The sequence below is a fragment of the Mustela erminea genome, chromosome 6 (assembly GCF_009829155.1).
Source record: "Mustela erminea isolate mMusErm1 chromosome 6, mMusErm1.Pri, whole genome shotgun sequence".
Lineage (NCBI taxonomy): Eukaryota > Metazoa > Chordata > Mammalia > Carnivora > Mustelidae > Mustela > Mustela erminea.
Genome location: NC_045619.1, coordinates 90,563,495 through 90,695,361, shown reverse-complemented (window position 1 = coordinate 90,695,361; position 131,867 = coordinate 90,563,495). Strand labels below are relative to the sequence as shown.

General features: G+C 35.3%; 4 protein-coding genes and 5 pseudogenes across 4 annotated transcripts; 1 reads left to right on the top strand and 8 right to left on the bottom strand.

Moving 5' to 3' along the window:
• The first annotated feature begins 13,195 nt into the window (after window positions 1-13,195).
• On the top strand, window positions 13,196-58,679 carry LOC116593891 (annotated as a pseudogene).
• On the bottom strand, window positions 16,821-17,758 carry LOC116593889 (annotated as a pseudogene).
• Window positions 39,367-40,299, bottom strand: LOC116593890 (olfactory receptor 6C3-like). Its single transcript, XM_032348507.1, has one exon. It carries the CDS (start codon window positions 40,297-40,299, stop codon window positions 39,367-39,369), a length of 933 nt encoding a protein of 310 aa, XP_032204398.1.
• A 3,010-nt stretch (window positions 58,680-61,689) lies between the features above and the next one.
• Window positions 61,690-62,623, bottom strand: LOC116592458 (annotated as a pseudogene).
• Window positions 62,624-70,118: 7,495 nt separating this feature from the next.
• Window positions 70,119-71,059, bottom strand: LOC116592457 (annotated as a pseudogene).
• An 8,568-nt stretch (window positions 71,060-79,627) lies between these two features.
• On the bottom strand, window positions 79,628-80,828 carry LOC116593572 (annotated as a pseudogene).
• Window positions 80,829-85,127: 4,299 nt separating this feature from the next.
• Window positions 85,128-86,066, bottom strand: LOC116592456 (olfactory receptor 6C3-like). The gene has a single exon (XM_032345652.1). The coding sequence runs from the start codon at window positions 86,064-86,066 to the stop codon at window positions 85,128-85,130; it is 939 nt and encodes a 312-aa protein (XP_032201543.1).
• Window positions 86,067-101,811: 15,745 nt separating this feature from the next.
• LOC116592455 (olfactory receptor 6C1-like) lies at window positions 101,812-102,752 on the bottom strand. The gene is given in 3 exon segments (XM_032345651.1): window positions 101,812-102,150; window positions 102,152-102,223; window positions 102,225-102,752. Coding segments are annotated over 3 exon segments (939 nt in total).
• A 27,784-nt stretch (window positions 102,753-130,536) lies between these two features.
• Window positions 130,537-131,475, bottom strand: LOC116592454 (olfactory receptor 6C6-like). The gene has a single exon (XM_032345650.1). It carries the CDS (start codon window positions 131,473-131,475, stop codon window positions 130,537-130,539), a length of 939 nt encoding a protein of 312 aa, XP_032201541.1.
• Between the last annotated feature and the right edge of the window lie 392 nt (window positions 131,476-131,867).

Below are 131,867 nucleotides of genomic sequence, written 5' to 3'. Positions count from 1 at the left end.
TATATATATATATATGGAAAAAAATATATATATAGGGACGCCTGGGTGGCTCAGTTATAAGCAGCTGCCTTCGGCTCAGGTCATGATCCCAGTGTCCTGGGATCGAGTCCCACATCGGGCTCCTTGTTCGGCAGGGAGCCTGCTTCTCCCTGTGCCTCTGCCTGCCATTCTGTCTGCCTGTGCTCGCTCTCTCTCCCTCTCTCTGACGAATAAATAAAATCTTAAAAAAAAAAAAAATATATATATATATGGAAACAAATGAAAATGTATGTGCATGTGTGTGTGTGTATATATATAATATATATATATATATATTATATATATATACTATATATACTATAGTATATAGAATGCTATAGAACAGGTGTGCCTCACCCTGGAGCCCAGGGTCACATTTGCCTCCTCTCCTTTCCTTTCCTTTCCTTTCCTTTCCTTTCCTTTCCTTTCCCTTCCCTTCCCTTCTCTTCCTCCTTCTCTCTCTCTTTCTCTCTCTCTCTCTTTCTATGTACTGTTTCATGATTCATTGTTTGCATATAACACCCAGTGCTTTTTGCAGTACGTGCCCTTCTTAATAATCATCACCAGGCTAACTCATCCCACCTCCCCCTCCCCTCTGAAATATGTATATCATACATTGATATTTCTTCTCTAATTTCCTGGTTGACCCATTCTTTCTTTAGTAATATGTTCTTTAGCCTCCATTTATTTGCAGTCTTTCCAAATTTGTTTTTGTGGGTGACTTCAAGTTTCATTGTGTTCTGGTTGGTCAATATGTGAGGCATTATCTCAGTATTTTTGGATTGTTGAGGCCCAGTTGTGACCCAGAATGTGATCTATTCTGGAGAATGTCCATGTGCACTTGAAAAGAATGTGTCTTCTGCTTATTTAGGATGGAGTGTTGTGAATATATCTGTTAAGTCCATCTGGTCCAGTGCATCATTCAAAGCCATTGTTTCCTTGTTGATTTCTTGCTGAGCCCATCTGGGATATTAAAGTCCCCTACTATTATTGTATTATAATCAAGGAATTCCTTTATGATTATGATGATTTTTTTTTAATATATTTGGGTGCTCTGAAGTTCAGGGCATAAGTATTTATAATTGTTTGATCTTCTTGTTGGATAGACACCTTTATTACGATACAGTGCCCTTCTTTGTGTCTTTTTACAGACTTTGATTTATCTGATATAAGTATGGCTAGTTTATCTGCTGTCCTTATGGTTACTCTGGCTTTCTTTTGACATCTGTTTCCATGATAAATGTTTCTTCATCCCCACACTTTCAATCTGCATGTGTCTTTAGGTCTCAAATGAGTCTCTTCTAGGCAGCATATAGATGAGTCTTTTTTTTTTTTTAATCCATTCAGACACACTAAGTCTTTTGATTGGAGCATTTAGTCAGGGAATAATTCATTAAGAGTAATTATTTAGTAAAGCATTTAGTCAGTGAATAATTACATTCAGAGTAATTATTGATAGATATGAATTTAGTGCCATTTTACTACCTGCAAACTCATTGTTTCTGGTGGTTTTCTCTATTCCTTTCTAGTTTTTGTCACTTTTGGTCTTTCTTTTCCAGTCAAAGAGTGCCCCTTAATATTTCTTTCACAGCTAGTTTTGTCACCATGAACTCCTTTAATTTTTGTTTGTCTGGGAAACTCTTGAACTCTCCTTCTATTCTGAATGATAGCCTTGCTGGATTCAATATTCTTGGCTGCAGATTTTCCACATCAGGTACTTTGAAAACACTTTCATCTTGCCTGCCAAGTTTCTGTGGAGAGATATGCTGCTAACCTTATTGGTCTTTATAACTTAGGGATTCTTTTGTTTTACTACTTTCAGGATTTTTTTCTTTACCTCTTATTTTGCAAATTTCACTACAGTGTGTCTTGGTGTGGGCCTTCTTTTGTTGATTTTAGTGGCAATTCTCTGCACCTCCTAAATTTGGATGTTGGTTTCTTCTCACAGATTAGGGAAATTTTCAGCTATAATTTCCTCAAATAAACCTTCTGTCCCCTTTTCCCTCTTTTCTTCTTCTGGGACTCCTATGATACGAATGTTATTATCTTTGATGATATCAGTGAGTTCTTGATTTCATGATCTAAATTTTTCTTTCCCTCTTGTGTAGCTTCATTATTTTCCATAATTATGTATCAGTTATTCATTTCTCTGCTTCTGCCATCCTTGCAGTCACTACATCCAGTGGGTTTCATATCTTAGTTATTTCATTTTTCATTTAGGACTGACTAATTTTTAGCTTTTCTATCTCTGTCGTAGGGGCCTCCTTGGAGTCTTCTATGCTTTTCTCAGGCACAATTAATACCTTTATGATCATTGCTTTAAATTCTGGTTCAGGCATATTACTTATATCTGTATCAGTTTGTTCCCTGGCCATGACCTTTCCTTGTTCTTTCTTTTGAGATAAATTCCTCCATCTTGGCTTTTTGTCTCTGTCTTCTTCTGGGTGTTATGAAAACTTCTGATGCTTCCTGCTCTGATAGTAATGAAGAAGAGGTCATATATTGCCCATGTCCGGTGTTCCAGGATGTGTCTCTGGTTGTGTGCTGTGTGGACTCTGCTCCTATGTTATGGCAGCTCTTTTCCTCAGGTCAATCCTTTGCAGTGTTTCTCCTTTCCTCCAGTGGGGAGTGTCTGGACCTTTGTCAGAGTGTGGTTGAGTTTTAACCAAGTGTCATCTGGTCTGCTTGCTAAAAGAGACCTGAGGCTATTTCCACTAGAGCTGAAGCTTTGCAGAACTCTAGTCAGTAGATGTGCTGTGTGCAGGGTTTGTGCTGGTCTGGGGCCCCACTAAGCTGGTCCTAAGGCACACTTGCTTTAGAAGAGCAGTACCAGTAGATTGCAGCACAGCAGGACTTGGCTTAATCAGGTTAGGTTTCCAGTGTTGGTGCTGTGCTGCTTAGTGAAGTTGGTTTATGCTAAGGGGCACAGGAGGAAAATGGCACCAGCCCACTCCTTTTTCCTGGAGAAGAGGGTCCTTGCTTGCTTCTCCCACAGAAGCACTTTCAGAGAAGCAAATAATTCTTCCTGTTGCATCACTGACATTTTTCAGTTTACTGAATTGATACTGTCTCTGGGTCACTTGCCTGCTTGGAGTAGCACAGTGCTCATTGGCTTATATATGAGACAAGCTTTCTGCCTTTTAAAATTCCAGATTTCAGGTACATGGTATAGCAGGACCTGCACTGATTCTTTGGGAAAGGGTCTTCCAGTCTGAAACTGATACTATCATCTAAGATCATTTTAAGAAATGCTTAACTGTCCAGACGCCTGTCCAAGTCTGTAATGTCTCATTTGTTCTCTAGATCCTTCTGAGGTTTCAGAGTTTTCAAAAAGAATAATATTTACTCCGAATTACCAATTAATTTAATATGTTAATGAGCTTACTAAAATTCTTTACCTACAAAATTTCTGGGAGGGAATTATTCCACTTTCCATCATCTGTCCTTTCTGTGGTCATAAGATATCGATTCTTTTTGGCTTTATATGCTGGGTGCTAACTTTCACTCTAAAAAATTCACATTGGGCAAAACTGAAGCATAAAGTAGATCTGCTCAGTGTTAAGAAACATGAAATAAAGTGTTTTAAATTTTGTACAGGAATGATTACATGATGTCTTGATATTGACTATATGAAAAAAGTCATTAAAAGATATTTAGATAAGAACATAAAACCATCATGTGGTCCTATCAGTCACCAATTAATGTAATAATGAACAAAAATGTATGAAACTCTTGCTTAATTGTAGCAGTTTTAAAAATGTCTTCATTTATGTATTTCATATAAATTGTGTGGCTTAATTTTATTCACATATACCATTGAGCATAATTGAGATTACTTGTATAAAGCATTAATGTACCCTATTAAAGCAAAACTACATTCATGAAAGAAAGTATTAAAGACATATTTTATGGTAATTATGACTGGTTTTGACAATGTCACTTTTAATGGCTTTTTAAATTTGTTTAAACATAAGTGCTTTGAGATTTGTCAAGTGTCTTTGCAATTTGTTTGTCCTCTGCCATCTTGTATTTATAAACGAATACTTGAAATATTGGAAATAAAAAATAATTCCAGAAGCTTCTCTATAATTTCACACAAAGGGCATATTAAACTCAACTCTACACATTAAACCAACTTTTGCTAAGGATCTAAGGTCCCAAGTTATCCTATGTATTCCCACTTAAAGAAGTATTATTTTAACACTTAAATGAAAAGAGTTATAGTTAAATAAGGGTTTATATCATCAAAGCAGAAAATCAATAAAGAAACAAGAGCATTGAATGACACATTGGACCAGATGGACCTCATAGATATATACAGAACATTCCACCCTAAAACAACAGAATACTCATTCTTCTCAAGTGCACATGGAACTTTCTCCAGAATAGACCACAGACTGGGTCACAAATCAGGACTCAACTGATACCAAAAGACTGATATTATTCCCTGCACATTCTCAGATCACAATGCTTTGAAACTGGAGCTCAATCACAAGGAAAAGTTCCGAAGGAACTCAAACACCTGGAAACTAAAGACCACCTTGCTTAAGAATGCTTGGATCAACCAGGAGATCAAGGAGAACTGAAACAATTCATGGAAACCAATGACAAGGAAGCCACTTCAATCCAAAACCTATGGGATATAGCAAAGGCGGTCCTAAGGGGGAAATACATAGCCATCCAAGCCTCCCTCTAAAAAATTGAAAAATCCAGAACAAAGCAGCTGTCTCTACACCTTAAAGAACTGGAGAATCAACAACAAATCAAACCAACTCCACACATAAGAAGGGAAATAATCAAGGATAGAGCTGAGATCAATGAGGTAGAAACCAGAGATACAGTAGAACGTATCAATGAAACTAGAAGATGTTTTTTTCAGAGAATCAATAAGATCGATAAACCATTGGTGACATTAATCCAAAAGAAAAGAGAGAAAGCTCAAATACATAAAATTATTAATGAAAAGGGAGAGATCACAACGAACACCAAGGAAGTAGAAACAATCATCAGAAGTTATTATCAACAGTTATATGCCAATAAGCTAAGCAACCTAGATGAAATGGACGCATTCCTGGAAAACTATAAACTCCCAAAATTGAATCAGGAAGAAATTGACAGCCTGAATAGACCAAAATCTAGTAATGAGATTGAAGCAGTGATCAAAAACCTCCCAAAAAACCAGAGCCCAGGACCTGATGGATTCCCCGGAGAATTCTAACAAACTTTCAAAGAAGAAATAGCACCTATTCTCCTGAAGTTGTTTCAAAAAATTGAAGCAGAAGGAACACTTCCTGACTCTTTCTATGAAGCCAGCATTACCCTGATCCCCAAACCAGGCAAAGACCCTACCAAAAAGGAGAATTTCAGACCAATATCACTGATGAATATGGATGCTAAGATTCTCAACAAGATCATAGCAAACAGGATCCAACAGCACATTAAAAAGATTATCCACCATGACCAGGTGGGATTCATCCCTGGGCTACAAGGATGGTTCAACATTCGCAAATCAATCAATGTGATAGAACAAATTAATAAGAGAAGAGAGAAGAACCACATGGTCCTCTCAATTGATGGAAAAAGCATTTGACAAAATCCAGCATCCATTCCTGATTAAAACACTTCAAAGTATAGGAATAGAGGGAACATTCCTGAACTTCATCAAATCTATCTATGAAAGACCCACAGCAAGTATCATCCTCAATGGGAAAAAGCTTGCGTCCTTCCCGTTGAGATCAGGAACAAGACAAGGATGCCCACTCTCACCACTCTTGTTCAACATAGTATTAGAAGTCCTAGCAACAGCAATCAGACAACAAAGGGAAATAAAAGGTATCCAAATTGGTAATGAAGAAGTCAAACTCTCTCTCTTTGCAGATGACATGATTCTTTATATGGAAAACCCAAAAGATTCCACCCCCAAACTACTAGAACTCATACAGCAATTCAGCAACGTGGCAGGATACAAGGTCAATGTACAGAAATCAGTGGCTTTCTTATACACTAACAATGAAAACACAGAAAGGGAAATTAGAGAATCGATTCCATTTACTATAGCACCAAGAACCATAAGATACCTGGGAATAAACCTAACCAAAGAGGTAAAGGATCTGTACTCAAGGAACTACAGAACACTCATGAAGGAAATTGAAGAAGACACAAAAAGATGGGAGACCATTCCATGCTCTTGGATCGGAAGAATAAACATTGTTAAAATGTCTATACTGCCTAGAGCAATCGATACTTTTAATGCTCTTCTGATCAAAATTCCACTGGTATTCTTCAAAGAGCTGGAGAAAATAATCCTAAAATTTGTATGGAATCAGAAGAGACCCCGAATCGCTAAGGAAATATTGAAAAACAAAAATAAAACTGGGAGCATCATGTTACCTGATTTCAAGCTTTACTACAAAGCTGTGAACACCAAGACAGCATGGTACTGGCATAAAAACAGACACATAGACCAATGGAACAGAGTAGAGAGCCCAGATATGGACCCTCAACTCTATGGTAAATTAATCTTCGACAAAAGAGGAAAAAATATACAGTGGAAAAAAGACAGTCTCTTCAATAAATGGGGCTGGGAAAACTGGAAAGCTATATGTAGAAGAATGAAACTCGACCATTCTCTTACACTGTACACAAAGATAAACTCAAAATGGATAAAAGACCTCAATGTGAGACAGGAATCCATCAGAATCCTAGAGGAGAAAATAGGCAGTAATCTCTTTGATATCAGCCACAGCAACTTCTTTCAAGATATGTCTGCAAAGGCAAAGGAAACAAAAGTGAAGATGAACTTTTGGGACTTCATCAAAATCAGAAGCTTCTGCACAGCAAGGGAAACAGTCAAGAAAACAAAGAGACAACCCACAGAATGGGAGAAGATATTTGCAAATGACAGTACAGACAAAAGGTTGATATCCAGGATCTATAAAGAACTCCTCAAACTCAACAGACACAAAACATATAATCATATCAAAAAATGGGCAGAAGATATGGACAGACACTTCTCCAATAAAGACATACAAATGGCTATCAGACACATGAAAAAATGTTCATCATCACTAGCCATCAGGGAGATTCAAATTAAAAGTACATTGAGATATCACCTGACACCAGTTAGAATGGCCAAAATTAGCAAGAAAGGAAACAACATGTGTTGGAGAGGATGTGGAGAAAGGGGAACACTCTTACACTGTTGGTGGGAATGCAAGTTGGTGCAACCTCTTTGGAGAACAGTGTGGAGATTCCTCAAGAAATTAAAAATAGAACTTCCCTATGACCCTGCCATTGCACTAATGGGTATTTACCCCAAAGATACAGATGTAGTGAAAAGAAGGGCCATCTGTACCCCAATGTTTATAGCAGCAATGGCCACGGTCACCAAACTGTGGAAAGAACTAAGATGTCCTTCAGCAGATGAATGGATAAGGAAGATGTGGTCCATATACACTATGGAGTATTATGCCTCCATCAGAAAGGACGAATACCCAACTTTTGCAGCAACATGGACGGGACTGGAAGAGATTATGCTGAGTGAAATAAGTCAAGCAGAGAGAGTCAATTATCATATGGTTTCACTTATTTGTGGAGCATAACAAAAAGCATGGAGGACATGGGGAGTTAGAGAGAAGGGGTTTGGGGTAAATTGGAAGGGGAGGTGAATCATGAGAGACTATGGACTTTAAAAAACAATCTGAGGGGTTTGAAGAGGTGGGGGGGGGTGGGAGGTCGGGGTACCAGGTGGTGGGTATTATAGAGGGCGCGGATTGCATGGAGCACTGGGTTTGGTGAAAAAATAATGACACTGTTATTCTGAAAATAAATAAATGAAAAAAAATTTAAAAAATAAGGGTTTATACAATATCTTTCCAAGCTTGGTGGGCAAGATGATATGATCTTAGTAATATTAATGATTCAGGCTATCCATAATTTTATCTGCTTTCTTAACAATGGATGCAGAGGATTAGTTGAATGGATAAACAAAAGGTACCATGGAGTTTTGTGTTCTCAAGACACCAGCATTAATCTGTAGTCCAAATTAGGACATAATTTAGATACAGTATTTCAGTGATAAGGGCCTGAAATCAGAGCAGAAAAATAATAGAAGGGTTTAAATTTTTATAATAGTCCATAACTGCACAAGGACAAGAAACTTAACAGTTGGATAACATGGAATAACAATTTCTCAATAGCAATATTTTTTCTCCAATCTTAGGAAAAATATTAAAAATTCATTGTGTTGATTTAGACTGGGGCTGAGGTCTCTATCCTTCTACACCATAAGAGATGTCAGGCTTGCCATTTTGTTTTGTATCTTCTCAAAGAATGGCGACTAGAACACCTGACCATGATTAGAGTCATTACCGTTTATTCATTCAAAAATTACTTTTTACATATAAAACCCAACATTTCGGGTGCCTGGGTGGCTCAGTGGGTTAAGCCGCTGCCTTCGGCTCAGGTCATGATCCCAGGGTCCCGGGATCGAGTCCCACATCGGGCTCTCTGCTCAGCGGGGAGCCTGCTTCCCTCCCTCTCTCTGCCTGCTTCTCTGTCTACTTGTGATCTCTCTCTGTAAAATAAATAAATAAAATCTTAAAAAAAAAAAAAAAAAAAAAAACAACATTTCTGCTAAACGGTGTTGAACAGAAGTGATAATGGTAGCCATCCCTGTCTCCTTCCTGATATTTGCTATAGATCTTCTTAAATTAAGGGAGCATTCATCTATTTCCATTTATTGGGAGCTTCTAAAATAGTGTTGAAATAGCAACTGATGTGTTGCACTCTTGAGATTAAATATGGTTTTTCTCATTTAATGTGGTGAATTACATTAATAGATTATCTTGTGTTAAAACACCCTTATAACAGAAGAATAAAACAAACTTGTCATAAAAAAAATTACTTTTTAGATGTTTATTATGTGTTGGGCTTAAGCCTTGTTTTGGAGAATGCAAAGATGCTAGTGACAGCTGTATGTGTAATTTTCCTTTTACAGCAAAGGGTGAGAATTCTACATTATTTTAGACATCTCAGATTCCTTTTCTCATATCTGATACAAGCAACATACCCTCCATCTCATTCATCTTCTTATTCCCTGCAATGATGTGGAAAGACATCTTTAATATTCAATTTATATTCATTATTTAAGACTTATATTTAGTTTCTACTGTAGCCAGAATCAGGGGAGTAAGTGCTCCTCGCTCTGGGGTTCCAAAGAGACAGGTTTGGCCACTCACTGCTGACAAAATACAGAGGCAAAGGAATTCATGGTGGTGAAACAAGAAAGGAATTTATTTCAGTGACACTAACTCAAGGAACACAGTGGACTAGCATCTCAAAGACTGTGTCCAAAGTACCAAAGTGCCAAAGTCCTCCCAGACATACAAGGGAGATGTGGGAAATGTGAGCTGGTAGGGTCAGGCAGGCAGTAAATTGAAATTGATCATTGTCTTGGAGATATTCTTATGGAGTCTTGCTGACTGGACAGTTCTTATTGCTTGAGAGGTTAATTTCAGTTCCCATCAGGAGATGTTTTTTCCTCAGGGTCTTTCCCTAAGTGAAGTGATAAACTGGAAAGAAGAATTTAATTAATTAGAAAGTTTGAGGTCACAATGGAGGTAGCTGAAACCCTCTTTCACTACTTAATCCTAGAGCTCCATAAATCATATGAATAGTTCAAGTCGAGTGGAAATTGGGATTATTTAGTAATCTTAAATTGTTAGAGACTCTTTGAAGAAAAATTTAAAATATTTTACTATTCCTTTGGGAGATGCGAAAATTTTCAAGTTATATGATTAAGGAATACAGAGTGCACACTGAAGAAGGAGACTGATAGAGCTGCTACTTTAAATTCCAGAAATATTAATCTATTCATGATAAAATTCAAGAACTTGAAGAATGTGTCATAAATATGACAGTATATTTTTGCAATAACACTTATATGATGTTTATGTATGGGCCAAAATATTATTTAAAATTATACATTTTGGGGAAACTGTTATTACATCCAGAGATCTGGAAAATTGCTTTAATATATATGGCCTCATTTTCACCTGATTATGTAAGGGTGGAAGGAGGAGGAGGAGGAGGAGGAGGAGGAGGAGGAGGAGGAGGAGGAGGAGGAGGAGTTGTCAAAATAATACCATAATAATACCATACCACAGAGGCACATTTTGGGGTATTATAGTCTGCTCTCTTTAGTTATCTCTGCAAAGACCCTGTTTCCAAATAAGGTCATATCTATATTGAGGGGAGAATGCACTTCTGAAGGGCACTTTGCTAAGTAGTGCAGTACCCAAAGGAAATACTATTAATAACAGTTTTAAATAATAACATACCTCCGATGAGCATAGCGCTTTATATGCTTTCAGTATTTTTAGCAGAATCTGCTTTAATATCAATGTCGCCAGCACACTATAAGGGCATTTGCATGACTTGTATTTCCCACAATGCCAGCTTTATTCAGTCATAAAGCAAGGTGGGATTACAAATTCAATGACATTTCAGTACACATTTAATTTGGCTTCATAAAAGCCAAACAAAGCAAATCACAATACAAAGTTATATAGCAAACAAGATACAACAAGGTGTTAGAGGATTTTTTTTCTCCTTTGGTACCATGGTTCTTGATCACACCACTTTGAAGAATGAAGAGGTAGACCAGACAGAGTGGTGGTCAGCAAAACAAGGTTTATTGAGTGACAGTAAAGAGGCAGTACAAAAGAGGGAGTGGACCTGCTGAGCGGGGAACCCTACATGAGTCTCTATCCATGGGATCATGACCTGAGCTGAAAGCAGGAACTTAACTAATTGAGCCACCCAGGCATCCCTGAAGGCAGATTTCAGGATGAACTTCCTAGAATGACCTCAAAGCAGCTTCACAAAATTAACTCTCCAGGAGAACTCCTCCTCAGGAATCTAGTGCTATTGCTAGAAAATTTAGGGTTATTTGAACCTGCTATGATCTACTCCAACAATGTAGATGCTTAACTCTAACAATGTATAAAGTTTGTATCTTTTGTGAATGTATCTGATTGGCAGAACTAAAATTAACTTTAGATTCCTAGCTTCAAGGACAGCTGAAAATGTAGCCTTTGCAGCCTTTGGATAAAGATAGACATATTTGACGGAGTTTGGAAAATGCAGAATGTGTAAGTTCATAATAAAACACTGGTACAGTAAAGATGTGCAGAAGAATAGTCTAAATTACTCACATCAACATATCAAATAAACATTATTGTCATCCTCAATTAACAGATGGAATACCACATAAAGTACTCTGCAAGGACAGTTTTCCAAGAGACACTGTTGTGATACATAAAGCCAAATTACTTTTAAGTAAATTGCATGTGACTGGCTTTATAACATTTAATTAAAACTAACATTATTTAAGATAATAATCATTGTTTTAATTTATTAAGCCCTGGGAGGTACCAGGCATGTTTGTTAGCCTTTGTAAGCCTTGTCTAAATAAATGTTTACAGCTACCCTCTGAGGAAAATTCCTACTATTCTCTTCAATTTTTGATCAGAAAACTCACTCACTGAGAGTTTAACTAATTTGTCTGAGGTCACACACATAGAATTCCGTTTCTGGGGACTATATAGAATCAATGATGGAGTACATGAGCTGCTACGGATATCTGAAGGGAGCCATACCAAGGAAGACATTGATGTGTGCTAAGTAAATGACACTGTTTAAAAAATGTTGTTTTTGAGTAGCATTGCGATTTTTCACTATTGCCTATATGAAAATATCTCAAGAAAACATTAAAGTGTGTTACTCATGGACATCTAATCATAGGGTTCCATCTGGCACTTTAATGATTAAAAGATAGAATTTTGCCCTAGATGTGTCTACAGTGGAGATCCTGGGAGGTAGACCTAAGAGAAAAGAAAGTTTCTAACTGTTGAATAAGAAGTTTAAAAGTTGCTACCATTGTTGAAGAGATATAACAATTTCTGTCCATGGTACTGAAAAATTAGGCATCCTGGAAAACCGAGTCATAGAAAATTATTCAAACAAGCTATCAAAGCAGAGCAATAATAATTTCAAGCAAGAGATATCAACAATTTAGATAGGAATAGGTTTTTTGAGATCTCCATCCTTTTGTTGATAAATTTAACAAAATTTTAATAAATGATGGCATTATGGTAAGCCCTTTGGTAGGCAATAATGAACAAAGTATCCCATTTTCTAGCAAAATGTTCATAGTCTGTGAAGATCTTGCATCAAGAAAGATGACATTTTAGTATATGGTAAAACGTCTAATCATATCGATAAGCATACTGTATCACAAAACCCATGTAATCCTATTTGACTATAAATTACAGCAACACAGATGGAGCAAAGAGAGCAATGCGAATTTGAGGACTTCAGCATTGGAGATCTACCATCAGACAGAGTGGTAGAGGGCATGATGAACACTAAAGAGATCCGATTATTTAAGTGTATAAAGACTTACTGTGACTCAAATTAGACTGATGCAGAATGACAGTATTATCTATCAGTGAGAGAATCAGTTGTTAATCCCATATTCTATGGTTACAGCTGCTATGGATAACTCAGTGCTCAATCCAAAAATGACAGAAACTCTTGCCAGTAAGAGATGATATTATCGTACAGGCATATGTTACATCTGAGATTACCAGTGGAAGAGTTTGGGATTCTAAGCTTCTTTAGTGAAAGCAATTTTCTGCATTTAAGTTTAGGGATTAAGCTTAATTCCAAAAGAGTAGTTGTCTTCTGAATTTTTAATTTCCTAAGATACGTTATTTTGGAGAGAAATCCCCATAAACCAAGCCTAGCATTTTCGACGAGCTTATTTAGTACTCTTGTGAATGAAAGTGATTTTGTGGGAAAAATAGAATCCTATTCTGACATTCTAAGATTTTTTGATATATGTTCATGTTGCAAGATTTCTCACCTCCCCCAATAATTGGTACAATGGCTACTTAGGGGGAACAGCTTTGATCTGAATCACTGTTCAGATGCATATTGGCCATATACACATTATTTGTTTCCTATTAATATCTGTCTTATTCTTTAAAAGGAGGAGAAAGCCTATTCACTTAAAGGGATTGTTAATATCTTGTGGGAGGGTAGGTAAAAGGTTGAACAGAGTTTAAAATATACAATGTTGCTCTTTCATCTGGTTATTGTGTCATGAGGCACCATGAGCAGCAAAGTCTCCAAGTGACACCCTGTACTGGTGGTGTGGAAAGTCCTGAATGGGAATCAGTGCCAGTGTCAGCAGTTTCTGGAGATGGTAGAGCTGAAGATCAGCTTGAAGAACTACAACCCACAGAAGGACAAATGCTTCTCAGGCACATTCAGGCTCAAGTAAACTCATCTCAATAAATCCTAGTGCTAATTAAAAAAAAAAAAAAGAAATATAATATCCATAAGAGGAACACTGGTATTGGTTTTATAACATAACTTTTTTTCTGTGCATAATAAATTGAATCAATAAAATCAGCTTCTCATGGAAAGCATAAAAGAGAAGTAATGACTCCTTTCAGTTTTCTCTTTCTATCCACATTACTCCCATTCACTTCGCTCACTTTAGACCTGTCATTTGCAATCATTATTCTCTTTGCCCAGGATATCCATTTAATTATATTTTTTACTTTTACTTGGAATTCTTATTGCATTATTGCAAATGTTGTGAGCCGTCCTATATTTTATATTCATATGGCCCTGGGTATATGTTTTTATAAAAGATTAATAATTCCATACCTAAATGTCTACCTTTTTATCTGTTGCTCAAAATCTTATAAGGTGGTGATGGTCTATTCTAATAATCCAAATGGCTAGTGCATGCCTGCAATGTAGTTGTTTTCAAAGTCTTTTCAGAAATAACATCTGAATGATTTTCCCTACAAGAATTAGGAGGAAATTATAAGAGACCCTTAATCTCAGGAAACAAACTGAGGTTTGCTGGGGAGTGGGGAGGGAGGCATAGGGTGGCTGGGTGGTGGACATTGGGGAGGGTATATGCTATGGTGAGTGCTGTAAATTGTGTTAGGCTGGTGATTCACAGACCTGTACCCCTGAAGCAAATAATGCTTATATGAATAAAAATGCAACAACAAAGGCAAAGAAGACACAGAATGTGGAGAGGAGAGCTGAGAAAAACTTGATCATTTGTTCCTATAAAGCATTAAAAAGTACAATGGGCAAGAAAAAGGAAGGAGGAAGATATTATATTTGTGAGTTTTCTATTCTGCTTATAGTAAGCTGTTAATATCCACATAATAGGTATTAAATATTGTTACTGGTTTTTCTTTTAGTTTACCTAGTTTGTGCATGAACTTAATTTATCAAATATATCCAGTGTTTCCTAATGTAAGTTGATAAATTCCTGAAAAAGTCTTAGAAATCTAGACTGTGGTCATTGATATAAATGCCTTCAAAATAGATCTGAGATAGTAATAGATATAGTGTGGTAGCAGGTTAAATGGAGTGTAAGAGGAATGAATGATCCACAATGCTGTTTGAGGGTAAAGGGAGCCTTGCTGGAGAGTCTTAGAGAGTATCATAATCCTATTCTCAAAAACCCTTCTTACTGGGGACCTGGGTGGCTCAGTCATTAAACATCTGCTTTCAGCTCAGGTCAAGATCACAGGGTTCTGGGACTGAGCCCCATATCAGGCTCCCTGCTTGGCAGGAAGCCTGTTTCTTCCTCTTCCACGCCTCCTGCTTGTGTTCCCTCTCTCACTGTGTCTGTCTCTGTCAAATAAATAAATAAATAAATATATGTATACATATATGTGTGTATATATATATACATATATATATATTTTTTTTTTTTTAAAAAGCAACATTCTTACTGAGGAAATAGTGTGACTTTTTTTTAATAAAGATTTTATTTATTTATTTGACAGACAGAGATCATAGAGAAGCAGGCAGAGAGAGAGGAGGAAGCAGGCTCCCTGCTGAGCAGAGAACCCGATGTGGGGCTCGATCCCAGGACCCTGGGATCATGACCTGAGCCAAAGGCAGAAGCTTTAACCCACTGAGCCACCCAGGTGCCCCATGTGACTTTTTTTTCAAACATATGTGGTAATGAATGAGAAATAAAATATATGCGAAAATTGAGGTAACAGCCAAAGCAGACAAGGTTTGTCTTATGCATGTGACTTTAGGGTTAAAAAGAATCAACGTTAAGCAATTATTAAGAAACTGACACTAATTGTGCTAAGGCAGGAAAACTGATATTTTTCTTTGACGATGATAACATTACCTGGCCAATAGGCTTCTCATGTTTAAGTTGCTATATTGATCAAATTAAATTTTAATTTCATGTTGTTTTTCTCCCCACTTGAATCTAAGTTAGAACAAGAATCCTCCTTCTTCATCACTGTATCCCCAAAGCCTGCCATAAGTAAGAAAAGCATGAATGAGCTCATTGAACATTACAAAGTCTTTTTAATGTAACAATCCTAATATTGAACAGGAGCTTTTTTTTTTTAAGATTTTATTTATTTAGTAGAGATCACAAGTAGGTAGAGGCAGGCAGAGAGAGAGGGAGAAGCAGGCTCCCTCTGAGCAGAGAGCAGGATGCATGGTTCTGACCCCAGGACCCTGGGATCATGACCTGAGCCAAAGGTAGAGGCTTTAACCCACTGAACCACTCCGGTGCCCCATGAACATGAGCTTTTATTCTTAAACTATTACAAATGAACGTCAGGGTAAAGATGAAAGTAACCCAATTAGTCTGGGTTTTGAGATGAAAGGAAAGTGATTGAAATGCCAGTTCTGAAAGCTGCAGTCTCTGTACATTGAACTTTCAACCTCAGTTTCATCATGTTCATTCACCTATAAACTGGAAGTAATAATGTTCACTTTCTAAGAAGTTTTGTAAAATAAATTCTGCATGTGATTTGCTTAATACAGAGTAGAGTGTGTAGAATATTATCAGTAGATATTTTTTCTCTTCTGTACCTCCCAAAATCCTAAAGTCAGTTATAGATGCCACAAATAAAGCTCGGTTCTCCAAAAAGGTGAACTTCCAGTGGTTTATCATAGTTTCATCCATTTTATACATCCGGTGTATTTTTACATTGTCTGCTCTTTGCCTATTTTTTAATTTTTGGAGGCATTTGATCTGCCTAAGGAAAAATACCTCTGACTAAGAAAGATTAGTAATTAATAGCACCCCAAAAAGTTGTTGGCAGGATTAAGTGAGTCAATAAAAAGAAAACAATAGCTCTAGAAGGTAGGAACTGCTGAAAATTTTTATGTTATCTTGTACCCTCTTCTAGCTCCTTTCTCTTCCTCCTTATTAGCATCATAATTATTATAAACAGTATAAATATTTTTAGTATGTATGAGTCTCTAATGTTTTAATATTTTGAAGTACATATTTGTATTTTATTCCCAGTCCTCTGGTGACTGTGTTTACTTGATTTCATGGAAATGACAAAGAGAATCAGAGTTTTCTAATAACAATCATTTCTATTACTAGAAGAAAGAAAGAATGAAAAGTTCAGAAATCCACATCTATCCTGACACTCTTTCCATCAAAGTAAATGCCCAGTGTCTTCAAAGGCAAACCACTACCATTCAAAATCACAATCATTAACCCAGATGTTTTAATGCATTGAACCCAGAATTTACAGAAAATTCTGAAACAATATTCAGTTCCTCAAATGTATTGAGGTCAAGGATTGGGAAAGTTTAATATGGGAGTGGAAAAACGGGGAAAATACATAACTCTAGTAAAGAAAAGGAAGTTTTGAGAAAGTGTGAATTATAGTATTTACAAGAACATCATCCTTTTAATACTCCTTATACTTTCATTTACTGGAGAAAAACATAACCTTTTGGATAGTGTCTTTAAAGGCTTGCTTTACTTGCTGGTTCCTGAGGGTATATATAAGTGGATTCATCATAAGAGCGACAGAAGTATTCAGAATAGCCACTCCTTTGATCAATGATGTCTTTTCTTTTGCAGAAGGGTTGGCATACATGAATATGCAGCTTCCATAAGAGATGGAAATGACAATCATGTGTGAGGAACATGTAGAAAATGCCTTTTTTCTCTGACTGGCAGAGGGCAGTTTCAGAATTGTTCTAATGATGAACATGTAGGACCAAATTATTAAAGCCAAAGTGAATAGCAGAATCACTATGGCAGAGTAAAAACCGATCACTTCTAAGAGCCATGTGTCTGAGCAAGATAATTGCAAGAGGGGAAAATAATCACAAGCACAGTGATCAGTGGCATTGGAGCCACAGTAATCTAACTGGAGAAAAAGAATAGTGGGAAGATATTTAAGAATGCTGCCAGTCAAGCACAAAAGACAAGTAAAATGCAGACTCTTTTGTTCATGATGGTGATATAATGCAAGGGTTTACAGATGGCAACATAGCGGTCATAGAACATGGCAGTTAGAAGGTAAAACTCAGTTATTCCCATGAAGATGAAGAAAACCAACTGAGCTGTACAATTATTGTATGAGATCGTCTTGTCTCTGGTGATAATTGTGCCCAGAAATCTAGGAATACAGACAGTTGTAAAGGATATTTCTAATACAGAGAAGTTCCTGAGGAAGAAATGCATGGGGGTCTAAAGATGGGAGTCAACCAAGGTGAGAATGATGATGGTCAAATTACTAGTGACAGTTAATATATATATATTTGATAATTAAGAAGAGAAAAACATAGTGTCCAGCTATGGGTCATCTGATAGCCCTAGAAGAATGAATTCTGTGGGTACGGTGCGGTTTTTCATTGCTGATCCTTTCTTCCCCCCTGTAAAGCGGAAACTGTATGTTCCCCTATAGAACATAAAAAGTTAAAACATGATTGAAGTTAGAGTACAGAATTTTAAAAATATCCACAGTGATGAATAATCTATGAAACCCAAAACAAATGTTTTCCTTCAGCAACTCTCCAATTTCTACTGGGCCTCACATTCAGGTAATACATATTATTTGAAGTTAAATACTGATTTCTTTTTGTTGAAAATGCACTGTCATGGGCCATGGATAAAAAAATCTTATGCTAACATTTAAGCAGAAGCTACTTATTTTGATGTTTTTAAAAATAATATTCTAATTATTCTTGAAAATATTTAGCTTCTTTTATTAAAAAAACATGAAAATATTCTAATTGATATTTTTTTTTCCTCAATATTATAAAAACTAGTCTGGATTATAGATAATCTAAATACAGGGTTTCAAATCTCACAGGGGTTATTTGGGCCCACCTCCACATTTCATATTTGGAGACCTACATAGTTCAGAAAACTTCCACAAGTTTACACAATTAGTCACCACAGTATTCATCTCACTGTACAACATGCATGTTTATCCATGGGAATGTTGGTATTCCCTCATAAATTACTTTCTTAAGAGTTTGGTTGATGCTATCACACTCTTACCTTTTTTTTTTTTTTTTTGCTTTATTGATAAAAAGATCTAATGGACAAGAAGATAACCTTCTATTAGTAAATTAAATAATTGCCTAGAGTAGTTGAAATCATTCAATGCATAATCCTTTTCCTTTTTATTTCTTTTTTTTTAATTATAGAATACTGCTATGGAAAATGAACACATGGATGGTCAAAATAACATCAAATAGGAAGCAGATATTCTTTCCAATTTTAAAAATAATCCTGTGTATGTGACAGAGTACATTTTTAAATTAGGTAAAAATGAACAATCTGAGATTTATTTCTTTGTTCCTGCTTTAGGATTTTATTAATAGTCTCTTGATAGTAGGCAATTATTTAATTTTTAATATTTAAATGGTTGTAAATCCAGAAACATATATGCAAATGTGATATTTAAAACATTTAAGTAAAATGAAGATTCCTTATATTATATTGAAGAATAAAAAATTTACTTACTTCTAGATTCTTCTTGATGACCTAGTCTCAAATTTTAACAACTGATTTGCTTAAACATTTAAACAATTTCAGAGTGGGTAAATTGAGTTAACAAAATATTTGGTTTCTACTGTGCTCTTAAAACAAGTGTGTTGATTTAACTTTTTCATGGTTCTTAGGGATTATAATTCTCTTTGACTCGCAATTTCCTTCATTCCTGATATAAAATGCTGACAATATTTTATTATAATTCAACTCATTCTTGCTTTTCATCTCTCTCTCAAACTCTACATACAATTCAGTTACACCTAGGTTGACTAGTACTTTCCCATTTGCCTCTATTCATATAATACAAAGCACTATTTATTCAATCATTTTTCTTTCTATTCATGCAAATATTTAAAATCAATATTTTGTAATTCTATGATTATACATCTATGAAACCTAAGTAATATTTTCCTTAAGTTCATGGAGTGTTATATTTTCCTGCAGATAGGAAATTTTGGAACAGAGGAAATTTGAAAACAGGAAATTTGGTTTTGAGAAACCAAAAATATGGAATGTTCTTTATGTCTGCCATAGAAATGGAACTGGACTTATTTTATCTGTGTATTTTTGTTTGTCCAGGGTAATTCATTAAGTAAACAGAGTACCAAGGAGAAGAATCCTTAAAGACAGAGGTGAATCATTTTTATAAATATTGATTAAGTACAAACAGCAAAATGACTCAGGTAAATAGGTAAATATAGAAACGATGAGATCTTAAGTATGTGAAAGCTAGATTTAGAATTTCACACTTCTATTGCTTCTCGGCCTTTTGGCTAAGATCAAGTGTAAAATTTCACTCTTCTGTGATTGCATAAGGAACACACATTTTTCTTCCAGAAACTGGACTTGACTTCAGTAGAATTAGTGTGCTGATATCTTTTGAATTTTGGGTATCCAGAGAAGAATTCTTTATCAGGATGAAATGGTGGAAAACACTGCTGTGGATTTCTAGTATGACTGATTGTCTTCTGAAATGGACAGCCTCTTAAAGACCGATGAGAAGGTTTATACTTACATTGACCCTTTGAATTTAGGGAAGCCATTCCCCAGTCTTTTGTGGCTTTTATTGCCTTTTGATGACTTTCTTCACTGTGTTATTTACTTCCATTAAGCAGCTATTTATATTTGTGTGTATGACATCTTCTCCTTGAGAATGTTTGTGAATCAATAAAATAAATATCTGGAAAGCTGGCATTGGATATTTTGTCTTGTTTATTTCCAGAATTCCTTCAATGAAAGATGTCATTTTTATTACTAGAAGGGTAATATAATATAGAAATAAGAGCATCTCAATGGCTCAGTGGCTTGGGCATCTGCCTTCGGCTTAGGTCATTGTCTCAGGGTCCTTGGATTGAGCCCCACATCAGGCTCTCTGCTCAGCAGGGAGACTGTTCCCCCTCTGTCTCTGCCTGCCTCTCTGCCTACTTGTGATCTCTCTCTCTCTGTGTCAAGTAAATAAATAAAATAAGAAGAAATACATATGAATACCATATGTACACATATGTGTAATATAAATTTATATTTAACAATTTATCTTTATTTTCTTTGCAGTTATAAATGTGGGCATAAAACATGTGTGCATTTAATACCAGTAGTGCAGACTATTACTATTTGTGGGAGGCAGGATGCACATTATTTACAAGATTGAAAGATGAGAGTATTTGAAAGTGGGACAAAAGAAAGAAGTGAGAAAGGATGAACAAAATATGTAGATGCTGAGATGTGTTGAATTTATAACTGCTACACATTAAAATAAGCATTGAAAATATTATTCAAGATATTTCGGTGAAGATGGTGAAACTGATTCTCTACCTGTGAAAATTCTATTCCTTTGCCTTTAGTTTTGTATTCAAATAGCAATTATTTTTATATTTTACTCAGAGCTTTTATTGATTACCAGACACTGACCATAAAATTATCTCATTTTTTCAAACAAGCAGACAATACAAAACTATCTGAGGTCAGTGCTATTATTATTCAGGAAAAGAAAGATTCTGAGGCAGAAAGAATTTAAAGTGTCTGGTGTTCACCATTTTTGTGTTTGTGAGCAACACAATCTTTAGTGTCTCACAGGGAAAGGGAATGAATTTCTATCTCACAAAGCACTGTACTTCATGAAATATCCTATTAGACATGTTTCTTCTCCATATCTTTTCTCAAACTCATAGATACTGGATTGCCTCTCTCTTTCTTCCTTGATCAATCACCCTCTCACTCTCTAACTTTCTACCCTTACTGCTTTATTCCTAGTTACTAATAGCTGTCTAGCTTTTCTCTAGGCCTTGGAATAATTCACTTTTAATGAAGACTGATTACACCTGTTACCCTCCTATCCACAAGCTAGTAGGCATCTGCTTTTTAGTAATGTGTCAATTACCTCCATGTATTCTGAGGTTGATGAGTGACTATGTTTTAGGTCAATGAAACATCATTCAAGCCACAGGTTTCACTCTCCTCAGAGAGTGGAGGATGGATTTTAATTACAAATAATGGTTTGCTCTAACATGTTCTAAATCAAGTATGAAATTTATTAAATCAAATGGTTAAGGGATCCAAATCTTTTAAGACTTTCTCTAAAACCTGAACTGGAATCCTATTACTTATTACTCCCAGTATATATTAATAATCATTTTCAGTGATATATTATCATGCTCTTGTGCAGGTAAGCCCCTCCACTAGATGTCTGGTTGGCCTCATGCTTACTAACTACCATCATTTAATTGAGCTATTATTCTATAAGTTGAATTTTTAGTCTCAAAGTCTATTGATTGACAGATGATGTCGGACCTGATAAGTTACTAGTTGTAACCCATATAGTTAAGAGAATCCTTTTTGTGTGTGAAAAAATAATAATGGTTTGCATCATGGAAGTTCCTACCATTAGAAATCTCCAATGCAAACCTTAACAAGAACTGTTCTCAATAACTTCATGAGAGATCAATAGACATCAAATAAACTGATTTTTGCATAGTTGTCAAAAGACCCAATGTAGGGCAGGGAGTCAAGATGGCAGAGAAGTAGTAGCAGGCTGAGACTACTTCAGGTAGCAAAAGATCAGCTAGATAGCTTATCTAAAGATTGCAAACACCTACAAATAGAGCAGCAGATCAAAGAGAAGAACAGCAATTCTAGAAAAAGAAAATCAACCACTTTCTGAAAATTTATCTAATATATATATATATATATATATATATATATACTTTTTCTTTATTTTCTTTTTTTAATTGTTTCTTTTATTTTTCTTTCTGAACCTCTTTTTTTTTTTAAGATTTTATTTATTTATTTGACAGATAGAGATCACAGGAGGCAGAGAGGTAGAGATAGAGGAAGGAAGTAGGCTCCCTAATGAACAGAGAGCCCGATGAGGGGCTTGACCCCAGGACCCTGGAATCATGACCTGAGCTGAAGGCAGAGGCTTTAACTCACTGAGCCACTCAGGCTTTTTATCATCTTTCTCCCTCCTCACAATTTGGGATCTCTTCTGATTTGGCGAAAGCATATTTTCCTGAGGTTGTTTCCACCCTTTTAGTATTTCACTTGCTCCTTCATATACCCTTATCTGGACAAAATGACAAGGCAGAAAAATGCACCACAAAAAAAAAAAAAAAAAAAAAAAAAGGAAGAAGAACAAGAGGCAGTACCAAAGGTTAGGGACCTAATCAATACAGACATTGGTAATATGTCAGATCTAGAGTTCAGAATGATGATTCTCAAGGTTCTAGCTGGGCTCAAAAAAGGCATGGAAGATATCAGAAAAACCCTCTCAGGAGATAATAAAAGCCCTTTCTGGAGAAATAAAAGAACTAAAATCTACCAAGTTGAAAAAGAAAGCTATTAATGAGGTGCAATAAAAAATGGAGGCTCTCACTGCTAGGATAAATGAGGCAGAAGAAAGAATTAGTGATATAGAAGACCAAATGACAGAGAATAAAGAAGCTGAGCAAAAGAGGGACAAACAGCTACTGAACCATGAGGGGAGAATTCGAGAGATAAGTGACACCATAAGACGACACAACATTAGAATAATTGGGATTCCAGAAGAAATAGAAAGAAGGAGGGGAGCAGAAGGTATACTGGAGAGAATTATTGGAGAGAATTTCCCCAATAAGGCAAAGGGAACAAACATCAAAATCCAGGAGGTGCACAGAACCTCCCTCAAAATCAAAAAGAATGGGTCCACAGCCCGTCACCTAACTGTAAACTTTACAAGTCTTAGTGACAAAGAAAAAATCCTGAAAGCAGCCTGGGAAAAGAAGGCTGTAACATACAATGGTAAAATATTAGATTGGCAGCAGATTTATCCACAGAGACCTGGCAGGCCAGAAAGAGCTGGCATGATATATTCAGAGCACTAAATGAGAAAAACATGCAGCCAAGAATACTATATCCAGTTAGGCTATCATTGAAAATAGAAGGAAAGATTCAAAGCTTTCAGGACAAACAAAAACTGAAAGAATTTGCAAACACTGAACCAGCTCTACAGGAAATATTGAAAGGGGTCCTCTAAGCAAAGAGAGAGCCTAAAAGTAGTAGAACATAAAGGAACAGAGACAATATACAGTAACAGTCACATTACAGGCAATACAATGGCACTAAATTCATATCTCTCAATAGTTACCCTGAATGTTAATGGGCTAAATGCCCCAATCAAAAGACACAGGGTATCAGAATGGATAAGAAAAACAAACAAACAAACAAAAACCCTTCTATATGTTGCCTACAAGAAACTGATTTTAAGCCCGAAGACACCTCCAGATTTAAAGTGAGGGGGTGGAAAAGAATTTACCATTTATCATGCTAATGAACATCAGAAGAAAGCAGGAGTGGCAATCCATATATCAGAACAATTAGATTTTAAGCCAAAGACTATAATAAGAGATGAGGAAGGACACTATATCATACTCAAAGGATCTGTCCAACAAGAAGATCTAACAATTTTAAATATCTATGCCCTCAACATGGGAGCAGCCAACAATATAAACCAATTAATAACAAAATCAAAGAAACACATAAACAATAAGACAATAAGAGTAGGGGACTTTAACACTCCCCTCACTGAAATGGACAGATCATCCAAGCAAAAGATCAAAAGGAAATAAAGGCCTTAAATGACACACTGGACCAGATGGACATCACAGACATATTCAGAACATTTCATCCCGAAGAACAGAATACACATTCTTCTCTAGTGCACAAGGAACATTCTCCAGAATACATCACATCCTCAGTCCTAGATCAGGTCTCCACTGCTATCAAAAAATTGGGATCATTCCCTGCATATTTTCAGACCACAATGCTCTGAAGCTAGAACTCAATCACAAGAGGAAATTTGGAAAGAACCCAAATACATGGAGACTAAACAGCATCCTTCTAAAGAATGAATGGGTCAACCAGGAAATGAAAGAAGAATTTAAAAAATTCATGGAAACAAATAATAATGAAAAGACAATGGTTCAAAATCTATGGGACACAACAAAGGCAGTCCTGAGAGGAAAATATATAGCAGTACAAGCCTTTCTCAAGAAACAAGAAAGGTCTCTGGTACACAACCTAACCCTACACCTAAAGGATCTGGAGAAAGAACAAGAAAGAAACCCTAAACGCAACAGGAGAAGAGAAATCGTAAAGATCAGAGCAGAAATCAATGAAATAGAAACCAAAAAAACAATAGAACAAATCAATGAAACTAGGAGTTGGTTCTTTGAAAGAATTAGTAAGATTGATAAACCTCTGGCCAGACTTATCAAAAGAAAAGAGAAAGGACCCAAATAAATAAAATCATGAATGAAAGAGGAGAGATCACAACTAACACCAAAGAAATACAGACAATTATAAGAACATACTATGAGCAACTCTACGCCAACAAATTTGACAATCTGGAAGAATTGGATGTATTCCTAGAGACATATAAACTACCACAACTGAACCAGGAAGAAATAGAAAGCCTGAACAGACCCATAACCAGTAAGGAGATTGAAACAGTCATCAAAAATCTCCAAACAAACAAAAGCCCAGGGCCAGATGGCTTTCAGGGGGAATTCTACCAAACATTTAAAGAAGAATTAATTCCTATTCTCCTGAAACTATTCCAAAAAATAGAAATGGAAGGAAAACTTCCAAACTCATTTTATGAGGCCAGCATCACCTCGATCCCAAAACCAGACAAGGATCCCATCAAAAATGAGAACTATAGACCAATATCCTTGATGAACACAGATGCGAAAATTCTCACCAAAATACTAGCCAATAGGATTCAACAGTACATTAAAAGGATCATTCACCATGACCAAGGGGGATTTATTCCAGGGCTGCAAGGTTGGTTCAACATCCACAAATCAATCAATGTGATATAATATATTAATAAAAGAAAGAACAAGAACCATATGATACTCTCCATAGATGCTGAAAAAGCATTTGCCAAAGTATAGCATCCCTTCCTGATCAAAACTCTTCAAAGTGTAGGGATAGAGGGCACAAACCTCAATATTATCAAAGCCATCTATGAAAAACCAACCACAAATATCATTCTCAATGGAGAAAAACTGAAAGCTTTTCCGCTAAGGTCACACGGCAGGGATGGCCATTATCACCACTGCTATTCAACATAGTACTAGAAGTCCTAGCCTCAACAATCAGACAACAAAAGGAAATTAAAGGCATCCAAATCTACAAAGAAGAAGTCAAACTATCACTCCGCAGATGATATGATACTATATGTGGAAAACCCAAGACTCCACTCCAAAACTGCTAGAACTTATACAGGAATTCAGTAAAGTGTCTAGATATGAAATAATTGCACAGAAATCAGTTGCATTTCTCTACACCAACAAGACAGAAAAAAGAGAAGTTAAGGAGTCAATCCCATTTACAATTGCACCCCAAACCATAAGATACCTAGGAATAAATCTAACCAAAGAGGCAAAGAATCTATACTCAGAAAACTATAAAGTACTCATGAAAGAAACTGAGGAAGACACAAAGAAATGGAAAAATGTTCCATGCTTCTGGATTGGAAGAATAAATGTTGTGAAAATGTCTATGCTACCTAAAGCAATCTACACATTTAATGCAATTCCTATCAAAGTACCATCCATATTTTTCAAAGAAATGGAACAAATAATCCTAAAATTTATATGGAACCAGAAAAGACCTCGAATAGCCAAAGGAATATTGAAAAAGAAGGCCACAGTTGTTGGCATCACAATTCTGGACTTCAAACTCTATTCCAAAGCTATCATCATCAAGACAGCATGGTAGTGGCATAAAAACAGACACATCGATCAATGGAACAAAATAGAGAGCCCAGAAATAGACCCTTAACTCTATGGTCAACTAATCTTCAACAAAGCAGGAAAGAATGTCCAATGAAAAAAGAAAATAGCCTCTTCAATAAATGGTATTGGGAAAATTGGACAGCCACATGCAGAAAAATGAAATTGGACCATTTCCTTACACCACACACAAAAATAGACTTAAAATGGATGAAGGACCTCAATGTGAGAAAGTAATCTATCAAAATCCTTGAGGAGAACAGAGGCAGCAACCTCTTCGACCTCAGCCACAGCTACATCTTCCTAGGAACATTGCCAAAGGCAAGGGAAGCAAGGGCAAAAATGAACTATTGGGTTTTCATCAAGATCAAAAGCTTTTGCATAGCAAAAAAAAAAAAAAAAAAAAAAACAGTTAACAAAACCAAAAGACAACTGACAGAATGGGAGAAGATATTTGCAAACGACATATCAGATAAAGGGCTAGTGTCCAAAATCTGTAAAGAACTTAGCAAACTTAACACCCAAAGAACAAATAATCCAATCAAGAAATGGGCAGAAACATGAAGAGGCATTTCTGCAAAGAAGACACCCAGATGGCCAACAAACCCATGAAAAAGTGCTCCATATCACTCGGCATCAGGGAAATACAAATTAAAACCACAATGAGCTATCACCTCACACCAGTAGAATGGCTAAAATTAACAAGTCAGGAAATGACAGATGCTGGTGAGGATGCAGAGAAAGGGGAACCCTCCTACATTGTTGGTGGGAATGCAAGCTGGTTCAACCACTCTAGAAAACAACATGGAGGTTCCTCAAAATATTGAAAATAGGACTACCCTATGACCCAGCAACTGCACTACTGGGTATTTACCCTAAAGATACAAATGTAGTGATCCGAAGGGGCACGTGTACCCACTCGAATGTTTATAGCAGTAATGTCTACAATAGCCAAACTGTGTAAAGAACCTAGATGTCCATCAACAAATGAATGGATAAAGAAGAGGTGGTATATATACACAATGGAATACTATGCAGCCATCAAAAGAAATGAAATCTTGCCATTTGCGAAGACATGGATGGAACTAGAGGGTATCATGCTTAGCAAAATAAGTCAATCGGAGAAAGACAACTATCATATGATCTCCCTGATATAAGGAAGTGGAGATGCAACATGGGGGGTTAAGAGGGTAGAAGAAGAATAAATGAAACAAGATGGGATTGGGAGGGAGACAAACCATAAGTGACTCTTAATCTCACAAAACAAACTGAGGGTTGCTAGAGGGAGGGGTGTTGGGAGAAGGGGGTTGGGGTTATGGACATTGGGGAGGGTATGTGCTATGGTGAGTGCTGTGAAGTGTGTAAACCTGGTGATTCACAGACCTGTACCCCTGGGGATAAAAATATATTATATGATTTTAAAAAATAAAAAATTAAAATAAAAGAAAATAATAATTGACAAAAAGACCCAATGTAAAATAAAAGAAGAAAATGAACACCAAATGCCTGAGAAAATATTCAATTAATTATTCTTTTGTCATACAATATATTGAGTTTTGTTAAAATTTACATTTTATATGATCACTGTTTTAAAAGCTAACTCAGTGTTATGTACATTATTATATGTGTTTATGTTGGGTAAAATATTTAGTCAGAGCACTAGGACATTGGAATATTTCTAAATTATTCAAATGTATTTATGTATTCAAAAAATGTTTATCGAATGCCCACTACAGGGCAGAAGCCGGTTCTAAGGTAAGAGTATTAGTGACTTCTGGTCAAAGTCTAACAACTGCTTCTCTTGGGGTGGAGATGAGGGGCTGATCTGTGGAGCTGATCCTAAGATGTGAAGTCTCTCACATGGCAAGTTTCAACAAACTGATGTGGGCTTTCTGAGTGCAAAATTGAGAATACACAGCACAACCGGCTTGTGGGAAGTCTAGGCAGGCTCTGCAACCTGCTGCGGGGACCACAGCATTTTGTCTACAGGGCGGACAGAGATCTCTGCCCCCCTAGAATGAGGGATGTGAGAGAAAGCAGACAATAAGCAATGAACATGATTGATTCCCAAATTATAGGGTCTTTTATAAATTAGTAAATATTTTGTAAAGGAAGAGAAAACTGAAAAACCTTGGAAGTTGAAGGCTACTATAATTTTATGTAGAGAAGTTGGGGGAGGACTTATTGAGGTGACATGCAGATATCTGGGATAGGAGTGTGTCTGGTTTAAGAACCATCTACTGTAAATGCACTAAGGCCATAAGAGGAAACATCATGTGATTTTCGAAGAAAGATTTATTTTTTTCTTCCTTTCCAATATTAGTAAATGTATTGGTGCTTGTCCTGCTAGTCTCCTGGATAGAATATCCAGTATAGTACGGAATAAACACAGTGATAGTGAGCTTGTAACTGAATTTTGTTAAAATGATTTTTCTATGAACAAAGTATACCATGAAACAAATAAGGTGTTGCATCATTTGCACTTAAATGAATTGTATGTGTAATCTATTATATCAAAAGAGCCAGAAAAGGTATGAGAAACTTACAATCTTAGGTGTTGATTATCAAGAAGAGCAGTTTAAAGTCAAGCATTTAAATACACTACTAAGGGGCGCTGGGTGGCTCAGTGGGTTAAGCCTCTGCCTTCAGCTCAGGTCATGTTTTCAGGGTCCTGGAATGGAGCCCCACATTGGGCTCTCTGCTTAGCTGGGATCCTGTTTCCCCACCCCCCTCTCTGCCTGCCTCTCTGCCTATTTGTGACTTTTCTTTCTGTCAAATAAATAAAATCTTTAAAAAAATTAATACACTACTAAGAAACAGTAATATTTATGTTAATTATTATGTTAATATTAATGTTATGTTAATATTTATGTCTTCAGGCTTTTTTAAAGAACTGATATAGTTTATGTGTTAATTAAGGAGTTGCTAGAAATAAGGGCTACTTCATGTTTTCCATAAATATATGTGACTTCATATTTACATTTTAAATTGATAAATTATATGGCACAGAAAATTTTAAACTGGGTACTTGAAAAATACTTTGAGACTTCTCAAAAAGAGTAAATATATCACTTTCTTAGTGATAGTTTTTTACATAGTTACTAAGTATGCTATCATATGGAGAGGATGGTACATGTAATATTCCAATAAGACTAAGTTATATTTATAGTAAAATAATAATAATGTTAAACATGACAATATTTTCTGAATTCTTTCAAAGAATGTTGCTTGGTGCAATCATAAAACAATTTTAACTCATTAATCGTACAGTGTCTTTTTGTCTTTCTTTGATTTTCTAAGTTTCATTTTGAAAAAATTGGTATTTAAATATATTTAGAAGAAGGAAATGAGGTCAGTCTCATAGAGAGTGAAAAGACAATCTCAAAGGAAAGGAAATGCGTGAGAAAATGATTGGAATTTAAGTGGAAACATATATATATATATAAAATATATATGAGATATATATATATATATCTCAGTATTCTCAAATATCTTCAGTATACTGCTGGCAATAGAAATACAAGCAATGAAATAGAACTCTAGTGAGATTATGTGGATATTCATAGACTTTCACAGGCCCTGTTTCCTATTTACTTGTTCTTGACTATGTCTCTAATTTATGACAACATTTTAATTTTTTTTTTTTATTTGCTTGAGAAAAATAGAATCTTCCTTGCCCTGTCCATGAGGGCTAGCTTGACTTGCTGGTTCCTTAAGCTGTAAATAAAGGGGTTCAGCATGGGGGCTACTGAGGTGTTCAGCACAGCAACACCCTTGCTCAGAGACACTCTGTCTTTTGCTGCTGGATTAATGTACATGAAAATGCAGCTGCCATAGGAGATGGACATGACAATCATGTGGGATGAATAGGTAGAAAAGGCCTTTGTCCTCTGACTAGCGGAAGGAATCCTCAAAATTGTTCTAATGATATATATGTAGGACAGAATTATTAATGCCAAAGTGAACAGTAGAGTAAACACAGCACAGGAAAAACCCACTGTCTCTAGGAATTTTGTGTCTGAACAAGAAAGGTGTAGTAAGGGGAAATAATCACAGGTAAAATGGTCTATAACATTGGACTTACAGTAATCAAGCTGTATGAACAGCATGAGTGATGGGAATATGATTAGGAATGAAATCAGCCATGAAGAGAAAACAAGAAGTATGCAGACTCTGGGATTCATGAAATGGTCATGCAATGCAGAGGTTTGCAGATGGCAATGTAACGGTCATAGGACATGGCAGCCAGAAGGTAAAATTCAGTGACTCCCAACAGAATGAAAACAAAAACAAAAACAAAACAAAACAAAAAAACAAAACAAAACAACTGAGCTATGCAATCATTAAAAGAAATGTTTTTATCTCCTGTAATCAGGGTGCCCAGGAACTTGGGTATGCTGACAGCTGTGAATGAAACCTCTAGCAAGGAGAAATTTCTGAGGAAGAAATACATGGGAGTCTGGAGGTGGGAATCCAGCAAGGTAAGGGTGATAATGGTCAGGTTCCCAGTGATGCTGAGCATGTAGGTGATGAACAGAAAGACAAAGATCACCCCCTAAAGCTGTGGGTCATCTGACAATTCCAGGAGGATAAACTGTTTATCCTGTGTTGTTTTTCTTTTTTTTTTTTTTTTTCTTCTTCTTCTTTTGTGTAAACTAGAGAAGAAAACACAAACAGAAGGATTAGAGAAAGGGGATTGCATATGGGAAGCCGCTGGAATTTGTCTCTGGAAGCAAACTAATTTAATTTAGTTTAGTTTAATTAATTTAATGTAGGAGAACTTTAAGACAACTTAATAAAAGTGGGTGACATGTTTTAAAGTAAGTTTTTACCATCGGCCACACTCTGTGTTTAACACAGAATGGTTTTTCAAAATCCTTTATTTCACAGATTGGGAATTGCTTCTAAAAAGATTTTAAAAAATCTTATCCCCATTACATACCCTACATGAGAAGAACAGGAATTTAACCTAGGTTTCTCTGAATATTTGATAACTGGAATACAAATGCTTCCTGTTGACTCTTCAAAATAATTCCCTGAAGGATTCCCTTCCCATTGAGAAAATCTTTGTTTTCTTCCAACCACATTGTCTCATTTCCTCATTTCTGTCACCTAATTCCCTATATTATTACTTAGTAGTATAACATAGAAAAGACGTTATGTTTGGAGGAAGGTCACTCAAATGAGGATGTGACCAAAATTTGAAAGTCAGTGAAGTTCAATTTTTAACACTGTGACAAAATTCCCAACTTTTCATTCTGGTTCACATTCTTCTTTTCCAACCTCCTATTCCTCATCTGAAGCCACAGTTAATGAATTCTTTGACATGATGTCCTTGGACTTTGGACAGCACAGAGTTGACAGAAGGCATGGTAGAAATTTAGGTTAATCTACACATTCATGAGCTAAAGAAACAATGTATTTATATCTAAAATTATTTTATAGAACATTTTTTCCTTCAGAGTTTCTTCTATCTAAATGTTGTTGGTATTATTCTTTATATATAAATTCTGCTTTCTATCCCATATTATAATTTTGTATTTTTCCTTTTATCTACAAGAGTATTCAGTTATAAAGTTTTATTATGGCAACACCTTGGAGTATAGGATAAGACAGTACATGAGATCCCTTTATATTCTTTTCCTGAATAATAATAACTTTAATAATACAATGCATTTTGAAGTGAAGCTAAATTTTTCTCAATATATCAAACCAGTCCGTTATCATATCCCTCATTCTGTGCATTCTCACTAAATAGTAAAGTGTCAATTCAGAGTTATGAAAGACATTTTGCAAATAGGATATTTAGTAGAATTATTGATTACTGGTATATAATACTGCATCATAATACTGTGAAGTTTCTTGCTCCTTTTTTCCGTTATATGCCTGAGTTCTCTTTTCACTCACTTCACACTATTTAGCAAAAAAAAATGTTGCTGTTGATTACTTAAGGCAAATTCCAACTGAGATGGATAGTGCCAACGCTATGGGGAAAGCATGTGAAAGTCACAGGAAATGAACAATTCTTTTGCTATTTCTCAGGACTGGAGGAAGCAGGCTGAAGGGCTTTTAAGCAGACATCATAGTGACATATTTTGTAAACAAACTTATGGTAATTCAGGTGTATGATCGATATTTCAATCATAACAGTCATTGTTCTCAATGAACAATCCTCTATCATTAACACTGTGTGTACAACTCTTTGATCTGTAAGTTATTTCTTCTTCTGATGTTTTTGGTAGAGTGATAAAAAATATATCCAAGACTCTAAAACATCATTTCAAGCTCTCCTTCCTAACTGCTTATCCATGTTTATTTTACCCAGTCACATGTAACTTATGTTCACAAAATTTGTAGTCCCATTAGCTCCTTTCTTTTCAATGAATTCTATTCTGTCATGGATATCTAATTGTTGAATCAAGTGTGTCATTCATTGAAAGTGAAAATTAACAAATTGTATAAACAGCTACTTGCTATTTTGTTAAATAAAATAACTGGAAATGATTTTTAGGACACTTCTGCCATTCCATATACATTTTGAAAAAGAACAATAGCATTCTCCAGATTGTCCAAGTTAAAGAAACAACAATTTTTTAAGGCCTACTAAAGATGAAGAGATTGTTTTCTTTATTTTTGTAATAATTAGAAGTAGTAAAAAGCACCATGATTCCACAATATAATTGGAAACTAACTTTATCATCCTGCACTCTCTTCCTAATTTAAAGAGAGAGAATTCTTTAATTCTGTATAATAAATTCTCTCTTCGTAAGTTAAATCTCCTTGAAGAAAGGTGTGAACACATATGTCCAAGGAAATTTTCGTCCACAAATTAGTACACAATTTTCCAATTCTCTTTCTCTCTCATGTGACACTCCTTTTCTTGGTGTTAGATTTAGATGTGAGGCTAATTTGTCAAATAAGAGAACAAAATATTGGTTTAATGTGGTATCTCAAGTAATAATTCAGGTTATAACAACCACTAACTTTTTTTTTTTTTATTCCTGACCATGTTTACTGACAACTAATGTCATGCAAGAACTTTATGGTGACTGAATAGAAAAGAATCTCATGGACGACCAATTTAGGTCCCCCCCCCCCAGATTATTACTTTAGTAATGGCTCAGAATTTTCCTCAAATTTGATCAGAATCTTGTTTCCCTCAGTCCCCTGGGGGGAAAAAATCACTTTGTTTTTTTCCTAATAGAAAGGGAGAATTTGGATCCCAAATCAGATCAAAGCATCAACCAGTATGAATAGGAATAATGAAGGAAAAGCAGTAATCATATAAATTACTCTCAAAGTCTGTAGGTTTTCCTTGAGATATTCTACATATATCCTGATTATCTCAATTTGTTTTTGTTAACTAGGTATCTATATTTGGGTATAATTTTTAATGTAAAGAAGGAAAGGAATTCTTCAAAAACATAAAGCATCAAGAACTTAATTTTTATTTATAAGATATGATATTATTGGGGCACTTGTGGGCTTTGTCTTCAAAGAGAAATGGATTAAAAATGCAACTCATAGTATTGTGACTTTGGACAAGTTACTTAATCTCTCTAAATTTTACTTTTTCCTTCATTTAAAAAAATAAGAATAATAAGTTATGGAATAGTCACGAGGACTAATTTAAGAAAAAGTAAAATTAAGTCATACAAAATCTGTATAAAATGTACTCCCAAAAAGTGGTTAATATTATCTTTATTCTCCCCAAAATGAAGTCAATGAACATATTTGAAGAATATAGCCCCACTTTAAATACCAAAACCATCTTTGAGACAGTGAAAACTGTGTGCACTTATCTCATTTACTCAGTGTGAGTTATCTATGTTAATTTGAAGACACTGACAATGAAAGAGATTAAGTATAATAAGCAAGATCAGACATCAGATGTTAGTTGATAGTAGAATTGGAATTCCTAAGTCTTTCTGCCTGAAACCAGAACATTTACTACTTATTAAACATGTATTCGATGAGGAAGATCAAATTGAGAGACAATAATTGTATGAAAAGTAATAGAGGAATAAGATATTATGACAAACAGGAAATGTAACATACTCATTTTTCATAATCCTTGTTATCAAGGATAACAGCTGACATAAGAAACCCAAATTATTCTATGTATTCCAAAATAAAGTTAAGGTAAACATTAATGAATCAGTGCTAAAAAAAAGAAATTTTCCATTGGCTACAACTTTACAATCTTACCTCTATTTGTCACACAAATGACATCATCAGCTGGTTGAAATGGTTAAAAAAAAAAAGCAAATTGACAACTATTTCAGTTTTAGGTTAAGAGATTCAGTATTTTAAAAATCAGTCTTTCTCAATACATTGAAGTTTCTTTATTTCTGTAGCTAATATTCTTTTACACACTTTTCACTATAGCTATGGGAGCAAAAATAGTGAAGAGAAGTTAGATTTGGAGTTACTTTGGACCTTTTGGAAGAAGATTCCATGTGGATTGTCTCTTGCCTAATGCACATGTTTTATTTACCATATATATCCATGTCTCAGAGCAAATACTCCAGTGAATCAAATGTGCCAACAAGGGCCTAGAGGAAAATACACTAAGGATTGTACAAATGTTATCAAAAGTTGCACTAATATTGGAACGAGAAACTTTTGGGATAATGCCCAAAGAGATAAAAAAAGGGCATAAGAAATCAGCCAGAAGCACTTGGAATATTTTGCATATAATCTAAATGAAAAATAACTAAATATGCAGTTTTTTGGGAACATTTCCTGAATTTCCTGAATCAGGATTTCTTTCAAGAATAGAATCTCCTATTTCTTCTTTTGCTGAGTAAAATACTGAGACGACTTAATTTCATCTGAAAACATTACATTTTTATCATATACTAAAACATCTCCATAAAAGTGGCACTCCAAGCTAGTAGGTATGAAATAAAGTATTCAAAAACACTGAATATAGAATGATAAGGAGAATGGGATAGAGTTCAGTGCTCAGTGATTTCCCATTGAAAGGCATGAAAAACTATGGATTAAATACTCATTGAACTCTTCAATCTTTTCCAAGAATCACTTGAAGTCATTCTCCCATCATAGTAATGGTGCTGATTCTTGAGAAGCATCTACTACCCAGAAAATCCCTTTCCATTTGAAGGATGTGCTGGGTTTATCCCTGTAATTGATGGAAACATAAAATCTAGGAAATTGGCAGGATTTTACAATTCTGATTTCTTTCTGTCTCATTTTAGAAAATTATCAAAAAAGCAATCTGTTGAATCAATCACTACTTTTTTCATTCAACAAATATCTTCACTGATCTGCTACATTTAAATAGTATATAAAGCACTGGGGATAAAACGGAATCAAAATAGATAAGATTTCTATTGCCACACAATTATTAAAAATCAAGGAAAGCCAAATGAGAGAAAATGTTCTGAAAGTTATAAAGTAACCTATCAGTTCAGAACTTTTTTAGTACACCAAACCATTTTTTAATCAGCAAATTTACTCCATTATACCAAATAATGTATACTATTGAACCCATTATTTTTAGTCATTTTTCAAATATAAAATTATACAAAATTGTACTTTTAACATTTTCTGACTTGTCTGTTGATTCCCATTTCACCAAAAGTTGCCCCAAAGTAGTGATTTTTTGCTTGTTAAATATTCTAAATTATTCTGATTCAACCACAGTATTTAATAAATTATGTGATCCAAGTAATTTAAGAGTGATGATCTAATTGTTCATATCAAAGTTAATCAGTAAAACCAGCATATCATTAAAAAGAGCTATTTTAACAGATACCTAATTTCTATTGAAGTTTTCATATATACATAAGTTTATTACTTTCAGGACTTAAAACTTCTAAAAAATATTTTTAGTTTTATATGTAAGTGCCTATGATATATAAGAATATCAATGGAAGGCAGTGTATCACAAGGATTTTTTTTTTAAAGGAGTTTTAGATCCAAGAGAGATAGATTCAAATTCAAGCTTTGTTACTTATTCACATTAAAGGCCTTTCTTTCTCCATTTCTTTTTTTTTGGGGGGGGGGCATTTCCTGAATTTCCTGAATTATTTCTTTTTTTTAAAGACTTTATTTATTTATTTGACAGACAGAGATCCCAAGTAGGCAGAGAGGCAGGCAGAGGGGGGCGGGGAAGCAGGCTCCCTGCTGAGCAGAGAGCCTGATGTGGGGCTTGATCCCAGGACCCTGGAATTATGACCTGAGCGAAAGGCAGAGGCTTTAACCCACTGAGCCACCCAGGCACCCCTCTTTCTTCATTTCTAAAAAAGTTTAACAATGTAAATTTTTAGCGAATTAAATAAAACATAATATGTGGAGCTCTCTGTTTCTATAAGAAGAAGTAGCTTGAGAGAGATCAATAGTCATGCAAGGAATGTATAGAAATGTGAGATTAAACAGAAAAATAATGTGGTCTAAGACATATGACACCTTCAGTTTGCAGTTCTGCATGTAAGAAGTCACAAATCACCACCTGGGTATAACAATAAGTAAAAAGAGGAACAGCCTGAAAAATCAACTCATTTTGGATCCTTAGAGCAGGCAAATCACTGCCCTCAAGATTGAAAATCAGACAGATAAATATAAGAAGTGAAGGTTTAAGGGAACAGAGGCTCATGAGCAGGAACTGCCATAAGGTCCAGTGCTAGAGTAGGAAAACCTCAAGTATAATTTCAGAAATATCACCTCATGCTTCTTCATGGGAAGAGGAAAAGGGACCGTTTTTAAATACATGAGAGTGCTGTGCTCTTAAGAAAGCCAGCCCTCACAAAGAGCCAGCCCTCACAGAAATCTAGCTGACCAGAGTCTAACCTGCTGGGACACTATAGAGCTTAACTCACCCCAGACAAGGAAATACCCAACTCCAGTATCCTATAGACTTCCACTGGGAAAAAGAAAATACCCAACTTCAGCCCACTCTAACCTTCCTGTTCTATTTAAGTGGGGAGAAAAATCCGAGAAACACTCACGAAGTTTATAATCCAGAGGCTGGAAGCTCACTAAAACACTGAGCTCTAACCATAGGACTATAGAATCCGTCCCCTTCTCCCATGCCTAACCATAACATTTCTTTTCCTTTTTTTCTTTTATTGTGATTTTTTAAAATTAACATATAATGATAACAAATAATAATAACATATAATTAACATTATTTGCCCCAGTGGTGCATGTCTGTGAGTCACCAGTCTTAACACAATTCACAGCACTCACCATAGTCCATACCCTTCCCAATGTCCATCACCCAGCCCCTCATCTCTCCTCCAACACTCCCTACAATCCTGTTTCTTACCTGAGATTAAGAGTCTCTTATAATTTGTCTCCCTCCCTGGCCCCATATTGTTTCATTTTTCCCTCCCTCCCTCCCGCCCAGATCTTAAATTCCTCAGAGAGATCATATGATAATTGTCTTTCTCTTACTGGCTTACTTCACCAAGCATAATACCCTCTAGTTCAATCCATATCATTGCAAATGGCAAGATTTTTTTTTTTTTTTGAGAACATCACATTTCTAAATGTCTATCTGTTCTGTATTTGTTTTTGTTTTTTGTTTTTGTTTTTGTTGTTGTTTTTTCCCAGTGCATTGTGTCTGGGTGTCAAGAAGAGTACAAACATAACAAAGGTAAAAAAAAAATTTTGGAGAGGCAGAGAATGATTCAGAACGAGACATGGGTGAGGTGTTAGAATATTAAGACTGGAAATTTGAAATAAATGTGATTAATATTGCAAGGATCTAGTGGATAAAGTAGATGAAATGTAAGAACAGAAGGGAAAGATAAGCAGAGAAAATTACAATCCAAAAACCCCATACAAAAAACAATCACAACCACCACCACCAACAACAAAAACAATTCCTGAAGAAATAAAGAATTCCTTGGAGAAAAGAAATTAAATGTTTGTGTTGTCAATATCCAGGCTGGACGGAATTGTTAAGAAAAATGCTTTAGAAAGAAGGAAAATAATATAGTTCATTATGTCAGAGATTTACATAATGTAAGAAAGAGCACTGCAGAAAGAAGAGTCTAAGGTAAAATAAAAAAAAAAAATTGTTTGTTAACTTAGGGCACTTGGCATACTCTAGGTATTATAGGCTGCTGAGAATAGAAGGATCTAGATGGCAAGATGTTGCTTCAAGGACCTGAGGTAACACAGAAACAGAGCGAGCAAGAGATTACAAACTCCATGAAATAAGAAAATAAGGAAACGGGCAAAATCTTCGAATTTGATCTTCTTCGAAGATCCCTGTAAAAGTGTGAGAAGGCACATCCTTGGAAAAGGTCTGAGAGGCCCCCAGAATTTTGTGGACTGAAACTAGACTGAAGGGTGATGGTCTTCCTCTGTACAAATCCAGGTTTATAAGACTGTGAGAGGCCGTTGTTTTCTCAAATGTATCAACCCAAAGGTGCAAGAAACATGAAGAAACAGAGAAAATTTCTCTAATCAAATAACAAAATTTTCATTAGCAGAGTCTAGAGAAATATAAGCACATCTGACAAATTATTCAAAATAACTGTCATAAGATACTCAAGGAATTAGGAAAATAGCATGTGTTTTAGTTTTATTGCATTTGCTTCAAATCTTTAACAGGTATAAATAGTTTTTTAAGATTTTATTTATTTATCTGACAGAACAAGTGAGAGCAAGAGAAGGCCCGAGTAGGCAGAGCGGTGGTCAGAGGGAGAGGGAGAAGCAGGCTCTCCGCTGAGCAGGGGGCCTGATGCGGCACTCCATCTCAGGACCTGGGATCATGACTTGAATGGAAGGCAGATGCTTAACTGACTGAGCCACCCAGGTGCCCCAACTATAAATACTTCAAAAAATGGTAGAGAACATGGAAATTCTATAAATAGTACATAATATCATGATCAATATTTACCCTGTAATATGCACTATATTTCACAAAATACAAAGCTCTACATTTAAAGTGCAAATCACAACTACTTATTACTTCTAAGAACAGAATTTAATATACAATACTTTGGGAGTGTAGATTTTCTAAATTAGCACATAATGTATTATTTGCCCCAAATATATAGGTCTGTGAATCATCAGACTTACACATTTCACAGCACACACCATAGACTATAAGAAGAAGCATATTGATATAGATATTAGGAATTTCAGGATTTTACCTAGTTACTCTTTAGACTCTCCTTCCCTCCAACCCCCGCCCCAGGAGAAATACTTAATTTACTTGAAGAAAATTTTTACTTTATGGATCACATCTCTGAAGGCTTGTTTTACTTGCTGGTTTCTCAGAGTGTAAATGAAGGGGTTTAGCATAGGGGCAACAGAGGTGTTGAGAATAGCTACTCCTTTTGTCAATGATGCCTTTTCTTTTGCAGAGGGATTAGCATACATAAATATACAGCTTCCATAAGAAATGGAAATGACAATCATATGAGAGGAGCATGTGGAGAAAGCCTTTTTTCTCTGACTGGCAGATGGGAATCTCAAAATCGTTCTGATAATATACATATAAGATAAAATCACCAGTGCCAAAGTGAATAGCAGAGCAACCAAAGCAAAGTAAAAACCAATCACTTCTAGGAGCCACGTATCTGAACAGGATAGTTGTAGAAGGGGAAAATAGTCACAGGTAAAGTGATCGATGACATTGGAAGCGCAGTAATCCAGCTGGAGCAGAAGCATGAGGGGTGGGAAAATGGTCAGGAACCCGCCCAGCCACGCACAGAGCACAAGCACTGTGCAGACTTTCCTGCTCATGATGGTGGTGTAATGAAGAGGCTTGCAGATGGCAACATAGCGGTCATAAGACATGGCAGTTAGAATGTAAAATTCTGTTACCCCCATGAAAATAAGGAAAAAGAGTTGGGCTATACAGTTGTTATAGGAAATAGTTTTATCCCTGGTGATAATTGCTCCCAGAAATCTAGGAATACACAGAGTTGTAAATGAGATTTCTAAGAAAGAGAAGTTTCGGAGGAAGAAATACATTGGTGTCTGCAGATGAGGGTCCACCAAGGCTAGAGTGATGATAGTCAGGTTTCCAGTGACGCTTAATAAGTATGTGATAAATAAGAAGAGAAAAATCACAATCTGAAGGTCAGGATCATCAGAAAGGCCTAGCAGGACAAACTCTGTGATCACTGTGTGGTTCATTCCTCTCTTTCTCTCCCTCCTTCTCTCTGTCTCCTGTTTCTTTAAAGATATCTAGATGGCAAAAGCATTAAAGGGAGGATATGAAAGGTGTAATTCATGATGATCAATATCACCATCACTGATACAATTATAAAATATATTCTATACTTCATGTTGATCTTATTTTGATCCTCTTGTTTGCATTTGGTTATAATGCATATTTGTGAGCTTTGCTTTATTAGTTTTCTTATTTGAAATGTAGCAGAAGTTTGTTAATCTTCATGCAATAATCTTTCTTATGTATTTATAAGTTATACCACCACCTAAAAACAGAAATGTTCTTAATTCCATCACAAGGTAGTGAAAGAAGGCTTAAGTAACAACCTTTATACATCTTCTGACATAAGAAATCAATTAATGATTTTCTTACAAGTAATTTATCACTATTAATTATTTAATTTAATCATTAATTTTATTTTATATATTAATAATTTGGGGTATAATTTTCAAAATAGTGTGAGAATGCTGTATACATATATAGTAGCATATTATATATACTTACTGTGTGAGAGAGGTAATAGCCCTATTATTTTATTTAACAAATAAAGAATATTTTCACTTACTCATTTATTGTTTTTTCTTGTAATCCCATCAAAATTAATGTTTCACTAGTTTTTCATTAATTTTCATATCTTCTGTGACTTGCTAGAAATATACATACAAAAATATTTTTATTTTTGAGCTTAATGGAGCTACACCTTTTTTTTAAAAATTTTACACTGAAGCACAAATTTGAAAAGTAACTACTTGCCTCAGATATTAGCAGTTCTGTCACCCAGATTGTTGCCCAGTGCATATTCCATTTGAACATCCTTCTTCCTGAGCTATTAGCTTTATGAAAAAAAAATCTGGCTCTCTTGTAATTCTGTCTCACACTTATCTTTTACATGAGAACAGTGATCCATAAGGATATTTCAGAAACATACAGGAAAATGTCTTCTATTTGTACTAACATACAGGCAATTCCCAGTTGTGCTGGATATCCTGTGCTATAGATTTTGATTATTAAATTTATGAAAGTTATCTCCTTTATATTTTAAGAGTTAAATTTGTGCTGTGAAGAACAGAATGCAAATCATTGCTTCTCTGCCAGACTTCAGCAAAGTTCACTCTGATCAAATTTGATTCGATTTGATTAGATTTCCTTTGATGGCTCTAAGGAAACAGTTCAGGAAATAAATACAAAATGTCAGAAAACCTTAAAAAATGTGAAAATAATATGATAGCCCTCTTCAATGATGTTAATCTAAAAACTTAGGAAAGCACTAATTAAAGAGAGGACTGAGAAGGATATAACATCATTGGTGTATGAGTGCGAATTCTTAAACTAGATTGATTTTCCTCCACTTGCACTTATAGCTCAAATTTTCCAAGTCAATTTGTTTTGACCTCAAAAGAAAGTTGTTCATTGATCTAGTGGGAACAAGACCAAGTCCAGGTCAGACTGTATATTTACAGACCACGAGGGATTCCTGGAAGCCATCCTTACATTTCTCAGTAGCCTTTTAATTCTTTTCTATAGTGAATCTCCCTTGAGAATGGTTGTGTTCATTTTTGTATCCCACAGAGGACCTAAAATGTTGACTTCTACAAAATAATTAATCCATTAATCACAATTTCTTAATATTTTGTGAATAATAAAAACTGTTGTGAAACCTTTTTTATAAAAATAAACTCAATCTAATTTATTTTTAATCATCTGGAAATATAAATCTTTCTAAATATGCCCTTTTTATTATTTATCCTTAGACTTTCTTGGTGTTGAAGCATTGAGAAACAAGGTTATTTCGTAATTCTAAGTTAAATAATAACTATTATAAGGCACCTATTGTGGTTACATTTTTTAAAAATTCCAATATACATGTTAATTTAACCCTTAGTACAAATGGGAATATTTAATTACAGTGTCAATTTGCTCATCTAATTTTTAAACTTGGCCTTTATATTTATTTGTCTTATCTTTAATATTCTAATGAGAAATATCACCAAGTACTAATATTTTACTTATTTGAAATTCTGGATAGTGAATTATTATTGATTTTTAAATGTCATTTTTTATATTTCCCAAATATTTTGATAATAAAAATTATACTACATGTAATCAGTTAAAAGTAAGGCATACATTTGTTATATAATTATATAAACTAATAATACACATTAAATAATAACTATTTAATATTAAATAAGTGCTGTATATCTAAAAAAAATAACAAGACATAAGTACTTTAACATAAAAAATACAATTGTCAGTTTGTATAATCAGATAATGACATAGTTACCGAAGCAGAAGTAAATCACAGTTGGAATGCAAGACTTTTCGGAAATTACTTACTGGAAGAGAGGAATTAGAACAGAGTGGGGAGAAAAATGGAAGGAAAATGTAGGCATAACTGAAATTTATGACTGTGAATACTGGGTTTACTTAAGGTACTTAAAGGAGCATGCTGGCAAATGTGCTTTTATATCATAGGGAGTGATGCCCTTGTCCACTTCATTTATATTTTTTTCAGCTTTGTTGAACTAGAATTAACCTATATAATATTGTGCAAGTTTGAAGGGAACAATGTGTTGATTTTAGACACTTGTGCATTGTGAAATGATTACCAAGGTAGGGTTAGTTAGCCCATCTTTCACTTGTATATTTACCTTTTCTTTTTTTATGGTGAGAACATTTAAGATTTACTCTCTCAGCAACTTTAAGTATATAATATGGTAATCTTGTAGGTCAGTTCTATTGCAAGAATGAAATGGTGTCATGTTTTTACCCTAAAAGCCCAATTAATAGGCAACAAGAAACTCTCTCATATTCATGGGGGGCACAGGTGCAGTAATGCTCATTTGACTGCATTCTCATTCCCAGGATTTCCTGTAATTGCTGTTTAGGTTTAGAGGCTTAATCCTGGTTTAGGTTTGGGGACTCTTATTTTGCAAAAATTTAGGTTTGGGAATTTTTTTGTAACTATCAAGGGGAGACACATGTTTAGTCTTTTTTTTTTTTTTTATTCTTAGCAGCTACTGTTGATCAATGGCTGAATCCTTTAATTCATGATGTGATGCAAAATGGCAATGTTCTTAATCTGTTATTTACCATTTGCTTATTCATTGTTACAGTTCACATGAAAAAGCCCAGGTGAATACCTACTTCATTTCTATTTCATAGTCAGAGTTGGTTGTCTAATATCTTTTTGTTGGTATCTTTAGGAATACACGGCTCTAGGGGGTGGGATTGTGGACATTGGGGAGGGTATGTGCTTTGGTAAACCTGGTGATTCACAGACCTGTACCCCTGGGGATAAAAATATATGTTTATAAAAAATAAAAAATTAAAAAAAAAAGGAATACACGGCTCTATAAATTTTGTATTTGTTGTAGGTCACATTAGTGATTGACATACGTATTTCAAGGGAGATTGAAATTGTCATCCCTCTCTCTTTGGAGTGCTTTAGTCAGGGGGAGACCCTTCTCTTTTGGACCGTACACTTTTCCTCTTTGATTGTTTCCTTTGCATCTTGTAGAACAAGTGTTTCCAGGCTCATGCTACACTTTTCTGTATTAGAACTGGACTGAGTCATTTCTCCAAAGAGGCCTTCTTACATTGGTTAGGAAATGTGAATCAAGGTAAGAAAGTGGGTACTAGCTGTGAAAATTACTATGAGTTTGATCATCCTTTCTAGGTATTTTCAGTGGATAGGGCCAACACACAGAATTTTTTAAAAATATTTCATTTATTTATTTGAGACAGAAAGAGCACAAGTGAGAGAGAAAGCATGAGTGGGTGGTGGCAGGGGAATGGGGGGAAGAACAGAGGGAGAGGGAGAAGCAGACTGCTCACTAAGCAGGGAGCCCTAGGTGGGGCTCAGTTCCAGGACCCTGGGATCATGACCTGAGCTAAAAGCGGCCGCTTAACCCACTGAGTTACCCAAGAATCATACACACACGTATATATATATATTTTTAAGTACAATGCCTATGAGTGCAATTTCAATCTATCATTCAAATTTAGGACTACAATATTTTTGTGAAACTCCTTCTACCATATACATGCATATATATAATATATTAATATATATTTATTAATAAGATAAAGATATATGTATATATCTTTAATTAAAGTGTTATTTATTTGAGAGAGCATAAGTGTGGCAGGAGGTAAAGGTGGAGGGAGAAGGAGAAGCAGACTCTCTTGCTGAGCAGGGACCTTGGCACAGGGCTCAACCCCAGGACTTTGCGATCATGACCTGAACTGAGGGCAGATGCATGACTAATTGAACAACACAGGCACCCCTTTATATATTCTTTATCTCATAATTAGAACCCTGGCTATGGATGGAATTAGAGAAGATTCTAATATTGTATTAATTTTCATTTGCTTCTTTTCCTCACTCTGCCCATAAAGTAACATTAGAATAACAGTGACAGCACTACTATCCACCATATTATTCCTACCTAGGAACAACTTAAGATTTTTTTAAGCTATTGTTTTTGCTCTTAGATTAGATCCCACTTGGATGTACAGTTCAATTATAGCACTTAAGATCTCTTGGAATAATTCTACCTCATTTGGTTATCTCATTAACTAAATATATATTAAATATACTTATTCCAGTTCAGTATAATGGCTTATGCCAGTAAGATACACATTTCTTTCCACTCCTTTCAAACAATTTTGACTTGCTTTCTGAGGATTCCTGAGACAGATTCATGGAGCCATTGAAAAGTGAAACTAGAGGGGTGTCTGGGTGGCCCAATCAGTTGAGCCTCTGACTATTTGTTTTGGTCCAGGTCATGATCTCAGGGTCATTAGATCCAGCCTTGCCTTAGGCTCAGTGCTCAGTGAGGAGTCTGCTTGGGATTCTCTCTATGTCCCCCGTTGGCCCGCCCCCACTCTCTCTCTCTTTCTCTCTCACAAAAATAAATATTTTTTTAAAAATATTAAATAGAATTGAAATTGAAACATAATACTGAATATTGGCTGAATAAGAAGTCTAGGAAGCATCTTCAGAGGTTTTGTTCTTAACACATCAATATATTGGGGTGCCTGAGCGGCTCAGTCGGTTGAATGACTGACCCACTCTTGATTTTGGCTCAGATCATGATCTCAAGATTGTGGGATGGAACCCTGAGTCAGTCTCCATGCCCATCATGGAATTTGCTTCAGATCCCCACCCCCGTCCCCTCTGTTCTACCAGCTCTCACCCACTCTATCTGTCTCTAAAATAAATAAAATCTTTTAAGAAAAGTTGATATCTTACCCTTTTGAAATTTTTACCATCAAGTACATATGAATGATGATTAATTAATACTTCTGATAAACTAGTCAATGGCAATTTCATTGAGGTTCAAGGTAAGAAAATAACTATTTTGAAAAATACATGAGATTGAAGTCTCATAGGATGTCCCTTTGACAGTCTGAGAGAGGACCCTTTGACTGGTTCCACTTATTTCAGGTATTTTAAAATAAAGAAAACGAAAATAATTCTTTCTGTTGTGCTCATGGAAGTCTCCCTAAGTGATGCATTAGCATTGATAGTCTTTTTTTTTTTTAATCTTATGTGTTTATTCACTTATCTTTAGTTAAAGCCCTTTAAAAGTCATTAGAAAGATATATTCATAGAGTACACCGAAGAAATTTGCTCTATTGATCATGTTACTGTGTTTCTTTTTCCTTTATTAAATTGTTCAGAATGAGTTGTTCACATTTATTTTAATATATTAGAGGAAAGAAAAAAATTAATTAATGTTATGGGCAATATCTAGCTCAGCTTTATAGTAATACTGGAATACACTTCTGGCACTACTCATTCATTCTTGACAAATTAACTAGAGATCATGTGAAATCTCTGTCCAAATGAAACAAAATCTCCACAGTTGACTCCACTGAGTGACTGGAAGAATTATTATTGGAATTGTCTTTCACTGTTCTTTATATTATTTTGGATGACCATTTTCCTGGAGAAATCACAATTATTTACATTTATTCATTTCATCAAGGATGGGAAGGCCAGTTTTTATAATTCATACAGTTGTGTATAGAAACAAATCAAGGAAAAAAGAAAGCACCAAATTACATTTAATAGTATTTTCAGAAATGATAACACTCATATCATTAGGGGTTTTTGCTGAATATTAACACATAACCTTATAGTTTTGGTTTACCAATCATCCATCTATAATTTAAATGAGGAAGGAAACTAAATAAATTATTAATAAAATTATGACATTAAAACTTACTATTAACTCATATTTTTGACATTATAGGGTTAGTTTATTTATTACAGAATGTATTTTTTTTTTTGTTATTAGAAGGGGATGGATTGGGGTGCCTGGGTGTCTCAATGGGTTAAAGACTCTGCCTTCCACTGGGATCATGATCCCAGGGGTCTGGGATGGAGCCCTGCATCAGGGCTCTCTGCTCAGCAGGGAGCCTGCTTTTCCTTATCTCTCTGCCTGCCTCTCTGCCTACTTGTGATCTCAGTCTGTCAAGTAGATGAATAAAATCTTTTAAAAAAGAAAAAAAAAAAAAAGAAAGGCAAGGATTAAAAACGAAAAAAGAGCCGCTTAGTAGATTTGTGACTTTGGATGTTACTAAAATTTTTTAAGCTTCATTTTTCTTCATTTGACATGGAGTTAAAATGTAAGGAGTGTTTTGAGAATTAATTCAACTAATATAAGTGAACACACTCTATAATTTATATGACACTAGGATATATAAATAGCTGCTTTATTTATTTTTGTTTTAGTTGGCATTAATTTCAGACTTTGGGAAGGATGCTCATGGTAGCTGTGATTTTTCAAAGACAATTTATTTCAGTGATATTTAGGACTTTTATTATTTATCTCACTTAGTCCTTAAACACAGTTATGAAAGTTTTATTCTCTTATTCTATCTCCCCATTGAAGAACTGAGGTTCGTAGAGATGGCATACCTTACACAAATTCACATAGCTAGCAAGTATCAAATATAATCTTAGGCTTCCTGAAATTAAAGTCTGTCCTCTTGAACACAATATCCATAGCCTATCTCCAAATGGCAACACACATAGCCATAGTAACTTCCTGTTCTTAACTGAAAATGAATTAATTGTTACATTAAAACAAAATATACTGTCCTGTTTTTATACTTTTTAATATATCCAGTTGCAAATCCTAATCCCAATATACTCCATTTAATTTGACTAAAGTTGAACTAATGAGTCAATAATAAGGCTTGAGAGACTTTCACTGCCTTCTATATGCTAGGCTTAACTCTGCTTTTCATACAGGTTCACAAACACAGATTGCCTGTAATAGTAAAATATTGGCAAATCTCATCATTGTCATCTAGGGGAACAAGCATTTCTGATAGCCTTCCTTTGCCATTGAACAATGGTGTTTTCTATCATAAATATTTTTGTCTTGTTCTTCCCATTTTTTCCCAGGACGAATATACATATTTAACTATAGAGAGTTAGAAAGAGCCAAATACATAAAGGACAAAAAGGAAATATCAGTAGGTGTGTTAAAACTTTATGTCATGGTTTTTACACAGATTTAACTTGTACAGAGTAGTTAATATGTTATGTGTTCCCTGGCTCAAGGGAAATAATTCAGTGAATCAAAATTGCCAGAAATAGGGGAACCTGGGTGTCTCAGTGGGTTAATCCTCTGCCTTTGCCTCAGGTCATGATCTCAGGGTCCTGGGATCAAGCCCCACATCAGCATCTCCACTCAGTAGGGAGCCTGCTTCCCTTCCCTCTCTCCCTGCCTCTCTACCTACTTGTGTTCTCTGTCTGTTAAATAAATAAATACAATCTTTAAAAAATTGCCAGAACTGGAATGTGTACAAACGCTAAAGAATATAAAACATAGTACACATTAGTATTGAAGTTGAAACAGGAAGCTTGAGAGATAGTGTCCAATGAGATAGGAGAAATAAAACCCAACAGCAAGCAACAACAACAAGCACTAAGTGTGAAGTTTGTTTCCTTTGACATTACTTTTCAGACAGAGATTAGCAACCAAATATCTTAATTCCTAATGCAGATCTCTGTTGAATGCATCTCTACTCATTGGCATGTTTTTTAAACTGGTGATCTACTACCTTGTACTAAGTCAATTCACTCACTCCATTATTTTTAATCTGACTTCTAATAAGAAGTTTTGGTGTCATAATACCGCTCATATGTTTTTATTTTTTATTCTCACTCTATTGCTCACCACCAACAGCAGTTGAAGAATTTCTTATTTTAGTTAATGTTCTATTTTATATGCCAAGTACAATAATAGGAGTTAGTACCACCTCTGACTAGACTATAATCATATATTCATGTCCAAATGAGATAGTATGAATGAAAAGCACCAGTAAAATTGTGCAAGTCCTTAGTCAAAGCTATGCAAAATATGGAGGTCTTTAGTGAGTTTCAATTGTGTATATAATAAAGCAAATAATTTTTTGTCAGTTTGTTTTGTTTTTCGAATCAGGTTATGATACTGGCTGTTATAGCTGAAGACCTCAGGCAAATAGTACAACTTTTTTGAACATCTATTTACACACTTGTAAAGAAGAGATAATTAGTCTAATTTGCCGTATACCTGTGAAGATTAAATATGATGTGGTTTAGGACATATCTAGTTCAGCATAAGGCACAATAATAATGTTCTCTATAGAATAGATTTGTATGGAATTCCCATCAAATGTTCTGGTGGCATGAGTGTAATGATGACTGCCTAACTATTCACCTAGTATATATTTAAAAATAATGCAGTGGGATGCCTGGGTGGCTCAGTTGGTTGGACGACTGCCTTCGGCTCAGGTCATGATCCTGGAGTCCCTGAATCGAGTCCCACATTGGGCTCTCAGCTCCATGAGGAGTCTGCTTCTCTCTCTGACCTTCTCCTCGCTCATGCTCTCTCTCACTGTCTCTCTCTCAAATAAATAAATAAAATCTTTAAATAAATAAATACATGAATAAATAAAAATAATGCAGATAAAGAAGGAGAGTATGTAAAAAATGGCACGTCACATGCCTTAAGCATAACTAGAAAACAGAAGACATATGACCTCAAATCATTTGTAGTAATAGAAACACTCCAGCCAACTTGCTGAATTGGAGAATTGGACAGACACTGAAGATAGTGTGCAAAAAATATGGTTGTTACAGATAATTTCATATTTTTTATAATTTTAGGAAAACCATGATATTAGTAAATAAAATTAAGAGTTTATTAAGACAGTGTTTACTCATTCACCATTACAGTATGCAATACAATATTTTTATTATTCAGAACAATCAGAAAATAACTTATATTTTATAATAAATCAGTCAGAAAGTGGAACCTACAGACAGTTTGAAGGAAAGCCACAACATGATTATTTTCAGTTTAAAGAAAGCTTCAACAAAGTGCTCAGCCTTGCAAGCATCTCTGAGATGGATATGGGAGGATATTGTAGAAGTTGAAATTTTATTTTTTCTTTGTTGAATCTTCACGATGACATCCATTCATGTTAATATATATTTTCATTTCTTTCTCAACAACACTGTTAAGTAAGTTTTTGTAAACTTGTTTTACTTGCTGTTTCACCAGGACATAAAATAAAGGGTTCAATGTTCAGGGCGGGGGCCATTGAGGTGTTGAGAATAGATGCTCCTTTGGTCAGTGATGCTCTTTCTTTTGCTGAAGGCTTGACACACATGAATATACAGCTCCCATAAGAGATGGAAAGGACAATCAAGTGAGAGGAGCACATGGAGAAAGCCTTTTTCCTCTGACTAGCAGATGGGATTCTCAGGATGGTGCTAAGGATGCACAGGTAGGAGAGAATCACTAATGCCAAAGTGAAGAGCAGAGCGACAAAAGCAAAGTAAGAGCCAGTCATCTCCAAAAGCCATGTGTCTGAGCACAAGAGTTGTAAGATGGGGAAACAGTCACAAGAGAAATAATCAATTACATCAGAACACAGAAATCTAGCTGGAGGATGAGCATGAGTAGTGGGAAAATGCTAAGAAATCCTCCTAGCCAGGACCCAAAGACAAGCAGGGTGCAGATTTTTTTGCTCTTGATGGTGATATACTGAAGAAATTTGCAGATGGCAATGTAATGATCAAAAGATATGGCAGTGAGAAGGAAAAAAATTCAGAAACACCCATGAAGATAAAGAAAAATAGTTGAGCTAAACAATCGTTATAGGAAATGGTCTTGATATTTATAATGATTGCCCCCCAAAATCTTGAAATAGAGACACTGGTGAATGTAATTTCTAAGAAGTAGAAATTCTGCAGGAAGTAATATATAGGAGTTATGAGATGACAGTCAATCAAGATGAGGATGATGCTGGTTAGGTTTCCAGTGACACTTAATACATAAACGGCAAATAAAAAGATATCGCTGTGGCTCATCTGAGATGCCTAAGGGAATGAACTCTGTAATCATTGTATTATTTCTGATGCTGCTTTTTATTTTCTTTAAGCAAAATCTACTGTTGAAAAATAAAACAAAAAGAAAAAGTAGAATAGTAAAGGAATTGAATAGTAGAGGAATAAAATAGTAAAGGAATTAAAGATTTAAATGTTCATATTTGCTTCTTTTTTTAAGTTTTTTATTTAAATTCCAGTTGGTGGGATGCCTGGGTGGCTCAGTGGGTTAAGCCTCTTCCTTTGGCTCAGGTCACTATCTCAGGGTCCTGGGATTGAGTCCTGCATCGGGCTCTCTGCTCAGCGGGTAGCCTGCTTCCCCTCTCTCTCTGCCCGTCTCTCTGCCTACTTGTGATCTCTCTGTCTGTCAAATAATAATAATTTGCTCCAATATACCTTCTGTCCCTCTCTCTCTTTCTTCTTCTTCTGGGATCCCAATTATTCTAATATTGTTTCATCTGATGATATTACTTTATCTCTTGATCCCCTCATGATCCAGTATTTATTTATCTCTCTTTTTCTCAGCTTCTTTATTCTCTATTATTTGGTCTTGTATTTTACTCATTCTCTCTTCTGCCTCATTTATCCTAGCAGTTAGTGCCTCCATTTATGATTGCTTCTCATTAGTAGCCTTTTTGATTTTGACTTGGTTAGATTTTAGTTCTTCTATTTCTCCAGAAAGGGATTCTCCAGTATTTTCTATGTTTTCTTCAAGCTCAGCTAGTATCTTTACATCAGTTCTGACATCTTACTAATGCCCATATTAATTAGGTCCCTAGCAGTCAGTACTGCCTCTTGTCTTTTTTTTTTTTTTTTGAGGTGAATTTTTCCATGTTTTCATTTTATCCAAAGAAGAATAGATGAATGAGAACAAGAGAACCAACTGCTAATAGAGTAACGACAACCCCAGAAAAATATACACTAAACAAATCAGAAGAGACAGGAAACCAGGGGAAAAAGAAAGGGGAAAAAATAGAATATGATCAGGCTGGTGAATAGAATAGACACACAAAACTAGATTTTGGGTGTATTTTGGTCTGTTAGAAGAAATTGCCTCCCCAAATTTTAAAGAAGGAAAAAAAATATATATATATATGGGTAAACATGATGAAGGGATGCAATATGACTGTAAAGATAAAAATTGAAAAATATTTTTAAAAAAGAATTGATAAAAAGTTTATTGAGAAAAGAATTTTCTCAAAATTTTTAAATTTAAAATTGCTATTCTTAAAAAAAATTTTTTTAAAAAGAGAGAGAATGCGATGAGGCAGAGCACTAGAATAAAGCCATATACTAGATTTATGATATATTTTTTCTGTTAGAAGAAATTGTATCCCAAAATTTTAAAGAAAAAAAAACATATATATACAAAAAATAAGGCTAAATACAGTGAAGGGATAGTCTGTGACTGTAAAAATGTAAATTAAAAAGCTTTTAAAAAGCTTTTAAATTAATTTCAACCATAAGATGGTTGAAAAAGGAAAAAAGAAAAATTCCAAAGAAATAGAAAAATAAAAAATGATAATTAAAAAAATTAACTTTTGAAACACTAAAAACATGGGAAAATTTTTAGGTGTACAGTTTATGACATTAAGTACATTCACTTTGTTGTGCAATGATCACCACTATCCATCTCTAGAATTTTTTCATCATCTTAAACTGAAACTCTATACCATTAAACAACAACTCTGCATTCTCCCCTGTCCCCCAGCAGAGTTTGGTACCACTGTTCTACTTTCTGTCTGTATGAATTTGGCTATTCTAGATTCTTCTATAAGTAGAATCGTATAATATTTGTTTAAAAAAAAAAAAAGGAATCATGGGACAAAAGCCATGAATTTTATGTGCTATTTTCCTCTAGCACTGAAGTTTTAGAGTTCTCATTGATTGGTTAACTTGGTCTTGGCTGGATATTCTTGTTGATCTTCTTGGGGATGGTCCTGTTGCAGTGATTAACAAATGTGTTTGCCTCAGGCAGAATTGTACCTCCCTTGCCAGGGGCCAGGTTTAGTCATCTGCTCTGGTTTGGTCTTGGTGGCTTTTGTTCTCTGAGAGCTTTCAACGCATCTTTGAAAGATGAGAATGAAAATGGTGACCTCCCAATCTCTGGCCCCAGTGGACCTAAGAACTCAGGGCCCAGCTCTTCAGTGAGCCCTCAGAGAAAAGCAGTCAGTCACTCCTCTCTCCCTGGTCTCTGGCCGCACTCCATGATTACCCGGCCTGTGACCAAGCTTTAGTATCTCTGGCACATGGCCCTGTTTGGAGTTTCCAAACCCAGCAGATTCCTACCATGAGTTCCCATGCCATTCCTCCCTGGGGAGGAAGGGAAATCTCTTTGGATCTGTTGTTTTCTGGGTCCCTGCTTGAAGAATAGTGGCTCTACTACGCTACAGATCATGAATTAGGGTAACCCAGACCTTAGAGCCCACTTCTCAGCTCTGTCTTTGCAGCCAGCTTCCCCACTATGATACTTGGGAGCTCTGTCACACTCAGGCACCCCTGGTCTTTCTGTGACACTGAGGGTCTTGAGACCACACTGTCCCAGTGAGGTTCCATGCCCCCCTCCTCACCGCCTCCCCCACCATCCGACCGCTTAGCCACTGTAGTGATGTCCCTCAGCAGAGTAGGATTCTATAAGTTCTGATTTTGTGCTCTGCTGGCTTGGTGTTTGCAAATTGCCTCAGATACACTTCTCTGCATATCCTACCTTCCAGGAGGTGACCGCTTTTCTATTCACGGGATTGCTGCTATTCTTTTCCTCTATCTCCTGTTGAGTTTGTAGATGTTCAGAGTCATTTGATAGCTATATAGATGAATTCCTGGGACTGAGGAAATTTAGGTCTCCTACTCCTCTGCCACCTTGCTCCCAATTAATTTTATTAATTTTTTTCTTCAAAGAATGAGCTCCTGGCTTCATTGATATGTTCTATTGATTTTTTTTTTTTGATTCTTTGTCATTTTTTGGTTCTATGTGATTTTTTTTTCTGCTCTAGTATTTATCATTTCCTTTCTTCTACTGGCATTAGGGCTCATTTGTTGTTCTTTTTCTAGCTTTTTAAAGTATGAATTTAGATTGTTTATTTGAGTTTTTTCTTGCATCATATAGTAGGGCTGTATTGGTGTATACATTCCTCCCAGAACCACTTTTTCTTTTCACAAGGGTTTTGGGCTAATGTGTTATCATTTTCATTTGTTTCTAGACATATATATATATATATATATATATATATATATATATATATATATTCATTACGTCCAATGGGTTTCACATCTTAGTTTTTTTCATTTTTCATTCAGGGTTGACTAATTTTTAGCTCTTCTATCTCTGTGGTAGTGGCCTCCCTGAAGTCTTATATGCTTTTCTTAAGCACAAGTAATATCTTTATGATTATTGCTTTAAATTCTGGATCAGGCATATTACTTATATCTGTTTCAGTTTGATCCCTGGCCATGACCTTTTCTTGTTCTTTCTTTTGAGATGAATTCCTCCATCTTGGCTTCTTGTCTATGTCTCTTCTTCTGTGTGTTATGCAATCTTATTATGTTTTCTGCTCCTGATATTAACATATTTATGAAGAAGAATTCATATAATGTCCATGTCCAGTGCTCCAGGATGTGTCTCTGGTTGTGCGCTGTGTGGACTCTGCTCCTATGTTATGGCAGCTCTTTTCCTCAGGTCAGTCCTCTGCAGTGTTTCTCCTTGTATCCAGTGGGGAGTGTTTGGACCTTTGCCAGAGTGTGGTTGAGTTTTAACCAAGTGTCTTCTGGTCTGCTTGCTAAAAGATACCTGAGGCTATTTCCATTAGAGCTGAAGCTTTGCAGAATTCTAGTCAGTAGATGTGCTGTGTGCAGGGGTTTGTGCTGGTCTGAGGGCCCACCAAGCTCGTCCTAATGACCTACATTGGTTCTTTGGAAAGGGTCTTTCCAGTCTGGGACTAATACTGTCATCTAAGATCATTTTAAGAAATGCTTAACTGTCCAGACGCCTGTCCAAGTCTGTAATGTCTCATTTGTTCTCTAGATCCTTCTGAGGTTTCAGAGTTTTCAAAAGGAATAATATCTACTCCTAATTACCAATTATTTTAATATGTTAATGAGCTTACTAAAATTCTTTACCTACAAAATTTCTGGGAGGGAATTATTCCACTTTCCATCATCTGTCCTTTCTGTGGTCATAAGATACCGATTCTTTTTGGCTGTATATGTTGGATGCTAACTTTCATTCTAAAAAATTTACATTGGGCAAAACTGAAGCATAAAGTAGATCTGCTCAGTATTAAGACACATGAAATAAAGTGTTTTAAATTTTGTACAGGAATGATTACATGATGTCCTGATATTGACTATATTAAAGTAATCATTAAAAGATATTTAGATAAGAACATAAAACCATCATGTGGTCCTATCAGTCACCAATTAATGTTATAATGAACAAAAATGTATGAAACTCTTACTAAATTGTAGCAGTTTTAAGAATGTCTTCATTTATGTATTTCATATAAATTGTGTGGCTTAATTTTATTCACATATACCATTGAGCATAATTGAGATTACTTGTATAAAGCACAAATTTACCCTATTAAAGCAAACATATATTCCTGAAAGAAAGTATTAAAGACATATTTTGTGGTAACTATGACTGGTTTAGGCAAGGTCACTTTTAATGGCTTCTTTAATTTGTTTAAACATAAGTGCTTTTTCAAGGGTCTTTGCAATCTGTTTGTCCTCTGCCATCTTGTATTTATAAACAAATACTTGAAATATTGAAAATAAAGAATAATTCCAGGAACTTCTCTATAATTTCATACAAAGGGCATAGATAAACTCATTTCCACACCTTAACCCAACTTTCACTAAGGATCTAAGGTCCCAGATTACCCTACGATTTGTCACTTAAAGAGGTATTATTTTAACACTTAAAATGAAGCCAGTTATAGTTAAAATAAGGGTTAATACAATGTCTTTCCAAGCTTGTTGGGCAAGATGATATGATCTTAGTAATGTTAATGATTCAAGCTAGCCATAATTTTATCTGCTTTCTTAACAATGGATGCAGGGGATTAGCTGAATGGATAAACAAAAGGTACCATGGAGTTTTGTGTTCTCAAGACACCAGCATTAACCTGTAGTCCAAATTAGGACATAATTTAGATATAATATTTCAGCGATAATGGCCTGAAATTAGAGCAGAAAAATAATAGAAGAGTTTAAATTTCTATAATAGTCCATAACTGCACAAGGATAAGAAACTTAACAGTTGGATAACACAGAATAACAATTTCTCAATAGCAACAGATTAATTTGTGAACAAGTGAATTTTTTCTCTAATCTTAGGGAAAATATTAAAAATTCATTGTGTTGGTTTAGACTGGGGCTGAGATCTCTATCCTTCTACACCATAAGAGATGTCAGGCTTGCCTTTATGTTTTGTATCTTCCCACTGAATTGTGACTTAGAACACCTGACCATGATTAGAGTCATTACCATTTATTCATTCAATGATAGACTTTTAGATGTTTATTATGTGTTGAGCTAAGCTTCGTTTTGGAGAATACAAAGATGCTAACAACAGCTGTATGTGTAATTTTCTTCTTACAGCAAAGGGTGAGAATTCTACATTATTTTAGAAATCTCAGATTCTTTTTTTCATATCTGATAGAAGCAACAAACACTCCACCCCACTCGTCTTCTTGTTCACTGTAATGATCTGAGAAGACATCTATAATATTTAATTTATATTCATTTTTAAGACATATTTATTTTCTACTGAAACCAGGATGCAGAGGAGTAAGTGCCCCTTGCTCTGGGGTTCCAAAGAGACCAGGTTTGGCCACTCATTGCTGACAAAATACAACGGCAAAGAAATGCATGGTGGTGAAACAGGAAAGGAATTTATTTCAGTGACACTAACACCAGGAAGACAGTGGACTAATATCTCAAAGACTCTGTCCAAAGTGCCAAAGTCCTCCCAGACTTAACAAGGGAGATGTGGGAAATGTGAGCTGGTAGGGGAAGGCAGGCAGTAATTGAAATTGATCATTGTCTTGGAGATATTCTTGTGGAGTCTTGCTGACTGCACAGTTCTTATGGCTTGAGAGGTTAATTTCAGTTCCCATCCTAGAAAACCCAGTCATAGAAAATTATTCAAACAAGGTATCAGAGGAGAACAATAATAATTTCAAGAAGGGGATATCAACAATTTAGAAAGGAATAGGCTTTTTGAGATCTCCATCCTTTTGTTGATTAATTTAACAAATATTTTAGTAAGTGGCGGCACTATGGTAAGCCCTTTGGTAGGCAATAATGAACAAAGTATCCCATTTTCTAGCAAAATGTTCATAGTCTGTGAAGATCTAGCATTGAGAAAGATGACATTCCAGAATATGGTGAAACTTCTAATCATATCGATAAGCATACTGTACCATGAGGCTCATGTCCTATTTGACTACAAATTCAAACAATACAAAGCCAATTTTATAGATGGAGGAAAGAGGGCAATGAGAATTTCAGGACTTTAGCGTTGGAGATCTACCATCAGACAGAGTGGTATAGGGCATGATGAACACCAAAGAGATCTGATTATTTAAGTATACAAAGACTTACTGTGACTCAAATCAGACTGATGGAGAATGACTAAGTATTATCTATCAGTGAGAGAATCTGTTGTTAATCCCATATTCTATCGTTATGGCTGCAGTTGTTGTTGTGGATAACTCAGTGCTCAATCCAAAAATGACAGAAACTCTTGCCAACGAGAAATGATATTATCAAACTGGCATATGTTACATCTGAGATTACCAGTGGAAGAGTTTGGGATTCTAAGATTCTTTAGTGAAAGCAATTTTCTGCATGAAAGTTTAGGGATTTAAGTTTAATTCCAAGAGAGTAGTTGTCTTCTGAATTTTTATTTCCTAAGATATTTCGGAGAGAAATCCCCAAAAGCCAAAACTGGCATTTTAGATGAACTTATTTAGTACTCTTGTGAAGGAAGTGCTTTTGTGGAAAAAATAGCATCCTATTCTGACATTCCAAGATTTTTTGGTATATGTTCATGTTGCAAGATTTCTCACCTCCCCCAGCAATTGGTACAATGGCTTCTTTGTGAGGAACAGCTTTGATCTGAATCACTGTTCAGATGCATATTGGCCATATATACATTATTTGTTTCCTATGAATATCTGTCTCTTTCTTTAAAAGGAGGAGAAAGCATATTCACTTAAAGGGATTGTTAATATCTTGTGGGGGGTAAGCAAAATGTTAAACAGAGTTTAAAACATATAATGTTGCTATTGTGTCATGAGGCACCATGAGCAGCTAAGTCTCCAAGTGACACCTTTGTACTGGTGGTGTGGGAAGTCCTGAATGGGAATCAGTGCCAGTGTCAGAAGTTTCTGGATGGTGGATCTGCAGATCAGCTTGAAGAACTATAACCTACAGAAGGATAAATGCTTCTCAGACATATTAGGCTCAAGTCCACTCCCTGCCACAAGTTTTGGGGGACCAGCAACACTGTGATGAGTCCAAGGTTGTGGATATTCCCCACATGGGCACTGAGACACTGAAGAAACTCAACAAGAATAAAAAAAAAAAAATAGTCAAGAAGATGAGCAAGAAGTGTGATGCCTTATTGGCTTCAGAATCTCTGATCAAGCAGATTCTACAAGCTTTGGGTCCAGGCCTGAATAAAGCTGGCAATTTCCCTTCCATGCTGACCCACAATGAGAACATGGGGCCCAAAGTATATGAAGTAAAGTCCACAGTCGAATTCCAGATGAAGAAGTTGCTATGTCTGGCAGTGACTTTGGTCACATGAAGATGGCAGATGATGAGCTTGTGTGCAACATCCACTTAGCTGTCAATTTCCAGGTGTTGTTGCTTAAGAAGAATTGACAGGAGGTCTGGGCTTTATACATCAAAAGCATCATGGGCAAGTCCCAGCACCTGTACTAAGGGACGTCTCGATAAACTTCAGTGCTAACATAAAAAAAAAAAAAAAAAAAATAAAGAAAGAAAAAAATGTAATATTCATATGAGAAACACTAGTATTGGTTTTATAACATAATTTTTTTCTGTGCATAATGAATTGAGTCAATAAAATCAGCTTCTCATGGAAAGTATAAAAGAGAAGTAATGACTCCTTTCAGTTTTCTCTTTCTATCCACACTATTCCCATTCACTTCGCTCACTTTAATACCTGTCATTTGCAATCATTATTCTCTTTGCCCAGGATATTCATTTATTAATATTTTTTACTTTTGTTTGGAATTCTTATTGCATTATTGCAAATGCTGTGAGCAGTCCTATATTTTATATTCATATGGCCCTGGGTATATGTTTTTATAAAAGATTAATAATCCCATACCTAAATGTCTACTTTTTTATCTGTTGCTCAAAATCTTATAAGGTGGTGATGGTGTATTCTAATAATCCAAATGGCTAGTGCATGCCTGCAATGTAGTTGCTTTCAAAGTCTTTTCAGAAATAACATCTGAATGATTTTCCCTACAAGAATTAGGAGGAAATTATAAGAGACCCTTAATCTCAGGAAACAAACTGAGAGGTTTGCTGGGGAGTGGGGAGGGAGGCGTAGGGTGTCTGGATGGTTGACATTGGGGAACGGTATGTGCTAGGGTGAGTGCCGTAAATTGTGTTAGACTGATGATTCACAGACCTGTACCCCTGAAGCAAATAATGCATTATATATATATTAAAAAAAAATGCGACAACAAAGGCAAAGAAGACAGAATGTGAAGAGCTGAAAAAAATGTTGATCATTTGTTCCTATAAAGCATTAAAAAGTACAATAGGTAAGAAAAAAAAAGAGGAAGAAATTATATTTGTGAGTTTCCTCATCTATAATTATAATATATTATATGTAATTATATATAATTTTAAGAAGCTGTTAATGTCCACATAATAGGTATTAAATATAGTTATTGGCTTTTCTTTTAGTTTACATAGTTTGTGCATGAACTTAATTTGTCAAATACATCACAGTGTTTCCTAATGTAAATTGATAAATGCCTGAAAAAGTCTTAAAAATCTTGACTGTGGTCATTGATATAAATTCCTTCAAAATAGATCTGAGATAGTAGTCGATATGGTGTGGTAGCAGGTTAAACGAAGTGTAAGATGAATGTATGATCCACAATGCAGTAATGCCTTGCTGGAGAGTCTTGGAGACTACCATAATCCTATTCTCAAAAACCCTTCTTACAGGGGCACGAGGTTGGCTCAGTAGTTAAGTGTCTGCTTTCCATTCAGATCATGTTTCCAGGGTCCTGGGATTGAGCCCCACATCAGGCTCCCTGCTTGGTGGGAAGCCTGCTTCTCCCTCTTCCACTTCCCCTGCTAGTGTTCCCTCTTTCACTGTGTCTAACTCTGTCAAATAAATGAATAAATATTTAAAAAAAATTCTTACTGAGGAGAGAGTGTGACTTTATTTTTTTAAACAGATGTGATAATGACCAAGAAATAAAATAAAGGTGAAAATTAAGATAATACCCAAAGCAGACAAGGTTTGTCTTACGCATGTGACTTTAAGGTTAAAAAGAATCGACGTTTAGCAATTATTGTGAAACTGACACTAATTGTGCTAAGGCTGGAAAACTGACATTTTCTTTGACAATGATAACATTACCTGGCTGATAGGCTTCTCGTGCTTAAGGTGCTGCATTGATCAAGTTAAATTTTAATTTCATGTTGTTTTTCTCCCCCACTAGAATCTGAGATAAGTTAGAGCAAGAATCCTCCTTCTCATCACTGAATCCCCAAAGCTTGCCATAAGTAAGAAAAGCCTGAATGAATTCATTAAACATTACAAAGTCCTTTAATGTAATAATCCTAATATTGAACATGAGCTTTTATTCCTAATTTACTACAAGTGAAAGTCAGGGTGAAGATGAAAGTAACCCAACTAGTCTGGGTTTTGAGATGAAAGGAAAGTGATTGAAATGCCAGTTCTGAAAGCTGCAATCTCTGTACATTGAAATTTCAACCTCAATTTCATCATGTTCATTCACCTATAAATCAGAAGCAATAATGTTCGCTTTCTAAGAAGTTTTGTAAAATAAATACTGCATATGATTTGCTTAATACAGAGTAGTGCGTGTAGAATATTATCAGTAGATGTTATTTCTCTTCCGTACTTCCCAAAACCCTAATGTCAGTTCTAGATGCCACAAATAAAGCTCGGTTCTCCAGAAAGGTGAACTTCAAGTGATTTATCATAGTTTCATCCATTTTATACATCTGGTGTGTTTTTACATTGTCTGCTCTTTGCCTATTTTTAAATTTTTACTAAGAGAGATTAGTAATTAATAACACCCCATAAAATTGTTGGCAGGATCAAATGAGTCAATACAAAGAAAACAATAGCTTTAGAAGGTAGGAATTGCTGAAAATTTTTATGTTATCTTCTACCCCCTTCTAGCTCCTTTCTCTTCCTCCTCATTAGCATCTTAATTATTATCAATGATATAAATATTTTTAGTATGTATGAGTCTCTAATCTTTTAATATTTTGAAGTACAAATTTGGATTTTATTCCCAGTCCTCCGGTGATTGTGTTTACTTGATTTCATGGAAATGACAAAGTGAATCAAAGTTTTCTAATAACATTCATTTCTATTACTGGGTAAGAATGAAAATTCAGAAATCCATATCAAACCTGACACTCTTTCCATCAAACTAAATGCCCAGTGTCTCTTCAAAGGCAAACCACTACCATTCAAAATCACAATCATTAACCCAGATGTTTTAATGCATTGAACCCAGAATTTACAGAAAATTCTGAAACAATATTCAGTTCCTCAAATGTATTGAGGTCAAGGATTGGAAAGTTTAATATGGGAGTGGAAAAATGGGGAAAATACATAACTCTAGTAAAGAAAAGGGAGTTTTGAGAAAGTGTGAATTATAGTATTTACAAGAACATCATACTTTTAATGCTCCTTATACTTTCATTTACTGGAGAAAAGCATAACCTTTTGGATAGTGTCTTTAAAGGCTTGCTTTACTTGCTGGTTCCTGAGAGTATATATAAATGGATTCATCATAGGAGCAACAGAAGTATTCAGAAGAGCCACTCCTTTGATCAATGATGTCTTTTCTTTTGCAGAAGGGTTGGCATAAATGAATATGCAGCTTCCATAAGAGATGGAAATGACAATCATGTGTGAGGAACACGTAGAAAATGCCTTTTTTCTCTGACTGGCAGAGGAAAGTTTCAGAATTGTTCTAATGATGAACATGTAGGACAAAATTATTAATGCCAGAGTGAAAAGCAGAATCACTATGGCAGAGTAAAAACCAATCACTTCTAAGAGCCATGTGTCTGAGCAAGATAATTCCAAGAGGGGAAAATAATCACAAGCACAGTGATCAGTGGCATTGGAGCCACAGTAATCTAACTGGAGAAAAAGAATAGTGGGAAGATATTTAAGAATGCTGCCAGTCAAGCACAAAAGACAAGTAAAATGCAGACTCTTTTGTTCGTGATGGTGATATAATGCAAGGGTTTACAGATGGTAACATAGCGGTCATAGGACATGGCAGTTAGAGGGTAAAACTCAGTTATTCCCATGAAGATGAAGAAAAACAACTGAGCTGTACAATTATTATATGAGATCATCTTGTCTCTGGTGATAATTGTGCCCAGAAATCTAGGAATACAGACAGTTGTAAAGGATATTTCTAATACAGAGAAGTTCCTGAGGAAGAAATGCATGGGGGTCTGCAGATGGGAGTCAGTCAAGGTGAGAGTGATGATGGTCAAATTACGAGTGACACTTAATATATATGTGATAATTAAGAAGAGAAAAACATAGTGTCCAGCTGTGGGTCATCTGATAGCCCTGGAAGAATGAATTCTGTGGGTACTGTGCGGTTTTTCATTGCCAATCCTTTCTTTCCCCCTTTAGAGCAGAAACTGTGTGTTCCCCTGTAGGACATAAAAAGTTAAAACAGGATTGAGGTTAGAGTACATAATCTTAAAAATATCCACAGTGATGAATAATCTATGAAAACCAAAATCAAATGTTTTCCTTCAGCAACTCCCCAAATTCTACTGGACCTCACATTCAAGTAATACATATTATTTGAAGTTAAATACTGACTTTCTTTTGTTGAAAATGCACTGTCATGGGCCATGGGTAAAAAAAAAAAAATCTTATGCTAACATTTAAGCAGAAGCTACTTATTTTAATGTTTTTAAAAATAATATTCTAATTATTCCTGAAAACATTTAGCTCCTTTTTTATAAACATGAAAATACTCTAATTGACATTTTTCTTTTCCTCAATATTATAAAAACTAGTCTGGATTATGGATAATTTAAATACAGGGTGTCAAATCTCACTGGAGTTATTTAGGCCTACCTCCACATTTTATATTTGGATACCTACATTGTTTAGGAAACTTTCACAAGGTTAAACAATTAGTAACCATAGTAATCATCTCACTGTAGAATGTACATGTTTATCCATGGGAATGTTTTGTTGGCATTCTCTCATGAAATTACTTTCTTAAGGGTTTGGTTGATGCTATCACACTCATCATTTTTTTTTTTTTTTTGCTTTATTGATAAAAAGATCAGAAGGACAATAAGGTAATTTTCTATTAGTAAATTAAATAGTTGCTAGAGTAGTTGAAATCATTCAATGCATCAATGCATAATCCTTTTCTTTTCCTTTTTTTTTTTTTGTTTGTTTACAATACCGCTATGGAGAATGAACAAGTGGATGGTCAAAATAACATCAACTTGGAAGCAGATATTCTTTCCAATTTTAAAAGTAATCTTGTTTTTGTGACTTGAGTACATGTTTAAATTAGAAAAAAAATGAACAATCCAATATTTATTTCTGTGTTCCTACTTTAGGATTTTATTAATAGTCTCTTGTTAGTAAGCAATTATTTAATTTTTTAGAAGATTTTATTTATTTGACAGACAGAGATCACAAGTAGGCAGAGAGGCAGGAAGAGAGAGGGGGAAGCAGGCTCCCCACCGAGCCGAGAACCCAATGCGAGGCTTGATACCTGGACCCTGGGAATACGACATGAGCCGAAGGCAGAGGCTTTAACTCACTGAGCCACCCAGGAACCCTAAAAATCATTTAATTTTTAATATTATAATGGTTGTAAATCCACAAACATATATGCAAACATGATCTTTAAAACATTTAAGTAAAATGAAGATTCCATATATTATATTGAAGAATAAATAATTTACTTACTTCCTGATTCTTCTTGATGACCTAGTCTCAAATATTATCATCTGATTTGCTGAAACATATACACAATTTCAGAGCTGGTAAATCGAGTTAGCAAAATATTTGGTTTCTACTGTGCTCTCAAAAGAAGTGTGTTGATTTTACTTTTTCATGGTTCTTAGGGATTATTTCTCTTTGACTCATGGTATCCTTATTCCTGATACTATAAAATGCTGACAACATTTTATTACAATTCAACTCATTCTTGCTTTTCATGTCTCTCTCAAACTCCACATGCAAATTCAGTTACACCTTGGTTGACTAGTGCTTTTCCATTTGCCTCTTTTCATATAATACAAAGCACTCTTTTTATTTTTCTTTTTTTAATTTTTACCCAGGTGAGAGATTGCTCATCATCATCAATCTGGATTGGGAAGGAGTGTGCATTGCATTTACTTTGGTGCCTGATGGGCCCAGTAATGCATGAAATGTAATTTTACAACGACCTTGTTTAGGCTAACTGGGCTAATTTGCCCAAGCCTTTATCCCATGCTCAGCACAGCATACAAATATGCAGTTGGCCCTAAATGATAGTTTTCCTAAGTGTGTTGCTGCAAAGCACTCTTTATTCAACCATTTTTCTTTCTATTCATGCAAACATTTAAAATCAATATTTGTAATTCTATGATCATACATCTATAAAACCTAAGTAATATTTTCCTTAAGTTCATGGACTGCTATATTTTCCTGCAAACACTGTTTTGAGAAACAGAAAATATGGAATGTTCTTCTCTATGTCTGACAAACAAATGGAACTGGACTTATTTTATCTGTGTATTTTTGTTGGCCTGGGGGAATTCATTAAGTAAATAGAGTGCCAAGAAGAATCATTAAAGACAGAGGTGAATCCTTTTTATAAATATTGATTAAGAAGTACAAAGAGCAAAATAACAAATATACAAATGGCAAGATCCTAAGTATGGGAAAGCTTGATTTAGAATTTCACACTTCTATTGCTTCTCAGCCTTTTGGCTAAGATCAAGTAAAGAATTTCACTCTTCTGTGATTGCATAAGGAATGCACATTTTTCTTCCAGAAACTGGACTTGTCTTCAGTATAATTAGTGTGCTGATATCTCTTGAATTTTGGCAACCTTGAGAAGAATTCTTTATCAAGATGAAATGGTGGAAAACACTGCTGTGGATTTCTAGTATGATTGATTGTCTTCTGAAATGGACAACCTCTTAAGGACTGATGAGGAGGTTTATACCTATATTGACCCTTTGAATTTAAGGAAGCCATTCCCAAGCCCCTTCCTAATGTGGCTTTAGCCTTTGACGACTTTCTTCACTGTGCTATTTACTTCCATTAAACAGTTATTTATATTTGTGCATATGACATCTTCTCATATTGAGAATATTATGAATCAATAAAATAAATATCTGGAAAGCTGGCATTGGATATTTTGACTTGTTTATTTCCACATTCCTTCAATGAGAGACATCATTTTTATTACTAGAAGAGTAAAGTAGTATAGAAATATAGAGGTGCCTCGGTGGCTCAGTGGCTTGGGCCTCTGCCTTCAGCTCAGGTCATGATCTCAGGATTCTGGGATCAAGCCCCACATCAGGCTCTCTGCTCAGTGGAGACAATACATAGATGCTGAGATGTGTAGAATTTATAACTGCTACACATTAAAATAGGCGTTGAAAATATTTATTCAAGATATTTCAGTGGAGATGATGAAACTGATTCTCTACTTGTGAAAATTCTATTCCTTTGCCTTTAGTTTTGTATTCAAATAGCAATTCTTTTTATATTTTATTCAAAGCTTTTATTGATTACCAGGCAGTGACCATAAAATTATCTCATTTTTTCAAACAGGCAGACAATACAAAACCATCTGAGGTCAGTGCTATTATTATTCAGGTAAAGAGAGAGTCTGAGGCAGAAAGAAGTTAAAGTATCTGATGTCCACCATTTGTGTGTTTGGAGCAATACAATCTTTAGTGGCTCACAGGGAAAGGGAATGAATTTCTATCTCACAAAGCACTGTACTTCATGAAATATCCTATTAGACATGTTTCTTCTCCATGCCTTTTCTCAAGCTCCTAGATACTGGATTGTCTCTCTCTTTTCTCCTTGATCAATCACCCTCTCACTCTCTAACTTTCTACCCTTACTGCTTTATTCCTAGTTCCTAATAGCTGTCTAGCTTTTCTCTAGCCCTTGGAATAATTCACTTTTAATGAAGACTGATTACACCTGTTACCCTCCTATCCACAAGCTAGTAGGCATCTGCTTTTTAATAATGTGTCAATTACCTCCATATATTCTGAAGTTGATGAGTGACTATGTTTTAGGTCAATGAAACATCGTTCAAGCTTCCAGGTTTCACTCTCCTCAGAGAGTGGAGGATAGATTTTAATTACAAATAGTGGTTTGCTGTAACATGTTCTAAATCAAAAGATAAAATTTATTAAATCAAATGGTTAAAGGATCCAAATCTTTTAAGACTTTCTCTAAAACCTTAACTGGCATCGTATTACTGAATATTTTCAGTATGTATTACTAATCATTTTCAGTGATATACTATCATGCTTTATAGGGAAGCATCTCCACAAGATGTCTGGATGGCCTTTTACTTACTGACTACCATCATTTTATTGAGATATTATTTTATAAATTGAATTTTTAATCTCAGAAGTGTATCGATTGACAGATGTTATTGGACCTGATAAGTTTCTAGGTGTAACCCATATAGTTAAGAGAATCTTTTTGTGTGTGAAAAAAATAAGGGTTTGCATCATGGAAGTTCCTACCATTAGAAAGTTCCAATGCCAACCTTAACAAGAATTGTTTTCAATAAATTCAATACGCATCAAATAAATTGATTTTTGCATAGTTGTCAAAAGTCCTAATGTAAAATAAAAGAGGAAAATGAACACCAAATGTCTTAGAAAATATTCATTTAATCATTCCTTTGTGATACAAAATGTCTAGTTATGATAAAATGCACATTTTATTCAATCACTGTTTTAAAAGCTAATTCAGTGTTATGTACATTATTACATGTGTTTATGTTGGGTAAAATATTTAGTCAGAGCACTAGGACATTGCAACCATTCTAAATTATTCAAATGTATTTATATATTTAAAAAATGTTTATCAAAAACCCACTACGTGGCAGATGCCAGTTCTAAGGGAAGAATTATTAGTGACTTCTGGTAAAAGTCTAACAACAGCTTCTCAGGGGGTGGAAGGTGAGGGGCTGATCTGTAGAGCTGATCCTGTTCCAAGAAGTGAAGTCTCTCACATGGCAGGTTTCAAGCTACTGATGTGGGCTTTCTGAATGCAGAATTGAGAAGACACAGCACAACTGGCTTTTGGGAAGCATCTAGTCAGGCCCTGCACCCTTCTGTGTGGACCACAGCATTTTGTCTGCAGGGGAGTTGGAGATCTCTGCTCTCCTGGGCTGAGGGATGTGAGAGAAAACAGACAATAAGCAATGAACATAATCGATTCCTAAATTATAGGGTCCTTTATAAATTAATAACTGTTTTGTAAAGAAAGAGAAAACTGAAAAACCTTGGAAGTGGGGGGCTACTATAATTGTATGTAGAGAAATTAGGGAGGACTTATTGAGATGACATGCATATATCTGGAAGAGGAGTGTTGTCTGGTTTAAATACCATCTAGTGTGAATGCACTAAGGCCTTAGGAGGAAACATCATGTGATTTGCTAAGAAAGATTTATTTTTTTCTTCCTTTCCAATATTAGCAAATGTATTGGTGCTTGTCCTGCTAGTCTCCTGGATAGAATATCCAGTATAGTACTGAATAAACACAATGATAGTGAGCTTGTAGCTGAATTTTGTTAAAATGATTTTTCTATGAACAAAGTATATAATGAAACAAATAAGGTTTTGCATCATATGCACTTAAATGAATTGTATTTGTAAGGTATTATATCAAAAGAGCCAAAAAAGGTATCAGAAACTTATTATCTTAGGTGTTGATTATCAAAAAGAGCAGTTTAAAGCAAGCATTTAAATACACTACTAACAGGCACCTTGGTACCTCAGAGGGTTAAGCCTCTGCCTTCAGCTCAGGTCATGATCTCAGTCAATTAGAATTGAGCCCCATGTGGTGCTCAGCAGGGAGCCTTCTTACCCCCCTTCTCTCTCTGCCTGCCTTTCTGCCTACTTGTAACTTCTCTCTCTGTCAAATAAATAAGTAAAATCTGTTTTAAAAAATAAATACACTATTAAGAAACAGTAAATGTGGGGCACCTGGGTGGCTCAGTGGGTTAAAGCCTTTGCTTTCGGCTCAGGTCATGATCCAAGGGCCCCGGGATCAAGCCCTGCATTGGGCTCTCTGCTTAGAAGGGAGCCTGCTTCCTCCTCCTCTCTCTCTCTCTGCCTGCGTCTCTGCCTACTTGTGATCTCTGTCTGCCAAATAAATAAATAAAATCTTTTTTTTAATTAATTTATTTTCAGCATAACAGTATTCATTATTTTTTCACCGCACCCAGTGCTCCATGCAATCCGTGCCCTCTATAATTAATACCCACCACCTGGTACACCAACCTTCCACACCCCGCCACTTCAAACCCCTCAGATTGTTTTTCAGAGTCCATAGTCTCTCATGATTCACCTCCTCTTCCAATTTCCCTCAACTCCCTTCTCCTCACTAACTCCCCTTGTCCTCCATGCTATTTGTTATGCTCCACAAATAAGTGAAACCATTTGATAATTGACTCTCTCTGCTTGACTTATTTCACTCAGCATCATCTCTTCCAGTCCCGTCCATGTTGCTACAAAAGTTGGGTATCCATCCTTTTTGATGAAGGCATAATACTCCATAGTGTATATGGACCAACTTTTCCTTATCCATTCATCCGTTGAAGGGCATCTTGTTTTTTTCCATAGTATGGCGACTGTGGCCATTGCTGCTATAAACATTGGGGTACAGATGGCCCTTCTTTTCACTACCTCTGTATCTTTGGGGTAAATACCCAGGAGTGCAATGGCAGGGTCATAGGGAAGTTCTATTTTTAATTTCTTGAGGAATCTCCACACTGTTCTCCAAAGAGGCTGCACCAACTTGCATTCCCACCAACAGTGCAAGAGGGTTCCCCTTTCTCCACATCCCCTCCAACATATGTTGTTTCCTGTCTTGTTAATTTTGGCCTTTCTAATGGTGTAAGGTGATATCTCAATGTGGTTTTAATTTGAATCTCCCTGATGGCTAGTGATGATGAACATTTTTTCATGTGCCTGATAGCCATTTGTATGTCTTTTTAAAAAATCTTAAAAAAAAAAAAAAAGAAACAGTAAATATACTCATATTTGGTATCCAGGAATATTTATGTCTTCAGGCTTTTTTAAAGAACTGATATGATTTATGTGTTAATTAAGGAGTTGCTAGAAATATGGGCTACTTCATGTTTTCCATAAATAAGTGTGACTTCATAATTGCATTTTAAATTGGTAAATTATATGGCACAGAAAATTTTAAACGGGGTACTTCAAAAATACTTGAGACTTCTCAAAAAGAGTAAATACATCACTTTCTTAGTGATAGCTTTTTACATAGTTACTAAGTATGCTATCATATCGAGAGGATGGTACATGTAATATTCCAATAAGACTAAGTTATATTTACAGTTTTTGTATAGTAAAATCATAATAATGTTAAACATGACAATATTTTCTGAATTCCTTCAAAGAATGTTTCTTGGTGCAATCATAAAACAATTTTAACTCATTGATCTTACAGTGTCTTTTTGTCTTTCTTTGATTTTCTAAGTTTTATTGTGAAAAAAAAAGGTATTTAAAAATATTTAGAAAGAAATGAGGTCAGTCTCATAGTTACAGAGTGAAAAGACTATCTCACAGAAAAGGAAATGCATGAGAAAGTGATTGAAATTTAAGTGGAAATATATATATATATTCAAATATATGTATATATTTGATATTTGGACATATATCTACATATGTATATATGTATTTCACAATATTTCTCAAATATCCTCAGTATTTTGCTGGCAATAGAAATATAAGCAATGATACAGAACTCTAGTGAAACTATGTGGATATTCATAGACTTTTGCAGGGCCCTGTTTCCTATTTACTTGTTCTTGAGTATGTCTTTAATTTATGACAACATTTTAATTTTTTTTATTTACTTGAGAAAAATAGAATCTTCTTTGCCCTTTCCATGAAGGCTCGCTTGACTTGCTGGTTTCTTAGGCTGTAAATAAAGGGGTTCAGCATGGGGGCTACTGAGGTGTTTAGCACAGCAACACCCTTGCTCAGAGACACTCTGTCTTTTGCTGCTGGATTAATGTACATGAAAATGCAGCTGCCATAGGAGATGGACATGACAATCATGTGGGATGAACAGGTGGAAAAGGCCTTTGTCCTCTGACTAGCGGAAGGAATCCTCAAAATTGTTCTAATGATATATATGTAGGACAGAATTATTAATGCCAAAGTGAACAGTAGAGTAAACACAGCACAGGAAAAACCCACTGTCTCTAGGAATTTTGTGTCTGAACAAGAAAGGTGTAGTAAGGGGAAATAATCACAGGTAAAATGATCTATAACGTTAGGACTTACAGTAATCAAGCTGTATGAACAGCATGAGTGATGGGAATATGATTAAGAATGAAGCCAACCAAGAGGCAAAGACAAGGAGTATGCAGACTCTGGGATTCATGATGGTCATGTAATGCAGAGGTTTGCAGATGGCAATATAACGGTCATAGGACATGGCAGCCAGAAGGTAAAATTCAGTGACTCCCAACAGAATGAAAAAAAACAACTGAGCCATACAGTCATTAAAAGAAATGGTTTTATCTCCTGTAATCAGGGTGCCCAGGAACTTGGGTATGCTGACAGTTGTGAACTGAAACCTCTAGCAAGGAGAAATTTCTGAGGAAGAAATACATGGGAGTCTGGAGGTGGGAATCCAGCAGGGTAAGGGTGATAATGGTCAGGTTCCCAGTGATGCTGAGCATGTAGGTGACGAGCAGAAAGACAAAGATCACCCCCTGAAGCTGTGGATCATCTGACAATCCCAGGAGGATGAACTCTGTTATTTCTGTGTGGTTTTTCATTTCTTTTCTTCTTTTGTGTAGACTAGAGGAGAAAACACAAACAGAAGGATTAGAGAAAGGGGATTACATATAGGAAGCTGCTGGAGTTGGTCTCTGGAAGTAAACTAATTTAATTTAGTTTAATTTAATTAATTAATTTAATTAATTTAATGTAAGAGAACTTTAAGAAAACTTAATAAAAGTAGGTGACACTGTTTAAAGTACATTTTTACCCTGTGCCACACTCTGTGTTTTACATAGAATGTTTCTTCATGAAACCTTCATTTCACTGATTGGGAACTGATTCTAAAAAGATTTTTAAAAATCTTATCTGCAATACATGCCCTACATGAGAAGAACAGGAATTTTAACCCAGGTTTTTCTGAATATTTGATAACTAGAATAGAAATGCTTCCTGTTGACTCTTCAGAGTAATTCCCTGATGGATTCCCTTCCCATTGAGAAAATCTTTGTCCTCTTCCAACCACAAATTGTCTCATTTCCTCATTTCTGTCACATGAATTAGGTGTATTATTACTTAGTATTATTAGTGTTAGTATTAGCATTATTAGTTAGAAGTATAACATAGAAAAGACGGTATGTTTATAGTGAGGTCACTCAAATGGGGATGTGACCAAAATTTGAAAGTCAGTGAAGTTCAATTTTTAACATTGTGACAAAATTCCAAAGTTTTTACTCTGGTTCACATTCTTCTTTTCCAACCTCCTGTGCCTTATCTGAAGCCACAGTTAATGAATTCTTTGACATGATGTCCTCGGACTATAGAAAGCACAGAGTTGACAGAAGGCATGGTAGAAATTTAGCAGGTCGATTTACACATTCATGGGCTAAAGAAGCAATGTATTTATATCTAAAATTATTTTATAGAACATTTTTCTCTTCAGAGTTTCTTCTATCTAAATATTGTTGGTATTATTCTTTATATATGAATTCTGCTTTCTATCCCATATTATAATTTTATATCTTTCCTTTTATCTACATTTATAGAAGCTTTATTATGTCAACACCTTGGAGTACAGGATAAGACAGCACATGAAATCCCTTTATATTCTTTTCCTGAATAATAATAACTTTAATAATACAATGCATTTTAAAGTGAAGTTACATTTTTCTCAGTAAATCAAACCAGTCCATTATCATATCCCTCATTCTGTGTATTCTCACTAAATAGTAAAGTGTTCAATTCAGAGTCATGAAGGAAGTTTTGCAATAGGATATTTAGTTTAAGATGTAGAATTATTGATTACTGGTATATAATACATCATAATACTGTGAAGTTTCTTGATCTCTTTTTCCCCTACATGTCTGAGTTCTCTTTTCACTCACTTCACACAGTTTAGCAAAGAAGTGTTGCTGTTGATTAACGAAAATTCCAACGAGGATGGATAGTGCTAATGCTATGGCGAAAACATGTGAAAGCCACAGGAAATGAACATTTCTTTTGCTATTTCTCAGGACTAGAGGAAGCAGGCTGAAGGGCTTTTAAACAGACATCACAGTGACATATTTTGTAAACAAACTTATGGCAATTCAAGTGTATGATCGATATTTTAATCATAACAGTCATTGTTCTCAATGAACAATCCTCAATAATTAACACTGTGTGTACACTCTTTGATCTGTAAGTTATTTCTGTGATGTTTTTGGTAGAGTGATGAAAAATATATCCAAGACTCTAAAAGATTATTTCAAGCTTTCCTTCCTAACTACTTATCCATGTTTCTTTTACCCAGTCATATGTAACTTATGTTCACAAGATTTGTAGTCCCATTTGCTCCTTTCTTTTCTTTTTTTAAATTTTTTTAAAGATTTCATTTATTTATTTGACAGAAAAGTAGGCAGAGAGGCAGGCAGAGACAGAGAGGGAAGGAAGCAGGCTCCCCGCTGAGCAGAGAGCCCTGATGCAAGGGCTCGATGCGGGGCTCAATCCCAGGACCCTGGCATCATGACCTGAGCTGAAGGCAGAGGCTTTAACCCACTGAGCCACCCAGGGGCCCCTGCTCCTTTCTTTTCAATGAATTCTACTCTGTCATGCATATCTATCTAATTGTTGAATCAAGTGTGTCATTCATTGAAAGTGAAAATTAACATATTGCATAAACAAGCTACTTGCTATTTTCACCCACAAATTAATACACAATATTTCTAATTCTCTTTCTCTCTCACGTGACACTCCTTTTCTTGGTGTTCAGATTTAGATGTGAGGCTAATTTGTCAAATACGAGAACATAATATTGGTTTAATGTGGTATCTTGAGTAATAATTTGGTTTTATAACAACCACTAACTTTTTTTTTCTGGAATGATTCACTCCATTCCTGACCATGTTTGCTTACAGCTAATGTCATGCAAGAACTTTATGGTGAATATAAAAAATCTCATAAAGGACCAATTTAGTTTCTTTTTTTTTTCAGATTATTACTTTAGTAATGTCTCAGAATATTCCTCAAATTGGATCAGAATCTTTTATCCCTCAGTCGCCTGAAAAAAATTACCTGTTTTTTTTTCCTAATCGAAAGGGAGAATTTGGATCCCAAATCAGATCAAAGCATCAATCCAGTATGAATAGGAATAATGAAGGGAAAGCAGTGATCATAAATTACTCTCAAAATCTGTAGGTTTTCATAAAGATATTCTACATATATCCTGATTATCTCAATTTGTTAACTAGGTATCTATATTTGGGTATAATTATTAATGTAAAGAAGGAAAGGAATTCTTCAAAAACATAAAGCATCAGACCTTAATATTTATTTATAAGGAATGATACTATTGGGGCACTTGTGGGCTTTGCCTTCAAAGAGAAATGGATTAAAAATGCAACTCATCGTATTGTGACTTTGGACAAGTTACTTAATCTCTCTGAATTTTACTTTTTCCTTCATTTAAAAAATAGGAATAATAATTCATGGAATAGTCATGAGGACAAATTTAAGAAAAAGTAAAATTAAATCATACAAAATCTGTATAAAATGTACTCCCAAACAGTGGTTAATATTATCTTTACCCTCCCCAAAATAAAGTCAATGAACATATTTGAGGAATATAGCCCTACATTAAACACCAAAACCATTTTTGAGACAGTGAAAGACTGTATGCACTTATCTCATTTACTCAGTGTGAGTTATCTATGTTAATTTGAAGACACTGACAATGAAAGAGATTAAGTATAATAAGCAAGATCAGACATCAGATGTTAGTTGATAGTAGAATTGGAATTTCTAAGTCTTTCTGCTTGAAACCAGCACATTTACTACTTATTAAACATGTATTCAATGAGGAAGATCAAATTGAGAGACAATAATTGTATGAAAAGTAATAGAGGAATAAAATATTATGACAAACAGGAAATGTAAGATACTCATTTTTCATAATCCTTGATAAATACAGCTGACATAAGAAACCCAAATTATTCTATGTATTCCAAAATAAAGTTAAGGTAAACATTAATGAATCAGTGCTAAGAAAAAGAAATTTTCTGTTGACTACAACTTTACAATCTTACCTCTATTTGTCACACAAATGACATCATCATCTGGTTGAAATGGTTAAAAAAAAAAGCAAATTGACAACTATTTCAGTTTTAGGTTAAGAGATTCAGTATTTTAAAAACCAGTCTTTCTCAATACATTGGAGCTACTTTATTTCTGTAACTAATATTCTTTTACACACTTTTCCCTATAGCTATGGGAGCAAAAATAGTGAAGAGAAGTTAGATTTGGAGTTACTTTGGACCTTTTGGAAGAAGATTCCATGTGGATTTTCTCTTGCCTAATGCACATGTTTTATTTACCATATATACTCATGTCTCAGAGCAAATACTCCAGTGAATCAAATGTGCCAACAAGGGCCTAGAGGAAAATACACTAAGGATTGTACAAATGTTATCAACAGTTGCACCAATATTGGAACCAGAAACTTTTGGGATAATGCCCAAAGAGATAGAAAGTGCATAAGAAATCAGCTAGAAGCACATGGAATATTTTGCATATAATCTAAATGAGAAAATAACTAAATGTGCACAGCTTTTTGGGGAACATTTCCTGAATTTCCTGAATCAGGATTTCTCTCAAGAACTAGAATCTCCCATTTCTTCTTTTGCTGAGTAAAATACTGGGACAACTTAATCTTATATGAAAACATTACATTTTTATCATACTAAAACATCTCCATTAAAGTGGCACTCCAAGCTAGTAGGTATCAAATAAAGTATACAAAAACGCTGAATATAGAATGATAACAAGAATGCAGGGAATGATCCCAGTCTTTTGGTACTGGTTGAGACCTGATTTGTGACCCAAGATGTGATCTATTCTGGAGAATGTTCACTAGAGAAGAATGCATATCCTGTTGTTTTGGGATGGAATGTTCTGAATATATCTACAATGTCCATCCAGTGCGTCATTTAAGGCCTTTATTTCCTTGTTGATATTTTGCTTGGATGATCTGTCCATTTCAGTGAGAGGGGGTTTTAAGTGCCCTTCTATTATTGTATTATTATTGATGTGTTTCTTTGGTTTTGTTATTAATTGGTTTATTTAGTTGGCTGTTCCCATGTTAGGGGCATAGATATTTAAAATTGTTAGATCCTTTTGTTGGACAGACCCTTTGAGTATGATATAGTGTCCTTCCTCAACTCTTATTGTTTTTTTTAGCTTAAAATCTAGTTTATCTGATAAACATATTGCCACCTCAGCTTTCTTTTGATGTCCATTAGCATGGTAAATTGTTCTCCACCCCCTCACTTAAAATCTGGAAGGTGTCTTTGGGTCTAAAATGAGTTTCTTGTAGACAGTACACTGATGGGTTTTGTGTTTTTATCCATTCTAATACCCTGTGTCTTTTGATTGGGGTATTTAGGTCATTTACATTCAGGTTAACGATTGAAAGATATGAATTTAGACATTGCTATGCCATTGTATTGCCTATAAGGTGAGTGTTACTGTATATTGTCTCTGTTCCTTTCTGGTCTACTACTTTTAGGCTCTCTTTTTGCTTAGAGGACCCTTTCACTATTTCCTGTGGACTGGTTTGGTGTTAGCAAATAAATAGAACAAATTGTGATGTATATGTAAGGACAAAATCACCAACAGCCAAGTAATAGCAAAGTACCCCAACCAAGCAAAAGTCAGTTACTACAAAGAGTCATGTATCTGAATGAGACAGTTGCTAAAAGGAAAGATAGTCACATGCAAAGTGTTCAATGACATTGGAAACACAGTAATCCAGCTGAGTAAAACAGTATAAGTGGTGGGAGAATGATCCAGAAACTTGCCCAGCAATGCACATAGCATAAACAGGTTACAGAGTTTCCTGTTCTTGATGGTTGTATAATGAAGGGGCTTGCAAATGGCAATAATAGTGATCAAAAGACATGGCAATTAGAATTTGAAATTCAGTTGCCCCCATGAAAATAAAGAATAGTTGGGCAACACAACTGTTATTGGAAATGATATTATCCCTGGCTGATAATTAACCCCAGAAATCAAGGAATACATGTAATTGTAAATGAAATTTCTAAGAAAGACAAGTTCTAGCTAAGAAATACAGAGGCCTCTGTAGAGGAGAGCTCACCCAAGTTAGGGTGATGACTGTCAGGTTTCCATTGACACTTAACATGTTTGGGATAAATAGGCAGAGTAAAATCAGAATCAGAAATCAAGATCATCACACACAAAACAGACAATCATATCAAAAAATGGGCAGAAGATATGGTACAGACACTTCTCCAATAAAGACATACAAATGGCTATCAGACACATGAAAACATGTTCATCATCACTAGCCCTCAGGGAGATTCAAATGAAAACCACATTGAGATATCACCTTACACCAGTTAGAACTGGCCAAAATTAGCAAGACAGGAAACAACATGTGTTGGAGAGGATGTGGAGAAAGAGGAACCCTCTTCCACTGTTGGTGGGAATGCAAGTTGGTGCAGCCTCTTTGAAGAACAGTGTGGAGATTCCTCAAGAAATTAAAAATAGAACTTCCCTATGACCCTGCCATTGCACTCCTGGGTATTTACCTTCAAAGATACAGATGTAAGTGAAAAGAAGGGCCATCTGTACCCCAATGTTTATAGTAGCAATGGCCACAGGTCACCATACTAGTGGAAAGAACCAAGATGCCCTGCAACGGACTGAATGGATAAAGAAGATGTGGTCCATATACACTATGGAGTATTATGTCCTCCATCAGAAAGGACGAATACCCAACTTTTGTAGCAACATAGACGGGACTGGAAGAGATGATGCTGAGTGAAATAAGTCAATGCAGAGAGAGTCAATTATCATATGGTTTCACTTACTTGTGGAGCATAACAAAAGCATGGAGGACATGGGGAGTTAGAGAGAAGGGGTTTGGGGTAAATTGGAAGGGGAGGTGAATCATGAGAGTACTATGGAGCTCTGAAAAACAATCTGAGGGGTTTGTAGTGGTGGGGGGTTGGGAGGTCAGGGGTACCAGGTGGTGGGTATTATAGAGGGCACTGGATTGCATGGAGCACTGGGTGTGGTGAAAAAACAATGGTAGTGTTATGCTGAAAATAAATAAATGAAAAAAAAAAATGAAATCAGGATCATCAGAAAGGCTCAGCAGGACAAACTCTGATCATTGTGGGGTAGTTTATTTCTTTCTCTTCCATTTTTATTTCTTTCAAAGATATGACACAACACTGATGAATCTGGAGGACATTACCCTAAGTGAAACAAGTGGAAGGACAAAAAAATGCATGATTCCACTTTTATGAGGTGTTAAAATCAGTCTATCTCATGGAAATGGAGTTGAATGGCAACTATCTTAGTTGGAGCAGGGTCAGCAATGGGGAGTTGCTATTAGCTGGTATAAAGTTCAGTTCTGTAAGAAGGATAAGTTTTCAAGATGTTGAAGATGAATACTGTTGAAGAACATTGTTTGCTGTACTCCATTTTGCCTGCAGTTAACAATACTATATTGTGCCTTTAAAAATACAAGTGGGATAAATCTCAAGTTAAGTGTTCTCACCACTTTATAAATATAATTTGTACTTATTCACAACCATAGCAGTTAACTATAAAGACAATGTTATAATAATAGCTACTATTTATTGATAGCTAATTATGCTGTGTGCTTGAAAGGTTCATTCTCATCCCTATGGTACATTATATATGCCAGATTTATCTGACACCTGATTTACCTCTGGGAAAATATATATTGAGAGGTCATAGAAACCCTAACTTTGTCAACTATTTGCCTTCTTTCATATACAAAATATACTTCAGATAGAATGAAATTGAGAAAACCATTCATAAGTTGTCTATTACATTTTGAATACCCTTCAATTTTCTATTACTTATTTTATTTTTTTTCTCTATAATTCCTGTGCTGTATTTCTCAGTTGAATTATTTTACATAGAATCATTAGGAATGGTATGGCATGAGTAAGGATTATAGTATATTTTCTATTACTAAATAATCATTTATATTATTTAGAATACTTTATTGTATCCATAATTTTCTTTCATTTTCTCTCTCACACACATAGAGAAACACACATCCATCTTTCCAAAATACTTTAGGCACTTAATACCTTAAGTAGAGTGAGTGGAGGAGTATTTTAACAGGTGAAATTCTAACTTTATATGAAAGTTATGATCTGTTATGATCTGTTATGAAGATTTATTTATATAAGTTTATATTTATATAAAACTTAAATGATTTTGCTTTTTAGGCATCAAATAATTTAGACACATGCCCAGTTTCAACCTAGTCCAAAACTAGAAGGGAGCTATACATGTGTATTTCAGCATTATCAGAAAGCAAAACTTACACCATGGAATTAGAGAAATCCAACTTATTCTACATATCTAAGATGGTATTTCTTTACTATTTTCTACAGTATGTGTATGTGTGTGTATGTATGTATGCATGTATGTATGTCTGCATCTACTTGTATATCTACATATATCTAGTAAGTCATAATGGATTTTGGAAATAAGGAGATGTATTTAGCAGCATATCTACAAAAGTATATATGTTAAGTATCTATTCTTTTTTTGACAATAGATAAACTATGTGAACACACCCTATTTAGTAAGCAATGTTCTGTGGTTTTTAAATGAAAGCTTTCACATTTTTCAAAAAATCATATGGCATTTGAAGAATTGTTTTTCCTAGAGAAACTGCAAGATGGTGAAAGGATTTCTGGCAAAGATCACTGAAAATCACAAAATTATATTTTCTGTATAGAGTAAGGAAAATATCACATCAATAATTACAGTGCCTCCTCCATTCTGTGTGATAATCATTTTCCTAAACAAAATGCAAAGTAAATTAAATTTACAAATTAAAAGAATTAATAATCAAGACTGTTGCAACTAATCAAAGTTTCAGAAGAATGGGAACCAGAAAAACTTACGAAGTTATTTCATCTGAATGGGAAATATATTAAATGTGCTTATAAACTCTTAGAAAGAAAGAATGAATAAGGATAGCAGGAAGACCACTGCCATTTTAAGGTGGCTCAAATTTCATGTTTGTATATTTTAAATTGCCCTGCAATGTGTCTAATTTGTAAAACCATAACATTTCATTTGCTTGAGAAAAATGCAATCTTCCTTGCCCTGTCCATGAAGGCTCCCTTGACTTGCTGGTTCCTTAGGCTGTAAATAAAGGGGTTCAGCATGGGGGCTACTGAGGTGTTTAGCACAATAACACCCTTGCTCAGAGACACTCTGTCTTTTGCTGCTGGATTAATGTACATGAAAATTGCAGCTGCCATAGGAAATGAAGATGACAATCATGGGGATGAACAGGTGGAAAAGGCCTTTGTCCTCTGACTAGCAGAAGGAATCCTCAAAATTGTTCTAATGATATATATGTAGGACAGAATTATTATTACCAGGGTGAACATTAAAGTAAACAGAGACCAGGAAAACCCCATTATCTCTAGGAATTTTGTGTCTGAACAAGAAAGTTGCAGCAGGGTGTAAAAATCACAGGCAAAATGGTCAATAATATTAGACCTACAGTAACTAAGGTTTAAGAGCAACATGAGTGCAGGGAATACAATTAGGAATGAAATCAGCCACGAAGAGAAGACAAGGAGTATGCAGACTCTGGGATTCATGATGGTCATGTAATGCAGAGGTTTGCAGATGGCAATATAACGGTCATAGGACATGGCAGCCAGGAGGTAAAATTCAGTGACTCCCAACAGAATGAAAAAAAAAAAAAGAACTGAGCAATGCAGTCATTAAAGGAAATGGTTTTATCGCCTGTAATCAGAGTGCTTAGGAACTTGGGTATGCTAACAGTGGTGAATGAAACCTCTAATAAGGAGAAGTTTTTGAGGAAGAAATACATGGGTGTCTGGAGGTGGGCATCCAGCAGGATAAGGGTGATAATGGTCAGGTTCCCAGTGATGCTGAGCATGTAGGTGATGAACAGAAAGACGAAGATCACTCCCTGAAGCTGCGGGTCATCTGACAATCCCAGGAGGATGAACTCTGTTAGTTCTGTGCGGTTTCTCCTTCTCCAGTTGCTTATTTGTTCTCCTGCCAGACCTCTAGGAGAAAACACAAGGAAGAAACTCAAAGAGAGGATTAGCAGAGGTCCAAGTTTGGAGACAGAATTTGGCAAACAAACAAACAAACAAACAAAACAAAACAAAACAAAAACCCTATGTGCTTTCATCTACAAGGGAGATTTTATGAATCTTTGACTGATTCTTCCCAAACCACAAACATCTTGCTGAAATCTCCTATGAACTCCTCCACTATGCTGTGCATGTCTGAAAGTTTAGGAAGAGTCTGACCTTCAAAGCCTTTGCAACACAGTCAAGTGCCTGGAAGTTACAGGGGCTTAAAATAAACACTTGTCTACTTAATTCACTCATTCATTCTGAGTTTGTTCTTGCATCACAAACACCCATCAGGTGAAGTTCTCTATTGTATGCCCAATTCCTGGCTGCATATTACATAGGTTGTGTCTTTGTTTAATAAGATGTTTTCCCCTTTCTTTTATAAGAAAGGACATGTAGAAGAAGCCCCAAATTTTTGACATATAATTTAAAAAACTTCATTAAACATTATTTCAAAATAAGTCTCATTAAATTTCTTTAGAATGCTTTCTTTTAATTAACTTTACTCCTGCTCAGTAACAATGCTCTTCCTTCATCAGGGTTTGCTTTTCCTATGAAGCACTAGTTTCTCATAACACCTGGGAGCCTCAATATGCATTCTCATCAAATAGGCAATATTTGGTTTCATTTGAATTGAATTTCAATTCAATCCCCAAATTGAAATTTCTGCACTAAATTTACTGCCTTTGGAGATACTATTTTAAAAAGGCATATTATTACTCTTCCATAGGTAATAATGTGTCAATGCACTGCATTTTTAACCTTATTTCAAGGGATTTGTTTGTTTTTTTTTGCATATTCTTTATTTTCTTAACTTTCCTACCAATTTTAACACTTTCTGAAAAAGAATAACTTGACTGAATTACACATTTTGGCTACTGAAGAAACATACGAAGGAATGTATGAAGAGCTGTGAAAGAAGGTATTAACATATATAGAAAGTTTATGTGAGCATTACTGAAAAGGAGTACTTAAAGGCCAATTTTCTAGGATCAGTGAATATAGGCTTAAAACAACTCTACCAAGAGATGATCTAATATCACAGACCTGGGGGAAGCACACTATACTATTATGTAAAAATATTAATGAAAATCAATGGACTATATTCATTTACCAATATCACCTAATGTTTACCAACATTGCCAACATGGATGTTATTCATTCATTCATTCATTCATTTATTCATTAATTAATTCAGCAGGATTTGGGGAGAAAAAAACCTCTATGTTTAACAAGGTGCATATGATTCCTCAAGCCTGAATCCACCCCAAGGATGTACTCATGCAGAGTATGAAGGATATCTCTAAGAATTTAGCCCATCTTTTTATTTCTGAACACAGATCCATATTTCCCCTGGAAGAACATGGGTTAGGTTCAACTTAAATTATTTTCCACCCATTTGGTTAAAAATCAAGAACCCCTTCTAAGAACTCCTGAAGGCATATACTTTGAGCTATTCAAACTGAAAGTTAGTAATAATACTTTGTGTTTGTTAAATAAGATGTCCACAAAGTACCTTCAAGTTTCATTCCAAAAATATCACTGTTCCATTCTTCATTTAGTCATCAATAATCAAATAAAAAAGGAAAAATACATAAACTCATAACAAGATCATGGTATAAAAATCCTATTAATTTCTTACTTGTGACAATCTAAGGTAAATAACTGTTACAGAAAGTTTATGGGATCTGCAGGTTAGAGGAACATGAGCTAAAAATTCAAATGGGCTGTTTAATGGATTTGTGACATTAGATGGTACTTAATTTCCCTAAGCATCTGTTTTCTCAGCTTACCAGTGGATGTAAAATTTCAAGGGCATTTTGGGAATTAATTGAAATAATATAAATGAAAGTGCTGTATAAACCATGTGGCATTAAATATGCTTTAAGAAGAGCTGGTTTATTTATCTTCTTTTAGTGGAATTGTTTTCCAAGTTTGAGCAGAATATTCATAGTAACTGTGATTGTGCAAGGGCATTATTTATTCAAATGAAATATTAAGGACTTTTACATTCTATCTCACTAACTTTTATGACACCCTGATAGAACTTTATCTTTGTTCCCAAATGAAGCACTAGGGTACTGTGGTTTTCGTACCTTAGATATATTTGTGTAGTTAACAAGTGTTCAATATATTAGAGACTACCTAAAATTAAAGTCTGTTCTCTTAAAGAAAGTACTACATAACTTATATTCAATTAGAAACATAGCCACAGAGATGATAATTTCTTCCTTTTGTTTGAGAATGAATAAATTATATGATAAAGCAAAATATACTAACATCCCTTTACATTGTTAAAAATAAATCCAGTTGAAAAATGAAATTCCAACATATCCTATTTAATCTGACTAAAAGTTGAGCTGATAAGTAATGAAGCAATGACACAGTTTGGGAGACTCCATTGCCTTCTATATGTCCGACAGTCTGATTTTCATACAGGTTCACTAACATGCAGAATGGCCAGCACATAAAGAATACTAGCAGTTGGCATTGTTGCAATCCAGGGAAACCAGCATTCCTGAACAAATTTCCTCTTATTGTACCTCTTTGCTTTCTGTTGTTAATGTTTTTGTCCTAAGTTTCCTGTTATTTCTTGAGTATAGAGAGTGAGAGAGGAGCAGATGTATGAAAGAGAGAAAAACACCAGAAAGTATTTTAAAATGTCTGATGTGGTTTCTACACAGACCTTATGTAGCATGAGTTACGTAATGTTTTATCTGTTCTCTCTGCCGATGGCGCAGAAATAATTCAGTGAATCAAAATTGCCAGAACAGGACTGCACACACAACAGTAAGGAATATAAAACATAATACACTTTAGAATTGAGATTTGACAAAAAGGCTTGGGGGACAGTGTCCAATGAGACAGAAAAAATAACAATGAACAAACAACCATTCTAAATGTGATTTGTTTCTCTTGAGAAACAAACATACTGACAGAAATTATTTTTCAGACAGAGATTACCAAAAAAGTATCTCAATTCATACTTCAGAGCTCTACCAAAAGTGCCTTTACACCATGACATTTTTTAAAAATGGTAATCTACCACATTGTACCAAGTCATTCATTGCCTCTATTAACTTTTTAAAAAATATATTTTATTTATTTGACAGACAGAGATCACAAGTAGGAAGAGAGGCAGGCAGAGAGAGAGAAGCAGGTTCCCTGCCAAACAGAGAGCCCGATGCGGGGCCCGATCCCAGGACCCTTGGATCATGACCTGAGCCAAAGGCAGAGGCTTAACCCATTGAGCCACCCAGGCATCCCACCTTTGTTAACTTTAATCTGCCTTCCAAGAAGAATTTTTGCTACTCTAATACTGCAAGTGCTTTATACTTTTTTCCCTTCTCACTCTGTTGCTCACCAGCAATGTCAGTTGAGGAGGTTCTTGTTTTGATTGATTAATGTCCAGCATATATTGGCACCTTCCTTGACCTGATCATGATAATATAATCATCCCCAAATGATATGATGTGAGTGTAAAAAAACAATAAAATTGTGCCTGTCTCTAGTAAAAACTAAGCAATATATGCAGGTCCGTAAGAGTTTGGAAAATGTAAAGTAGAACAAGCATAACTTTTTAGTCATTTTATTTTGTTTCATTTTCAAATCAGATTATTATATCAGCTGTTAGAGCTCAAGACCTCAATCAAAACCTCAACCTCTCAATTTACATATTTGTGAAAAAGAGATAATCACCCTAATTTGCCATATAGCTTTGAAAACTAAATATGGTATGATTGAGGACATACCTAGTTGAGTATATGGCATAGAATAAATGCTCTCTACAAAAGAGACATTATTATTTGTGAAATTCCTATTAGACTTCCAGGTGGCATGAGTGTAACAGTGACTGCCTAAATACTCACTTATCTCATAGTTTCTAAATATAATACAGATAAACAAGGAGAGTATGTAAAATAAGACATAACAGTATACCTTAAGCATAACTACAAAATAGAAGATATATGACCTTCAAATAATTTATAAGCAGTAAATTAAACATTTAATCCTATACTTGAAGGGAGGAATTGGACAAACACTGCAGATATTATGTAAAAAATATGGTTGTTGCAGATAATATATTTCATTTTTTATAACTTTAAGAAATAAACTGCAATATCAGTAACAAAATAATATTTGAGTAAGTTGACTAAAATGTTTACTCCTTTAGCTATTACCATATACAATATTTGTATTATTCATAACAATCAGCAAAATTAGGTATGTTTTATAGCCACTGCCTTTCTGTATAGAATTGTAACTCAATAAAGAAACGGAACCTATAGAGGGTTTGAAAGAAAGATAATGTAGTTGTAGAAAAATTAAAGTGCTTTGCCTTACAAATATCTGTGAGATGTATATTGGAGGATACTATAGAAGTTGAAATTTTATTTGTCCTTTATTAGGTCTTCACAATGACATCTATTCATGTTAATATATATTTTCATTTGTGTCTAGAAAGTAGTACTTTATGAAGCAAGTTTCTGAAAGCTTGTTTTACTTGCTGATTCCTCAAGGTATAAATAAAAGGGTTCAACATGGGGGCAATTGAGGTGTTGAGAATAGCTACTCCTTTGGTCAGTGATGCTCTTTCTTTTGCTGAAGGCTTGACATACATGAATATACAGCTCCCATAAGAGATGGAAATGACAATCAAGTGAGAGGAACACGTTGAGAAAGCCTTTTTCCTCTGACTAGCAGATGGGATTCTCAGGATGGTGCTAAGGATGCACAGGTAGGAGAGAATCACTAATGCCAAAGTGAAGAGCAGAGTGACAAAAGCAAAGTAAAAGCCAATCATCTCCAAAAGCCATGTATCTGAGCACGAGAGTTGTAAGATGGGGAAATAGTCACAAGAGAAATGATCAATTACATTGGAAGCACAGAAATCTAGCTGGAGGATGAGCATGAGCGGTGGGAAAATGGTAAGAAATCCTCCTAGCCAGGACCCAAAGACAAGCAGGGTGCAAAATTTTTTGCTCATGATGGTGGTGTAATGAAGAGGCTTGCAGATGGCAACATAACGATCAAAAGACATGGCAGTGAGAAGAAAAAATTCAGAAACACCCATGAAGATGAAGAAAAATAATTGAGCTAAACAATTGTTGTAGGAAATGGTCTTGATATTTGTAATGATTGCCCCCAAAAATCTGGGGATAGAGACACTGGTGAATGTGATTTCTAAGAAGGAGAAATTCTGCAGGAAGTAATACATAGGAGTCTTGAGATGACAGTCTATCAAGGTGAGGATGATGATGGTTAGGTTTCCAGTGACACTTAATAAATAAGCCATAAATAAAAAGATAAAGATTACAACCTGAAGCTGTGGGTCATCTGAGATGCCCAAGAGAATGAACTCTGTAATCATTGTATGGTTTCTCATGTTGCCTTTTATTTTCTTTAAGCAAAATCTACTGTTGGGAAACAAGACAAAAAGAAAGAGTATGTGAATAGTAAAGGAATTGAAGGTTTAAAAATTTTTAATGTTCATATTAGTAGCTCCAATGAAATGAAGCAATGGAACTTTTTTCCTGTGTGCAGTTTTGCAATATCCACTCAGTCTGTTAAAGCACATATATCTTACACATCCTCTCTTGAAAAGGAAAACCGTATCCTTAGGTCTATGTTAAAAGTCCCCTCATGAGTGTCTTTACATAACACCTGGACCTGTAAGCAAATTGTCTATATATGCAACATATGTCTTAATTTTTATTTCTTAATTTTTATTTTATTTTAATTCCAGTGTTGGTAACACACACTTATATTCAATTCACTTGTACAATATAGTGATTCAACAATTGCATACATCACCCAGTGCTCATCAGGGCCTGTGTACTCCTTCCTTAATCCCCATCCCCTATTTCTGCCTTTCTCCCACCCATCTCCCCTCTGGTAATCATCAGTTTGTTCTCTACAGTTAAGAGTGTCTTCATTCCATAAGGGAGGAAAGAACATCCAATGGGAAGAAAGTAGAGTCTTTCCAACAAATGGTGGTATAAACTGGTCAGCTACATGCAGAAGAATGAAAATACACCACTCTCTTACACCATCCACAAAACTAAACTCGAAATGGATTAAAGATCTAAATGTGAGACCTGAAAGCATAAAACTCCTAGAAGAGGGCACAGGCAGTAATCTCTCTGAAATTGGCCACAGTAACATTTTTTTAGATACGTCTCCAGAAGCAAAGGAGATTCATTCCTGCAATACTAGTTATCACATCTGTAATTTAGCTATTGAAGCATTGTTTTCCAGTTTCCAAGATTGTGTGTTCTTAGGACTGAAATACCTAATTCTGATTTTTAACTTTGATTCCACTTACAAACTTCATCTTCTGATTTTGGTGGAAGCTGATGTCTCTGTTATAATTCCTGAGTTTAATAAGAACACGATTATTGTTATTCTTAACATATATACTTTTTAAATGTGACCAGAAGAAATAAATGTATTTCCTGTCTTAGAAATATGAGACTAGAATTGCCTTAGTTGTAAATGAGAGTAAAATTCTTTATTTGTATGAAAGAAAACAGAAGCCAGAAATATCATTTAATACATGGAAAAAGCCATATCAATAACATAGTTTTTACAACATAGTGATCCATTCATGTCATCTTCATGTTCTTTATTTAAATTAACAATTGACATCCTTTTTTTTTTTTTTCATTTTGAACTATGTTCACTTTGTTTTGTTACTCTCCATATTTGAGGACAAGATGAGTTCATAAGGGAATTTTTTGATCACAAAATATCTCCTTGTCTTCTTTCCAGAAGAGTAAATAAATAGAATTAATAAAATTCTCTGTAAAATGTACATTATAGAAACTATAGATTATTAAAATGTAATCAATATAGGGCACAGTGGGTGGCTAAGTCAGTTATACATCTGCCTTCAGCCACGCCATGGTCCCAGGATCCGAAGTTCTAGTCTGGCATCAGGCTCCCTGCTCAATTAGGAACCTACCTCTCCCTCTGCCTCCAGCTCCCTCTGCTTGTGTTCTCTCTCCCTGTCAAATAAATAAATAAAATCCTTTAAAAAAATGTAATCTATATGTTGGCTAACTGAACATAATAAGAAAATTTTAAAAAAATTATTTAAAAAATTAAGCTCATTTTGTTTCAATTAAAAAAAAAAAAAAAAAAACCAGTTAACCAAAATAAATAAGTTTCTTTTTTAGCAAATTCAGTGAATTTGGTTTTGGAGAAATGTTCAATGCAGAAAATTGTAGTCTTTTTATGATTTAAAAAATGTAATCTTATATGACTTTTATCCATCATGTTCTGTCTTTATTCTTAGAAACCAATATTTTATCTATGCTATAAGTTCTCAATAATATTTGCGGTATTATTCTCTTCCTGTAGGGGATAAGTGTCAAGCTTATATTGTGCCTCTTTTTTTCTTTTAATTTTTCCTGACAATCAACTTTTCTTCCTTTAGGAATAAACACACTACTATTATAAAACACCAGCAAAACTGTCAGATCAAACCTGGTGATTCACAGACCTGTACCCCTGGGGATAGAGTATTATGCCTCCATCAGAAAGGATGAATACCCAACTTTTGTAACAACATGGACGGGACTGGAAGAGATTATGCTGAGTGAAATAAGTCAAGCAGAGAGAGTCAATTATCATATGGTTTCACTTATTTGTGGAGCATAACAAATAGCATGGAGGACATGGGGACTTAGAGTGGAGAAGGGAGTTGGGGGAAATTGGAAGGGGAGGTGAACCATGAGAGACTATGGACTCTGAAAAACAATCTGAGGGTTTTGAAGGGACGGGGGGTGGGAGGTTGGGGTACCAGGTGGTGGGTATTATAGAGGGCACGGATTGCATGGAGCACGGGGTGTGGTGCAAAAATAATGAATACTGTTATGCTGGAAATAAAAAAAAAAAAAGATAGAGATTGCTACCATATTTTGAAAAATGACTGAAGTATTAAATCATAAAATTAGTAATTATAAATATACTAATGTGATAACTTGGGGGATCCCTGCAATATATTTCAACAAAATAACCTCAGGAATGGGAGGTAAGCACATTCACTGACAAGTATGGAACATACTTCCTTTTTGTTATGTCTAATGATTCAAGTCATAAATATAACCCCAGATTTACTTACTTTATTTAAAATGTGAGAGGCAGTGCATTCATAATCTACTTCAGGAGGTTTTTGTCATGAGTTTATCCTTGTCTCTGTCATGTAAAAGCCTCTTACACTGAGAAAATGCAGGCTTGATTGCACACAAGCTTTCTATAGCCTCTGCTCCAATCAAAGGAATTTCTTTTTATCACTTTTATCTTTCCATATTACCATAAACATTGTTCTGACCTGAACATCAAGAATTACTATTGTAAGCCTATGAGTTCTTTAAGAGATTTCCACGGGGTAAAACCCTATGATTGGAAGGTAAAATATTTCACAGCTCCCTGGATAAGATGAAGATTGACTGAATACTATCCAAATACTAAACAATCTTACCTTCTCTGGTCATTGTATAAATCCCTGAACGAACCAGAGTGAAGAAAGGAAAAGTTGCAAAAAGTGATAAACTCAAGAAGTATAGTGATGCCGTGACATTCATCTTCCTAGAAAGCTAGCAATGCAGTGACATAAAAGCAAAAGTATACTTACCAGCAACACAATCAGACTAGTTTCCATTTGTGTGTACTTATTTTTCCTGATATGCCCATGGAGCTCAGTCTACACTCAGGAGATCGTTTATTCTCAGTTCCTTTGGGACTGGTTAAATACAGGGCTGAGCTACACAGTAGTGGATCCTTCACCAAAAGTAGCAGCCAGACTTTATTAAATGATACACCTCCACCTGTAAAAAGTAGAATGAATAAGCAAATTATTTTATTTATTTATTTTTGTTGTGTGTTTTTGTTACTAACTTTAAAGTGAAAATGGGGCTTTGAAATGAAAATGCCTCAATTACCAAGTTCATTGTTAAAAAAAAAAAAAAAAAAACCCAAGAAACATTTTCAGACTTTAGTATTAGGCTACTTGATCACCTTCTTCCAAAAACTAGAGAATTAAATCCTCTGCCAGATCTAAAATCCTCCTTTATCTTGTCAGCTCTCAGCCCCAACCTGCTTACTGTATCCACAATCCATGGGACCAGTTCTGGATCTCATTATTCCCCTGGAAATGTCTGCTCTGTGCTCAACAAACTTACCTATTCTTTCTTTTTTGTTATCAATTAAAAAAAAAAAAAAGACTATAGTTGACCTACACTGTTACGTTAGTTTCAGGTACACACTTAGTAATTTGACAAGTTTATACATTACGCTATGTTCATCACAAGTCTAGCTACCATCTGTCCCCTTACACTGGTATTACAATATCATTGATTGTATTCCTTCTGTTGTGTGTTTTACTCCCATGACTTACTTATTCCATAACTGAAAGCCTGTATCTCCCTCTCCCCTTCACCCATTTTACCCAACCCCCAACCCACCTCTCCTCTGACAACCATCAGCTTGTTCTCCATATTTACATGTTTGGTTCTGCTTTTTGTTGTTTATTTGTTTATTTAAAATATCTTATTTATTTATTTGAGAGAGAGATAGTGAGAGAGAACATGAGCAGGGGCAGGGGAGAGGGAGAAGCAAACTCTCCCACTAAACAGGGAGTCCCATGTGGGCCTCCATCCCCAGGTTCTTCAGATTATGACCTGAGCTGAAGGCAGACACTTAACTAAGTCATCCAGGTGCGCTGTTTATTCATTTTTTTTAAAAGTAGCCACTATGAGGAGAATCATATGGTGTTTGTCTTTCTCAGTCTGAGCTATTTCACTTATGATAATACCATCTACATCCATCCATGTTATTTTAAATGCAGGATCTCACCCTTTTTATGGCTGTGTATTATTCCATTATATATATGCATATATACACATACACTTATGTATATATACAGATACATATATGTATATCACCTTATTTTATATATATGTATATACATACACACAACTGTATATATTATATATAATTATATTATTTATATTATATATATATATATATATATAAAATCACCTCTTCCCTATCCATTCATCTATTGTGTCTATTGACAGATACTTAAGTTGTCTCATATCTTGGCTATTGTAAATAATGTTGCAAGTAAACATAGAGGTGTATATGTTATTGAAATTAGTGGGTTTTAGGGGACTGGTAAATACCCAATAATAAAATCATTAGGTCAAAAAATACTTTTGACCTAAATTCTTTAAATTCTTAATTTTCTGAGGAAACTTCATAATGTTTCCCACAGTAGGTGTAGCAATTTACATTCTCACCAACAATGCATGTGGGGTCCTTTTTCTCCATATCTTATCACCATGTGTTTTTGTTTTATTTTGTTTTGTTTTTGTTTGTTTGTTTGTTTTTGTCATTTTGACTTCAGTAATTCTAACTGGTATAAAGTAACATCTCAGTGTGGTTTTGATTTGTATTTCCCTATTGATTCATGATGTTGAGCATCTTTTCATGTGTCTGTTGGCTACCTATATGTCTTTGGGAGAATGTCTGTTCAGGTCTTCTGCCCATTTTTTAAACAGATTATTTGCTTTTTTGGTGTAGAGTTCAGTAAGTTCTTTATGTATTTTGGATTTAAACCCTTATCAGATATATCGTTTGCAAATATTTTCTGTCATTCAGTAGGTAAAATTATTGTTTTGTTGATCGGTTTCATTTTTGTGTGTGTGTGTGTGTGTAACAACTTTTTATTTTTCTGCAGTCCCAGTAGTTTATTTTTATTTTTGTTTCCCTTATCTTAGGGGATATATCTAGAAAATTGTTGTTACAGTCGTCAGAGAAATTACTGCCTGTGATTTCTTCTAGGATTACTTATGGTTCCAGGTCTCACATTTAGGTTTTTAATCCATTTTGAGTTTATTTTTTAGGAACTTTTTTTTAATTTGAGTACATGGTTTTGGAAAATGGCCAGTTTCATTCATTTACAGTGTAACTGTCCAGCACTGTTTATTGAAAATACTGTTCTTTCTCCACTGTATTTTCCTATCTACTTTTCATAGATTAATTGACCCTAGTGATCACAGGTTTATTTCTTGGATCTGTAGTCTTTTGCATTGATCTAATGATCTATGTGTCTATTTTTGTACCATACTGTTTTGAGTACTATGCCTTTGTAATATATCATTTTATGATTATCTGTTCTTGTGAAAAATGCTATTGGTACTTTGATAGGTACTGCTCACTGGAGGCAGATGCTAGTCCAGTGTGGGCTTTTAAGGTAGATGAGAGACAGCAACACTGCAGCTCTTTGGTGTTTTTAAATTACATCTTTTTTTTTTTTTTTTTTTTTCTTGCCCAAGGACAGAGGAATCTATTCCCAGTCCCTCAGTACTACCCCTTCCACTTATGTTCTCAGTAAGGGGGTGGGGGCTCCCTTTGTTCTGTCTCCTGTTTATTCTGTGCTCCTGCCTTTGTCTTTGTCATTGGTTGCTCAGAAGCTGTTCAGTCAGCCCTAGTTCTTCAGGAGGAATCGTACTACTAATAGGCATGAATTTGGTGTGGTCTGTGGAGGAGGCATGTTCAGGGTCTTTCCACCACACCATCTTCTCCTATCAAAGATATATTTTAAAATCTTGAAAACTCAGAAGAGTATTTGAAACTTTAACTTTTTTTTTTAATTATAGAGTGAATTGCAGAGGATATTAGAAGAGACTTGTATATAACTTAGCAGTTTCATTGTTGTTTAAGTTTTAGGAAATCAGTTGCTACCAGTATCACATCATTAGCTGCAGTGCTAAATACATTTGCATGCATTCCCTTGCATATGTACAAGTACTGGTAGAACATATATGTGAGAACTAAATTTTGATAGATATTTCAAAATTTCCCTCCTACAGACAAGTAATAAACACCATATGCAAGCCAAGCATCACAGATATTAGATGTCTGTTCATCTAATATCTGATATTAGATATCTGATATTAGATGTCTGTTCATCAAATATGTAAGTGTAAATATCACATATTTTACAAATGGAAAGATGAAACTGAAGCCACAGTACAGCATACTACTAGAGATAGTCATGTGAAGACCAGATCACAGAGCCCAGATATTAAGGGTAAAGAGACACAATATCTTTGTAAACTTGGAAAAATTAATTAACCTTTCTGAGCATTAATTAGTCTACTCATAAAATGAGAAGACTAATAGTCTTAACTCCTAGGATATCCTAAAGATTAAATGAAATAATGAATGAAAGTGCTTACAGACTAGTTAGGATACAGGAAGTTCTTAACAGAAAAATGTTTACTCATTTAATTTTATATTCCCCAACTGTTAGAGAGGTTGAACATTCTTTTAAGAAGATATTATTTATTTATTTGAGAGAAAGAGACAGAGAGTGGTAGCCTGGGTGGCTCAGTCATTAAGCATCTACCTTCAGCTCAGGTCATGAGCCCAGGGTCCTGGGATGGCAGCCCCACATCAGGCTCCCTGCTGAGCAAGGAGCCTGCTTCTCCCTCTCCCACTTCCCCTCCTTGTGTTCTCTTTCTATTTGTGTTTCTATCAAATAAATAAATAAAAATAAAATCTTAAGGAAAAAAAAGAAAGAAAAAAAGAAAGAGACTGAGATAGCAGTAGAGAGCACCAGCAAGTTAGTAGAGGGAGAAACAGAGTACAAAGTGGGGATCTATCCCAGGACGCTGAGATTATGATCTCAGCCAAACTCAGACACTTAACTGACTGAAGCCACCCAGGCTCATCCAAGGCTTGAACATTTTTTTGTACCTAATGTAGCTTTAGTGAGTTAAGCACAGGGGTAATCCATATGCTCCTACAGTTTGTTTACAAACACATATATTTTAATGAAAGAAGATTTTACTTGAACAATTGATCAAACATAGAGCCATTTCGATGAGTTAAGCATAAGGCAATCTCCATATGCTTCTACACTTAAGTTTACAGACACTTGTATCTTAATGAAAGACATGCTACTTGAAAGAATGATTATACGGTGTATAATAAGCACAGGGTTATTCCCATATTCATCTACACTTAAGTTTATAGACACTTAGAGCATAATAAAAGAAGATGCTGCTTGAGAGAAAGATTATAAATAGTGGAGTTTTGATGGCTAAAACACAGAAAAAGTCCCCATATGCTTCTACACTTAAGTTTATAATCACATCCTTTTTTAAAACTTTTTATTTAAATTCCAGTTAGTTAACATACAGTGTAGTTTTAGTTTCATGTGTACATTATAGTAACTCAAAACTTCCCTACAACATCTGGTGCTCATTCCAAGGAGTGTTCCCCTTAATCTGCATTAACTATTTCACCCATTCCTCTACCCACCTCTCCTTTAGTAAAGTTCAGTTTGTTCTCTAAAGTTTAAGAGTCTCTTTCTTGGTTTGTCTCTATTTTGTTTACTTTTGCACATTTGTTTTGTTTCTTAAATTCCACTTAGGAGTTGAAATCATATGGTATTTGTCTTTCTCTGACACACTTATTTCAGTTCACATACTTTAGAGAGATTGAAACGTTTTTAAAAATTCTATTTCTCATCCATGAATTGTCTATTCCTATCTCATGTTCACTTTTTGGAGATTATGTCTCATTTAATAGTAGGAGATATTTATGTACTTGGATATAAACCCATGGTGAATTTTTGCTGAATCAAGTTTTCAGAGCCTCTCCTTAACTTATTTATGAGGTGTTTCTACTAAAAAAAAAAAAAAAAAATGTATCATGAATTCTTGGTGACCTATTCTTCTTAGAGCACCTTTCCACACATTCATGTGCTCACTGTTTCTATGGTTCCGCTGTTCCCATTTGCTTCCTAATCCATCCAGAATTTATTCATATGTAAGGTATGAATATTTTTTTTAAATAAATGGTCAACTTCTCTAATATCATTAGGCTAGGGATAACATGAGAGTTTGGACAGTGAATCACTAAAGCACCAAAGCCATGGTATCCCCTACAAGTAACGTTTCTAGTTCAGAGGACATATTGTTAGGATCCGTGATCAAAGGAACAAGACCGACACAAAGCGAAAGTTAAGCAAAGCTTTATTTCACGCCAGGCATCGAAAATCAAGCCGACCAGTCTGGGCCATCTCTTACAAAGAGACAACGATGACCAGGGCATTGACTCCGACGATTCCCCTACCTCACGGATCCCCTACCCCACGGCTCCCCTACCAGGCAGAGGACCGCTCCCCAACAACCCCAACGCTCCCTACGACTACTCTTTCTGATGGCGCTGCTCCCTACGACTACCCTTCTTGCCTCACAGACTAACCTTTATAGAGGTGGTTGAAGCCTGGCCCACACATAGGTAGCCAAGAGACTGCAACACACAGGGAAAACTGCACAGTCATACTCGGTCAGCAATACGGGTGGCCAATTGAATTCTAATTCACCATAGCAAATATATGTATGCCTCACTGATTGGATGTCCTCCATCCACCTGGCCTGCCCCTATATCCAGGGTTTGCAAGTAAGTTCCTCCGGGAGAGGGCAGGGTCAATCCAAGCTTACAAGGAAACAGCTCCTCTGACCAAGCAGACCCCTACAATGTGTCTGAGAAATTCATACTTCTCATTTTTCAGGAAAAGAAGAAAGGTTTCTTAGTATCCTCAATATAAGTGTCTAATTTTACCAAGGACAAAGCATAGTAGTATTTGACCCTTTTCTACAATTTCACTTCACCCCATCCATCCCTCACCTTTTCCATTCCAGAATACCTGTGGTTTTCTTCCTTATTGTTTTAATAATATTACTTTTACTTCTCCTTTAGGATGTTCACAGTCACATAAGGTCTTTACCCTTTGGCACCTCAGTTCACTTCTACTTGTTCATCAATCATGCTTTATTTGTTTGTTTTTATTGAGTATTGCTGACACACAATGTACAGTATCTTCAGTTTATGACGTTGCAATTCAGCAGGTCTATACATTGTGCTATGCTCACCGTAAGAAGTAGTTATCACCCTGTCACCATACAACAGGATTACAATAGCATTGACTACATTCCCTCTGCAGTACATTTTATTCCTGTGACTTATTTATTCCATAACTAGAAGCCTGTACCTTCCCACTCTTCTTCCCCCATTGTGTCCATCGCTCCAACATCTTTCATCTGGCATTTGTGATTTTGTCGTCATATGTGTTCGCTGTATTGTTCTCTGTATGGATGGGTCTTTTTCTGCTTTGTTTTCTGGTTTACCTGTTTGTTTTGCTTTTTGGATTCTACATATAAGTGAAAGCATATGGTATTCGTCTTTCTCTATCTGGCATATTTCACTTGGCATAGTGTCCTCTGTGTCGCTTGATACTGTAAATGGCAAGATCTCATTCTTTTTTTATAGCTGAGTAATATCTCATTGTGTGTATATGTATATGTATATTTTTCTTTCTCTATTCATCTATAAACATACACTTAGGCTGCTTGCATATTTTGAGCATTTTGAATACTGTAAAGGTGTGGGGGTACATATATCTTTTGGAACTAATGTTTTTGATATAATATTTATATTATTTATAATAGTGAGCAAAATGATTGATGTTCCATAAACACGGACTTTATATTCATAATTATAAATCACTTACACTGGAACCTACAGATACTTTAAAGGAAGACACAACTCAGTGATGATGTAAAGAATGTTTAACAAATAATCTCAGCATTTCCTATAGCTGTGACATTGATATAAGAAGATAGCAGATTAGAAATTTTAAATTTCATTTTTCTCTTGTTAAATCTCATAATAACATTAGTTCATATTAATCAGAACTTTGATTTCTTTGTATGAGACAGTACTATAAGAGTCAAATCTTTGAAAGGTTTGTATCTTTCCAGCTCCTTAGGGAGTAAATGAAGGAGGTCAGCACAGGGTAAACAGAGTTATTGAGAATAGCTACTTCTTTGGTCAATGAAGCCCCTTTTCTCCCTGCTGAGTAATTAGCATATATGGAAATGGCAATGACAATCAGGTGAGAAATATAAGTGGAATAAACTTTTTTCTCTCACTGACATGTGTGATGTATATTAGGACAAAATCACAATGCAAATAAATAATAAATAAATAACAAAGTAACCAAAACAAGGGAAAAACAGATTACTTTTAGGAATCACGTATCTGAGAAGATAGTTATACAAGCAAAGGATATGCACAGGCCAGTTATCCTTGATATTGGATGTACACTTCTCCATGCTGGAGCAGAAAAATAACACCTGGAAAAATGGTCAGGAACCTGCCCAGCCATGCATAGAGCACAAAGCAGGATGTATAGTTTCCTGCTAATGATGGTGGTATAATAAAGGGGTTTACAAATAGCAACAGAGGGGTAAAGGGACATGGCAATTAGAATGGGAAATCCACTCACCTCCATGAAGATAAAGAAAAGTTATTGGATGGTACAACTCTTATGAGAAAGGATTTTATGCATGGTGATGATTGTCCCTAGAAATCTACAAATACATACAGTGGTAAATGAGATTTCTAAGATAAAGTAGTTTCAGCTAAGAAACACATACGGGGCTGTAGATGGAAGTCTACCAAGTAATGATAGCCAGGTTGCCAGTGACACATAATATGCATGTGATAAATAAGAAAGGTAAAACCTCAACCAGAAGATCAGGATCATCAGAAAGGCTTCAGCAGGACAAGCTCTGACCATTTTATCATTGTTAATTTTCCTCTTTCTCTTTTTTCTTTTGTAACGAATATGCAACAACATTGATGAGTATAAACACATTGATAATAATAAAACAATCATAGGAAACTTTAACACCCCACTGATTGCAATAGATAGATCAATCTAGTAGGTAACAAAGGATTTGAATGACATATGGGGCCAGGATGGACTTCACAAATATATTCAGAGCATTCCATCCTAAAACATCAGAATACACACTCTTCTTGAGTGCACAAGCAACATTCTCAGAACAGATCATATACTGGTTCACAAATCAGGTCTCAGCTGGTACCAAGTGATTGGGATCATTCCCTATATATTTTCAGAGCACAATACTTTGAAACGTGAACTCAATCACAAGAGGAAATTTGGAAAGAACTCACATACATGGAGACTAAAGAGCATCCTACTAAAGAATGAATGGGTCAACCAAGAAATTAAAGAAGAATTTTTTTTTTAAATGTGGAAAGTAAATGAAAGTGAAAACACAACTGTTCAAAACCTTTGAGATGCAGCAAGCGGTGGTCCCAAGAGGAAAGTATATAGCAGTACAAGCCTTTCTCAAGAAACAAGAAAGTTCTTAAATACACAACCTAACCTTACACCTAAAGGAGCTAGGGGAAAGAATAGCAATAAAGCCCAAAGCCCAGAGGAGAAGAAAATTAGTAAAGTTTAGAGCAAAAGTCAATGAATAGAAACCAAAGGAACTGGTAGAACAGAACAATGAAACTAGAAGCTGGTTCTTTGAAAGAATTAATAAGATAGATAAACCCCTGACCATTCTTACCAAAACACAAAGAACCTAAGTAAATAAAATCATGAATGAAAGAGGAGAGAGCACAACCAGCACTGAAGAAATACAAACAATTATAAGAACATATTATGAGCAACTATATGCCAACAAATTAGGCAAGCTGGAAGAAATGAATGCATGCGTAGTAAATGTATACACTATCAAAAGTGAACAGGAAGAAATAGGAAACCTGAACAGGCCCATAATTAACAAGGAAATTGAAGCAGTCAAACAAGAGCCCAGGACCAGATGGCTTTCCAGGATGATTCTACTAAAATGTTTAAAGAAAAAATAATACCTATTCTACTGAAGCTGTTTCAAAAAATCAAAATGGAAGGAGAGCTTCCAAACTTTTTCTATGAGGTCAGCATTACCTTGCTCCTAAAAGCAGACAAAGACCAAAAAGGAGAATTACAGACCAATATCCCTGATGAATATGGATGCAATAATTCTCACCAAGATCCAACAGTACATTATGATCTAACCAAAAGGATCTGCCCAAAGGATCCTAAAAGTATACATTAAAAGGATAAATCACCACAATCAAGTGGGATTTATTCTTGGGCTGCAAGAGTGGTTCAACATCCACCTATCAATCAATGTGGTACACTATATTAATAAAAGAAAGGACAAGAGCCATATGAGCTTCTCAATAGATGCAGAAAAATCAGTTGACAAAGTACAGCGTTATTTCTTAATTAAAACTTTTCACAGTGTAGGGATAGAGGGAATATACTTCAATATCATAAAAGCCATATACGAAAAGCCCAGGCAAAAATCATTCTCAATGGGGAAAAACTGAGAGATTTTCCCCTAGGGTCAGGAACATGTCAGGGATGTCCACTCTTACCACTGTTGTAAAACATACTCCTAGAAGTACTAGTCTCAGCAATCAGACAATGAAATGAAATAAAAGGCATTCATATTGAAAAAGAGTAAGTCAAACTCTCTCTCTTGATACTTTACGTGGAAAACCCAAAAGACTCTACCCTCAAATTACTAGAACTCAAGCAGGAATTCAGCAAAGTGGCAGGATAGAAAATCAATGCACATAAATCAGGTGTATTTCTATACACTAACAATGAGACAAGAAAGAGAAATTAAGGAATTGATCCTATTTACAATTGCACCAAAAATAATAAGATATCTAGGAATAAACCTAACCAAAGAGGCAAAGTGTCTATACCCACAGAATTATAGAACACTCATGAAATAAATTGGGGAAGACACAAAGGAATGGAAAGCCACTCTGTTCATGGAATGGAAGAATAACTGCTGTTAAAATGTCTATGCTATCTAGAGCAATCTATACATTCAGCACAATCCATGTCAGAATACCATCAACTTTTTTCACAGAGCTGGAACAAAAAAATCCTAAAATTTGTATGGAACCAGAAATGTCCTTGAATAGCCAAAAGAATGTTGAAAAAGAGAATCAAAGCAGGTGACATCACAATTCCAGACTTCAAGTTTTATTACAAATCTGCACTCATCAACATGGTATAGTACTGCCACAAAAACAGACACATAGCTCAAGGAACAGAATAGAGAACCCAGAAATGGATCCCCAACTCTATGGTCAACTAATATTTGACAAAGCAGGAAAAAATATGCAGTGGCAAAAACACAATCTTTTCAACAAATTGTGTTGAGGAAATTGGACAGACATATGCAGAAAAATGAAACTCGACCATTTCCTTACATCACACATAAAAATAGACTGAAAATGGAGGAAAGACCTCAATGTGAGCCAGGAATCCATCAAAATCCCAGGGGAGAACACAGGCAGCAACCTCTGTGACCTCAGTCCACAGCAACTTCCTTGCTAGACATGTCTTCAAAGGCAAGGGAAACGAAGGCAAAAATGAACTATTGGGACTTCATCAAGATAAAAAGCTTTTGCACAACAAAGGAAACATTCAACAAAACCAAAAGATAAGCAACATAATTGAAGAAGATATTTGTAAATGACATATCAGATAAAGGGCTAGTATACAAAATCTATAAAGAACTTATCAAACTCAACACCCAAAGAACAAATAATCCACTTAAGAAATGAGCAGAAAACATGAACAGACACTTCTCCAAAGAAGACATACAAATGCACAAAAGACACATGCAAAAATGCTCAACAACCCTTGGCATCAGGGAAATACAAATGAAAACCACAATGTGATACTACTTACACTGGTCAGAACAGCTAAAATTAACCACTCAGGAAATAACAATTGTTGGCAAAGTGGCAGAGAAAGGGGAACCCTCTTACCCTCTTAGTGGGAATGCAAGGTAGTGTAGTCACTCTGAAAAACAGTACGCAGGTTCCTCAAAAAGTTAAAAATAGAGCTACGTTATGACCCAGCAATTGCACTATTAGGCACTTAGCCAAAGATACGAGGGTACTGATCCAAAGGGGCACTTAGACCCCAATGACCACAATAGTGAAACTACAGAAAGAGCCGGGCTCAGCAAGTACTGTGCTGTATTTCTCAGTTGAATATATTGCAGAGAGATCATTAGGAATTGTGCAGCACTAATTAGGATTATAGTATAAATAACCGTTTATATTATTTGGAATACTTTATTCTATCCATAATCTTCATTTACTTTCTCTCACACACACACCCACACACACACGAGCATACACACACATCAACCAAAATACACCTAATACTTTAAGCTGAATGAGTGGACAAGTATTTTAACTGCTGAAATTCTAAATTTTGCTCTGTTATGAAGTTTTTATTTTCTACAAAACTGAAATGATTTTACTGTTTTAGGCATTAAAAATTTAGATAGATGCCCAGTTTCAAACTAGTACCAAAACTAAGAAAGGAGCTGTACATATATATTCCATTGTAGTCAGAGAGCAGAGCTTACATTCCATGGAAATAGAGAAAGTGAACTTATCCTACACATCTAAAATAGCTATTTCTTCACTAATTTCTACAGTATTTGTATATTTGTGGATATATATATGCATGTATCTACCCTGTATAACTGTCTATATCTACTGAGTCATTACGATATTTGGAAATATAGAGGTCTATTTTTGTTCTTAAAGATCTATTTTTTTTTAAATTTTTAGTAATAGGTAAATTATATGGACATACTCTATTAGGTAAGCAACAGTTTTTGGTTTTTAAATAAAAACATTCACAATTTTCAAAAAAATCATATGGCATTTGAAAAACATTTCCTAGAGGACCTGCAAGACTGGTGAAGGGATTTTTGACAAAGATCAATGAAAATGAAAGATTATATTATCTGTATAGAATAAAGAAAATATCATATCAATAATTATACAACATCCCTTCCATTCTGGGTGATAGTTGTTTTCCCAAATAAATCTCAAAGTACACCTCTCCAAATTAAAATAATTATTGTTCAAGAAGTTTCAGCTAACAATGGGTTCAGAAGAATGAGAACCAGACAGACATCTGAAAGTTATATCAATTGAATGGGAAATATATTAAATGTGCTTTGAACTTTTAGAAAGAAGTAATGAATAGGATGACAGGAAGGCCTTTGTAAATTGGAGAAGTTGCTCAGACTTCATTTTTGCATATTTTAGTATATGTGCTGCCAAAACGAGCACATCACTTTTGTGTATTTTAAACTGCCTGCAATGGGTGTGTCTAATTCATGTACCATAGTATTTCATTTGCTTGAGAAAAATACAATCTTCCTTGCCCTGTCCATGAAGGCTCGCTTGACTTGCTCATTCCTTAGACTGTAAATAAAAGGGTTTAACATGGGGGCTACTGAGGTGTTTAGCACAGCAACACCCTTGCTCAGAGACACTCTGTCTTTTGCTGAGGGTTTAATATACATAAAAATGCAGCTGCCATAGGAGATGGAGATAACAATCATGTGGGATGAGCAGGTGGAAAAGGCCTTTGTCCTCTGACTATTAGAAGGAATTCTCAAAATTGTTCTGATGATATATATGTAAGACAGAAATATTAATGCCAAAGTGAACATTAAAGTAAACACAGCACAAGGAAAACCCCATTAGCTCTAGGAATTTTGTGTCTGAACATGAAAGTTGCAGCAGGGGAAAATAATCACAAGGTAAAATGGTCAATAATATTAGATCTACAGTAATTAAGGTTTAAGAGCAACATGAGTGCAGGGAATATGATTAAGAATGAAATCAGCCATGAAGAGAAGACAAGGAGTATGCAGACTCTGGGATTCATGATGGTCATGTAATGCAGAGGTTTGCAGATGGCAATATAACGGTCATAGGACATGGCAGCCAGGAGGTAAAATTCAGTGACTCCCAAAAGAATGAAAAAAAATAACTGAGCAATGCAATCATTAAAGGAAATGGTTTTATCTCCTGTAATCAGGGTGCCCAGGAACTTAGGTATGCTGACAGTGGTGAATGAAACCTCTAATAAGGAGAAGTTTCTGAGGAAGAAATACATGGGTGTCTGGAGGTGAGCATCCAGCAGGGTAAGGGTGATAATGGTCAGGTTCCCAGTGATGCTGAGCATGTAGGTGATGAACAGAAAGATGAAGATCACTCCCTGAAGCTGTGGATCATCTGACAATCCCAGGAGGATGAACTCTGTTAGTTCTGTGTGGTTTCTCATTCTCCAGTTGCTTATTTGTTGTTCTCCTGCCAGACCTCTAGGAGAAAACACAAGAAACAAATTTGAAGAGAGGATTAACAAAGGTCTAAGTGTGGAGCCAAGCCAAAATTTGGCTGAAATACTACATGTTTCCATCTACAGATGAGAATGTACTTGAACTGATAACAACAAGGATCCATTAATTTCCTCTCTTTTACCAGTGAAATCTCCAGTTAAGGCAAGTTTGAAAATATTCAATATCACAGAGCTAAAAGGGCTAGAACAAGGAGTTTTCCTCAAGCTTTTCTGACTCCAAATAGCACGTGGTACCTTTCAAAGATAATCACAAGGGAGGCTGGGAGTCAAGATGGCGGAGAAGTAGCAGGCTGAGACTACTTCAGCTAGCAGGCGATCAGCTAGATAGCTTATCTAAAGATTGCAAACGCCTACAAATCCAATGGCAGATCGAAGAGAAGAAGAACAGCAATTCTACAAACAGAAAATCAACCACTTTCTGAAAGGATATTTTCATGGGGTTGTTGCCACCCTTTTGGTATTTTACTTGCTCCTTCATATACTCTTATCTGGACAAAATGACAAGGCTGAAAAATTCACCACAAAAAAAAAAAAAAAAAAAAAAAAAAAAAAAGCACAAGATGCAATACCGAAGGCTAGGGACCAAATCAATACAGACATTGGTAATATGTCAGATCTAGAGTTTAGAATGACAATTTTCAATGTTGTAGCTGGGCTCGAAAAAGGCATAGAAGATATTAGAGAAACCCTCTCGGGAGATATAAAAGCCCTTTCTGGAGAAATAAAAGAACTAAAATCTAACCAAGTTGAAATCAAAAAAGCTATTAATGAGTTGCAATCAAAAATAGAGGCTCTCACTGCTAGGATAAATGAGGCAGAAGAAAGAATTAGCAATATAGAAGACCAAATGACAGAGAATAAAGAAGCTGAGCATAAGAGGGACAAACAGCTACTGGTCCATGAGGGGAGAATTCGAGAGATAAGTGACACCATAAGATGACACAACATTAGAATAATTGGGATTCCAGAAGAAGAAGAAAGAGAGAGGGGAGCAGAAGGTATACTGGAGAGAATTATTGGAGAGAATTTCCCCAATATGGCAAAGGGAACAAGCATCAAAATTCAGGAGGTGCAGAGAACACCCCTCAAAATCAATAAGAATAGGTCCACACCCCATCCCCTAATAGTAAAATTTACAAGTTTAGTGACAAAGAGAAAATCCTGAAAGCAGCCTGAGAAAAGAAGGCTGTAACAAACAATGATAAAAATATTAGATTGGCAGCAGACTTATCCACAGAGACCTGGCAGACCAGAAAGAGCTGGTATGATATTTTCAGAGAACTAAATGAGAAAAACATGCAGCCAAAAATACTATATCCAGCTAGGCTATCATTGAAAATAGAAGGAAAGATTAAAAGCATTCAGGACAAACAAAAACTGAAAAAATTTGCAAACATTAAACCAGCTCTACAGGAAATATTGAAAGGGATCCTCTAAGCAAAGAGAGAGCCTAAAAGTAGTAGGTCAGAAAGGAACAGGACATTATACAGTAACAGTCACCTTACAGGCAATACAATGGCACTAAATTCATATCTCTCAATAATTACCCTGAATGTTAATGGGCTAAATGCCCCAATCAAAAGATACTTGGTATCAGAATGGATTAAAAAAAAAAATCTATATGTTGCCTACAAGAAACTCATTTTAAACCTGAAGACATCTCCAGATTTAAAGTGAGGGAGTGGAAAAGAATTTACCATGCTAATGGACATCAGAAGAAAGCAGGAGTGGCAATCCATATATCAGAACAATTAGATTTTAAGCCAAAGACTATAATAAGAGATGAGGAAGGACACTATATCATACTCAAAGAATCTATCCAACAAGAAGATCTAACAATTTTAAATATCAATGCCCCCAACGTGGAGGCAGCCAACTATATAAACCAATTAATAACAAAATCAAAGAAACACATCAACAATAATACAATAATAGTAGGGCACTTTAATACCCCCCTCACTGAAATGGACAGATCATCCAAGCAAAAGATCAACAAGGAAATAAAAGTCTTAAATGACACACTAGACTAGATGGACATCACAGATATATGCAGAACATTTCATCCCAAAGCAACAGAATACACATTCTTCTCTAGTGCACATGGAACATTCTCCAGAATAGATCACATCCTTCGTCCTATATCAGGTCTCAGCTGGTATCAAAAGATTGGGATCATTCCCTGCATATTTTCAGACCACAATGTTCTAAAGCTGGATATCAATCCCAAGAGGAAATTTGGAAAGAATCCAAATACATGAAGACTGAACAGCATCCTTCTGAAGAATGAATGGGTCAACCAAGAAATGAAAGAAGAATTGAAAAAATTCATGGAAACAAACGATGATGAAAACACAACGGTTCAAAATCTGTGGGACACAGCAACGTCAGTCCTGAGAAAAAAATATATAGCGGTACAAGCCTTTCTCAAGAAACAAGAAAGGTCTCAGGTACACAACCTAACCCTACCTAAAGGAGCTGGAGAAAGAACAAGAAAGAAACCCTAAACCCAGCAGGAGAAGAGAAATCATAAAGATCAGAGAAGAAATCAATGAAATAGAAACCAAAAAAACAATAGAACAAATCAACGAAACTAGGAGCTGGTTCTTTGAAAGAATTAATAAGATTGATAAACCACTGGCCAGACTTACCAAAAAGAGAAGAGAAAGGACCCAAATAAATAAAAAAATGAATGAAAGAGGAGAGATCACAACTAACACCAAAGAAATAAAAACAATTAGGGGCGCCTAGGTGGCTCAGTGGGTTAATCCGCTGCCTTTGGCTCAGGTCATGATCTCAGGGTCCTGGGATCGAGTCCCGCATCGGGCTCTCTGCTCGGCAGGGAGCCTGCTTCCCTCTCTCTCTCTCTCTCTGCCTGCCTCTCCATCTACTTGTGATTTCTCTCTGTCAAATAAATAAATAAAATCTTAAAAAAAAAAGAAATAAAAACAATTATAAGAACATCCTATGAGCAACTCTCTGCCAACAAATTTGACAATCTGGAAGAAATGGATGCATTCCTAGAACATATAAACTACCACAACTGAACCAGGAAGAAATAGAAAGCCTGAACAGACCCATAACCAGTAAGGAGATTGAAACAGTCATCAAAAATCTCCAAACAAACAAAAGCCTAGGGCCAGATGGCTTCCCGGGAGAATTCCACCAAACATTTAAAGAAGAACTAATTCCCATTCCCCTGAAACTATTCCAAAAAATAGAAACAGAAGGAAAACTTCCAAACTCATTTTATGAGGCCAGCATCACCTTGACCCCAAAACCAGACAAGGATCCCATCAAAAAAGAGAACTACAGACCAATATCCTTGATGAACACAGATGCGAAAATTCTCACCAAAATACTAGCTAATAGGATTCAACAGTGCATTAAAAGGATCATTCACCATGACCAAGTGGGATTTATTCCAGGGCTGCAAGGTTGGTTCAACATCCACAAATCAATCAATGTGATACAACACATCAATAAAGGAAAGAACAAGAACCATATGTTACTCTCCATAGATGCTGAAAAAGCATTTGACAAAGTATAGCATCCCTTCCTGATCAAAACTCTTCAAAGTGTAGGGATAGAGGGCACATACCTCAATATTATCAAAGCCATCTATGAAAAACCCACCACAAATATCATTTTCAATGGAGAAAAACTGAAAGCTTTTCCACTAAGGTCAGGAACATGGCAGGGATGTCCATTATCACCAATGCTATACAACATAGTACTAGAAGTCCTAGCCTCAGCAATCAGAAAACAAAAGGAAATTCAAGGCATCCAAATCAGCAAAGAAGTCAAACTATCACTCTTCGCAGATGATATGACACTATATGTGGAAAACCCAAAAGACTCCACTCCAAAACTGCTAAAACTTGTACAGGAATTCAGTAAATTGTCAGGATATAAAATCATTGCACGGAAATCCATTGCATTTCTCTACACCAACAACAAGACAGAAGAAAGAGAAATTAAGTAGTCAATCCCATTTACAATTGCACCCCAAACCATAAGATACCTAGGAATAAACCTAGCCAAAAAGGTAAAAAATCTATACACAGAGAACAATAAAGTACTCATGAAAGAAATTGTGGAAGACACAAAGAAATGGAAAAATGTTCCATGCTCCTGGATTGGAAGAATAAATATTGTGAAAATGTCTATGCTACCTAAAGTAATCTACACATTTAAGGCAATTCCTATCAAAGTACCATCCATCTTTTTCAAAGAAATTGAACAAATGATCCTAAAATTTATATGGAACCTGAAAAGACCTTGAATAGCCAAAGGAATTTGAAAAAGAAAGCCAAAGTTGATGGCATCACAATTCTGGACTTCAAGCTCTATTATAAAGCTTTCATCATCAAGACAGCATGGTACTGGCACAAAACCAGACATATATATCAATGGAACACAATAGAGAGCCCAGAAATAAACCCTCAACTCTATGGTCAACAAATCTTCAACAAAGCAGGAAAGAATGCCCAATGGAGAAAAGACAGCCTCTTCAATAAATGGTGTTGGGAAAATTGGACAGCCACATGCAGAAAAACGAAATTGGACCATTTCCTTACACCACACACAAAAATAGACTCAAAATGGATGAAGGACCTCAATGTGAGAAAGGAATCCATCAAAATCCTTGAGGAGAACAGAGGCATCAACCTCTTCGACCTCAGCCACAGCAAAATCTTCCTAGGAACATTGCCAAAGGCAAGGGAAGCACGGGCAAAAATGAACTATTGGGATTTTATCAAGATCAAAAGCTTTTGCACAGCAAAGGAAACAGTTAACAAAACCAAAAGACAACTGACAGAATGGGAGAAGATATTTGCAAACAACATATCAGATAAAGGGCTAGTGTCTAAAATTTATAACGAACTTAGCAAACTCAACACCCAAAGAACAAATAATCCAATCAAGAAATGGGCAGAGGACCTGAACAGACATTTCTGCAAAGAAGACATCCAGATTGCCAACAGACACATGAAAAAGTGCTCCATATCACTCGGCATCAGGAAAATACAAATCAAAACCACAGCGAGATATCACCTCACACCAGTCAGAATGGCTAAAATTAACAAGTCAGGAAATGACAGATGCTGGTGAGGATGCGGAAAAAGGGGAACCCTCCTACACTGTTGGTGGGAATGCAAGCTGGTGCAACCACTCTAGAAAACAACATGGAGGTTCCTCAAAATGTTGAAAATAGAACTACCCTATGACCCAGCAATAGCACTACTGGGTATTTACCCTAAAGATACAAACGTAGTGATCCAAGGGGGCACATGCACCCAAATGTTTACAGCAACAATGTCTACAATAGCCAGACTGTGGAAAGAACCTAGATGTCCACCAACAGATGAATGGATAAAGAAGAGGTGGTATATATACACAATGGAATACTATGTAGCCATCAAAAGAAATGAAATCTTGCCATTTGCGACAATGTGGATGGAACTAGAGGGTATCATGCTTAGCGAAATAAGTCAAGTGGAGAAAGACAACTATCATATGATCTCCTTGATATGAGGAAGTGGAGATGCAACATGGGGGGTTAAGTGTGTAGGAGAAGAATAAATGAAACAAGATGGGATTGGGAGGGAGACAAACCATAAGTGACTCGTAATCTCACAAAACAAACAGGGTTGCTGAGGGGAGGGGGGTGAGGAGAAGAGGGATGGGGTCATAGACATTGGGGAGCGTATGTGCTATGGTGAGTGCTGTGAACTGTGTAAACCTGGTGATTCACAGACCTGTACCCCTGGGAATAAAAAATATATGTTTATTTAAAATATTTAAAAATTATTAAAAAAAAGATAATCACAAGGAAAAGTTCAGAAGGAACTCAAACACCTGGAAGCTAAAGACCACCTTGCTTAAGAATGTTTGGATCAACCAAAAGATCAAAGAAGAATTGAAACAATTCATGGAAACCAATGAGAATGAAGACACTTTGGTCCAAAACCTATGGGATACAGCAAAGGTGGTCCTAAGGGGAAAATACATAGCCATCCATGCCTCCCTCAAAAAAATTGAAAAATCCAGAACACACCAGCTGTCTCTACACCTTAAAGAACCAGCATTTGTTCCTGATCAAAATGCTTCAAAGTATAGGGATAGAGGGAACATTCCTGAACTTCATAAAACCTTCTATGAAAGACTCACAGCAAATATCACCCTCAATGGGAAAAAGCTTGCAGCCTTCCTGTTGAGATCAGGAACACGACAAGGATGCCCATGAGGTTTTTTCCCCCATCGAAGACCATCTTTGTGCTCTTGCTCTGATTGTTTACTAGTTTCCCATTCTCTGTAAATTAAAGCTTAATTACATTGAGAATCCTCAGAAATAGGAAAGAGCCTGTATTTTTTAATGACTTGTGAATGTTTTGTCCTTAGACATTGATCAACTTTTGGTAACACTCAGCTTTTCCAACTCCTCCTATCTCTCCAGTCAAATATCCTTGCCATTACCACCAGCAACCTTAGAAGTTAGAGATAGAGGGGAGAAAGAGGCAGGAAATAATTTAAGCTGGAGAGTGTAGAACTGAGTTTAATCCCATCTGAATCCCTTGCCATAGTTTATGATGTTTCAGACTATATGTAATTATTATGACCTGTATATGTACAAATGACTTCTCTTTCTATTGAAAATAATAATTATTACTATTATTATTGAAGTACGTACTCCAGCTAAAGAGTTCAGTAAACATTCCCCAATAAAACTCAGGTAAATAGTTTAATTTCTTTACTTGTATGTGGTTTTAAGATAGTACATTTTAATTTCTTTTTTTTTATATTAAATGATATTACCATAGTTATTTCCATTAGTAAGAGTGAGTCTATCTAGGCATGAGTCCAAGCTTATTACTAGGCCTGAAACCATGTCTGCATTGCTTCTATAAATACAATTTATTCTTCTGCATGCAGGCCTTTCTTTCTTTCTTTCTTTAAAATTAATATATAATGTATTATTTTCTGAAGGTGTTCAGGTCTGTGAATCATCAGGTTTACATATTTCACAGCACTCATCATAGCACATACCCTCCCCAATGTCCATAAGCCAGCCACCCTATCCATAGCTCCCCACCGCCCTAGCAACCTTCTGTTTGTTTCATTAGATTAAGTCTTTTATGGTTTGTTTCCCTCCCGATCTCGTCTGGTTTCATTTTTTCCTTCCCTGCCCCCCACAACCTCCCTCCCTGCCTCTTAAATTCCTCATATCACAGAGATCAAATGATAATTGTCCTTCTCTGATTTACTTATTTCACTCAGCATAATACCCTCTAGTTCCATCCATGTCTTTGCAAATGGCAAGATTGCATTTCACTTGATGGCTGCATAGTATTCCATTGTATATAGTATTCCATTGTATATATATACCACTTCTTTATCCATTCATCTGTTGATGGACATCTAGCCTCTTCCCATAGTTTGGCTATTGTGGACATTGCTGCTATAAATATTTGGGTGCACATGAACCTTCAGATCACTACGTTTGTATCTTTAGGGTAAATACCCAGTAGTGCAATTGCTGGGTCATAGGGTAGCTCTATTTTTCACCTTTTTGAGGAACCTCCATACCATTTTCCAGAGTGACTGCACCAGCTTGCATTCCCACCAACAGTGTAGGAGGGTTCCCCTTCCTCTGCATCCTCGCCAACATCTGTCATTTCCTGACTTGTTAATTTTAGCCATTCTGACTGGTGTGAGATGGTATCTCATTGTGGTTTTTATTTGTATTTCCTTGATTCCAAGTGATGTTGAGCACTTTTTCATGTGTCTGTTGGCCATCTGAACGTCTTCTTTGCAGAAATGTCTGTTCATGTCTTCTATTCAGGCCTTTCTTTAAAAGTTATTGTGAGTATTAAATGAGTTAATATTGAAGCATTTGGAAAAGTGCTTTACATGAAAAAAAAAAAAGCTATATAAGGATTAGGGTGCCTGGGTGGCTCAATCAGTTAAGCATCTGTCTTCAGCTCAGGCCATGACCGAGAGTCTTGGGATCGAGCCCCACATCAGGCTTCTTGCTCAATGGGGAGCCTGCTTCTCTCTCTCCCTTTGCCTCTCCCCCTGCTTGTGCTCTCTCTTTCCCTCCCTCTCTTTCTCTGTGTCAAATATATAAATTTAAAAAAAAAAAAAAGCTATATAAGGATTTCTCAGTGGAGAAATCCCTTGGTGAAAAGCTTCAAGATTAAGATGGAGTCCTATATTAAAAGCTTTGTCCCTTAAAGTGATAGTAATGAATAAAGTAACAGCAAGAAAATCACATAGGAGCAATGACAACAACAAAAAAGTGAGGTGGAATCATCTGGTTGTACAGTATCTGGGAGGCTCTGGGCAAGCGAATTTTAGCTTTGCTTTTCCACTTTGTGAACATGGTGACCTCTACCCACCATGGTTTATCTGTCTCCTGTACTCCATCACACCCTCAATAATTCACTGCTTTCCTTCAGCTAAGATATGGTCACCTCATTTGAGGCATGTTGGATATTTGTAACACTTTATCATTGCTACCAAAGGCTACTGACATCCACTTTGTTTCTCTGCTGTTCCTCAGTAAGAGTAACCTTTCTGACAATGATTGTGAAATTTGCGTTAAATAGAATATGTGTATGTAAGTAGCCTTATGGGTAGCAGTTCAGGAACACTCCAAATCACCTTCTTCCTTATTCCCATGACAATATGTTAATTACTCTTTGTATGAGTCTCATAAAAATCTTTCAGAAATTCTTCCTAGTCCACGACACATCTGTGCTGAAATTTCCTGTGAATACCTCCACTATGTTGTGCATGTCTGAAAGTTAGGACAGAGTCTTCAAGCCTTTACAACACAGTCCAGTGTCTGAAAGACTCATATCATAGGAGGCTTAGAATAAACGTTTGTCTTCTTCATTCATTCATTCATTTTGAGTTTGTTCTTGCATCACAGACACCCATCGTGTGAAGTTCTTTATTGTATGCCCAATTCTTGGCTGTGTAGTATATAGGTTGAATCTTTGTTTTACAGGATCTATTCATTTATAAAATGAAATATTAGTCATCAGAAAGGGTGAATACCCAATTTTTACAACAACATGGATGGGACTGGAGGAGATTTTGTTAAGTGAAATAAGTCATTAGAGAAAGTAAATTACCATATGATTTCATTTATTTGTGGATCATAAGGAATATCATGGAGGACATTAAGAGGAGGAAGGGAAAAATGAAGGGGGATAAAATGGAGTGGGAAATGAACCATGAGAGACTATGGACTCCAGGAAACAAATGGAGGGTTTTAGAAGAGACAGCGGTAGGAGGATGGGTGAGCCTGGTGATGGGTATGAAGGAAGGCACAGATTGCATGGAGCACTGGGTATTATACGAAAGTAAGGAATCATGAAACACTACATCAAAACCTAATGATGTACTGCATGGTGACTAACAAAACAAAATTAAAAAAAAAAACAACAAGATGTGTTTTCTTAGATTACCTACTTTTCAAGATATATGTACTCACTGGGCCTAAAATCCCCATATCAAGTAAATTATGACAAAGGACATATAGAAGAAGCCATTTTTTTATATAAAATTTAAAAAAATTATAAGACATTATTTTAAAATTACTTTCATTAAATTTCTTTAGCATTCATTCCTTTAATTAACTGTATTCTGCTCACCAGCAGCTCTCTTCCTTCATCACGGTTTATCATTGATAGCACTATCTTTACATAACACCTGGAAGTCTTAAAATACATTTTCAATAAATAAGCAATATTTGGTTTAAATATCAAGGTTGAAATTTCTGCACTATTTTATTGAAATTGGAGATCCAGTTTAAAAAAAGTATATTATTACTCTTCCATAAGTAATAATGTGCCACTCCACTGTATTTTTACCCTTATTTCATTTTTTTTTGCATATTAATTTTTCCTTTTAGATTCCCTATCAATTTTAAGACTGTTCTGAAAAATAATACCATGACTGACTTACATATTTTTGCTACTGATTAAACCTTTGAGGGAATAAATGAAAAGCTAAGAAAGAAGGTATTAATAGGTAAGGAAAGGTTCATGTGAACAACACTGAAAATCAGTAGTAATAGGTCAATTTTGTAGGAGCAGAGAACATACTTAAAGAAACTGTCAGAGAAAATGGTCCAATATCACAGAATTGGGGGAGGTATACTACACTACTGTGTAAAAATGTTAATGAAAATTCAATGGACAGTATTCATTTGCCAACATCAACTAAGCCTGGTGGATGTTATTCATTCTTTTATTCAGCAGGCTTTGGGGAGAAAAAATCCTCAATGTTTAACAAGGTGCATATGATTCCTCAAACCTGAAGCCATACCAAGGATGTACTCATGCAGAGTATGAAGGATATCCCTAAGAATTTAGCCCATCTTTTTACCTCTAAACACAGATCCATATTTCCCTTGGAAGAACATGGTTTAGGTTCAACTTAAATTATCTCCCACCCATTTGGTCAAAATCAAGGATCACTTCTAAGGACCCCTGAGGGGTACTCTTTGAGCTATTCAAAATGAATGTTAGCAATAATACTTCACATTTGTTAAATAAGATGGCCACCAAGTACCTTCAAGGTTTCATTCTGAAAACACCACTGTTCCATTCCCTATTTAGTCATCAATAATCAAATAAAAAAGGAAAAATACATAATCTCATAATAAGATCATGGTATAAAAATCCTATTAATTTCTTATTATAACACTCTAAGGTAAATTGCTATTGCAGAAAGTATATGGGCTCTGCAGTTAGAAAAATGTGGGTTAAAAATACAAATGGGCCACTTAATAGATTTGAGATTTTGAATGGTACTTCATTTCCTTAAGCATTCATTTTCTCTCTTTACCTTGTACATGAAATTTCAAGCATATTTTGGGAATTAATTGAAATAATATAAATGAAAGTGCTGTATAAACCATGTGGTACTAAATATGTTTAAGGAGAGCTGGCTTATTTATCCTTTTATAGTTAGAATTGATTTCCAACTTTGGGCAGAATATTCTTAGTAACTGTGTTTAAAGAAAGGCATTATGTATTCCAATGACATACTAAGGATTTATATATTCTATCTCGTTCAATCTTCATCATGACACACTTATGCAACTTTATCTTTATTCCCAAATGAAGAACTGGGGTCAGTTTAGTTTTGTACCTTAAATATTTTCATATAACTAACAACTGTTCAATGTAATCAGGGACTACCTAAAATTAAAATCTATTCTCTCAAAAAAGGTACTACCTAGCCTGTTTAGAAAAACAGGCACAGAGGTGGTAATTTCCTGCTTTTTATTTAATACGGAATGAATAAATTGATTAATAAAACAAAACATGGACTCTATACCCACTTGCAAAATAGAACTCCAGTATACCCTATTTAATCTAGTTAAAGGTTGAGCTGGTATGTAATGATGCAATGATATAGTTTGGGAGACTCCATTGCTTTCTATATGTCTGACTTACCTCTGATTTTCATACAGGCTTACGAACATGCAGAATGGCTGGAACATAAAAAAATATTAGCAGCTGTCATTGTTGTAATCCAGGGAAACCCAGCATTCCCGAACACATTTCCTCTCAGTGAGCCATTTTGCTTTCTACTGCTAATTTTTTTATCTTAAATTTTCCATTTTATCTAGAGGAAGTATATTTCTTTGAGTACAGAGAATGAGAAAGGAGCAAATAGATGAGGAAGAAAAAATATCAAAAGGTATTTTAAAATTGTCTGGCATGGTTTCTACATACATTTTATGTAGCATAAACTACTTACTGTTTTATCTGTTCTCTCTGCTGCTGGCTCACTGGGAATAATTCAGTGAATCAAAATTGCCAGAATAGGACTATACACAAAACACTAAGGAATATAAAACATCATACACAATAATATTGAATTTGAAAATGAAGCTTGTGGGACAGTGTCCAATGAGACAGAAAAAAAAAAAAAAAGCAAGCAAGCAACCACACTAGGTAAAGTTTGTTTCCCTTGATATTATTTTTCAGAGATTAATAGATAAAATCTAGCTCCTAATGCATATCTGCACTGAATATGTATCTACCCCATGCCATTTTTTAAAATAGACATCTATTGCATAGTACTAAGTCCATTCTTTTTTTTTTTTTTAAAGATTTTATTTATTTATTTGACAGAGAGAAATAACAAGTAGGCAGAGAGGCAGGCAGAGAGAGGGAGAGAGAGGAAGAAGCAGGATCCCTGCTGAGCAGAGAGCCCGATGCGGGACTCGATCCCCAGACCCCGAGATCATGACCTGAGCCGAAGGCAGCGGCTTAACCCACTGAGCCACCCAGGTGCCCTACTAAGTCCATTATTTACTCCGTATTTTTCATCTGCCTTCCAATAAGAATGTTTAGTATTACTACTAACACTTTATATATTTTCTCCTTGCTCTGTTGCTCACCAGCAATATATGTTGAAGAGTTTCTTCTTTTGATTGATTAAAATTCTAATGTTGGGGTGCCTGGGTGGATCAGTCGGTTAAGTGTCTGCCTTCAGCTCAGGTTATGATCCCAGAGTCCCAGGATCAAACCCTGCATCTGTCTCTCCTTCTCGGTGTAGAGCCTAGTTTTCCCTCTGCCCCTCATACACTCATTACTCTTTCTCTCAAATAAATAAATACAATCTTAAAATAAAACAAAATAAAATTCTAATTTATATGCCAAGTATAATATTAGGAATTAGAACCTTTCTTGACACGACTATAATAATGTAATCATGCCTAAATGATATAATGTGAGTGTAAAACACCAATAAAATTGTACAGATCCTAAGTAAAAGCTATAGATATTTTCAGGTTCTCACAATTTTAAATATGCATAAAAGAAACACAACTTTTTGTCTCTTTGTTTTGTTTTACAAGCCAGTTATCACATTGGCTATTATACATCAAGACCTCTGGAAAATTACTCAACCTTTCGAAGCATCATTTTGCCCACCTGTAACAGAGATAATAAGTCTATGTTGCCATATATCTGTGAAGATTAAACATGATATTATTTAGGACATATATGGTTGAGCATATGGCACAGAATAATTGTTCTCTATAGAAGAGATATTATTATTTAAAATTTCCTATCAAACACTCACATGGCATAGGTGTAATGGTGGCTGCTTGTATCTTCATTTGTTGCATATTTAAACAAATTACACAGAAATGGGGTGGCTGGTGGCTCAGTTGGTTAGGCATCTGGCCTCAGTTCAGGTAATGATCTTAGGGTCCTAGAATTCAGCCCAACATTAGGTTCCCCACTCAGCAGAGAGTCTGCTTGTCCCTCTCCTTCTGTCTCTCCTCTTCTCCCTGCTCATGTTTTTTCTCTCTCTCTCTCAAATAAATAAATAAATCTTTAAATAATAATAATAATACAGTCAAACAAGGGTAGTACATAAAAAGGACATAACACATGCCCTAAGCATAACTAGAAGGCAGAAGATGTGTGACTATAAAATAACCTATAAGCTGTGAAATAAACACTCAACTGAGTGGGAAGAACTGGCCAGATATGCAGCTAGGGTGCACAAAATATGGTTGTCACATAATTTGTTTCATACTTTTTATAGCTTTAAGAACAAATATGTAAGAAAAAAATGTGATATTAGGAACAACAAAAAATTTAAGACTAAATCAATGAAATGAGAATTTACTCAAGTCTTTAGGGTAAAAATAAGTATTTTTATTATTTGGAACACTCAGGAAAATGATTCTTGCTTTATAGTCACTAATGCTCTATTTGGTATTGTAAATCAACAAGGAAATGGAACCTATAGAGGATTTAAAAGAAAGACACAACAAAGTTACTTCAGGTTTCACAGTAAACTTAAGGAAATGAACAGAACATTGCAGTATCTGTGAGATGGATATTGGAGGATACTCTAGAAGTTGAAATTTTATTTGCCCTTTATTGAATCTCCACGATAACATCTATTCATGTTAATAATACTTTCATTGGTTTCTAGAAAACAGTACTTTATGCAGCAAGTTTTTGAAAGCTTGTTTTACTTGCTGGTTCCTCGGGGTATAAATAAAAGGGCTCAACATGGGGGCAATTGAGGTGTTGAGAATAGGTGGTTTTTTGGTTAGTGATGCTCCTTCTTTTGCTGAACATACATGAATATACAGCTCCCATAATAGATGGAAAAGACGATCAAGTGAGAGGAGTACATGGGAAAGCCCTTTTCTTCTGACTAGCAGATGGGATTCTTAGGATCATGCTAAGGATGTACAGGTAGGAGAGAATCACTAATGCTGAAGTAAAGAGCAGAGTGACAAAAGGAAAGTAAAACCAATCATCTCTAAAAGCCATCAACTCTCTGAGCATGAGAGTTGTAAAATTGGCAGCTAATCACAAGAGAAATGACCAATTACATTGGAAGCGCAGAAATCTAGCTGGAGGATGAACATGAGTGTTGGGAAAATGATAAGAAATCCTCCTAGCCAGGACCCAAAGACAAGCAGGGTGCATATTTTTTTGCTCACGATCATGGTGTAATGAAGATGCTTGCAAATGGCAATGTATCAATCAAAAGACACAGCAGTGAGAAGAAAAAATTCAGAAATACCCATGAAGATGAAGAAAAGTAGTTGAGCTAAACGATTGTTACAGGAAATTGTCTTGGCATTTACAATGATTGCCCCCCAAAATCTGGGGACAGAGACACTGGTGAATGTGAACTCTAAGGAGAAATTCTGCAGGAACTGAAACTCAGGAGTCTTGAGATGTCATTCTATCCAGGTAAGGATGATGATTTTTTTTGTTTTTACAGTGATATTTAATACATAAGTTATAAATAAAAAGAAAGATTACAACCTGAAGCTGTGGGTCTTGTGAGATGCCCGAGTATGAACCTGTTATCATTGTATGGTTTCTCATGCTGCTTTTATTTTCTTTAAGCAAAATCTACTCTACTATTGGGAAACAAGACCAAAAAAAAAAAAAAAAAAAAAAAGTTTATGTTAATAGTAAAGAAATTGAAGATTTAAAAATTTTAATGTTTATATTAGTAGTCCACACGAAATGAAGCAATGGAACTTTTTCTTGTGTGCATTTTTGTAATATGCACTCAGTCTGTCACAAATAATTTACACAACCTCTCTTGATAAGTAAAATCGTATTCACAGTTCTATGTTAAAAGTCCCCTTTTCAGTGCCTTCATGTAAGACCCGTACCTGTACCCAAATTGTCAATAAGTGCAGTAGCTCTCTTAATTATGTTACTACAGCAACACAGTAATTATATTTGGATTTACATATTGAGATACCATGTTCCAGTTTCCAAGATTGTGTGCTCTTAGGAGTGAAATATCTAATTTTGAGTTTTAATTTTGACACTTTTAAAATCCTTTCTTGTTTTGTAAAGCTTTGATGGAAATTAAAGACCCAACACAATTAGAGACCTTATGAATAGCTTAATTATTTATTCTTAAGGTGCATTCTTTTAAATATGTTCTGCAGAAATTAATGTGTTTCCAATCACAGAAATATAAGACTAGAATAATCTTGGTTGTAAATAAAAGTAAACGTCCTAATTTATGGGAAACACTAGTGATGCCAGAGATACTAATTAATACTCACATAGATAGACCTAGATCAATAATATAGTTCATATTACATATTGATCTATTTTTATCATTTTAATGTTCTTTTTGTAAATTAACAATTAATTTTGTTTTGCAAATATGTTCACTTGATCTTTTCTATCTTAAACTTGTTTGAGAACAAGGAGGAATTCATAAAGGAGTTTTTAAATTCCAACATGTCTCATTGCCTTCTTTCTAGAAGAATAAATTGGTAGAATAAAAAAAAATTCTAAGATTTACTTTATAGAAAACACAAATTATAAAACTAATCTATATGGCTTTCACCTGTGTTGTTCTCTTTTTATCGTGGTAACCAGAATTTCCTTTGTTGTATAGGTTCCCAATATTTGCTGATCTTTATTTTATAACATGAACAGGTCAAGTGAGTAGGTGATAAGTGTCAGTGCTGTATTGTGTCTTATTTTCCTATTTTAATTTTTTTCTGATGATCAGCATTGTCTTACTTTAGAAATAGACACATATTTTGAACAAAGTAAAATATTAAAATGCTCACTCTTTTGGGTTTTCCACATAGAGTATCATGTCATTTGCAAAGACTCCACCCCAAAATTGCTACAATTCATACAGTAATTCAGCAATGTGGCAGGATATAAAATTAATGTACAAAAAACAGTTCCATTTCTATACATTAGTAATGAGACAGAAGAGAGAGAAAGTAAGGAATTGATCCCATTTACAATTGCACCCCAAACCATAAGATACCTAGGAATAAACCTAACCAAAGAGGCAAAAAATCTGTACTCAGAAAAATAGAGTACTCCTGAAAGAAATTGAGAAAGACAAAAAGAATTGGAAAAACGTTCCATGCTCATGGATTAGAAGAACAAATGATGTTAAAATGCCTGTGCTACCTAGAGCAATCTACACAGTCAGTGCAATCCCTATCAAAATATCATCAACTTTATTCAGAGAGTTGGAACCAATAATGCAAAAATTTGTATGAAACCAGAAAAGACCCCAAATAACCAAAGGAATGTTGAAAAAATAAACCACAGCTCTGGCAAAACAATTCTTGATGTCAAGCGCTATTTCAAAGCTGTAATCAATAAAAAAGTATGGTACTGACAGAAAACAGATCAAGGATCATGATAGAGAACCCAGAAATGGGCCCCCAATTCTATGGTCAACTAATCTTTGACAAAACAGGAAAGAATATCCAATTGAAAAAGGACAACCTCTTCAAAAAATGGCACTGGGATAATTGGACAGCCACATGGAGAAGAATGAAAATGGACTATTTCCTTACACCACACACGAAAATAGACTCAAAATGGATGAAGGACCTCAATGTGAGAAAAGAATCCATCAAAATCCTTGAGGAGAACACAGGCAGCAACCTCTTCGACCTCAGCCGCAGCAACATCTTCCTAGGAACATCGCCAAAGGCAAGGGAAGCAAGGCCAAAAATGAACTATTGGGATTTTATCACGATCAAAAGCTTTTGCACAGCAAAGGAAACAGTTAACAAAACCAAAAGACAACTGACAGAATGGGAGAAGATATTTGCAAATGACATATCAGATAAAGGACTAGTGTCCAAAATCTATAAAGAACTTAGCAAGCTCAACACCCAAAGAACAAATAATCCAATCAAGAAATGGGCAGAGGACCTGAACAGACATTTCTGCAAAGAAGACATCCAGATTGCCAACAGACACATGAAAAAGTGCTCCATATCACTCGGCATCAGGGAAATAAAAATCAAAACCACAATGAGATATCACTCACACCAGTCAGAATGGCTAAAATTAACAAGTCAGGAAATGACAGATGCTGGTGAGGATGCGGAAAAAGGGGAACCCTCCTACACTGTTGGTGGGAATGCAAGCTGGTGCAACCACTCTAGAAAACAACATGGAGGTTCCTCAAAATGTTGAAAATAGAACTGCCCTATGACCCAGCAATTGCACTACTGGGTATTTACCCTAAAGATACAAACGTAGTGATCCGAAGGGGCACATGCACCCAAAAGTTTATAGCAGCAATGTCTACAATAGCCAAACTGTGGAAAGAACCTAGATGTCCATCAACAGATGAATGGATAAAGAAGAGGTGGTATATATACACAATGGAATACTATGCAGCCATCAAAAGAAATGAAATCTTGCCATTTGCAACAATGTGGGTGGAGCTACAGGGTATCATGCTTAGCGAAATAAGTCAAGTGGAGAAAGACAACTATCATATGATCTCCCTCATATGAGGAAGTGGTGATGCAACATGGCGGTTAAAGGGGTAGGAGAAGAATAAGTGAAACAAGTTGGGATTGGGAGGGAGACAAACCATAAGTTATTCTTAATCTCACAAAACAAACTGAGGCTTGCTGGTGGGAGGGGTGTTGGGAGAAGGGGGTTGGGGTTATGGACATTGGGGAGGGTATGTGCTTTGCTGAGTGCTGTGAAGTGTGTAAACCTGGCGATTCACAGACCTGTACCCCTGGGGATAAAAATACATGTTTATAAAAAAATTAAAAAAAAAAAGAAATATAATCCCATATATTCTCAATTTACTCAAAATGTGAGAAGAAATGCATTCATAAGCTACTTCTGGAGACTTTTTTTCAGGAATTCACCCTTCCTCTCTTACATAAATGCCTCTCACACAGAGAAAATGCAGGCTTGATTGTGTCGATTGGTTGTTGTTGAGTTTTCTATAACCTCTCCTATAATTAAAGAATTTTTCTTTATCTCTTTTATCTTCCCATATAATCATAATCATTGTTGACCTAAATTTTAAAAAGCTACTATTGTGATCCTGAGATTTCTTTATGTAAATTTCCAGGGAATACTGACTGCTTCATGACTGAAATGTAAACCACTTCAAAGTTCTCTCGGTAAGATGAGGATTGAAAACTATCCAAAGATGAAACAAATTTACCTTCTCTAGTCACTATATAAATGAATGAAAGGCCAGAATAAAGAAAGGCCAGGTGCAGGAGAGATGGGCCCAAGAGGTATAGTGATGTCATGATGTATACATTCCAGAAAGCAAGGCAATATAGTGGGATAAAAGCAAAAGTATACCTACCAACGCATCCAGTCAACTTAGTTGCCGCTTGGCTATATCGAATTTTTCTAGTATGCCTGTAGCACTCGGTCTTCACTCAGGAGATAATTTATTCTCAATTCCTTTTAGGTTCATTAAATACAGAGCTGAGCTCCAAAATTTCATTGAGGGTAACACTCAGGTTTTATTCATTTATATATCCCTATCAGCACAAAAAAGAATGAATGATTCAAGAAAAAATTGTAATATTTTTAAAAATCAGAAGGGTATTTGAAACTCAGTTTTTAAATGTTTACTTAATGCCATAAGAAGTAAGTGTCAGAGAATCGATTACCATATCAGTGGTATATAATGACAGATGGAATGACTCATGTTTCTAAGTCATCCTCCATTTGCCCTCAAATCTTCAAATTAACAGGTATCAAATATTTATAGTACATTCTATCAGAAATTTCATACACACTCAATATCCACATAATGGGAACACAAATTTTTTTAATACAGTAATACAATTTTGCTACAGAAAATATTCAGCAATTTTTCTCCCCACCCCCTTTTTTTTCAGTTAACAATATGTAATGGGTATCATTCTTTGTCAATTTATACACTGGGACTCATTCTTTTAAAGATTAAGTGAAATCATAAATAAAAGTCATTCACTCTCACATATGTTATTTTCCTTGCTGGAAGTTGTTTCCTTGGCATCTTAACTCACTTCTAATCACTCATCAATGCTAATTTATTTGTTTGTTTTTATTGAGTATAACTGACACACAACTATTAGTTACATTAGTACATTAGTTACATTGTTATATTAGTTTCAGGAGGAAAGCATAAGAAATAGACAAGCTTGTACATTATGCTATGTTGACCACAGTGTAGTTATGATCTGTTACCAATCCTATTACAATAGGATTGGCTGTATTCTTTGTGCTGTATGTTTTATTCCTGTGACTCATTTATTCCATAACTGGAATACACATAATTTTGTACCTTCTCCCCTCTGGCAACCATATGTTTGTTGTCTGTATTTATGGTCTGTTTCTGCTTTTTGTCTGTTTGTTTGTTCATTTGTTTTTTTGTTAATAGTATTTAAATTGTACCCTTTAATGCAGCCTTCTTGATTCTCTGGTTTTCTCAAACGTATGTAAATCCCTGTGTTACATCTTCATAGTAGTAAATGTATTTTAATTGTTAATGAGTGTCATTCTTGCTAGAATAAGTTTCAGGTTACACATGTGGTTATTTAAATTTAAGTGTGAATCCAACAAATAAGGTTTACAGGGAACATATCTCAATTTAATAAAAGCCATGTATGAAAAACCTACAGCTAATATCATCCTAGATGGGAAGAAATTGAGAGCTTTTCCTCTACAGTTAGGAGCAAGAAAGAATGTCCACTGTCACCACTTTTATTTAACATAGTACTGGAAATCCTATCCACAGGAATCAGACAACAAGAGAAATAAAAGGAAATGAAATCTGCAAGGAAGACATAAAACTTTCTCTATTCACAGATGACAAGATGCTCTATGTACAAAACCTGAAGGATCCCGTGAAAAACTTCCTAGAACTGATACACAAATTCGTATAACTGATATACAAAGTCACAGGATTAAATAATAATAATAATAATAATAATAATAATAATAATAATAATTAAATAATAAATAAATAAATGCCCTGAAATCTGTTGCATTTCTAGAAACCAATAATGCATTAGCAGAAAGAGAAATCAAAGGATAAGCCCCAGTTACATTACTTATTAATATTATAATTTGTTACCAACTTTTTCACTTTTCTTCTCCTTCTTTCCTTCAGGAGAAGCTCTTGAATATATCCTATATATATAGGATATATTTTATCCTGTAATATAATGTAATTTTCAACCAAGTTGCCAAATGTATTAGAAATAACAAGAGGGGGTTACATGCATATAAGCATTTATAATGTCAGGATCTTGACATAGTATCCTACATAGTGTGGGTAAATTGAACAAAAGGGTGCAAGACTAATCTCTTCTCTTCATCTTTTTTTTTCTTTTTAAAGGTTTATTTATTTAATTTAGAAAGAGGGAGAGAAAGAGAGAGCACAGTTGTGGGAGGCACAGACAGGGGGGATCTTCAAGCAGTCTCCCCACTGAGAGCAGATCCTATGGGGGTTGATCCCAGGACCCACTGGATCATGAGCTGAGCTAAAACCAAGAGTTGGTTGCTTAATTGATTGATACACCAGGGGTCTGCATCTCATTTCTGCTACATTGCCCCCAATATTGATATCACACTTTGGTAGAGCCAGTGAAAACAACACTCATTTGCAATTTCTGAGACTCCTTTTTTGGTTATTTTCAAAGTATCTGCATTGAACTGTCTGTTGCCAACTGAACACCACATTATATTCTCTCAGTTGTTCTCAGTGCTGTGGAGAAAACTGGGATGCTATTTCTGAGAGTTCCCTTCCCTCTATTTTTCTAATTTATGATTTGTCAGTGATAGGACTTGGTGAAAAATTTGGAGGTTGGAAGGGAAGCAGAGGATATTGCTTTCCACTTTGTACCCAGATTGGTGCATATAACCTAGATTCATAGTGGATTTTCAAAAGAACTTGAAAACTACCAACTTTATTGCTAACACTGTTAGTAGATGCTTTCTTAGAAATGACTGAGTCACTATGATTTCTCATTAAGCTTTTTTGAAGCATTCTCTCAGGGCTGCAACATACTTTGGTATTAGTTTCCTCAACATTCTCTCTGGTGCTCAAAGTTATCCTTCCATAGCTATCTCTTTCATTATTTTTAAAAGCTAAAATTCCTCCAATATCGTCTTTCTTTCCAAAGGACTTACAGAAATCCTACCTTCACCTGAATCCTGACTGACAAGTGATCCATGCTGTAAGAATTTGCAAATTTATGATTTCTTATAATTACAACATTTTGTGATTCCATATATAACTGGCAGTATAGCCTTAGACCAAATATACTGATTCATGAGATGTTAGCAAAGACAGGAGGTAAGACAGTGTATTATTCCACAGCAACTCTTTGTGGGTGTAAACCCAAAAGGATCAAGTAGCTACTAGCTCAAAGGAGAAAAGTAGGTTGAGTCTTGCAACATGCTGCATCAAAAAGAAGAGCAGAAAATGTTAATTTGCAGTTGGGATAAACAAAATGGTGAATGGTGTTCCTCTTCATGTATCCTTCTAACTTTTCTCTTAAAACAATTCCTGTAATTCTGTAATTCCAACTGCCATGGAGAATGGGAATTGAGGAATAGAGTCACCAAGGCATAGGGGACGAACCTCTCTGCCCCAATTAATTCTCCTTTGGCAGACACTTATTTCAGAAGGACAATTTGGGAGGATACAGGCTTTTAGGGATTGGCATTTCAGAATATGGTGTGTACTTGATATTACACTCATCAAATCAAATGATTCTGTCTTGTGGAGAGATTCCTCAGAGAATAAGAATACCAATGTGTGGGAACTGGGGAGGGAAAGCCAGCTAAGACAGAAGGATGCCAGAGATTCTGAATTTGCTAAACCAAATATGCTAAATGTAGATTTGGTCAAATTGCATGAGCAAAAAGGAAAGAACGTAAGGATGCAGACAATAAAATAGGTGAATCTCCAAAATATGGCTGAGCAAGAGAAACCAGACTTCAACATTCACCAATTGTGATTTCTTTTATAAGAAATTCCAGAAAAGGAAAAGTGATTTCTGTGGCCAAAAGATGTCTGTGTTTATATGAATCCACTAGCAGGCATGGAGACCAGAGTGAATGGCTGGGAAGAGGCCAAAGAAATGATTAAGTATGATGCAGATATTCTATGCATGCTTTGTCAAATTTGTCAATAAATTTGTTGGATTTAAATGATTATATTTGCTTTTATGTAAGACATACTTAATACATTTGTTTACATTGACACTAGAATGTATCAGAAATCTTTAATTTATAAATGGTTCAAAATATGGAAAGATTCCCCAAACACAGAAATAAATAACTCATGCCTTGAATTTCTTCCAAGAATCACTTTCATTATTATAATATAAATGAATCTAAGCAAGGTCTGGCACTCGCTTATTTCTACACAGAAGAAAAACTGACAAAATTTATAAATATTATATGTTGTAATCAACTTCTTCCAAAGTCCTGTTCATGTTGACTCTTTTTGACCTCTTCCTATGATTCAAAAAATGTCTTATATTGTATGTAGAGTAATAAATCCTTTCCAGGAAAATTTTCTGTTTACTTTGCCCAGAACCCTCAGAGAAATTCATATCCATACCATCTCTAGCCTTATGAAATGTTATTTCTAAAAGTATAAGACTTGAAAGTCAGAATTATTCCTTAATTCATGGCCTGCAGAATAGTGGTGTTAGGAGTCATGAAAACAACATTAACCATATTGTACATCTCCATAAGAGTTCTGGAATGGTCAGGTGCATTATCAATGAACAACAATATTTTGAAAGAAATCTTTTACTGAGCAGTAAGTCTCAACAGTGAGCTTAAAATCTTTAATAAACTATGTTATAAACAGAACTGCTGCTATCCAGGCTCTGTTATTCCATTTATAGAATTCCAGAAGAGTAGATTTAGCATAATTATTAGACCTAGGTTTTTCAAAATGGTCAGTGAACATTGGCTTCAATTTAGAGTCACTAGCTGCCTTTAGCCTTAACAAAAGAGTTAGCCTAGACTTTGAAGCTTTGAAGCCAGGCATTGGCTACTCTTCTCTAGCTATAACAGTGGTAGATAGAATCTTCATCCACTATAAATCTTTTTCATCTACATTGAATGTATGTGGTTTAGTGTAGTCACCTTCTTTAATTGTCTTAGCTAGATCTTCTGGATAATTCACTTCAGGTACTACATCAGTCCTTGCTGCTTTCACCTTTTACTTTTGTGTTAGGTAGATGGCTTCTTTCCTTAAACCTCATGAGCAAACCTCTGCTTGCTTTGCCTTTTTTCTATAGCTTCCTCACCACTCTCAATCTTGATAGAATAGAAGAGAATTAGGTCCTTGCTTTGCCTTAGGCTTTGGTTTAATAAAATACTGTGGCTTGTTTGATCTTCTATCTAGTAGATTAAAACATTCTCCCTATAAGCAATAAGACTGCTTCTGCCTTTCTTATCACTCAAGTGTTCACTGGAATAGCACATTTAATTTCCTTCAAGAGTTTTTCCTATCTCTCTTTTTTTTTTTCTCTTTCTAAAGATTATTTATTTGTTTGAGAGAGTGATCAGGAGAGACAAAGGGAAAAAATAATCTGAAGTAGGTTCCACACTGAGCTGAGAGTCAGACACAGGGCTCAATCCCACAACCACAAGATCATGCCCTGATCAGGAACCAAGAGTCAGGTACTTAGCCAACTGAGCACCCAGGCCCCCCAAGAACTTTACCTTTCTATTCACAGCTTGGCTAACTAGTGCAAGAAAACCAGGTTTTGGCCTATCCCGGCTTTTTGTATGCTTTCCTCATTAAGCTTAATCATTTCTAGATTTTGACTTAAAGTGTGAGACAGGTGATTCTTCCTTTCACTTGTACACTTATAGGTCCTGTGGGGTCATTATTTAGTCCAATTTCAATATTGGTGCGTGTGTCAAGGAATAGAGAGGCCAGAAGAGAAGGAGAAAGAAGGGGAAACAGCTGGCCAGTGGGGCAGTAGGAACACACAGAGCATTTGGTGATTAGAGTTGCTGTCCTATGTGGGCAGTGTTTATGGTGTCCCAAAATAATTATAATGGCAACATCAAAGATCACAATCACAGATCACCATAACAAATATACTAATAATGAAAAATCGTGTAATTTCATGAGGATTACCACAATATAATACAGAGGTGTGCAAATGCTGTTGGAAAATGGCACTAATAGACTTGCTTAATGTAGGATTATCACAAACCTTCAATTTGTAGGAAACATAGTATATGAATAGTACAGCAAAGCAAAGCAAAAGACAATAGAATGAAAATGAATAAAATTTACCTGTATCACATTTTGTTTATACTTTCATCACTTGAAGTTTGCTTGTTGTTTTTTTTCTACTTTTTTGCTCTTATGCATAATGTGTCTATGAAAATGTGTGTTGAAGTTCTTGTGTGAACGTGTGTTAAAATTCAGTTCCTAGAAGTAGAATTTCTGGGTTATATAGTAACTCTATATTTATTTTCTTGATGAGCTGCCAAATTTTCTAAGTGGCTGCACATTTTACATATGTACTAACAGTGTATGAAAGTTTCAAATTCTGTATATCATCACTTGTTATTTTGTACAGTAGCACTTACGTAGAGTATACATAGTGTACATATACATATATGTACACACACACACACACACACACACACACGCAGACACCCATACAAATACATATTATAAGTGTCTTACTGGTTGTAAAGTGGTAGTACTGTTCTTGAACATCTTTTCATGTGCTTTTTCCTGTTGTATATCTTCCTTAAGTCCCTTGTCTATGTTTTGTTGAGTGTTTGTTTTTTTCTTATTGTTCAGTTGTAAGAGTTATTTTATGTGATTTTAACCAGGACAGTGCAACATTGTACCAAGAAATTAACAAAATTTTTAAAAAATTAAAAAGTCCTAGGGAACCTGGGTGGCTCAGGGGGTTAAGCCTCTGCCTTCAGCTCAGGTCATGATCTCAGGGTCCTGGGATTGAGTCCCGCATCGGGCTCACTGCTCAGCAGGAAGCCTCTTCCCCCTCTCTCTCTCTCTCTGCCTGCTGTTCTGCCTACTTGTGATCTCTCTCTCTGTGACAAATAAATAAATAAAATCTTAAGTAAAAAAATTAAAAAGTCCTAAATAAATAACGACAAACTATGTATGTGTGTGTGTATGTATTGGAGAGTAGACCCGACACTGAATTAGATGGTAGTAGTTCCCAAACTAATCCACAGATTCAACACAATCATTATTAAATTTTCAGCTGCTCTTTTTGCATAAGTGAGCAATTGGATCCTAAAATTCATATGGAATTGCAAGGTACCCTGAATAGCCAAAACAATAGTGAAAAAAGAAGAAAGTTGAGTCATCTTTCCGAATTTCATAACTTATTATAAAAGTACAGTGACAGAGAGAGTGTGATACTGACAGAGCAACTGACCAATAGCACAAAGGAATAAAACAGAGAGTCCTATAATAACCTATACATTTATGGTCAATTGATTTTTAACAGGTGCCCCAAGATTATTGAATGGGGAAATGATAGCCTTTTCAGCAAGTCATGTTGTGATAACTATTTTCATGCAAATATGACTTTACTCTCTACCTGAAACTGTATAGAAACATTAACTCAATAGAAACCAAAGACCTAGATTGTCAGATACAAAACTAGAAATTTCTTAGAATAAATGGTAGGTGTACCTCCTTGCAACTTTGGGTTAAGCAATGGTGTTTTATATATGATACCAAAAGCACATGCAACAAAATAAAAACTAAAACAAAAAATGATTTCATCAAAATTAAAAATTCTGTAACCAAAGGACACTGTAAGAAAAATGAAAAGACAACACAAAAAATGAGGAAAATATTCTCAAACATTATCTAATAAAGGTCTAATAGTTTTTAAAGAGCTTACTGGAAAGCTTTGGGGACTTGAATATCATAACATGAACTTATTCCCTTGTAGTTACCTTAGCAAAGAAGATGCTTAACAGTGTTGGCTTAAAATAGTAAAATAAATGAGGACAAAAACCTGAATTTAGATTGTTTTTTCTCAGAGTCAAATGGTTAGTAGTTACAGCATTAAATACCTTAATGATTTTTGCACTCATAATTCTCAGGTGGCATAATATACCCAATATGGAACTCTATTTATTTCATGGATTTCTTTGTAGATACTTTTTTTTTAATCTGACCAGATACCAGTAATACTGCCTTCTTTAAAAATATTGAATATATAAGGGAGTATGTGCAGGAATGGGTAGAATGAAGGTTTAAGGAAGCTACATTTTAGTTTTGAAAATCTTTTTCCATTTATCCCATATAGCCAAATGTTCAACCATCCCTTTCAGTTTGTTTTCCTAATATCTATGGAACCTTTTCCCAGAGCTTCAGATTCATGGACACTATTGCATTTCAATTCTCATGTAACTCATTTAGTTTGAAGTATTAGCCATTTAACTGGTCTTCCTGACTCTAGCATCCCAGAACCCATCCTCAATAAATTTAACATAATAATCTTAATAAAATAAAAATCTGCTCACATAGGCTTTTATATCAAAAAAGAAAACTCTCATAGGAACCACCGACAACAGAATCACCTGTAGTCCATGTTTCTATACTTTACTCCAGCTAAGTTAAAAAGACATTTTAAGGGGGCACGTGGTGGCTCACATGTTCAAGCATCTGCCTTCAGCTTAGGTCATGATCTCCCGATCCTGGGATCCAGCTTAATGTCCTGCTCAGCAGTGAGTTTGTTTCTCCCTCTCCCGCTGCCTCTTCCCTTGCTTATGCTCATTCTGTCTCTCTCTCTTTCTCTCTCTCTGTCAAATGAATAAATAAAATCTTTTAAAAAAAGACAGTTTAAGGATGAGAATATTGTATTTGCCATTAAATAAGCCAACCAGGTGTGTGATTGTTACTCACTCCAAATTTTCAGGTCTACTGACATACCAGATAAAGTTGTTACATTTTAGAACATATGAGCTATTTATGACTTGCGGCCTACCTTCTTTTTTTGTTTTGTTGAAAACATTTGTGTGACATTTGAAGAACTTCCTAGAGTTCCAATAGTAGTGCATGTTATTATATTGATGTCTGTATACTTATTTAAAATTTTTATAATGATATCTATTTAAAATCATTTTTCTGAGGAGGTCAGAACCATGTTTTGTAGAGTAAAAGAAATTTCACATTTGTGTTGATAACTCAAGTGAATACACATACTTTAGCGCAGGACTGTTAATCATAGAGTTGGAGGAAAAAGATGAATTGTGGTGACAGGTGTGGTTAAATATTATGAGGTATAAATATTAGATGGACTATTTGAAGAATAGATTACGTAAGCTTATAAAATGAGTCAAAATTTTTATTTACTTTTTAGCTAAGATTTTAAAATTAAATTTCCTCTTCATTTTTTGAAAAAAGAGAAAATCTTTTGGAGTATATCCTTGAAGACTTCTTTCACTTGCTGGTTTCTGAGAGTGTAAATGAAAGGGTTTAATAAAGGGGCAACTGAGGTGTAAATAACAGTTACACCTTTAGATAAGGTCACCCTTTCCTTCGCTGTTGGTTTTATGTAATTAAAGATACAGCTACCATAAGTAAGGGAGACTACAATCATATGAGAAGAACAAGTAGAAAAAGCCTTTGTTCTTTTCTGAGCAGAGGGAAGTTTTAGAATGGTCTTGATAATGTATGTGTAGGAAAGAATTACTAAAGGCAATGTGATCAGGAGTATTCCAATAGCTAAGGCAAATGAAAGCAATTCCAGTAAATGAGTGTCAGTACAGGAAAGCTGCAGCACGGGGGAAGTGTCACACATGAAATGATCAATTACTTTGGAAGCACAGAAATCCAGTGTCAGTCCCCAGGCCACTGGTGGAAATGTAAACAGAAAGCCAATTGTCCATGAACTGAATAGTAGTTGGTAACACACTTTGTTGTTCATAATGATGGGGTAATGGAGGGGTTTGCAGATTGCTACATACCGGTCAAAACACATGGCAGCTAGTAGGTAAAATTCTGTAATTTCTAATAAGAGGAAAAAGAATAACTGAGATGCACAACTATTGTAGGAAATTATTTTGTTTTTAGTCATGATGCTTATCAGGTATCTGGGAATACAGACTGTTGTCAAGGAAGCTTCCAAGAAGGAGAAATTTCGGAGGAAAAAATACATGGGAGTCTTGAGGCGGGGATCTAGCAAGGTAAGAAGGATGATGGATAAGTTCCCAATCACGCTCAACACATAGTTTAGGAAGAAAAATATAAAAATCACAATTTGCAATTGTGGGTCATCAGTCAATCCTAGGAGAATGAACTTGATCTCTCTTGACTGATTCCTCATTTCTGATTTGAATATTATGAAATAGATATAGGAAAACAACTCCAGAAGTGGAAATAAGAGGAGTTTTTAAAAAGGTACAGACAGAAACAAACAAACAAACAAACAAAACCAAAAACACATAGTCAGAAATGTAAATAAGTTTAAAAAAATGATCTGATTTCATAAGAGAGTTGATACTTAAAACTGGAGCATTGATCAACCTAGTAACCTCTAACAGATTATTCCATTTAAACCTTAGTTATGGTAACAAAACTACTTAATTTTTTCTTTTTTCTATTGGAACTTAAAAGATAACTTAAATTTTAGCTGATCATTTCCAAATGAGCTGAATTTTGTTTCAGTGTTCTAAATAGAATTAAGCTTGACTTTAAATGTATTTTCTATGTATATCT

Excerpts from the sequence above, each read along its gene's own strand:
- LOC116593890 (XM_032348507.1), bottom strand. The coding sequence starts at position 40,299 with ATGAACCACACAGTGATCACAGAGTTTGTCCTGCTAGGCCTTTCTGAT.
- LOC116592456 (XM_032345652.1), bottom strand. The coding sequence starts at position 86,066 with ATGAGAAACCATACAATGATTACAGAGTTCATTCTCTTGGGCATCTCA.
- LOC116592454 (XM_032345650.1), bottom strand. The coding sequence starts at position 131,475 with ATGAGGAATCAGTCAAGAGAGATCAAGTTCATTCTCCTAGGATTGACT.